Source organism: Pyrgilauda ruficollis, unplaced genomic scaffold (assembly GCF_017590135.1).
Source record: "Pyrgilauda ruficollis isolate IOZ18807 unplaced genomic scaffold, ASM1759013v1 scaffold125, whole genome shotgun sequence".
In the NCBI taxonomy this organism is placed as follows: Eukaryota; Metazoa; Chordata; class Aves; order Passeriformes; family Passeridae; genus Pyrgilauda; species Pyrgilauda ruficollis.
The window spans coordinates 391,962-521,409 of record NW_024510877.1 but is presented as its reverse complement, the minus strand read 5'-3'; the positions used below and the strand labels follow the sequence as shown (position 1 = coordinate 521,409).

Below are 129,448 nucleotides of genomic sequence, written 5' to 3'. Positions count from 1 at the left end.
GGGAGGCGTCAGGGGCCGGACAGGGGCGGCCGGGACGAGGCGAGGGACGGCAAGGGAAGGAAGGGAGAGCCGGGGCGGGGCGCGGGGCGGGCCGGGGCCGGGCCGGGGGGAGCCGCCCCCCGCACACGTGTGCGGGGCCGCCCCGCAGCCGCCCGGCGGGGCTATAAAAGGGGCGGCGGCGGCCGGAGCAGCCCCGCACCGCCGCCCCCAGCGCCCCACCATGAGCTACACCATGGAGCCCCTGGGCAACCCCTCGTACCGCCGGGTGACCGAGACCCGGGCCACCTACAGCCGCGCCAGCGCGTCCCCGTCCAGCGGCTTCCGCTCGCAGTCGTGGTCGCGGGGCTCGGGCAGCACCGTGTCCTCCTCCTACAAGCGCCCCAACCTGGGCGGCCCGCGGGCCGCCTACGGCTCCACGGTGCTGAGCTCGGCCGAGAGCCTGGACGTGAGCCAGTCCTCGCTGCTCAACGGCGCGGCCGAGCTCAAGCTGAGCCGCTCCAACGAGAAGGAGCAGCTGCAGGGGCTCAACGACCGCTTCGCCGGCTACATCGAGAAGGTGCATTACCTGGAGCAGCAGAACAAGGAGATCGAGGCGGAGCTGGCGGCGCTGCGGCAGAAGCACGCCGGGCGGGCGCAGCTGAGCGACGCCTACGAGCAGGAGCTGCGGGAGCTGCGCGGGGCGCTGGAGCAGGTGAGCCACGAGAAGGCGCAGATCCAGCTGGACTCGGAGCACATCGAGGAGGACATCCAGCGCCTGCGGGAGCGCTTCGAGGATGAGGCGCGGCTGCGCGACGAGACGGAGGCGACGATCCGCGCCCTGCGCAAGGAGATGGAGGAGGCCTCGCTGATGCGCGCCGAGCTGGACAAGAAGGTGCAGTCGCTGCAGGACGAGGTGGCCTTCCTCAGGGGCAACCACGAGGAGGAGGTGGCCGAGCTGCTGGCGCAGCTGCAGGCGTCCCACGCCACCGTGGAGAGGAAGGACTACCTGAAGACAGACCTGACGACGGCGCTGAAGGAGATCCGCGCCCAGCTCGAGTGCCAGTCCGACCACAACATGCACCAGGCCGAGGAGTGGTTCAAGTGCCGCTACGCCAAGCTCACCGAGGCGGCCGAGCAGAACAAGGAGGCGATCCGCTCCGCCAAGGAGGAGATCGCCGAGTACCGCCGGCAGCTCCAGTCCAAGAGCATCGAGCTCGAGTCGGTGCGCGGCACCAAGGAGTCGCTGGAGAGGCAGCTCAGCGACATCGAGGAGCGCCACAATAACGACCTCACCACCTATCAGGTACCGGGGAGGCGGCGCGGGGCTGTCCCGAGCCCGGCGGGGGGTGCCCGGTGCCGGCCCCGGGGAGAAGCGTCCGGGAGATGTCCGGTGGGAGGGATGCGGGAGGTGCCCGTGCCCGATCTGGGAGGAGGAAATGCGGGAGCTGCCCAGTGCCGGCTCTAGGAGGAGGAAATGCGGGAGGTGCCCGTGCCCGATCTGGGAGGAGGAAATGCGGGAGGTGCCCGGTGCCCGCTGTGGCGGGAGGGATGCGGGATGCGCCCTGTGCCGGCTCTGCACCCAGGGATGCGGATGACGGGGGGACGATGCTGCGGAGGGCGGTGGGAGCGGGTGGGTCCTGCTCTGAGATGGCAGCCCTGCCTCCCCGAGCGGGGGAAGAGTTTCTAAAAGTCCCCTCAGAGAAGTTCTGCCCGCTCTGTCCCCGCGTGCGGTGTCTGTCTGTGTCACAGGGGGTCTCTGCGTCTCCCTTGCAGGACACGATTCACCAGCTGGAAAACGAGCTCAGAGGAACGAAGTGGGAAATGGCTCGTCACTTGCGGGAGTACCAGGACCTCCTCAATGTCAAGATGGCCCTGGACATCGAAATTGCTGCATACAGGTACAGTGGGATCTTTGCAGGCATGTCTGGAATATTAATAGCACTGCGGATGCTGCTGGCTCAGGAAGCTTTACCACAGCTAAGAAATATCTGCATGCAGTGAACACGGGTGAAATGAGAGCTTGGCTAAATCGCCGCAGCCATTAGCCAGCCCAGTGAGAGCCCAGAAGGTCATTAGGGACCAGCTAATCAGCGGCAGAGCTGCCAGCGAGCCCCGTGGGCACAGCACAGCGTGACTCAGTGCGGCGGCTCCCGTGCCGCATTCTGTCCTTGGCTGCACGAGCAGGAGGTGCAGCGAAAGACGAGGTTATTTTTAAGTCCCGTCTGCTTTGCAGATGCCAGGCATGCAGGGCTTGTCACCAGAGTTCCCTTTTATCGCCTGGGAGAGACAGTGAATTTGCTTGATCATGGTTTGAGGCAGTGAGTGCTGATCTGTCTGTCACAAACACTTTTACTTTTCTTGCTCAACTTTCCTTCAGAGGCATCTGCTCTAATCTCGAGCTGAACATTGCTTGCTGTTGCCATCACCTGGCAGGTTTTTTTAGTCTCCTCTGTATCACTTCAGAACTCTCACTGGAGAGCTCCTGATTTTTCTGGGTCACAGGCTTAGATGAAAAACATTTGAATAGTAGAAAAGTAAAAAAAAAAAAAAAAAACCCACCCCTGTCTCCAGATCTGTTGAAATTTCTGAGGTTGTTCAGACACACAGACACCCCAGGGGCTGTAGCTGGCTGCTGCCAAAGTCAGCTGAAGCCTCCAGTTCTCATATTCCCACAAAGAAAAGGTGGATGCCCAAATTAAATTAGAACATGTGCTCTAATTGGCTGTGACTGTCTCAGACACAATATTTGATTTGGGTCTGTTGGCTGTGTCAAGTTCTGTTTGGCTAAGTCATAATGAATCCTACTCAGTTAGTTAGTTTGTCCTAATCCCTGCTGATTTATGCCATAATGAAGCTTTCTGACAATAAAGATGAATTTTAACTGATCGCTGAAGGTGTCACACGAGCCACAAGTGAGCTAAAAACTGCTGAATGTGAGTTTTGAAAAAGAGCAGATTCAAGGAAAGCTGGGCTGGGGCTGTGAGCAGTGGATGGCCCTGGTCAGTTCCAGCACATTCCACAGCAAACTGGTTCCATCCTGCTGGCAGGGGAATAGTACAGCAGGGAAATATTATAGAATCCTGGAACGGTTTGGGATGGAAGAGACCTTAAAACCCATCCCAAAGCAGGGACATCTTCCACTATCCCAGGCTGCTCCAAGCCCTGTCCAGCCTGGCCTTGGACACTTCCAAGGATGGGACAGACACAATTATTCCAATAGCTGTCCCTTATTTTGTTTTTTTATGCTCATTTTCTTTTTTTCTCTCCTCCTGATTCCCTTAGAAAGCTGCTGGAGGGTGAGGAGACAAGATTCAGTGCCTTCTCTGGAAGCATTACTGGTCCCATATTCACACACAGACAACCATCTGTCACAATAGCATCCACCAAAATCCAGAAAACAAAAATCGAACCACCAAAGCTGAAGGTCCAGCACAAGTTTGTAGAAGAAATCATTGAAGAGACGAAGGTGGAGGATGAAAAGTCTGAAATGGAAGATGCCCTGGCAGCCATCGCAGAAGAAATGGCAGCCAAGGCACAGCAAGAGGAACAGGAGGAAGAAAAAGCAGAAGAAGCTGCAGAGGAAGAAGTTTCTGAGAAGGCTCCTGCAGAACAAGAAGCTGCAGCTGAGGAGGAAGAGAAGGAGGAAGAGGAAGCAGAGGAAGAAGAAGAAGCTGCAAAATCTGATGCCGCAGAAGAAGGTGGCTCTGAAAAAGAAGAGATCGAGGAAAAGGAAGAAGGGGAGGAAGCTGAGGAAGAGGAGGAAAAACCTGAAGCCAAGGGCAAAGCTGAAGAGGTACCAGCAAAGGCAGAGAAGGTCAAAACACCTCCTGTAAAGTCCCCCCCAAAATCCCCTGTAACAGAGCCGGCCAAGGCCGCCCCCAAAGAAAAAGCCGTGGAAGCAGCAAAAGAACAGAAGGTGGAGAAAGTGGAGAAGGCGGCCAAGGAGGAGGAGAAAGCAGCATCTCCAGAGAAACCTGCCACACCAAAGGTGACCTCCCCAGAGAAACCTGCCACCCCGGAGAAGGCTGTGACCCCCGAGAAACCTGCCAGCCCCGAGAAGGCCGTGGCCCTGGAGAAGCTGGCGCCGCCGGAGAAGGCGCGCTCCCCCGAGAAGCCGGCGAGCCCGGAGAAGCCGCGCACTCCCGAGAAGGCCGTGACTCCCGAGAAGCCCCGGACCCCGGAGAAGCCTACCTCCCCAGGCAAGGATGCCAAGGCTGTGGTGGAAGAGACCATCACTGTCACCAAGGTAACGAAAGTGAGCGCCGAGGCCGAGAAGGAGTCCAGGAAAGAGGACATTGCGGTCAACGGGGAGGTGGAGGAGAAAAAGGAAGAGGAATCCAAAGAGAAGGAGGAGGAAGACAAGGGAGTGGTCACTAACGGCCTCGACGTGAGCCCCGTGGATGACAAGGCTGAGAAAATCGTAGTAACCAAAAAAGCAGAGAAAATCACAGGGGAGGGTGGGGACAGCGGCACCACGTTTATCACGAAGTCGGTGACCGTCACTCAGAAGGTGGAGGAGCACGAAGAAAGCTTTGAGGAGAAGTTAGTGTCCACCAAGAAAGTGGAGAAAGTCACTTCACATGCTGTAGTAAAGGAGATTAAAGAGAGTGAATAAAAGCAACCATAGCTAAAATTCAAACCAATTCAAGAGCTTGGGTCGGTGCAAAAGGTTAAGCCATAGACAGCTGCAAAATGCATGTGGGTGACGGCTTCAAAGCAGATCGGGTTCTCTCACGGAGGCTCCAGACACACAGTATTTTACTTTTTTGTGCAATATAGGGAAGGGGGGGGGAATGCATGCAGGCTCAAGATGTACTCCCTCCACAGAGCTTGGGGATCTACAAAAAAATACTACTACTACTAGTGCATGAGATGAAATGTGCAGAGGAAGCTTTTCTGAATTTCCTGAGCTGTTGGAGGGACATATCTGAGGAATGAGTTCAGATGTATTATGCAAAGAACCAACTGAGCCAAAACCAAACCGAAAACAGTAATAGAGTATTCATGAGAACCAGAACTCTCCTAGCCTTAAAAAAAAAAAAAAAAAAAAAAAAAAAAAAAGCTACTTATAACTAATTATGTTTACCTCACTGGTGCAATTAGGGTGGACTTTTGCTCCTGGGAGAACCTTGTTGACATGCACAGTACGCAACCTTTTGTTGTTTGATGTAAAACAGTCACAGCAGTTCTTGCTCAATAAAGGTCAATATGAAAACATGACTTGTTCTGATGACTTTTTCCCAACTTAAACCCTCCCCTAAGCTGGATGCTCTCTCCTGAAAGGGAATGCAGCTGCATGGGTTGATAATTGGTTGAGGTTCTTTTCCTTAGTGTTCTCATTTGTCTAGGAGTTGGACTTTGATGGTCCTTGGGGGTCCCATCCAGCTCAGGATGTTCTGTGCCTTGGGAATTGGATATGATGGACAAATTTCCTCCAAAAACACAAAGGCTAGATTCAGAAAATAAAAGCCATATCCCAAATTTTCTAGAGGAGAGAGGAATCTAATGAACATCTCTGCCTGGCCTTGAGGTGCTTAGAAGGGTTGCAATTGCTATTTTTAATAAGGGGAAGGACTCTAAGCCCTCAATCCTGCTTGTGCTGAGCCAAAATAATGTTAAAATCTGCTGCAAGTATTGTTTTCCTCCTTACGCCCCAACATCCACACACAGAAGGCCAATTTCCAAATAATTCCTTGATTTTTCTGGGAAGAGAGGCTGGGTGTGGCACCTTCTGTGGCACCAGTTTGTCACTTAACTGAGCAAAAACCAGTTAAGGGAACTTAACCAAGCCACCTCGAGGTCCTCAGAGCAGGCTTGCTTCTGGTTATTTTACCCCCTCTTGCTTTAATTTTATGGGAACCTCCTTATTAATTCTCTGGGTCCAGTGATCAAAAAGTTCAATCTGCCTATAAATACAAAATTCTAAAATCAAAAATTAACCCAAGGGGGTTAATTTGCTCTTTTGTAAAGAACAAAGCCAATTGAAAAATGCTCTATGTGGAAAGCTAAATGGAGAAAAAGGAGAAAAAAGGGAAGAAGATAAAGCCCCAACTCCAATGTGTGGGAATTAATTGGTCATTATAGGATTATTTGTGTGTTTATTTCCCATTTTAAAAGGAAAATTAAGATTGCAGCTGCTGCCCCACCTCCCATAACTCACAAAGAAATGCAAATAATTTTCATGCCTGGATTCAGGTCATGGACTACCCTGAAATCTGTTGCCTGACTGAGGGTCTGATCAAAATCTAGGATTTCCATATGCCTTCGACCCATCAATAATTGAAGATCAAGGAGGTTTTAATTGAAAGGGTTCAGCACATTCTTCACTGGAGAAGTGGTGGAGAGCCCACAGCAGATAAGGCTTCCAAATGAATCTGGGTGTCTTTGTAGAGCAAGCCAATGGATGTTTCTCCTGCTGCTATCAATAATGGGAATCTGTGCTCCACAGCTTGGCTGCTGAGTGATGTTTAATTAAAGCAGAGTTCACAAATTAAACAGCAGCTTCTCCGTAGTCCCGTGTGGGTGTGACACAAAGATAACTTTACCTTTAGGGATAAGGAGTTCAGCACTCCCCTGGTTTTGGTATCCAAATCAAATTGTGTCAAAACACAAAGTGCTCAAAGGTTTGTGAGACTTGAAGGTGTTTTGACCTTAAACAAAATTTTCAAGAGAACACCAGCACTAGACCAGAGACCAATATTTAACATGGAATTATGTGCATGTGCTTCCAAAAAAAGTTCTAGAAACCACTAAAATGTCCAAAAATGCAAAACTCATCCTTCACAGTGGAAATTGGGAATCTTCAGCACAGAGAGGAAGGGTCACCTTGCACGTGGATTCAGTGTTGGTGTCAGCAGGACACTGGGGAACACTGGACGTGTGCAGGTGGGAGCCCAGCCATGCTGGTTTTCATGCTGGGATTCCTTTCCAGCTTCTTTCTCTCCAGTCCTGGTAGGACACAGCTCCAGGGACCCCAAAATCCTGATTTGTGTGGGTTTGTTCCTGTTTGCACTCAGGCAATCCAGGATTGCTGCTGGGATGAGGGGCTGGACTGACCCTGGGGTGCATCCATTCCCTGGGTGCTTTTGGGAGGCAAACCCTTGGCTAGATGCCTTTCACAACATCCTCATTTCACCCCTTTCCCACCCAAAATATCTCACAGCTTTTAGTTATTACCCACAAGAGTATTTTTTCCCCCTGCTCCAACACACTGGATTTGTGTATTTAGCCCGTTTCCCCCTGCAGATGTTCCCAGCAAGTCCTAAGAGGAACAAGCAAGTGGTTAACACATTTCTAAATGTTTATAAAACTGTAAGAACTGATTAATATTTAATGGTGCCAAGAGGTTTTGTCTACTGACATCTGCAATCAAACGGTTTCAAAGGAGAGCACAATTCCCGGGCAGAGAGGCATAAATAGGATGTTATTTGCCTGTTCTGCACCAATTACTCCTCCAGACTGCACAGAACCAGTGATGGGAATAATTATTTTCAGACAAAGAAGTTCATTAAACAATAGAAAAAAATTTATGAAGGGAAAAATAATAATTAAAGGAATTTACAGTGAAGATTTCTGCATCTTTTATAAGGTGGGATATTTAGACCACCATGGCTTCAAGAGCTGGAGGGCTCCAAACCAGGATCTTTTTCCTGTGCTGGGTTGTGGAGATACCACAGTTATTTTTCAGCATCCTGGAACAAAATTCCAGGTGGGAACAAACTGGGAAGCGTTACAAAACACAAACAGGATGCATTTGCCAGGGAGCTGAGTCAGGCACCAGAATTTTCTCCAGTCATCAGAGTTTGTGCTCTCCCCATACACATTCAGGCTTTACTGCTGCTTTTTTAGGATGAAAGTATCCTTAACTAATCTGGCATGGCAGCAAATAATGAGCTGTTAATTATTTAGTTATTAGAAGGTGAATTTCTGGGATGTGGATGTTCTGCACAGGTGCTCCCCTTGTGAGGGGAGAGGAGGGCTGGGAGGGGGTGTGAGTACATCTCAGGGAAAGCATCCAGCACCTCCCTGGGCGTTCCCTGGGATGAGATCTCAGCCTGATCCAGACCCAAAGAGCAGAAAAGACCCCCAGGACACTTCTGGCTTCACTTGCAGCTGCAACTGGGGTGAAAGTTTCTCCCGAGCCTCCCTCTGCCAGCTTTTACTGCATTGCGTCAAAGGCAGCGCCTGGATTTTCCAAGGTAAGGCAGTGCTGGCAGCAGGATCCATCCCCCGGGAGCAGCTGGGGGCACAGGAACCCAGCCCAGCCTCCCCGCACCGGGCTGGGCAGCAGGGCAGGACTGGGGGCCCAGCCTGGTGGCCACTGCAGAGCCAGCCCTGCTGCAGCTCCTGCTGGGGCTGACTCAGCCCTGCGGAGCTGCAATGCATTAAAAATAACCGAGGGAGCAGGGATCAGCCTGGGAACGACGGCAGCAGGGAGGGGAGAGCTGCTGCAGCTCGGGGTGTGCTGCTCTGGAGCAGCCCTGGCTGCACAGGGAGCTCTGCTTCCCAAAACCGAGAGGGGTGCAAAGGGCTGAGGGAAGGAGTTTGTCAGCAAAAAAAAAAACATCGTGAAAGAGGATGAAAATTTGGGGTTTGAAGAGTTAAAGGAGCTCAGAGTGCTTGGAGAAAGGCAGGATTTGATATACCTGGAATGGTTTGGGTTGGAAGGGACCTTAAAGCCCATCCAGTCCCACCTGCCCTGGGCAGGAACACCTCCCACTGTCCCTGGCTGCTCCAAGCCCTGTCCAGGCCTTGGGCACTGCCAGGGCTCCAGGGCAGCCCCAGCTTCTCTGGAAATTCCACCCCAACCCCTCAAGATCCTCTGAAAAGGAACTCCTTCCCAATATCCCATCCAAACCTCCTCCCTGTCAGTTTGAAGCCGTTCCCCTTGTCCTGTCCCTCCACCCCTTGCCAGCGCTCTCTCCAGCCGAGCTGTCCAGCTCTGCTCTGCCTGTCATGGTCCTGGCGGGCTCTGACCAGGGCTGGAACAGGATTTTCCTCCTCAGCAGCAGCCCCTCTCTCCCAGCTGAGTGCCAGGCGTCCCTTCCTGCTGGGGGAGTTCCCAGAAGCAGCTCTCATTTCCCAGAAGCAGCACTCATTTCATTTCTTATCTCTGAGCAGCAGCCCCAACAGTCTGCTGGGGGAGCTGGGGCTGTCACACCCCACGGGAGCAGCTCCCCTCCATCCCCAACAGCTCTGGAAGCTCTCTGTGAAGAGCACTGCAAGTTCCCCTCAGCCCTGTCCTGGAGAGGGAAAATAAAATCTGCTTTGTAACAGCAGCTCTGCGTAAATACAGGGAGAAAAATCTCCGTTAAAAGACGAGGGAAATGTAAAAAGAAATATTTAAGAGGCGTTGCTGAAGAAAGTGAAAATTATTTTACTTCTGGATCTCAAAAGCATCAAAATCCTAGGAAAGTAGGGAAATAAAGATTGGAAATGATACTGGAGCTGTGAGTTAATGGAATTCCTGCTTTTCTGAATGCTTTGACCAAGCTTCTTCTTCTTTTTCTTGCTGCTTTTCTTGGGAATGTGGAAGAAAATAATAATCTTAAGTGCTTGCTTCATCCATCATAATCTTTTTAATCACCCTTTAAACACTGAAAAGGGAGATGATTTTGGTACCCCCCTAAAACTTGCATAAAAAAGAGATTTCCTTTCCCTCTGAACAAAGCCATTGAGGAGAACCAATGCAAATCAACTGATACCACACCACCAGTGCATAAAATCAAGTTACCCCAAAATCCTGTGCAAAAACTCATCCAGACAAATCTTTCTGTAAAGTTTAGTGCAGCCATTAATGCCTATTTTAATTCGAATTTCCATGGGTTTAGTTTATTTAAACTGGTTTAATTTGCAGCATTATGCCAGTGCTTGCCTTACAGGGTTTAATTTTCTGTATCAGCTTTAGGCAATTGAACACTGACAAGCTCAGAGCACAGGACATGGCTTGGGGAATTGTCAGGCTGTGCTGCTGTTGAGATGCTCCTTTCTTGTGCCTTTTTTAGCTCAGTCAAAACTTTAAAAGGCCCTGGGAAGTTCTCAGAAGAAAATGAGCTTCTTCAGACATGGCTGACAGCACCTGGGGGAGAGAGGCAGCTCCTTCCCCTACACCATCCATCCTTCTAACTGCTCCTCGTGTTTTGATTTTAATGTTATTTTTGAAGATAGTCGTCGCTCCAAGCCTCACCTACACCCTGAATTGTTCTTCCCTCTCCTCACTGATCCCACAGACACTGAACAGCCTCCTGCCACAATTTAACTGCTGCATTTCTTTTCCCCTCTGTATTGGTTTGATAAAATTCCCATTTTTCAGAAGGGAGCTCGTGCTTGTTGCACCCTCAGCCAGTGAGACCCATCCCAGCCACCACCACCCCCCAGGGTGTTGTTATAAAATGTGTGAAATTTTACACCCCAAGAGATTTTTCCCATTTCTCATTCACAAGATGAATGGGATAAACCCCTTTATCAACCTTTTAAGGGCATCAGCGACACAGGACATGCACGAGGAATCCGTGTAAGCATTTCTGAACTTTATTGACTGCTTTATTGCACGTACTTAATGAAGCCTCCATCACTTCCCCCACCCACCGTTTCCAGAATTAGTTTAAATGCAAGTTAAAGGTAACCTTTCATTCCCACCACTTTTTCCCCCCCCAATTTGAAATGTTAAGGTTCTGGGTCACCCAGGAAGGACAGAAGCCCTGAACTCATACGTGAAACCATGCGGCACTCGGGGAGCAAGCCTTGGGTGCTCTGCAAGCAAACTCAGACTCTGCACAGGGAGAAACGTCATAATCATGAACTGGAACCTCAGTGATCACTGAATTAAATAGGTGAGACTGCAGCTGGAGCTCAGCCCATCGTTGGTTCTGATGGAAAGCTGCCCTCAGATCAAGCCTTCTTCTTGCCTTCGCTCTCTTCCTTTCCTGCTGCTTCTTTCTCTTCTTTCTCTTCCTTCTCCTCCTCACCAGCTTCCTCAGCAGCCTCCTGGGACTCCTCCCCTTCTTCTGCTGCTGTTTCTTCCCCTTCTCCTTCCTCTTCCTCACCTTCTTTGGCTTCTTCTGATTCCTCCTTAGCACCTTTGAAGGACACAAAGACTTTTCACATCCAGGTACAATTCCTGACCCCAGTTCAGTGGGAATCCCCTTCAACCCCACACATTTTGGCAGCTACAGCAAAACTGCACAAGCAGTTTCTCCTGGATTTCAGGGGGAGTGAAACACTTCAGAAAAACAAATCATGGTCTTGAAAAATATCAGTTCTGGACTCAGTGCTTAAAGCCTTATCCAAAGACCTGAATTATCTTTCACTGCTCTCCAACTGGCTCTTTAATTAGGTGTAATTTCACTATCATTAAACTTTACAGTAACAAAGCCCTCACAGTTCAATGGCCACCAATGCCTGGCAGGGGAGTGATGGTGCCATGCACTGAACCCAGTAATTCCAGCCCCACACATCAGCTGATGTTCCCATTATCTCGGGCTGCTCGCTGGGAATTCATATTTAGCTCAGGATGTCCTTGGTCCTTCTTTTTGAGGATGTCTGTAACACCTGAACATTATCATTGGGAGTTTTGGAAACGTCTGATCTGCCTGATTTGAACACCTGACCTTATCTTCCATTCAATATTCAGACTTTCCTGGTAAATTCCATGTGCTTAACCCCACCATCCTTTGGCTCATAGGACTAGAAAGGGAAAGAGCTTTAATCATAAGAAATAATCATTGGGATTTCTGAGGTTTATCCCACAGGAGCAGGGTGCAGCATGAATAAAAGGGATTAAAAAGTAACGCTAAGTACCTTCCTCCTCTTCTTCAGCCTCTTCTCCTGCTTCTTCCTCTCCTTCCTCTTTCTCCTCCTCCTCACCCTCTTCTGCAGGAGCTGCCTTGGCTTCCCCTGCTTTAGCAGCCTCGATGGTTTCCTCGATTTCAATCTGCTCCTCCTGGACGTGGCTGGAGTAGTAGGTGGGGAAGGAGCGGGTGGTCATCAGGTAGGAGCTGGCCTGGAGGCCGCTGTAGGCAGACCTGCCGAAGGTGGGGGCACTCTGGCTGTAGCCACTGGTGATGCTGCCCACGCTGGTGAAGCTCAGCCGGGTCTCTTCCCCCTCCAGCAGTTTCCTAGCGGGGAGAAATAAAAGCCAAGGGAAATGAGTTGGCTGTGCTGCAGCAGGGCTCAGCACCACGAGCCCTGCAGACTGCACATGTGGTAATTAATGCAGGGCTAGTTGTGCACTATGTGCCAAAGCCACCCTAGTTTCCTGGAATAATTTCTTCAGGAGTGCCCATTGTGGGTGAATTAATACCTTTCCTTGTTGGAAGGAACAGGAAAACCTCTCTAGAGCCAGGTCCCTCTGGCAAGTGAAACTAGAGGTGTATTTTGCCGCCCTGCAGCTGTAACAATTTGCTGCTGAGCTCTCGGACAAGGCTTGGAGCTGCTCTCTCAGTATTCCCCCTTGTGGCTTCCACAGAAATTCTGTTCCAGCATCGAAATCTCTCAGTATCTGAGACAAAATATCACAGTTATTTAGCATCAATTCTACTGGAAAATATTTAATTTGTTGATTTATAAGTTAGGGAAAAACCCTGTTCTTGAAGGCATTTGAGGGACTTCCTATTTTGAGAATGAGCCATTGGTATTGAGGAATTCTATTGACACAAAATCTCTTCCCCGAGTACAGAACAGGTACTTTTATCTGTCAGGATGGACAACTGAGGTAATTTATTGCAAAGCTAAAAATTCTGTGTGCACATAGGGAGGAACTGATTAAACTCTGCCACAGATCTATGAAAATTTCTGCTGGGGGAAAGATAAATAACCTGAATTCTCCTGAAGAGAATGGTAACTGCTCTGAGCTCTGGCTCATTAAAACATCCCCCACCATACCTATAAGCTGCAATTTCGATGTCCAGGGCCATTTTCACATTGAGCAGGTCCTGATATTCCTTCAAGTACCGAGCCATCTCACTCTTTGTGGTTCTCAGCTCGTTCTCCAATTTGTTGATTGTATCCTGTTGGATGGAACAATAGTGACAGCGTAAAATTTTGTTCTCTCAAGTCTAGCAATAATCACAAGGAATTTCTCCAATCCTTTTAATTTAGTCTTGCTCTAGCAGACAGAAACTGCACAGCTCCCCCTCCATCCTCAGCCAAAAAGCATCATTTAACACCTTCCTGGCAGGTTTTCCACTCCACATTATGCCAGTCCTATTTAACACAAAGAGCCAAATTTTCTGGTACCCAAGTGCTAAAGCATCCGTAAAATTTGTGTATTGTTTCATTATGATTTTGGCCTCTATGTGCTTTTTCTAATTTTAGTTTAGGAATATCCATTGATGATCCTTGTGGGTCCCTTCCAACTTGGCATATTCCATGATTTTTTGGTATAGTTCAGGCTGCATCAGTACATGGACACATGGATATTGGGCTTTATCGGGGCATTTTGCATTCTGATTTTGTAACACCTCTCACTTTAGATAAGCGTACCAGAACCAATGTCTGGGATGATTTTGGTAATTCAGATCCTGATTTGGGTTGGTATTTCCACACCACATCCTGCTTTACAGCTCTGTGGCATTCTGCACTGTGATTGCAGGATGCGTTATCTGCAGCACAGGCACAAACCAGGAGGGATGCCCCCAACAACCCCCCCACAAACCTGATCCCCTCATCTGTGAGACTCTGCAGACCCCAACTCTCCTCATGCAGAGCCCAGCAAACCCTCAACTCCTTCACCTGCAGCATCCTTCAAACCCCAACATCCACCCCTTCACCTGCAGCATCCTTCAAACCCCAATGTCCATCTGTTCACCTGCAGAGCCCAGAAAACCCTGAAACCCCTCACCTGCAGAACCCTGTAAAACCTGACCCGTCGCCTGCAGAGCCCTGCAAACCCCATCATCCCCTCACCTGCAGAGCCCTGCAAACCCCATCATCTCTTACCTGCAGAACCCTTCAAACCCCATCATCCCCGCATCTTCAGAACCCTTCAGACCCCAACTTCTCCTGACCCGCAGAACCCTGCACAGCCCACCATCCCCTCCCCTGAGGGACCCCGACCCTCCTCCCTGCAGAGACCCTTCCAGCCCCCACCCCCTCACCTGCAGCGCGGAGATATCCGCGCTCTGCTTCTCTTCCAGCTCCTGCAGCTGCTTCTCCAGCGCCTCGTTCATGCCGCGGGTGGCCTCGATCTCCAGCGTCTTGGCTTTGAGCAGGCGGCGGCTCTCGGACACCTCGTCCTTGGCGGCGCGCACGGCATCCGTGTTCTTGGCGGCGCTCTCGCTGAGCACGGTGAAGCGGCTGCGGAACCACTCCTCGGCGTTCTGCATGTTGCGCGCCGCCAGCTTCTCGTACTGCGCGCGGATGTCGCGCAGCGCGGCCGACAGGTCGGGCTTGGCCGACACGTCCATCTCCACGGACAGGTGCGCGTACTGGATCTGCGCCTGCAGCTCGGCCAGCTCCTCCTCGTGCACCTTCTTGAGGAAGGCCAGCTCGTCCAGCAGGCTGTCCACGCGCTTCTCCAGCTCCGCCCGCGCCAGCGCCGCCTCGTCCGCGCCCTTGCGCACCTCGAGCAGCCGCGCCTCCGCGTCCTCGCGGCTCAGCACCTCCTCCTCGTAGCGCGCCTGCAGCCCGCGCAGCGTCTCCTCCAGGCTCTCCCGCTCGCCCTGCAGCGCCTGCTTCTCGCTCGTCGCCTCCTCCGCGGCCAAGCGCAGCTCGCGGATCTCCTGCTCGTAGAGCGCGCGGAAGCGGGAGGGCTCGGCGTGCTTCTGCCGCAGCACCAGCAGCTCGGCCTCCAGCACCTTGTTCTGCTGCTCCAGCTCGTGGACGCGCTCGATGAAGCAGGCGAAGCGGTCGTTGAGGTCCTGCAGCTGCGCTCGCTCCTGGCTGCGGATGGACTTGAGGTCGTTGCTGATGGCGGCCACCTGGCTCAGGTCCAGGCTGTCCACCGAGTGCAGCAGCGAGCTCGAGGCGCTGGAGGTGGCGTAGCTGCGGCGCACGGACACGGAGGACACGGGCGCGGACAGGCTGGAGTACGCGGAGCGCGCCGAGCCGAAGCCGCCGCCGCTGCGCACCGACACATGGATGCGCGGGCTGTCCGCGTAGCGCCGCTTGTAGGACGGGAAGAACGGGTCGTACCCGTACGAGCTCATGGCTGCGGGGGCTCCGGCGACGGCTCTGCGGCGGGCGCCGCCCGCACCCCGATATTTATGCGCGGCGAGGGCGGGCGGAGCGGCCTCCGGGCGGGGACGGGGCGGGGCGCGGCGACATCGGCGCGGGGAGGCGACGCCCGGAGTGGTCCAGGCACCGCCGCGGGAGGTGATGCCCGGAGTGATCCAGGCATTCACTCCCTCACTGCTGTGATGCCCTGAGCGGCACCGGCCGGATCTCGCCCCGGTGATGCCTGGACAGCTCCGGGCATCACGGCAGGGAAGGGATGCCTGGACAGCTCCGGCCATCAGGGCAGGGAAGGGATGCCTGGACAGCTCCGGCCATCAGGGCAGGGAAGGGATGCCTGGACAGCTCCGGGCATCCCCGCGGGCGCGGGGAGCTGTGGCCGGCCTGCTCTGGAACAGCCCTGGCTCGGCCTCGCCTCATCGGCTCAGCCCTGTCTCAGCCCTCCTTGGGCACATCCTCGGGCCCTCCTGGCCCATCTCCCGGCCCCCTTCAGGCCCACCTCTGGCCCTTTCAGATCCATCTCCCCTCAGGTCTATCTGCACCCCCCAGCCCGCCAAGGCTATGTTTAAACCCCCTGCTCTGTTCCTCCACAGCTGCCCTGGCAGAAGCTTCGGGAATGTGCTGCAAGCCCCAGGCTGTGGCTGAGGTTGCCCCGGTGAGGCTGTGGGACACCCAACCCTGGCTGCAGAACCCCCAAACATGTAAATAGTATATTTTTTTCCCTTCAGTTTGCAGTTAGCACAAGGCATGAGTGCTCTTTGAGCCCCTGCATCCTCCCCACGCCCTTTGTTACAAGTGGTCCCTAATAACCAGGTAATTAATTATAGCATCAAGGAATCACAGAATTGTTTGGGTTGGGAGGCACCTTAAAGCCCATCCAGGCCCACCCTGCTATGGGCAGGGACACCTCCCACTGTCCCGGGTTGCTCCAAGCCCATCCAACCTGCCTTGGGCACTTCAGGGGAAGCCTGGCAGTGTTGTTTGTCCTTTCATTACATGGAAGCAGCAGCAGACACAGGGTGGTTCTCAGTCCTGGCAAACACGCTGATACCTGGTTCTTTGAGATTCCCTGGAGCCGAGTCTGTCTGATACATGGATCACAGGGACAGGATATTTATCCTTGTCTAATCTGGCTAATACAGAGATTAAATTGAACAGCTGCATTGCAGCTACCTCTGGGCCAGGCTATTACCACTGGTTGATTAAAACAAAGTGGTATTTATGTAGTAGAGATTTATCAGAGGTAAATTAGAGGCGTGTTGAGCACAGACTGCATGGAAGGCTCAAAAAGACAGTGAGAATTCACCTCTTGGAGTCAGAAGGACAAATATATCACAAAACAGACTCTTCAAAGTTTTCTCAAGGAAGGAATAAAAGTCAGTAAAGACTGGTGGACTTTTATTAGCTACCACAAAAATGCTGAGGTGCTTCCCAAAGAAAGGGGAAGGACTTTGTAATGTGTATGAATTAATGTGCCTGTCAGTAATTGCAGTGCTAATTGGGTATTTTTGGCACAAATAAATGTTTATTTAATAGCAGCCTTTTAGGAAAGGTAGAGCCAGGTGGATTTAATGTATTTCCTGCTATTTTCCAGTGACCTCACACAGAACATCACCTGTTGTGTGACAGCTTCTCCATGAGTTTCAGGGTATTTAAACATGAGGATCATTGAGCTGTGAAGGGCAACGGCCTCTCAGAGGTACAAAGCTGCAGTCCCTGCTCATCGGAGCTCATTCTGGGTGGAATGAACTGTACCAAGAGCTCATCAAGGCTTAAGTGTCACTTATATCCCAGCAGAGCTGCTGGGAGACTTTATTCTGCAAATCTGCAGAGTCCCCTGAAGATCAGTGCAGCTGCTCTCAGCAGCCAGCACTGCAAGCCCAGCTTCTGCCTCGATTTTTATTCACCATTTGTTTTTTAAATTCAAGTCGTGGCTGCATTCTTGCATGTCAGAGCAGCCATTCATTATTCAGAACATGCAAAGGAGAGCAGCACAGGTAGAGTCTTCTGTGCTAATCTATTTTATCTTTAGCAGAGATTGGGTTTGAAAGGGGAAGAAATGAGAAATGGAGACACTGTAGACAGGATTCCCAGCATGTTGGTCAGGGATTCAGGGAGCTGATATTTTCTGGGATAGTCAGCTCCTGCAAACTGAAACACCTTGTTCATGCCAATGGATTTATGCTAATCTGCCCTACAGCAACCGGAGCACAAGATTTAATTATTAATGCTATCATTTCTTATGCCATGTATTAATAAAGGAATGTACCTCAGCTTGTAAAAACCACTGCGCTTCAGATCCCAGCAAAACAAGCCTTGTAAGTGTAGGCTGTTAATATTCACATTTTTTTTTGAGTGGAAAATCCTTTGCTGTGTGCCAGGAGCACGGGGAGGAGGATGGGTGTCTGCAGCCACCCTGCAGTGGTGGAAACTCCGTGGGATTCATGGAGCTTTGGTACTCCAAGGAAAAGAAAGTCACTCCTGAAGGTATCCTGCTCCCCAAACTCGTATTTCCAGGCACAGGAGAAATGCTGCCAGATTCCACCCTTCCCTTTGTGTCCCTTTAGTTGCTTTCTGCCTTAATGCAGAGGATAATCAAGCCCCAGGATGTGTGTTAGAAAAATCAATATTGTGAGCAGAGGAAGGGGATAAAGCAGAGCTGGTTCCAGCCAGGATGGAGTGGCCTGTGCCACTTGTCTCACCTGCAGCAGCTCAGCATTGTCCCCCTTTGCCCCTGGTGAAGCTGGAGCTGATCCCTCACTGCTTGTGAGTGTCCCCAGGTCACCAACACTTCAGGCAGAGAATCCCAAACCCAGGTTCACCTCTTGAAATCGTTCCCTGGGTGACCCAAATAATGCAAATTATTCTGAGGGATGATGCAGAAATGAAAAGGCAGCTGTGCCCCATTCCTGGAAGTGTCCAAGGCCGGGTTGGAGCAGCCTGGACAGTGGGAGGTGTCCTTGCCCATGGCAGGGGTGGCACTGGATGAATTTTGAGGTCCCTCCCAACCCAAACCATTCCATTATTCCAAATCCCACTGCTGCCCGAGGAAAAGCAGCAACTCCACGGCAAAGCATTCCTGTTCATTCATTTTCCTCTGCTTCATCCACAAATAACACATCCCCACGGGCAGCTGGCATTTCCTCAAGGAAAAGCTCAGACCTGAGCCCTGTGCTGGGCCTCACTGAGCACCAGGAAATTCCCTGAATGCCCCCAGTGAACTTGGGGGGGGTTCGCCTTTTTATCCTTGTTTAATCAAAGAATTTCCCATCAGAAACTGCAACAGGGGCGTTTTGGGTGGAGTCTTCATTGTCTGCTGCTGCTTTTATTGCAGAAGCACAGAAGGAGCTGAGCCTGCTTAGTTGGGATTTGCACAGAAATCAAGCAGTTCTGAGTAAAAAAGAAAAAAAAAGGCAGAAAAGCAAAAACATTGTTTTTCCTTTTTTTAAAAAAAATTATTTTTTTACCTCATAAAAGCCCAGCTCTGAGGGAGTGGGGAATCAGTCACTCCCACAGCTAAAAATGTTCAATAGCTCTTATGTCAGGTCTTATGTATTTATCTAGAATGATATCAAAGTGTCTGGATGAGTTGCATTAAAACAGGCAAAAGAAAATGCTCTGATCTATTTCGATGAACTGGAACAAAATCTCACATTTTAGGAACTCTTCCTATATTCCAAGCAGTCCTTTTAATATGAGGCAACACTCACAGGAATTTCCAAACCAAAGCAGAATTTTGTCTGCAAGGACTGAACTACACTCTCTGGGAGACTCAGAAGAAATGCAAATAAGTGTTTAATTTATCTCCTTTGAACCACTGTTTGCTTTGTTGGTGCCAGATACAGCAAATGCCTGGGCAGCTCATTATTTTATTATTATTTACACCAATTTCTGCACACAGTAGCAGCAATTTGCTCACTTTGAGTTGGTTCTGTCTCTTGATTACAGGAGCTGCAGAAAGCAGGCAGCCAATTCTTTCATCTGAGCTCTATCAGGGACCGCTTAATTAGAAGATTCATTAATTAGCTTTGTTTACTTGTTGGATCAGGCCTCCAAACTAGGCCGCAACATCTGACGGCAGATCCCGGGGCTGCTCTTATCTCCCAGAATCAATTAAATTGATGTTCTGCTTTTGGTTCCAACAATTAAATATCAACTGAGAGGGTTCTTGGCCAAATCCTGGAGTGCTTTGGGTGCAAGGGACCTTAAAAAACAACTTTTTCCATGCCCTGCCATGGGCCGGGCCCTTCCTCCAGACCGAGCTGCTCCAGCCTGGCCCTGGGCGCTTCCAGGGACGGGGCAGCTTCTCCAGACAAATAAAACTCCTGAAAACAAAAAAAAACCCAGCCCATTTGGAAGGAGACAATTTATTAATTTGTAGTCTCATTGCTTTAATTGCATTTCTGCCCATGTGAGCAGCAAGGCTGGACCCAACAGCCCCAGGAGCTGGGTTTAAGCTGGTCCTGACTTTAGGCCTCACTGCAGTCCCCCGCCTAAGGCCACCTGATGATCTCAGCTGAGCTGAGCTTTGTTGTGCCCCAAAAAGCTGCTCTGGGAACCAGCTCCATCCCTGCTGCAAAGATATAAGTGGTGTTTAACAACAATCATTCTGGTTTTGTGGTGTTGGGTGAGGGCTGGGTGCTGAGGGAACACGTGCTGGTTCAAAAGGAGAAATGTCACATCTCTCATATTTTGGGAGATGGATCCTCAAAGCAGCATCAATATCCAGACTGAAGCACTGAAATATTTCCCTATTTTCCCATTTTTGCTGTGCCAGCTTAAGTAAGGTCCTGTTGGTGACAGGGTGAAGAGAGAAAACTGCATTTACAACACAGCTGAGAGCACATGAAGGCTCATAATGACTCCATTTCCTTCCCAAAAATTTCCAGTATGAATGAAAATAAAGACAAAACACGGGTCCAAAAGAGCATTTATTTGTGGGCTGCATGGACAATTAAAAAGCAGAGAGATTTCAGAGTTGTGGTTTTATCTGCAGGGAGCTGAAGCAGAGAATTCCAGGATGTTCTTCCTTTGGTCACAGAAAGGGGATTAACAGCTCAGGAATACTTTCCCTATAATTCAGTTATTTCAATCTTTGGGATATTTTTTCCCCTTGCTGCAGAGGCAGCAATAAAATCCACTTAGGATGTTCACAAAGGCACCCTGGAGTGAGTGAATCATATCCCCACATGCACAAGTGAAAAGCATTTCTTGGGAAGACGTAAAAATCGCTTTATTTCCCAGTCTGGCACGAGCTGCTGCCCATAAAACACAGACTCCAGGGAGAAACAAAGCTGGGAGAGCTGTGCTGCAGTGAGGTGGCTCAAGGCTGCTGATAGAATGTGCTCAGCTCTGCAGTCTGTGAATAAAAATCCCTGAATTCTGCAGCCAAAGCAGCTCACCTCTCACCCCAGCCCTCCCTGCAGCCTGCACACTCCTGGTGCTGTCCTTAGGGACGGAGCCCAGGATTCCTGAGGGATGGAATAGGAACTCCCTCCATCACTCAGGTTTATTTTAATATCATCACTTAATTGAAAGGTTTGCAGATGTCTGCAAATACTCGTCTCCATTTCAGCTATTTCAGCCCTGGCACTTCTCCTCCTGGAGAGAAAAGGGCTTTGCACCACTCTGAGGCAGAGATTAAATTATAAATTACCCAACCTGGACAAGAGGTTCTCCCAGCAGAGCTTACTGGGAGAATCAGGGATTTTATTGGCACTATTGATAAGAGAAGATAAGGAGTTGCTGGTTTTAATTTTTGCCTTTTTTTTTTTTTCTTGAGGGAAATATTTTTTGTATATGTGCAATTTTTTTTTTTTTTTTCACCAACACTTCACTTCCATTTAAACTGCAGCTGGCTTTTCCTTTTTTTTTTTTTTTTTTTCCTTTAACATCTTTATCTCTTAGTCCTTTCTATAACCCTCAATAAAACCTTAAGTGGTAAAAACTTGAGTATTGAAACTTCTGTTTCAGACATTTTATTTGGATCCTTTAATAATGTTCACATGAAAAAATCTTTACCAATTCTTTTCTGTTGGCTTGATCATCATAATCACATTTTTCTGGTTTGTTAAACATACATTTATTATTTTTCCACAATCTTTCCCTCTGTCCCATCCCATTCCCAGGGTGTTTCCTCTAGACTTAATTGATGCTAAAAGGAGTTCAGAGCCTGTTTTCCAGGAGAAGACCTTAAGGATATTCAGTATTTTTTAGTATTCCAGCTCTTGCCTTGTGACAATTTTAGACCCTTTCAAAGCCTTCAGGTTGGTAGAAATTACAGCATCAATTTGCCTTTTATAGAAAAGAAATGTATTCTTGAAATTGGCACCAGTATTAACTAACAGGGAAGTGGGACATTCATTGTGGGACATTTCCTGGGCTGGCCCATTGCAATGGGGTGAAACTCCCCCAGCAATGCAAGGGCTGCAGTTCTGGGGCCTCCACAGCAAAAAATCAGAGCTAAATCTTCAAGGCTCTGCTGATTCCCAAACAGGGCCATCAGAACTGCCTGGAAATGGCTTCAACTCTGCTTTTCCAGGAGAACAACCTTTAGCTCTGCTCTTCCAGAACAACTTTTAGCTCTGCTCTTCCAGAACAACCTCTAACTCTGCTTTTCCAGAGCAACCTTTAACTCTGCTTTTCCAGAACAACAGCCTTTGCCTCTGCTTTTCCAGAGCAACCTTTAACTCTGCTTTTCCCGGAAAACAGCCTTTAACTCTGCTTTTCCAGGAGGACAACCTGGCCATTTCTCCTGAGGCAGGACAAGGCACCTGAGCTGGGGCTGCAGAGAACAGGCAGGGGATTAGGGAGGACGAGGCAGATTTCTCCTTTATTTCCAATTTTCCTGTTTCTCCTATGGGATCCATGAGAGGCTGTTTGTACAGCTGTAAAAAGGACATTTCAAAGGCTGAAGGAAGCAGGCAAGGTCCTATTTCACCTTCCACTACACAACAAAGCAGCTGGGCAGCATTGTTGGTTTGCAGGGAAGGTTTTGGGGTGGATTCTCCCTGGTTTGTGCCTGGTGCAGCTGGAATGACCTTTGGGAAAGCTGGGAGAGTTCCCTGACCCACAGCACTGGACTGCAGTGTTCCAGTGGTCCCAGAACAAAGCTCTTTTTGTGGGATAAAGGCACCAAAGTGATAAAACATTGGGAGCAAGAAATAACCAGGAGAGAAGAGATGGCAGCAAAGGGTTTTCAAGTGGGAATTCACTGAACCATCAAACCAGGAGTGTTTTGTTCCTCAGTTTGAGTTGCTACATGTGCATTATACATCCAGCCAAGGTTCTCTCTCCCAGTTCTGTGCCTTGGGCTGGAATTCCTGGAAATCTTCAGTTGGTAGAGGATAAAACACCTGAAGCTCTTTGTGTAATTGAGAAGGAGAGGCTTGCATCTCTCTGTGACACTACAGAAGGGCTGGGAGGGTTCATGGCTCTGAGTTAGAGGAAAATCCTGTGTGGTTTGGGAAAGGTTTCCTTGGTGTTCAGAGGCTGAGGAGGCCTCTCATCCCCTGAGCAAAGCAGACGTGAGGCCATAGGCAGCCTTTGATGGTGGTCAGCAGATTGAAGGAAGTCTGGGCCGGTCACTCACTCCTCACACACCTTCACAGCTGCTCTGCAAAGCAGCAGCTTTGGTGTCTCAGTTTTCTGGTGAACATTTCCCCTTCCCAGCGTCTCTTTCCCTAATTCCACTGCAGGCTCTCTCTCAGAATTTGTGCCCTCACAGTCTCCACATGACTGACACGGCTCTGCAACGTGAGGCAGTAACAATAACCATGGGACGGTTTGTCATTCTGAGGGGAAATGGCCTTTAGAAGGTGTCAGGGAAGATTTTGTACAAGCTGCAGTTTTGAAGTACTGGGAAAAATACTTCAAAATTGCTTTTTATGATTTCAAGCTAAATTTTTAGATTTCGTGAAAAGATGCTTTGCTTTAAATGCCCATTGCACATCATGGAAAGCAATTTCTCGAATACTTTTTGGGGTTGTTTTGTTTTATTTTAATTTGGTTATAAGCAACTTGTTTTCCATGTCCCCTTCTCTTTTCAGTGTGCAGGTGAAGAGAGAAAGGAGGAAATTTTCCCATTCCCCAGACACATCTCTGTGAGGCTGTGCTGCTCCTTCTGCTGGATTTATTGGTTTGGGAGTGTGGCAGGGCTTCTTCCCAGGTATCCGAGCCTGGGCTGTTCCTGTCACTAAAATCACCTTTAATTTTGGGAACACCTGAATGTTTGTTTCAAGACCACAAAGCTGGGCGGAGGCTCTGAGTCTGCAGATTTGGCTGAAGGAGGAGGAGGTGTTTTGGCAGCTCCTGCACAGCCAGGAGGGAGCAAAGCCCAGCAGAGGCAGGTGCAGGTGCTTTTGGGGCTCTTTCCTCCAGGTGTGTGTGTGTGGAAGAGCTGGGGGTGAACCAAGGGGAAGGGAGGAATTATTCCTGACAGAAATGCAGCTGCTGAATAAAACAGGAGGCAGCCACTGAGCTCAGAGGAGGGGGGAAAAGCACAACCAAAAACCTCCTGCAGATTTCATTTGGACTGGGCAAGAGTGTCCAAATCTGGAGCTGCCACCCCTCTCTTCTGACCCTTCGGGAGCTCCTCACCCCTGGAGCAGCCTGCACGGAGCTGGGAGATGCTGTGGGAGGGGAAGGAAAAGGATGCAAGAATTAATCCTGGATTTGTTGTTCCCCAGGGAAAAACTTCGTGAATTTGGGGCTCCTCCAGCGCCTCCTTCTGGGAATTCTCCCCCAGGCAGTTGCAGTTTGGAGGATTAGGGAGCGCAGAGAGAGAGCAGAAACTCCTTCTGCTGGATTTATGGAGGGGGAAAGCTCCTGCAGAGATCGGGGGTGTCAGGAGAGCATCAGGGGCAGCTGCAGCCCCAGGGCAAACCTGGAGCCCAGAGTCTCCGCATCCTTAGGGAGGAATGAGATGTGGCAGAGAGGGATTTGGCCTTTTTCCTCGGCAAAGGAAGGGAACTGTCCTGCAGGAGCCCTTGGCAGTGCCCTGTGGTGGGACGCAGGGGTTTGTGAGTGCCCTGAGCAGGAGGAGAAGGGCTTGTGCGAGCCCTGCTGCCCAGGGGAGCCCAGGGAGAGCACTTACTGCACCTGCCTGCTCCCTCCTCCCTCTGCAAAGCTGCTGCTGCTCCTGCAGCAGGTCCAGCTCCTGGCAGAAGTTCAACGCTGCAGCAGCTCGGGAGGAGAGAGGAGGAGAGTCCCGCAGAAAGGAGGAGCTCCGCTGCTCCAGGCCGCCTTTGGCCAGCAGCAGAACTGCTGCAAGCCAGGCAAGGGCTGCAAAGAGCCTGTTTCCCTTCTCCACCAGCAATTCCTGCTGCGCCCCAACTTCCAGAGGCTTTTAGCACCTCCAGGCATCACCCTGAGAGCTGCAGTTTGTGGTTTGTGTCACATAAAACTAACCCAAACGAGCCAAAAATGCTGCAGCAAGAGAACTGGGATGTCCATGGGAGCAGAACAGTTTTGTCCCAGGGAAGGTGGTTTGGTTTTTAATGAGGCCAGGTAAAACTGGATGAGGAGGGGAAAAGTCCATTTACACCCCAAATCAGTAACAGTCAGGAGGAAGGTGTTAAATAAGGAATGGAGAGCTAGGATGGGAGCAGATGGAAACGCCCAGGTTTGTAGCAGCCTCGGGGCTCTTCTCCCTCGTTCCTGCACCTTTCCCAAGCCCTGGCACACGGCAGAGCCTGTGGGCACCCAGTGCTTCTCCACACCACGTCCAGGCTGCAGGAGTGGGAAGAGCCCAGTTCCCCACTGTGGGATTGCGTCCCCACTGTGGGATTGGGTTCCCCACTGTGGGATTGCATCCCCACCTGCCCTCACACCCCTGACAAAACAAACCCAGGTGCTTGTCCCAGGAGCACCTTCCCCTGCTGCTGCTGCAGGAGAGCAGCCTCAGCTGTGTGGGTCTGGGAGTTTGTCCCATTTCCCCCCTTTTTTTTTGCTCCCATGACAATTATCGGATCAATTACAATGCTGTGAGAATTTGGAGGGGTGCAGGGCAAGAGGGATCAGCTGCTCTTGGTGAGTGGGAGGTGAAATGGCAGAGTGGGAGTGAGCAGCAGTTCCTGCAGATCCCAGGGAGGGTGGTGGTCTGCCTGGATTGCAGAGGGAGCTGGGAACATCCTGGCTCTGCTGATGCTGTCCCTGCAGGAAGATGAGAACATCCCAGCTCTGTTCCTGCAGGAAGATGGGAGAGACCTTCACCCTCTGTGGATATATACCACAGAATGAAATTATCAACTCTCTAAACTTTATTGACTGCACTGAGCAGAATTCTGACTAGAATCTCTTTCACACATAGATACCCCTTTTCAAGACACACAGTAAGATGAATCTCACCTCCTGTTCTGTGCAGGTATTTGTATTTCTGTTGACTATTTAGGATACCTAGATGAATTTCAGATGTCTAAAGTTACGTGAGATAAAGCCCACTCTCAAGGCCTAGAAACCTCTCCCTATGAGCTGCAAAACACACGATGCTGCAGTTCTGTCAAATTTGCCAAAGCAAAATCAGCTCTGCTGATGCTGTGCCTGCAGGAAGATGGGAATATCCCAGCTCTGTCCCTGCAGGAAGATGGGAACGTCCCAGCTCAGCTGATGCTCCTCCTGGAGCCAGACCCTGGGAAGGGGCTCAGAGTTTAGGGGGGTAGGGGTAGTTTTTATGGGTTTTTTTTTCCATTATGATCACACAATAAATAATTGTAAAATGCTTAAAATGGTGAAATAGATGCAAAGAAACATTTGACCATTTGACAGACCATTAAATCCAGTTTGTCCTCAATTTCAGGACCAGGGTGACAGGGGTGGCTTTGGAAGGCGCTGGTTTTGGCAGGGAGGTTTTGGGGCAGGGGGAGCAGCTCCCACGGGAGGGGTCTGGCGGGGCAGGGGGTCTGTCCCGCAGGGATTGCCGCTGGAGGAGGGCGGGCGGTGCCCCGGCCCCGTTTTGCCGCAGGAGGAGGATGCTGAGGAGGAGGAGGATGCTGAGGAGGAGGAGGATGCTGATGGGGAGGAGGAGGAGGAAGATGCTGAGTCACTCCCGCAGCTCCTCCGCCCGAGCCTTTCCGCAGTGGCAGTGATGGAGACAGCTCATGCTTCTCCCACAACCTGACTTTTGTTTTTCTTTCCTCTCTTCCTCTCTCGCTTCCCTCCCCTCTCCCAGTCCCAGTCCAAAGGAATCATTGCTTTAAAACAAAGATCTACGGCTGCAGCTGCCATGAGATGCTGCTGAATCCTTTCTCACGTGGTAATGGATCTTCCCGTTCCTCCGGAGAGCAGCAATAACCTTTGATGCACACAGAGACTGCTGCAGCAATTTTCTTCTTTAAAGGAGCCCTCCCGGGCACTGAGTGAGTCAGCAGCGATTCTCCATCACTGGCACTTCTTGGAAGAAGGGCTGGGCTGGGGAAAACTTGATTTTTTTTTTTTTCATTTCTTGCAGGAATTGACAGCAATAAAAAGCTCTCTGCTGCTGCTGCTTTGCACTGCCTGCTGTACAAGCTACTCCTTTAACCTTTTTTTCCTCTGGGATTACCACAAAAGAGCTCAGTAAAAGCCTCAGAAATTGTCCAATGTGCAGCTTTGGGGGGAAATGGAAAGATGCAGCGAGGCCAGGCTGGGTGGAGCAGCCTGGTCCAGGGGAAGGTCCCTGCCCATGGCAGGGGCTGAGCGAGGTGGGATTCAAGGTCCCTTCTAACCCAAACCAGCCTGGGATTCTGTGGATCATTCATTGCCTCCAGCTCTATTTTTAAATCCTACTTTCATTTGTTCAGAATTTTTATACATAATATTAAAAAGAAAAAAAAAATTAACTTTTGCTTTAGAACCTCTTTTGCTTTCCCATATTTTATTTTAAAATGCCATAGTGGTGAGCAGTATTGCTCAGTTACCTTGTTTCCCTATGACAAAGTTTTTAATTAAGCGATAATGCACATTGTTTTCAGAGCACTTTAGATTCATACAATGAACTGAAGTTTATATATTGACTTTTTTATTTTATTTCTGTAGTGTTTAACCCCATTTATTTCCATAGAGTTTAACCCCAGTTAAACTCTGTAATGTTTAGAAAATTCTGTATGTAACACATTTTTCCACATTTTTTTCCATGATGATCACACAGTAAATAATTGTAAAATCCTTAAAATGGTGAAATAGATACCAAAAGAAACATTTTACCATTTGACAAACCTTTAAAATCCAGTTTGTCCTCAATTCCAAGACCAGCCAAGGCCACTTGTGGCTAGTCCCACAATAAATCTGCCTCGTTAACAATTCCTGGCCTGAAATCTCCCCACAGAAAGGAAAAATCCATGGGAGCAGCGGGGCACCAGGTCTGCACATGAAAAATCCCCATCCCTGCTCCTGGCATTTGTAACTCTTTATTTTGGCTTTTATTTCAGTTTGGTGGCCACAAATCCAAATGTCACCCATTGTCCTTGGCTCTAAATCTCACCCAGCCCAACTCCTGACTCCTTTGGGAACACGACTTCCAGAATTTTCTACAAGGACTGAACTTGAAAATTTGTTCCTGAGCCCTGAAATTCCGGATTTTCCTGAGCTGCTGCTGAGGTGCAGGAAAAACCTTTTCCTTTTTCCTTGGATTCTGCTGGAGGAGTCATCGCTCCCTCTTTTCAATGCGTCAGACATGCTCAGCTGGGGGATGCGGGGGTGGAGGGCGAACATTGGAGCTCAGAGCCTCAGAATTAGGAAATGCCTTTTCTCCAGCCCTGTAATTTGCACCGAGCTGTTTCTCCAGACAGAATTGTCTGTGTGACATCAGGTACAGCAGGATTTCATCTGAGCAGCCTGAGGGGTTGATCAAAGTACCAAGGAGTGTGTGGGAAGTGCAGGTCTTCCCTCCTCTCCCTCCTCTGCCTTCCTCCCACCCTGCTCAGGAAAGGCTCCAGGGCTGAGAAACTCCTCAGGAACATTTGGAGCTGAATCCTCTGGGAGCAGCTCAGTCCTACCACACTCCCTGCAGCCCCAAAAGGAGCATTAAAGCCCAGGCTCCTGAAATGTAAGGGTTCATCAAAGAAATAGAATTAAAGGATGGAGGAAAATGAAGAGGAGAGGAAGCATCGAAGTTTCCCCAGTGATTTAATTTCAGTGGGTGTTCCTATATATGATAATAACAATAATACATGATAATACATTATTCATATATATAATATTAACATTATATATACTATAATTAATACATATATACGGTGTAAGATACATGTTATATATGGAATATTATCTCTTATTAATATATAATAACAATATATTTCTGCATATGATAATAACAATAATAATGTCTTGTTCTGGAGCTTTTCATTTGCAGATCTCAAGATGCATCAAAAACATGAATCAGCTTCAAAGGAGATTTGGATTGTCCCGGCTAAATATGGAGTCAAGACTATTTCAGTGGCCCTGGCAATGGTTCCCAAGGATGTTCCTGTTGCATTTGCTCGTTAAAAACACCACAGACACCCACTGGCTCCTCATGAGCTGCTCCAAAATTAGACCCCTGCAAAATGAACCCCAGACGGGGACATTTCTCTCAGTGCCTTATTGTGTTCATGCTTTGATATTGATCCTGCTGCAGACTCGAGCCGTGCCTTTGCACAGGGAATTGCTGTGCCCTGCCCTGTGCCAGCCTTTGCGGTGACCTGGGCAGGGACAGCTCCTCATGTCACCCGACGTGCACCCCCTGCTGCAGGAGGAATTTACACATCAAGGCGCAAAACTGGCTCTGCACGGCCAGGATAATTGGGATGCAGGTCTGCCGGCTGAGCCCTGCTGGGCTGGGCTGGGCACTAAACCCTCCCTGGACAGACCAAGCTGGGCTTTGGAGCTGCAGATGGGGCCAGCTGAGCCCCTGAGCGCTCCCAGTGCCCTTCATGGGAGCAGGAGGTGGAACAGGCTGTGTCTGTTCCAGCCTTTAGCAAACCACATTTAGGAAAGGCTTTATATTCTCTTGGGGTGGTTTGTGGTACAGGTTATCAATGGTGAGTTTATTAATGAAATGGTTAATTGATTCATTACTGTACTGTGAAGGAGAGAGCACGGGCTGAAACACAGAGTCAGGGCCCGGCTATCAGAATGTTAAAGAAAATGTTACATTTATTAACATTTAAGGGCACCTCTGTTATGGATGTGACACTGCCTGTCATTACCTGTGCCTTGCTCAGGACTATTTTAAAATAAAATCCCTGGCAGTTTCGAGGTGTCAGAGCAAGGCAATGAACTTGGTCCCAGGGCTGGTGTCACTGGGGTTTATTTCTGTGGACCAGCCCCTCCCTGGGCAGGCAGTGTTACAGCTTTGACACAAGAGCAAATCTTCACCTGCTCCAGAAAACCCAGGCAGGAACAGTTTTAGCAACAGCACCAGAGATGTCTGAAGGTGATTTCCTGAGCACTTCCACAGCAGGGTAGGGACCTGAATTCAGCCCCACTGTCACCCCAGAAATCCCCAGTTCTCATGGAACATAAACAATGAATCCAATAAAAAATGAGAGAGGACAAAAATCTGCCCAGCTGCACCCACACAGAGCCCAGCTCTATGATTGCCCTGGATTTATACCTGGCTGTGGTGCAAGGCAGGGCTGCTCTCATCCCCTGCCCCAGATCTGCAGCACTTTGAGATGCACCTGCCTGGAACAGCCAGGAATAAAGTAATGAATTACTGCTGAACAGCTGGAGATTCTATTCCACGTGCAGCTGCTGCAACGTTTTCAATTCAATTTATTAAAGGATATAGACATCAGCTCTATTAAATTACCTGCCCGTGAGGAATGGGGGGATGGAGGGACCATTAGCAAATGCCATTTGCTGACCTCAGCCTTGGCCACGAGGGAATGAATTATGAACAAAGGCACATCCCCCATTTGTGGTTACCCAGAAGGAAGAGACTTAAAGGGTCAGCAATCCATTATTCCTGGAGACCAGGGATGGTTCTGGGTGAGGGGCAGATGTGAGATGTGATGGATATTCCTGATTTCAGCCCCAACAAGGGCTGAGCAGGAGGATCCTGCTGGGCTCACCCTGGATTTCCTGAGGCTGATCTGCCCCCTTTGCACCAGCAGGAATGGTGGCACAGGCTGGAAGGAGCAGGACAAGGCTGTGTTGGATATTGGGGGGTGCTGTCAGGGCACAGTTTTGGTGCTGTCCTCAGAAGGGGCAGAGCCCCCAGCCCTGCCCGGGCTCCTGTCACTCCCTGGGGAGGGAGGCATGGTTGGTGCTCTGCAGTGACAGCCCCACACCTGGCAAAAACCCACCAGCTGTCCTGGCTCCAGTTCTCTTCCCTCACACAGTCCCTTCCTGCCCAGAGAGCAAAACATCAACTGAGGCTGCTCTAATTAATCCTTACCTCCCAAAAGCTGGGAGTCAAATCCAGATTTATTGAGATTTTTTTAGATAATTCAGATTTTTTTTTTATCAGCACACTCATATTCCAGCTATTTGATGATACATTTTCCTTCAAATGCTTTTTATTGGAGTGTTTCAGGCCTGCCCAGAGCCCTGACCTTGCTTTGCTTTTCAGAGCTCTTGTGTAGCTCCCATTATGTTTTCCTGGATTGGAACTAAAGCCCAGCGTGCCTCCAGAGGATAAATAATGTATAGAATCAAGCTGGAAGCTGGCTAGAAGATAATTGCCTGCAGTCCAGCCATTTGGAGCCCCATTTAAAGTTCCATTTAAGGAAGCCAATCCCACCAGCAGGGCTTTGGGGATCAGATCACTGCTGCTGCTCCCTGTCCATTTCTGCTCCATTGATGGAGTGTGCAGCTGCAGGCCCCAATCAATCAATCAATCATTAGGATCAAGCCCCACAGCTGATCAATGCAGCTTTAAAAGCCCGCAGATCACATTACAAGGGCAGCTGCTCCTGCAGGCTCAGCAGATGTGGCTGCAGGCTGGGATTTGGCACGGAAATTATGGCAGCAAGGCGGCCCCCAGCCAGGGAACAATGAGCTTTGATTCCGTGATTTCAGGAGGCTGATCAATTGCTTTATTAAGCTGTACTATGTTATCCTACCACTATCCTTATACTATACTATACTATTGCACTATACAAAAAAAACCCCATGACCCCTTACAGACAGTCATGACACAGCTTTAGCCTAATTAGTCAATTGTCCAGGTTTGGAAAGCCAGGTGTCTGCTAAGGAAGGCAGGAGACTCCCCTGAAATGGAAAATGTAAACCCCCTCCCTCTGAATTGCTATAAATTTGCTATAAATGCAGATGGCAAACGGAATACAATGCGCCTGGCAATCCAGGACATCAATCAATCCAAAACACCCATCACCAGTGCCCAATTAACAAATCCCTTTGGGTAAACAATCTCCATAACACATTCCACATGTGCCAAACAACAGATGCAGCAAGTGAAGATAAGAATTGTTTTTCTTCTTCTCTGTGCTTTCTCACAGACTTTCCCAGGAAAATCCTGGGAGAGAGAATTATGTCTCTCTCTGTCCAAAGAATATGTGAACGCCACACAGAACTGGGATTGAAAATGAGCCAGGCTCCCCTGCACCCCACCCTGCTGCCTCTTCCTGGGGGCCCTCTCTTTAAAGCCCTTTTTGTGCCATGGCTCTGGCACAACCAGAAATTTTCTTGGGTTTTGTCCTTCTGTTCCGTTCTTTGCACAAAGCAAGAGGAATTTCACCTCGGCAGAGCTGCTGCAGCCCTGCCTTCACCGATCACATCCCTGCCCACAGGGACAACATCCACCGGGAGAGGAATTCACTCCCACTGCTGTGCCTGACTCCCACCCTGGAGGCACCAAGCAGTGCTGAGGAAGTGCAGCTGTGATGGAGCTGAGCAGGTCAGGGGATCTTTTACCAGACATCACCCACCAGGATTTACTTATTTCCTTCCATTTGATGTGCAAAAACGTGCATTTTATTTTTGGCAATCAGCCTTTTCTTCCACTTATTCCCTTTCTCATCTGTGACATTTTGACATATCAATAACATCCTGGAGGCTCATCCCAGTGGCAAGATGATATAAAAAAGCTGAGGATGAAATATCCAGGTTTGTGGAAGTTTTAGAAGAGCACTCTACAAGCACTGATTACCCCTGAGATATTGAGAATTTATGAGGCAAGTAAAGAATAGAAGATTTGCCCAAAGTGACACAAAGCAGTGAGGAAGAGCAATTTGAACCTGGACATTATTCACAGATATCTACTAATTACTGTCCCTCCTTAAATGACACATAATAACAAAGGAAATTCCACAGAATTCCACCCAGGAAAAGATCTCCAGTGCTGTGACCTCACCCATCAAGTGCTTCTCTCACCTTTATCCACAGCATGCCCTAATAAATACCTGCATCCTAAAGCACCTGAAGAAATTGGGACTCTTTTTCTTGAATTCTCCGGACTTTTAATTAGGGACACAAAGGTGCCTGAGTCTGTTACAATTCCACCCAGTTCAGGAGAATATTCTTGCTCCTGATTTCTCAAGCCAGCAGGAGTTTTCTGTGGGGTGGAGACACCCCTGTGCACATCTCCTCTGGGAGGGGCAGAAATGGAGAGAAACTTTTGGGGGTTAATGCCAAATGCTTTTAAATCCGTAACAGCCATGGCTGGGCTCCACAGACACTAAAATAACCTAAAACCTGTTTATTTAACACCTTGTTTCAGCTCAGGGATCCTTTTTCCTCCAAACCCCAGTGCCCTCCCCCTGTTCCACAGCTGATGCTTCCTCCAGATCCCTCTTTCCCATTTCTAACAAATTTGTTCTTTTGAAAGGCAGAGCAGTGGCAGGAACTGTGGTAGGGGGAGAATCCTGAGTCTGTAGCTGAGAAATATTTATTTTGAAAACAGGGGGTTCAAACAGGACAAGAAAGGCTTTGCAGGAAGAGGGGGTTGGCTCTTCCTTCCTAACGCCTCTTCTCACCCAGAACTGTTTGGGGCCATCCCATTCCAGAGTACATTGAATTCCAGCCTCATTTTTTATTGATCCTGGGATTAAAGGAAGGGAATATCAGACCCTGGACCACAGGAACACTGCAAAGCCATAAAATGTTACAGGAAAAATCAAGAATCGTGGAATGGGTTGGGTTGGAAAGGATCTGGATCCCATCCAGTGCCAGCCCTGCCATGGCAGGGACACCTCCCACTGTCCCAAGGGGCTCCAGCCTGGCCTTGGGCACTGCCAGGGATCCAGGGGCAGCCCCAGCTCCTCTGGGAATTCCATCCCAGCCCCTCCCCACCCTCCCAGGGAGGAATTTCTTGCAATATAAGAACCCTCCTATACAATATAAATTTTTGTTACCAAGCAAGAAATCCTGCTAATTTTCCTTCTATTTTAGCCACAGGGCTGTTGTGTAAGGAGAGATTCAGGATGGATTTTACCTTTTATTTTTCCTGAGGCCATTTTTGCCCAGCCTGGCTTGGCACAGCTGCACAGTGACCGTGCCTGAGCTGTCTGGAGATCAGCAGTGACAGCAGAACATGACACAGATCAGCAAACAAACTGACCCCGTGTATCCCGTGTGGCACTGCACCGAACCACTCTGTTCTGCTGGCTTTTTTCCCTGCTTTTCTTCCTCTTCCTGCTTTTTTCCCCACCCCCTATTCTTTAAATGTCTTTTATTCCTCTCCAAAAGACTCCCAGCTGCAGCATTCACATTTTCTGAAAAATCCTTTCACCCAGGATTTTTCTCCCGGGAAGCTGAGAAGCCTCAGAGAAAAAGGAAAACAATTTTGTCTCATTTGCTTCTCCTGTGTTTTGCTCCTTTGGAATGTGTTTGGAGATTGTTTACCCACAGGTGATTGTTTCATTGGTTTCATGTGAATTGTTTTCACTCTTTGGCCAGTCAGCGCTGAGCTGTGTCAGACTCTGGAGAGAGTCACGAGTTTCATTATTATCTTTTAGCCTTCTGTCTGTATCCTTTCTGTATTCTTTAGTATAGTTTAGTTTAGTATTCTTTAATATAATATGGTATCATAAAGTAATAAATTAGCCTTCTGATATCATTGGAGTCAGACTCATCATTCCTCCCTGCCGCGAGGGTCCCTGCAAATACAATATCCAGCAAAGACTATTTATTTAATGCAGTGCAAATTCACTCCTTCCCTACCACACTCTGTTTTGTCCTCATCCTGTGTGCTCCACACTTCCTAACCCTAACCCTAACCCTAACCCTAAACCCTAACCCTAACCCCTAACCCTAACCCTAACCCTAACTTCCTGTTCCAGCCACCTCAGGATCCTGCCCTCATCCAGTTCCCATTTTAAATCAAATTACATCATGCCATGACATTCTTTGGGAATTTTTTTTTTTGTTTGCTCCTTCGGGTACTGGAAGTCCACAATCAGGTCACCCCAAAGCTTCTCCTCTCCAGCTGAACATTCCAAACTCTCCCAGCAGAGCTGTCCCATCCCCTGGTCACCCTGGAGCCTCCTCTGGACTCTCTCCAGCAGCTCCAGGTCCTCCCTGTCCTTCCAGCTCCTTCTCTCCAGCAGCTCCTGGGCTCAGGGCTTGGCCAGCCCTGCAGGTGCTTCTCACCTGGCTGGGACAGAATGGGAGAAGCTGGGAATGTTTCCATGGCTGCTCTGGCCTGGCTGGGACATCCCTGCAGCAGCCCCAGCCCCACCTGCCCTGTGCTCCCTTGTCCCAGCCTGACTCAGCAGTGACAGCCAGGCTCAGCCACGGAGCCAAAAACCAACCCAAAGCCCTGCCAGGTTTTCATCTCTGCTGCTGGAGCTCCAGAGCACAGCAGAGTGTTCTCACTCACCCAGTTTGCTGCACCAGGCTCCTTGTGCTGGGGGCTCAGGGTCACTCCTGCCTCTCCCCAGGGATTTGTTGGGCTCCTTCCCTCTCTGCCTGGGGATGTTTCACCCTGCCCTCCCCCTGCCCTGGTTTCCCCCCGGTTTCCCCCTGGTGCAGCCTCAGGCTGAGAGCAGCAGGGCTGGCAGGGCCCTGGGGCTGCCTCTGCAGTGCATCCTCCTGACCCTGCTGCAGAGGCATCAATAAACCCCAGAGCTTCCTCAGCACGCCCAAATCTGGGCTGCCCTTCACAGGGGACTGAGGAGAATGCTGCTCTGGCTAATCCCAGATTCAAATCAGTTCTAACCTCGGGACCTGCTCTCATTTATGCTCTGGGGCAGCTCTCCTGCATGCCAGGGACAGATCAAAAGTAGGGGACTGAAGAATATCCTGGCCAGGTTCCTCAGATCCTGGCACTCAGGTTTGTCCAAGGAAGAGCAGCAATCCAGGTGAAATATTTGTGTGGAACAGATGGATTTATTTGGTGATCTGACACAGATTCTTATCCTGGAAAGAAATTCAGGTCAGTTGTGAAATTAAAAGTCAAAGACATTCCCTTAGGAGATGTTTCTCAGATTAACTTCAGCAAAGTTCCACTTTTTCTTCATCCTTCTGGCCAAAAGTCTTTTCTGAAGCACAGCTGCATTTACAAAGAGGTAATTCTTCACCAAAATCAGAGCCTGTGAGAGAGTTAGTGTGGAGCCTGTGCCTCAGTTTGCCAGACAAACCAGCTGGACTTGGGAAAATTGCAGTGTCATTCCTGCCTTGTAGTGGAGCTTTGCAGTGAGGATCCAGGAACTTGCATTCCAGGCAGGCATTTCAAACCCTGCTGCCTGCAGCAAGGAGAGAAAAAGAACAAACAAAAATATCCTCTCCTTGCCCACATGCACAGAAATATCTATTGGAACTTTGTTAGGAGGAAAGGGGCAGGTGCAGCAAACACAGATCACCTGGCATTTTTCTGCCTTTTTTTTTTTTGTTGTTTTGTTTTGGGTTTTTTTGGGGTTGTTTTTTTTTGGGTTTTTTTTTTTTTTTTTTTTTTTTTTTGAGGCGGTTTGCTCTGGAAAGAGTTAAGCTCTGGGTTTGATGCCAGCATTGCAGCAAGGGGATGGAGCAAAGCTGAAGGGCAGCAGGATGGATGTGCTGCATCTTTAACTGGGTGTGCCCAGGCACTTGCTGCAGTCTGTGCTGCAGTGAGGGCTCTGCTGCCTCGTTAACCCTCTTCAGTTAATGACAATTGCAGCTGCTGGCACACTCAGGCAGAGAATTTGTCTGCACCTTGATGTGAAACAAAATTAGCCCGTGAAGGGTGGGAAGCCTCCCCCAGCACATCCCCCAGCTCTCACTGCCCCTGACCCTGTGCTTCGGGGAGTTCAAAGGCGCTGCTGGGCACAAAAAGGAGCCAGGCAGGGATTTCAGCACCCGCAGCATCTCCCTGTTAGAGCCTCACACTCATCAAACACTTCTGCAGGATCTGCTGGATGTGGCACTTACACGGGGATTATTGGGCTGCTGAGCTTCCCCTGCATTTTAACAGTCCCTTAAACACATCTGATGTGTGGCCATGAAAGGTGCTGAGAAGCAGCTTTTAGAGGATTAAGATAGAAATTATTTTGAAACTGTGTTATGCCTTCACAACTGCAGTGGCAGCTGAGCTGTGACCACTGGTGCTGTGAGGGTTGGGGATGCAGAGCTTTCCATGGGATATTTGGGGATGCAGAGCTTTCCACGGGATGTTTGGGGATCCAGAGCTTTCCATGGGATGTTTGGGGATCCAGAGCTTTCCAAGGGATGTTTGGGGATCCAGAGCTTTCCATGGGATGTTTGCGGATCCAGAGCTTTCCATGGGATGTTTGGGGATGCAGAGCTTTCCACGGGATGTTTGGGGATCCAGAGCTTTCCATGGGATGTTTGGGGATCCAGAGCTTTCCATGGGATGCTTTGGGGATCCAAAGCTTTCCATGGGATGCTTTGGGGATCCAAAGCTTTCCACGGGATGCTTTGGGGATCCAAAGCTTTCCATGGGATGCTTTGGGGATCCAAAGCTTTCCACGGGATGTTTGGGGATCCAGAGCTTTCCATGGGATATTTGGGGATCCAGAGCTTTCCAAGGGATGTTTGGGGATCCAGACCTTTCCCCAGCCTCCTTGGGGGCTCGTTCTCTTTATACAAAAACAGCCATCTGTGACAGAAGTATCATATTAAAATCCTGGGGAATTTGTTTGTTCTAAACTTGATAGACAGTGTTTGCAGCTATTTTTAGAGACATTTCCTCAGCACACCTTGCAGCTCCTCGCTGCAGACACAAAGTGCTGCTCTCAGAACAATCCCAGTGTCACCAGCTGCACTCTCTTCTCCAAACCTCATCCCTTTTTAATTGAGGTTTTGATCACAAAACGCGTCTGAGACTTGATCTTCCTTCTGAGAAGCTGGAGATTTTTTTTTTTTTTTTAACCTAAATCCGAGAGTGATACTTAACCACAATGGAACTCTAATTTCGGCGCTGCTGTAATAGCAGCTCGCACGATCCCGCACAGTCATGTCTGGGGCTCATGGGTATGCATGAGCTCCTGCAGGATGTGTGGCACTCAGATAAAACCTGCCAGCTCCTGGCGAGGGCTGACTGCGGGATCAATCCCTGCGGTCGGGGAGGGCAGACACGATCCCTGCCCGGGAAGGGCTCGCTGTGCTTTCGGCGCTGGGAACGGGAGAAGTTGTTCTGTTCCCGCCGCTGCTGGGAAAATTCACAATTCCGGAGCCCCGTGGAGACTTCACAGGGGCTGCAGGAAGCAGAGACATTTCGCTCAGGAGCGGACAGCGCTGACATTTCCAGAGGGATGGCAGAGCCGGGATGGGGAGCTCGGGGAGGGGGGGATCGGAGGGAGCCGCTCCGGAGCGCGGCGAGCAGCAGCGCAGCGATGCTGCTGAATCATCCGTGCGCTCCCCTCGCTCCTTCGGACGAGCTCTGGTGCCACCAAGTGCCAGCTCCCCGGCCAGGAACCAGCCCTGCCTGCCTGCCCCACGCTCCCTGCGATCCTTCCCAGGGAATGCATGCTCAAATAACCCGAAACTGCACTGGAAAGGCTTGAAGTGGGCATTTACACCGTGGGCCTTGAATCTGATTGCAAATTAGCTGTTAATAAGTGATTTAGCCACGTTCTCAGCTTAAATGTGGTGACTGAAATGTCAGAAACAACAATTCAGGAGGTGACCCAGCAGATGTAGGTCCTGCAGCAGAGTTTAGACCAAAAGAAGTGACAGATGCTTCATTTCTGAGCATGTCCTTCTCCCCAGCTAGAGCCTGGGCAGATTACTCAGCAAAATGTGCAGGGGTGGCCTGAGAGCCAAACTCGGGTGCTGGGTTGGCCTTTGTACCCAGGGAAAGGGCTGGGAAAAGATTATTTTGGAAAAGATTATTTATTTTGAAAAAGATTATTTATTTGCCAGGGAAAGAGCTGGGAAAAGATTTTTTTTGTTGGCCTCTGAAATCCAAATTGAAACCGAAAAGGAGGGAAGGTACAGCCTTAAACTGTGGCAGCTTTAAAGCTCTGATGGGTGAGACAAAGGCACATCCTGGGGATGCACTGATCTTATGTAATGTCAGATGTAAGAGTGCCAGCACTGACGTAAACTGGGAGCTGGGACATTTTTAGGTATTCACTCCTGAGTCTCAAGTGGACTGGCTCTGCCAGCACTCTCTGTGCTGCTTGGCTTTTGTTCTCAGGCACTCAAGGTGATTCAGGCTTGTCCTGCATTCCTTCTGCTGTGCTCTGGGAAGGGAATAATGCCTGGGCTTCAGAGCTCAGATAATGTAGAAATAGAAACTCCTGCTGTTCTTTTCCCATCAGCAGAGTTTGCTGAACTGCACCATCTCCAGCAGCTGGGGGTTTTTTTCAGCCCTTGATTCCTTTAGAACAAAACGTGGAATATTTTATTCTGGCTAAGGATGGTGTACTACTACAGCAGTGCTGTTAATAAGACTGGAATGCTTATATATGGAATTAAACCTATGTTAGCAGACAGCTCTGAGTATTTGCAGCACATCCCTGCTGGAATGGGGATTTCAGTGGAGAATTTTCCCCCACAGTGGATTTCCTAATCACTATTTTCACTGACATTTCCCAAATCAGTGAAGATGGGAAGCAGCCACAGGACAGATAAGGCTCTCTGAATTTTCCTTTTCTGCTGTAGAAGAAAGGACACAGTCCCTCAGTCTTGGCAAAGTGGATCACGAACTTCCCCAGGAGCTCAGTCTGCTCCTGCAGTGCTGAACAAAACCTTTCCATGTTCACAGGGCTGGAGATCATCAAACACCAGCTCCACTCTGCTCTGCTCTGCCTCCCTGCCCTGAACCCATCCATTGATGTGCCTGAGCTGGAGTTCACTGGGAGCTGAATCACAGCCCTGCACTGTCAGAGCTGGGCTGCAGCTGATGGATTTGTGCTTGTGAGAAGCACTCAGGAGCAGGAGAGGTGTCAGAGCAGGCAGAGAGTGGGGCTGACTCACAGCAGGTCAGCTCCTGCACTCTCCTTGGCTCTCCAGTGCACACTTCGGATCAGTAATTAGGGACTGATGGAAGAAATGTGCTTATTTTCTTTTAGCATGACAGGATCCATCCTTCTTGTGCAGTTTTTTTCCCTATTTCTTAAGTAGTGAGTCTCTAATTCACATCTGAGCCCTGAGTGCATATTCTGGGCTGAAAGCTCTCATCTCTCCTCTCCTCTCCTCTCACCTCACAGGCATTTTGAAGAGTGTGCCTGGATCTGGAATCTCACAGAGGTTAATCCTCCACCCTGAGAGCTGCTGCTGGGTCAGGCACTTCTGTCTTACACTGCTCAGACTTGGATTAGGAAAGCAATAATAAAGCCCAGCCTTCCTGCCTTTCTCTGCAGCTTTGGTGAAATGAGGCTGCTGTGTTGGAGATAACTCTGGTTGGGGCTGAATGACAGGGGCAGGGTATTGACAAGCTGCTCCTCGTCCACATCTACACTAAACTCAATAATTCAAATCCCAACAAATAGGAAGACACAGAGAAGCTTTTCCTCACTCACTACAGCCAGTTACAAGTTGCCAGCAAGTAATTCTATTTTCCTTTGCTTGCTGGGTTGGTTCCCTGCTCCAGGCAGTGGGGACAGCTCTGAACGCCTGGCAACAGCGAGCTGACGTCAGCCCAGCACTCCCGAGCCTCTGGACAGAGCTTTGTCACGAATTCTCCTTGGCCAGAGCCACATCCTGCAGGCACAGGCTGGGATTGTAAAATCAGGGTGCCCCCCATGAAGGAAATGGTTGGCATCTGACTCCAAGGCTTTGGAATGCTGGACTTTATTAAAACTTTATTTAAACGATATTGTTAAATTTATTATATTTATTAAAGCTTTATTAAAACTATATTATATTACATCATAGTATACTATATCTATACTACAAAGAATCCTAAAGAATACTCACTGCTAACTACTGAGAAACTGCAGACATTAGGACTCAGCTTGGACCCGATAGGCTAATTAACACAAACAATTCCACCAGAATCCAGTCAAACAATTCCTTCAGCTAAAGAATCTTCCAACGCATCCCACATGAGTACAAACACAGGCGCAGCAAACGAGATAAGAATTGTTCGGATCGTTCTTTTCTCCGCTTCTCTCAGTTTCTCCCTGTTCAGAGGGCATGTGCACACCGCAGGCTGGGTCTCGTTCCCTGGGAGCAGAGGGGTGCGAGCAGGGCTGGCTCTGCCGGGCTGGGAGCAGCAAGAGCTGCTTCCCTGCAGGAGAAGGTCGCTGCTTGTCGCACGATGCCACCTCCCGTGCGCGGCAGAGCGGCACAGCCGCTGCTCTCAGCGCTCTGTGCGAGCCCGGGGCTCCCAGTCGCTCCCAGTCCCGCAGGACCTATGGAGTGATGACCGCTCACCCGGCTGGCAGTGCCCCTGCCAGTGCCCCCTGCGCTCCCGCAGTGACTCAGAACAGGTGATTTTACTGAAAAACCAATGAATATTCGTGCGTGACACCCTCAAACCGAAAGCGGGGCTGGGATCGGAGGGGAGCCCCTGCCGAGGGGATTTGTCACAGGGCTGGGAGGTCTGGGGGTTAAAACCCCAGTGCTTTGTCACTCCTAAAACTTCAGCCGGGCACGGAAGGTTTGGAGAGTGAGGCTGTCGGGGCTGTACTCGATGTCCTCAGCTCCGGAGGATGGTGACAGAGCATGACGCTGCAGATCGCTTGTCCCCGCACGGAGGAGGGGATGGTGTCCCGGGGCTGCAGGGGCTGCATTTCCACGCAGGAGAACATTAACCCTCTGCTCCTTCTTGCTGTTTGCTGCACAAACCTGCGGGGCGAGCAGATTCTCAGAAATCCCTGCAGGACCCCAAGCGCCGCTGCAAACTGCTTTTCCCGGGCATTCCCGGAGCTTTTCCAGTGCCTCTGGCGGTGCTGCTGGCAGGGAACGGTGAACTGTGGAAAAAGAAACAAACTCCACAACTTTTGGGATAGTTGTAAAGCCGGTATGTTTATTATTACAGCGCTGGACGCATGTGGGGATCCCCCACCCCTTAAAAGGACACGAGTACCTCTGGGAACTCCAGATCCTTTTTTATCTTCCTCACTAATCCATATGCATGGATTTCACAACAGGCTCGTACATATTCATTCACTGATTTCGCGTTACCCTTGCAGCTAGTTACCCTTGCAGCTAGTTTTTTATCAGAAAGTACGGAAAGAACTCCTGGGTCACTCTGCCTGCCTCCCGCAGCCTCTCTGTCTGTCTCCCCTTATCTCTGTCCTTCGGCCGAAGCACTTTCTTCCAGCATAGGTTTTTTGCGAGAACAGGCAGTCAGACTAAACAGCTATGTTCACAAGCCACAGATTTAATTCAAATATGTACTTTTTACCTAAATCGGAATGGATTTCTACTCTGGATAATTTCCACTCTGTCTCACCAGTAGGGAGGAGGAATTAGGAATCAGGGAGTAGAGGAGAACAGGATAGAGTCAGGGGATGGTTTGGGTTGAGAGGGATTTAAATCCCATCCAGTGCCACCCTGCCATGGGCAGGGGCTGTCCCGGTGAGCGGAGCATCCTCTGCCGGCCCGGGCTCCTCCGGCTGCCCCTGCCCGAGCTCCTGGTGGCACCTGGCGTTGGACACCGGCAGCAGCGAGTCCTGAAATAAAGCGATCTGGGTCTCTTTGTACAGAGGACATCCAGCCCCACCCGCGGGCTGGAGGCTCAGACCTCGGAAAGCAGCTGTAGGATAAGGGGGAATGGCCCTTATCAGATTTAGATGAGATTTTAGGGAAGGAATTCCTCCCTGTGGGGGTGGGGAGGGGCTGGGATGGAATTCCATGGGAAGCCATGGCTGCCCCTGGATCCCTGAAGTGCCCAAGGCCAGGCTGGACAGGGTTTGGAGCACCCTGGGGCAGAGGGAGGCATCCCTGCCCATGGCAGGGTGGCACTGGATGGGATTTAAATCCCTCTCAACCCAAACCATTCCCTGACTCTATTCTATTCTCCTCTATTCCCTGATTCCTAATTATGTTCTCCTCCCTACATCATTTGATTTTGGTATTTAGTGAGTCCTTTCTCAAATGCTGATCATTAATTCTCACTCTCAGGGCTTTGGGATCTCCACTGCCCTCAGCTCTGCTCTCCCTGGCCCCACAGCTGAGATTTCCCTGCCTGCTGCAGCTGAAAAAGCTCTGCAAGCAGGGAGCACCAGCATCACCCAGTGTCACCCAGTGTCACCCAGTAACACCCAGTATCACCCAGAACTGCCCAGTATCACCCAGTAACACCCAGCATCACCCAGTACTGCCCAGTACCACCCAATATCACCCGGTATCACCCAATATCACCCAGTATCGCCCAGTATCACCCAATATCATCACCCAGAATCACCCAATATCATCATCCAGTATCCCCCAGCATCACTGGGTATCACTCATTATCATCAGCCAATATAATCCAATATCACCCAATAACACCCAGTATCACCCAGCACCCAGTATCACCCAGTATCACCCAAGCTTGCATTTCTGAAATGGAGGAGTTCCCAGGACAATCCAACCTGAATGTGCCTGTACAATCAATTTCCTTTAAATTGCAAAGCCTTTTCCAAGAACTGATTTATAGAGGACACTGAAAGCTCTCAAATCTCTTATCAGCAGCACTGCAAGCAGCAGTACCCTGGAAAAGAGATTATTGTGTTGCTTTTGTTTCTCTGTTGTGGTTCTCTGTATTGGGAATATGTCTCTTTCCTCTTTCTCAATGGGACAAAAGGGAAATAAAGTTAAATGAAAAAGAAAAAAAAATAGAAAGATAAAACTCATAAAAAGAGCCAGCACTGGATGAATGGGGAAATTCTTAAGGCTCTGAATGTATCATTGATGTGCTCATTTACTCCTATGCAAATGCAGCTGAGTCATAAAAGCAGACAGACTTTACTTTTTTAATTCTAAAATGTGCTTCTGCTTTTTTTCAGAGCATTTCTTGTAAAGATCTCTAAGCTGCTTATGCAAATAAATCAAACCCTGCAAGCAAATAGAGAATTTGTGTTTAAAGAGGATGCAAAGAAGATGCTGCTGTTAAGTTGTAAATTAATACTTCTGAAGAATTGCACAGAACCACTCTTTATTTGCAGCAAAATCAAGCCCATCTGAGGTTTGTAGCTCCATCCTAAGTGGAGACCAGTCTGAGCCACATCTGGTTTTTTTGTGGGTTTTTTTGGGTCCTTTATTGTCTGTGATGAGATCTAGAAATTGGTTGAGCTCATCAGGTCTAAGATCTGGATTTTATTTTTCTTTTTATTAGCACTGATTTGTTACCTAAGAAATAATTAAATGTGACAGCAGAGATAAGGAAGCACCAAATCCTGGGAGAGCACTCAGGTCCTTCCCTGCTTCTCTCTGTCCTGCAGAGTCTAAAATTCCCATCCCAAACCAAAAGTTGGTGACTTTTTGTGAGAAGCAACCCATAAACCAAGGCTGAACAATCATTTTTTGGTACAAAATGCATCTGAATTCCTTAGGAAAAACATTTTACTCCTGCATGGGGCTTGAGAGGGACTTTGGGGTGCGTGGCAGGGGTGGCACTGGAGGATCCTTCCAACTCAAACCATTCCATGATCCCAAACACATTTCCAGTTTAAATATGGGATTTTGGCTCTCTGCTCTCCTGACTGCCAAAATCAGAGGCTTCATTTTATAGCAACACTTTTCACATAAACCTCCCAGGAGCACATGAGAAAAAAAAAAATAAAAGATTACTGCTTTTAAAAAAGGGACTCATTGATTGCCATCTGCTGAGGACACATCCCAAGAATTATTGGGAGCTCATTTCCAGCCTCAGAAATGTTGATTAAATCTGACCACACCACCCCCCTGCTGAGGACACTTTCGGGAACAAGGCATTAAAGATGTAAGAGCTGCATTAAATATAAAATAATCAATATCCAGGGCCCAGCTGTGATGGATGGACACCACAGAGGGCTCCTCCTAACAGGCACTTTGGAATTAGCCAGGGGTTATTAATGAAAATCATGCCAGAACTTCCTCCTTTTAATCTTCCCCGTGATCTGGGAAGGGAGAGAAGGAGGGAGGGAGGAGCAGAATTACTGGCACAGAAAGGAAAATGTGAATTCAGAGTCTGGAATTCTCGTGGCTCCCCTGGTTTAGGGCAGTTCTGTAGCCCTGGCTCTGGCTGAGGGTTCAGAGGTGCAGGAATAAAGGGGGAACTGGAAAAACTCCACCTGAATCCACACTGATGTAAATAAGCAGAGTTTCTGCCTAAGATGCCAAAAATCTCACTGAATTTTCATGTTTTTAGCCCCCCAAAAAAAATCACCCCTGATCATCTCAGCTGCTCAAGTGTTGGCAAAACACCTTTTTGCTCTTAGTGCTAAACACAAACCCATTGTGCAGTAATTAGGAATTCCCTCATCTTGTCCTTCATCCTTCAGCCTTTATTCCCAGTGAAATTCCTCCCACAGGTGGGTGAGAAATGCCACAAGAGCAGAGTTTATTCTTCCATCAGGAAACTAACTGAGCTCTGTCCTCTGGCTCTGATTACAAACCCAGTTTAATTTCCAAGGGAAATGGGAACAGTAGAACAGAAGAAGCCCCACAGAACCTCAGCACTGAAATTCAGTATTTTATCAGCAATACCTTCCTACAAAACATTTATTTCCCCAGGAATTACCGAGGCAGAGAGCACAGGGGGCCTGGGCACATTCTCAGTGTCATAAACCTCATCTTGCCCTGGGGACACTTCTGCTGCTGTTCCAAATCCAGCAGAATTCCCTGCTTCCTTTGCTTCTGCACAGCTCCAAACCATCCATGGAGCTGCTCTGTGGAATTACCTGCACAGAAAAAAATATTAGCTAATGGGTGAATGTGGGATTTTTAATATGGTTGGAAACAAGGGGCCAAACCCAAGCCTGTGACCTTTTAGTTCTCTAGAAATCTTGAGCTGGAGGAAAGAAAACAGGAAAGGGAAAGGAGAAGTGAAGATGTGACAGAGATTTTTGTCTCCAAACAGTTTGTAATAAAAGCTGGGAGTACTAGAAGTCTGTATCTGCTCAGATTGTTCAATTTAATTTTGTTTGGCCTTTTATTTGTGATTGGATAATTGGGCAAACATAACAATGGGACACGCGACAGGCTGGGTCTCTGCGTGTGCTGCCATCGCTGCTGCGATCCCCGACGTCTGGGAAGGATGATGAGCAGAGCTCCATGATATCAGAATAACTAATTGCTTTAATACTATATTATGCTATAACTATAGCACGGAATATGGCACTAACAAGAACTATCACTCACCAACTCACAAACCCGTGACTCCTGCCCGCGAGTCCCGACACGCACACGTGGATCCAACTGCTCAGTGAATCCAAACACCACCACCAAATCCAACCAAGCAATCACCGAGGGTAAACAATCTCTAGAACACATTCCACGTGGGCACAAACACAGGAGCAGCAAATGAGATAAGAATTGTTTGGATCATTCTTTTCTCTGCTTCTCTCACAGCTTCTCTCGGAAGAATCCTGAGAAAGCTGAATCTCTCTGTTCAGAGGGCATGTGAATACCACACTCCACCACCTGAGGGATCGTTTCCCACCATGTTTCCCTTCAGGAATATTGGATTTAGGACTTCACACCTTCCTCCTGTGCTTGCTGGTGGTCTCTCCTGAAGGAAATTCAGGCGTTTCTCTCGCTGGCACTGGCAGCACAGGCTGTGCTCTGAAGTGCTGCACAGGTGCCGGGCCACCTTCAAACACTGCCCAGTTCTGCTGTTAAAGCAAAAGCTGATTTTTGTGATTGATGCTTTGATCTGCACGGCCAGAGCTGCCTGAACAAAGGGAAATCACCATCTGGGAAAGTGCTGGCTGAACGGGAGGTTCTTCTGCCTCGCCTTAGAAAGCAGCAGATGGAGGAGGGGCAGGGAAGCCAAGCTTTGAAATTTTAATAAACTCAGCCATAAAATAGAAAGTGATGAAAATGGAAACGGGAAATGACAGCTCCTCTGACTGCAGGTACATCAAGGCAGAAACCTCCCAGCTGCCCGGGGGCTGCTGCAGTCCCATTCCTGTTTCATGGAGAGGAGCCAGCTTGCAGGAGTCAGGTGGCTCTGAAAAGATTTGCACGGAATCACGAAACGGCAAAGATGACATTTCAGGGAATATTCCTCCAGAGAAAGAGCCATCAACCTCTCTGACAAACCATTGCCCAGCTCAGCTCTGTGTTACCCAATTTAACAGGGGCAAAATTCTCCTGAATCAACAGCTCTGCCCCACTAGGGCTGAGGGAATGCAGGGAATTCTGTGGCATTGTGGCAGAATTTCATACCAGGTCCTGCTGATAAAGGGAATTAAAACTCTCTGCACCTCTCCAAGGAGTCTGTGCCTGTCTGTTGTTGGAATGCAGATCCCAAAGTCACCAGAACTGGGAGGTTTTGGACATTGCTGAACCCAGCTGAGTGAGCTGTGGTGGAGTCACCACCCCTGGAGGTGTCCAAAGGCAGAGTGGGATCTGGAGATTTGGGGATGTGCTGAGCTGGGCACGGTGGGACTGGCTGGGGTTGGGTTTGGTGGATTTTTCCCAACCTTGGAGGCCTTTCCCAACCTCAGTGATTCTGTGCCAGGCTCTCTGCAGCTCCTGGGTGTGAGCTGGGAGTGCTGGGGAGGTGCAAAGCCAGGTCATTACTGACTCTGACACTCACTAACAAACCCCAACCTGAGCGACTGCTGGGGAACTCACTGCTCCTGGATTCCTTTCAGCAGGAATCTGAGGCACTTTTGGACTCCTACAAGGCACCTTTCAGCATCATTAAGCACCTAAACACCTTTACAGATCTGTCCCCAGGAAATCTCCTGTCCAAACCCTGCAGTGTCTGGCAGTTTTACACAAAAGCAACAACTTTTTCAGGAGCACAAACCCTATTTCCAGCTGAGGAGCAGGCAGAGAACAGTGCAACCCACAGCAGCTCGTGCATTGCTGCAAGGTTTCTGTCTCCTGCAAACCCAGTTCAGAGTGTTTCACCTTCCTGCAGGGATGGAAAGAAATCATTCCTTTACTGGATGAAACAACAATTTTTCTCCCCCCTGTCCAGCTGCAGATGGGAACAAGTTTGTCACACCTTGGCTCCATCAGAGCTGGGTTGTGGTGCCTGTAAATTCAGTTTAATTAATGAACTTGCCCTTTCTCACAGCTTGGCTGGAGCCAAGGGAGTTGATGGTGGTTTTGCTGAAAAAATGTTTAGAAATACACCTGACACCTCAACAGAACACAAAATGAACTGCCAAGAGGGTAATGCAAACCAAGGGACAAAATAACATTATCAGACAATTGGGTAACAAAATGTGCAGTGGAATATTCAGATAGAAGGTATCTGGGCAACGGGATTGTCAGATGATATCTTAAACATTGTTCCACGATAAAACGTGTTCAGGCAGATGGGTAAACCCACTGCTTTCCTCCTTTTTGTGGGGTATTTGCATATTTAATTATCCACCCTATTCTGCTGCCTTTTCTGTATGGTTTCTGCTGGGGATTGAAAATCAAGAGTTCAGTTCTTATCAGACCTGATTGTTCATCTTCCAGAGGGACTGACTTATCACATTAATGAACACGTGGCTTTTGTTGCATGAGGTTTTTGTTGGCTTCATTATTTGATTTTTTCTCCAGTTTCCATGTCTTTCTCTTGCTAAAATATAAACTGGTTCATTCAAGGACCCTCTTTGCTGTCTGTACACGCACAAAACCTGTCTTAAGAGGATCCAGACTAATCCAGGAGAGTTCTTAAGCATTATCCCAGAAAAAAACCAGTTTTTTCTTTCTTTTCCCATCATTTTAGCCATAGTAACACTTTAACTGCTGTAGTTTTGATTTGGACACAGGAGGGCACCAGAATTCCATTTCTTAAACTTCAGTTGTGCCACAAAAAATAAAAAAGATGAGACGATTTCAGAAAAATCTGTAAGAACAGGGCATTTTTAATGACTTTAACTTCACATTTAAAAACTTAGAGACATTTAGAAATGTAGAGAAAATTCTCCTTTTGCAGCCTGATCGTTTGCAAATGTGTTGCTCTTTCAGCTATAAAGGACCCAGGAGGAACACGACTTTTTTAGAGCACTAAAAATGTGGGTGAACCTCAGTCACCCAAATTCTCCCCAGCTCTGATCTGTCCCTCAGAATCGAGGGTTTGATGTGGCTGAGAGTTAATTTCTGCTGCAGCCTCAATTAGAATTTAATTATTGATCCTGTTCCTGCTCGGGGCAGAGAAGAACAGGCTCCCCACCAATGGCCTTGTGAAGCAACAGAGAAAATGAGAAGGAAAACATGGATTTGGTGATAAAAAATGAAATAAAAGACTTTCTGAAATAACTCCACCTTTCAGTGAGAGCTGAGCTCGCTCCCTGACACTTGAAAATCCAGATATTTGATGGAGCATTCCCCAAGTTCCCCCACTTGGGTAAAACCAGCACTCCAGTTGCTACTTGCCTGCCTTTCATGCTTTGCTCTGGTTTTCATTTGCTGCCAAGAATTTGTTTCACCTGGGCTGGAAAAACACTGGCACAGCTCAGGCAGCTTATCTAAAAATCAGGAATCTTACAGTAAAATCAAGGCCTGGGCTGTCAGTTCCACTCATGAGCAGAGAACTGGCAATCAGAATTCAGGAGGCATTGAAAGAGAGTGGGTGTCTCCATGAAAACTTTTCCTCTTTGATGATCTGGCCCCAGATCTCAGCAGGTTCCTCAGTCCCCCTCCTGTCCCCTACAGGACACCTCTCATGGAGCTGTTTCTCCTCTTTTTTTGGGGGGTTGTGCTGCAGAAATCAATGCCCAGGCCAAGTAAAATAAAAGAAATAAAGAAAGAAATAAAACTGCCTTTCTAAGGAAAGAAACAGCTGATTTTGCTCTGCTGAGGAAAAACATTTTAACTGATTTTGGGTGTTAGCACACAGAGGGCACTTTGAATTTCAGCAAAGAATATTTCATTCAAAGCACTGAAACTTTTACAAGATCTAACCATCAGCCATGGAGGGTGATGGATGGAGCACTCCCAGGATGGAAGGGAATGCAGAGTGATCCAAAATCCCCGTTCTCCTCTGCTTCTCTTGCTGCCATACACGGCACAAAAAGGCCACAGAAAAGCCACATCCCAATCGTAGCAGGGAATATTTTGAAATCCAGATAGTCCAAAATCACACCTAGAAAATCATGGTTAACTGTCTTGACATCCCAGTGACACTGCTCTTCACGTGAAGGCCCCCAAGCCCTTTGCAATATGAAGTTTCCATTTATAAAGCCTGGGTGAATCTTTCAGGATTTGCCAAACCCACCAATATTTTCTGTTCCCATCCCACCAGGAGGGGCCTTGGCAGGGCCTGTGCTCTCTGTGAGCCCCCAGCTCCAGGGAAACACACCCTGGCCCCACTCAATCTTTAACCAGAGGAACTGCAGCTTTTCCTGCATGACAACAAGGATTTTATGTGCCAGAACAACGTCTGAGCGAGGCTGGCTATGCTGAGTTGGTGTTCTATAAATAACAAATCAGTTGAGCAGCTCCAGCTTGCAAATTTTGTCTCCTTTTTCTTCTGTCCCTCCCTGCCACGCTCTGTGCTGAGCCTCAGGTGCTGCTGGAGTTCTCAGGAGCACCTTGAGCCCCTGGGCTGCTGTGTCTGGGGAGGAGCTCTGGGAGCATCTCCCCAGCAGCAGCCTTTGGACAAGATCCAAACATCATTTCAGGGCAGGGTTTGGGTCGGGGTTATGAACTTTCTATAAAAACGGTTATGAATTTTCTATAAATAGGGTTACGAATTCTCTATAGATTAATTCCCCCCATTTGGCTGCCTGCTGTGAACTGGGTGTGACAGGACTGCACATCCTGGGTGAGTAACACTCTGTGTGTGTGACAAACCCAGCTCTGTTCCTGGGGGGTGCCAGATCAGCACCACTGTCACAAAAACCAGGGCACTGTGCCTAAGGGTGACATTGAGTGTCCTGCGTGCAGCTTTCGGCTTTTATTTGGATCTATTTGTTAGAGCAAATTGCTGATAATTAATTCTTATTTGTGCTGCTCTGCCTTTTACAGGCGCCAGTGAAGAGGAAGGAAAACTGAACTTACTGGAAACTCAGGTGAGAGAGGAGGGAGTATGGAAAACTCTTCCTGAACATGCCAGGCTGGAATCAGAGAGATCCAAAGTGATCTGCCCAGGGCACCCTGAGAGCTGAGCAACAACTCTGCCCTGCTGCCTCTCACCTGCAGTGTAAAATAATCACAAATGTGATGATCTCTCCAGATCTTCATGCTTTAATGCAATTAAAGGAGTGGTCAGATGTTAAAATATTCTGAATGATCATTGTTTTCTTTCATGAGACAGAGGTGTCCTGTCTCTGGCAGGGGGCTGTAAGGAGATAAATAAAGTCCCCTCCAGTCCCAATATTCCATGATTCCATGGGCTCCACAGGCACTAATACAGACCACATCCAGTTACTACAGCCCTGGAGAGATGGGAAGAGCCTGGATCTCCTCGGTTTGGCCCCAAGGCTGGGTGAACCATGTGATTTAACACCTCTTTGGGTGTTATTGAGCACCCCCGTCCCGGGAGCTTTGCCAGCCCAGCCCACACACCTGTAGGATCCAGCCAGCCCCGCTCTGGCCCTGCAGGACCCAGCTGCTGCTCAGCTGGTCCCCGTGTCCCCAGCTCGAGGTGCTTCACCTCAAAGCCCTTTCTGGAGTGGCAGCTCCTGCGCCTGGAGCGCGGCTTTGCGTCACCGAGCGCCGAGTCAATCTCGAGAACATCGAGTCTCCTGTGAAGTGTGGCCCTGTGACATTTCCCAGATTCCTGGAGTGCTTTTCGAGTAACCTCGTTGTTTTCTTAGCTATTAATGAGTTACTGGGAACAGCGCAGCAGCCTGGGAGCAGCCTGGGCTGGTGGAAGGGCTGGGATGACATGGGCATGAAGGTCCCTTCCAACCCAAACCACGTCGTGATTCTGCAGAATCCCAGAATATCCTGAGCTGGAAGGGACCCACAGGGATCATCCAGCCCAGCCCCAGGCCCTGCACAGACACCCCAAAATCCCACTCTGGGCATCCCTGGCAGCGCTATCCAAAGGCTCCTGGAGCTCTGGCAGCCTCGGGGCCGTGCCCATTCCCTGGGGAGCCTGGGCAGTGCCAGCACCTCTGGGGAAAGATCCTTTCCCAAAATCCAACCTCTCCCTGGTATCCAACCTTTCCCTGACCCCCAGCTTTCCCTGATCCCCACGCTCTGGCTGACAGTGAAACCCCTCATTTCCAGTGACAGCGGGGCCATTTCTGCACGCTCGCACCCCAAATCTTGAAGCAGCAATACCGAACCCACGACCCGGCTCAGTCCCGGCTCAGTCCCGGCCCAGTCCCGAGCGCGGCCCCACCGCCGCTCCGCTGTGGCCGTGTCCCGGTCCCGGGGCGGGGCCGTGCGGGGCAGGTGATGCCGGGGGCCGGGAGAGCCGCCTCCTTCTCTTCTTCCTCCTCCTCCTCCTCCTCCTCCTCCTCCTCCTCCCGCCGCGCTCTCCCCGCCCTCTCCTGCGCTCGGCGCGCCGGGGGCGGCTGTAAAGTTGGGCGTGTGCCGGGGAGTTTTGGAGCGTGTTTGGGATCGAGTTCGGGAGGCAGGAGCGGGGCCAGGAGCGGGGCCAGGAGCGGGGCATGGCTGAGCAGCCCGGGGCGCCCGGCCCGCGGCTCCAGCGCGGGGCTGCGGCGGGCGAGGCGCTGCGCTGAGCAAGCCCCGAACCCCCAAAAGCCCCCGAGCCCCCCAAGCCCCCCGGGGTCCCCGGACCCCCCCGGGACCCCCAGACCCGCCGGCATGGCTCGCTGGATCCCCACCAAGCGCGAGAAGTACGGGGTCGGTGAGTGAGTGCCAGCCGGGATGCCCCGGACCTCTGCGCCCCTTCCCATCCCATTCCTCCCTTTCCGTGCCTTCCCTCTGTTCCGTACCTTCTCTCCCACTCCGTCCCATCCCTTTTCTTCCATCCCGTCCCTTTCCCTCCTTTTCCTTCTGTCCCTTCCTTTCCTTTCTCTCCCATCCCCTCCCGGAGCCTGTTCGTGCTCTGCGCATCCCTTTCCGCTCCTCTGCCGTGCCCCGTCCGGCGGTGCCCGCTCCCCGAATCCATCGGGCTGTGTGTCCGGCGCTGTTCTCCAGGAATCCCTCAAAGTTCGGGGATGACTTTTATCATTTTGCCTCTCCAGCATGTTTTACGCTGAAAAGAGCTCTAGCACAGCAGAAGAAATTTGCCTGCTGGTGTGCCTGGAAGGAGATGTGGTTGGAAAGGATAAAGAGGGTGTCATGGGCAAATTGAGGGCTCAGGGTGACGTCTTTGCCAGCGGCTGGAGATCTGGATTTGGGGTGAGGGATGGGGAAAGCTTGACTGGAAGTATGCCAGGCCAGGTTGGACGGGGCTTGGAGCAGCCTGGGATAGTGGAAGGTGTCCCTGCCCATGGCAGAAGTGAAACTGGAGGAGCTTTAAGGACCTTCCGACGCAAACCGTTCCATGACTCTGTGATTGACACCTTGAACCTCCTGCTCTGTCCCCTGTTTAAAAGGATTTTTCTGAGTGCTGGCTCACTTGTATCTAACAGGAACAGAACTCTGCGGTGTTGCTGATAAAATTCCGCTTTGCTTGAGAGTTTTAAACCCACAGTTTTGGGGTTGGTGGTGAGAATTGGGCAGGGAACATTTGGCAGGAAGCCACTTATGACACAGAGCTTTTGGTGATTTATGTTACTAAGAGTGATCTTCTGTGCCACTGGTGCTCAGCACTGGACTTCTCAATGTGAGAAAAAATTACTAATTTCGTGCTTGCAAAGTGTTCATCACCCCAGCTCCCATGAGGGTGTTCAGCGTGTGAGTTTGAAGGTGAAAAACCTCACGCTGCATGATTTTCACAGCGAATTTGAGCACTTCAGAGTGGCTGTGCAGGGAGGCAGCTCAGCTCCTCGCAGGAGCTGCAGAGACATTTTACACCGCACAGCCTTATCTGGTTTCTCCAGGTAACTGGCAGGGTGTGGAGTGCTGACACCCTGAACTTTGTTTCTTGCTGTTTATCCATGGAAGTGTGTACACGGCCCGCTGAGATTGCTGCGGGCACCCGTAACTCCCAAACTTTGGTGGATGATCAGATAACCCATATCCTGCCGGCTGACTGCTGTGCTGGTGTTTTCTGAGCACACCTTTGAGCAGGCTGTTCCCCAGCTCCGAATGGCCTTGGGCAGCAGATGAATCAGAGGCACTCCTCTGACTTCCCCTTTATTTATTACCTTCCGGGGTGAGTTTTCCGTGCTGGCCTCAGCCAGCTGCTCCTTGTGACAGCTCCCCTCCCAGAAAGGGCACTGGCCTGACAGTAAGCAGGGTGGAGGGAAAAAATGCCTCTTCCTGCATGTTTCCACCCAAAAAGTGTGTGGTGGGATGTACCCTGTGGCTCCTGGGTGATCAGCTGGGTGAAAGAAAGGTGTTTTTTCCCCCCAGTGACATGGGGGCTGTCCTGCTACAGCTCTGGGGTTTAATTTGCAGCCAGGATTGATAAAGTTGATCCACAGGCAGTGGCAGAATTATTTAGGCACTGCCTGGCTTTGTCAGACTTTGACAAAGAGTCAGAGTTTGTCAGAGTTTGACTCACTTGCACTGTAATTTTGTCAGTTTGGTGTTTGCAGACTTGATGAGTTTCTCATCTGCAAGTGTGTCCCGTGCTGTGCTCGAGGGCCCAGCTCTCCCTGCTTTGGGGTCACCTGGCAGGGGTTGGTGAGGTTTGAGAGGGAGGTTTGGGCTTTTGGGCTGGGGTGTACCAGTGCTGAAGTGGCTGCAAGGACAGAATGCCCCACTTTGTGTGGGGTGGTGACAAATCCCAGCCAGGCATGAAGTGCAAAGGCACAGCTCTTGTTCAGAAAGAAAAGAAAAGACTGAGGGGGAATCTCACCAATCCATACAAACATCTCCAAAGGGTGCCAGGGTGGTGCCAGAGCCTTCCCAGTCATAACAAAACACAAGTTCCACCTCACCATGAGGAAGAACTTTTTCTGTGGAGGTGGCAGAGCCCTGGAAGGCTCCAGGGAGGGCCTGGAATCTCCCTCTAGTGACATCCCAAAGCCACCTGGATAATTCCTGTGTCACCTGCTCCAGCTGACCCTGCCTGGGCAGGGGCTTGGACTGGATGAACTCCAGAGGTCCCTTCCATCCCTAAATAGTCTGGGATTCTGCAAAAGAGCACCCAGGTTGTAGCTGGTGATCTCTGCTTTGGAAACTTCTGTAGAGCTGCTTGGATTTATTTAAAACAGACCCTGGAAGTCATGGCAATGAAGTGGGGAATTCCAGGAAGTCAGCCGTGTGATTCAGTGTCACTTGTCTGATTTCTGCCCTTCAGAAGGGTTTCTGTCCTGGGTTAGATGTTACAGGTCATGCATTGTGAGTTCCAGTGGATTTGCTGGGTTTAGTTCTGCCCTGAACTGGTTAAACTGGGGAGGGCTCCCTTCCCCACAGATGGCAGAGGGCTGAGTTTGGAGTGGCAGCAGCAGGGAGGGCAAAACTGGGAATTGCAGTTTTTAGGGAAGCAAACGTGAGAGACAAGCAGCTTGCAGCTCTTGCAGCTTCTCCCTCGCAGTGAGTTCCCAACCAAGTGACAGATGGGATTTGGGAGGGACAGAAGCACCACGGCTCAGCTCGCAGGCAGCATCTCCTCCCTGAGCTGCAGGGTCTGCTGGGTCTGCCACAGCCTCCTTGCCACAGGCTTCACCTCTGATGTTGGACTGAAGGAGCATCTTCATGGGAAGCTGATCAGTTCTTGGGCCACACTGAACAAAATAACCTATTGTGCTCATGTGTTTCTCTCAAAAAGGAGTTGTCATTTGCAGAAATTCTTTCACAAAGACTCCTTCCAGTCAAAAAACTGCTCTGAGGGAAAGAATACCTTAGTGAATTTCCAAGACTTTTACCTTTCCTTATCTATTTGTTTAAAAATTATTAACTTCGAGCATAAGGAACCAATAATGTAATTACTTTCTTTTTCTGCTGGCAGTAACCTGGATTTGCACTTTAACTCAAGTGCTGCACCTGGGTTGTAAAAGCAATTCTGTCATTGCTCATCAGCTGTTCTTCCCTTTGTGGCCTGAAGACTTAATGGAGTGAGAGAACCTGGAGTCTGTGGAATCTGAAATTAGTCTGTAATAAATCCATTGTAAACAAGCCACCAGGCCCCTTTTCCTGCCCCCTTTCTGCTGGAGTGGCAGTGCTGGGCCAGGGCAGGGAGCTGCCCAGCTCAGAGCAGAGCAGGAGTGGCAGTGGCACTGCTGACTTTGGGGCCAGGCTGCTTTCCAGGTGTCTGCAGTGGTGATGGATCAGCACACCAGGTTCTTGTGGCCCCTCTGACTATGAACCAACAGGATGTGAAGTGTTTATTCATCCTTGTGCAGCCTGAGCTGAAAATGCACCAATTGTTCAGTGAATACACAAATCAGAGCTTCCAGAATCATCAGGAATTATTAACTCAGGTTTGCTTGGAAGAGCTCTGAGATGTGAAAACCAGAGTAATTTGCATTTTGGTGAAGGTGGTGGCTTGCACCTGGATGCACTGGGAGGGCTGGGGGGATTCCATTGTCCTGAGGGAACAGCTGGAGCTGTGCCAGGGGGTTTTTGGTTGGATTTTGGGAAAGGTTCTTCCCCCAGAGGGTGCTGGGCATGAGACTGCCAGAGCTCCACGAGCTTTTGGACACCAGGGATGCCCAGGGTGGGATTTTGGGGTGTCTGTGCAGGGCCTGGGGTTGGATCAGCAATCCCTCCCAGCTCAGGACATTCCATGATTCTTTGACCCTCATTTTTGGGGCAGTGTGGCTGTTCCACCGAGTTTTTGTGGTGAGACCTGGGAGATTACCCTGGAATTACCCCTGCCAGGTTTTGGTGGCCTCTCCCAACCCTGGCACCTGTCCTGGCTGGCAGGAGCAGAGCATTGAGCTGCTTTATTTGAAAATAAGCATTGAAATCTTTCCTTTGTGGGATCCCACTGGTGGTTGGTTCCAGTCATGGCTCAGGAATGGCAGCAGCTCCTCAAACACCAAGCAGGGCCTGCCAGCCCTGGGGGATTGATGGAGCAGGGAGGGAGCTGCAGGACCTGGTCTGCTCACTGTGGTTTGGTTTGTGGTGACTCCTGTGATACCTTGGATTGGCTGCCTAGAACAGGGGCTAGACAGAGTTTAAGTGGGTATTTTTAAATAATAAATATATTAATAAGAATAATAATTATAAATAATAATATTAATAATAAATAATATTAAAGGCTTCACCCTGGGCAGTCAGAAGCCTCCAAGGTGCACAGTGCTCACGAGTTTTTCAGACATGTATGAGTTTGGTCCATTTACATATCAGGGGTTAATTGTCCACTTACAGCTTCAGGTCATGAAGTCATTTACCCCCAGTTTGCTCCCCCCTGTTCACTTCTGTTGATGCTTTTTGGGGCCTGAGGCAGTAGAGTGTCCTTGGATCTCAGGCCTGGAGGGATTGTTCTGTGTGTCCAAAATGTGAAGACAGTAACTGACACTCTCTGTGGAGCTCAGAGTTAGGATTTTTCAGGATCTGGATAATATAAAAGCTAAAACTCAAGGCATCACCTGGGCTGCTGGGCAATCAACTCCTGGCTCCCTGTCCCCATTCCAGGCACCTGCAGAGCTCTCCCCAAAGACAGTCTGGGATCAAAGCCCTTCACACTGCTGGGAGTTGTGCATCCTGTCAAATTAGGGCAAAATCCATATTTGTCTCAACTTGTTCCTTGCTTTTCCCCCACCATTCCTGTTCTGACTTGGAGCTCACGTCCCCTGTTGCGCCTCTGGTTCCTTGCAGGGGCTCCAGAGGATGGAAAAGCCAATCCCCCCATTCCTGTTCAGAACTGCTCATCCTCCTTCCTATGGACACAAACACTCTGCTCATTTCTCCTGCTTTATTATCATTTATGGCTAAAAATCCTCTGATGGCAATGCCAACAGAATTCCCAGTGGGGAAGAGCAAACCCTTGGCATTGTTAACAGCAAAGAATGAATCTTCCCAGCAGATGACACTTCATTTCTGATCTAGTTTCCCAACTTTTATTGCTGTGTCTGCAGTTGATTTGATGTGAAATTTGGCTGTGCTGCTTCTTGTTTCCATACTCCTTTCTATTTTTTTAAAATCCGTATTAGCCAGGGTCTGTCTTCTCTTATTTTTGCTGATTTCTACTCTCTTGCTTAAGTCATTCCCTGTGAAATTAATCCTGTGGACTTCAAAGGCATCTCATTGCCATGAACAAGACTTGTCAATGTTCCTTATCTTGCTCTTAGTTTGAAAAGAAATATTTCCCCAAGTGTTTTGTGACTTGTGGGTGCTTCAGTTTCTGACTGACATCACCTTGGCGTTCAGGAACTGTCCCACAGTTCATCTTTTGAGCAATTAAATCCCTTTATGGAGGCTCTAAAGAGGCATCCAGAGCTTGGGTGCTTCTGGAGCTTGGGCTGAGCTCTGTGCTGCTGATTAAATGTGGATTAATTGTTCTGAGGTGTCAAGAGATCACAGGAACCAACCTCCCCCTGAGCTGGGTGTGGGACCAGTGCTGAATTTCACACCTGATCTTGATTGTTCTTGTGGTTCTTCCTCTGGCATAGGGACTGTATTTGCCAGCACAACTGCAAATAGGAGTTACGTGAGGAAAAGCGAAATAAACACTCAGGAACTGAGAAAAACGTAAATATATCGGTCAAGAAACAGTGACAGGGTACTAATGTATAATATTTATCACTATGTGTAATAATCCTTATCATTCAGATTTGAAAAATGCACACCCCTTCTACCTGCAGACTTGAATTGAAAATCTACATTTTTTGCTCTTCAGCTTGCACTTTACTTGACCGCTAGGACATTTCTCTCAACTATTGCTTTTAAAGAAAAAAGTCTTATTTCTGCCAGGACATTAAAGACACAGCCATGACCACATCAGCCACAGCCATAAACACATTTTCCCCTTGCTGCTGGAGCTGAGGGGATGTTTCAGGTCCAGTGCATTTAACTGCTGATGCCTGAATGCCTGAAATCCTGCCATGGATTTGGGTGCATTTGCCAGCAAACCTGTGCTAATAAAACCAGCCCATAAATACAAGTTACTGAACAGCTTTTTGGGCTGGCAGTCCGTGGTTGCCTTCATAAAGTGATGATGTTGCAGAGTTTTAGTTGGAGCAGTTGCTAAAATGATAAAAATGTCTTTTTGGTGCAGTACAGGCTGTTCTTCCCAGGGAGATCTCCCTGGACTGAGGGGGAAAAGCAGCATTTAAAGGATTCATTCTCTGGCAGCCTCGTTCAGATGGTGTCTGGCACCTTGTCACAGAACACAGCCAAACCCAGCAGTGCTGCTCGTGCTGTGGGGAGCATTCTGTGCTCACTGACACTGAGTTTTTGGGAAGTGTTGGTGCAATCCAAGTGCCCCTCGTCCTGGAGGGTGCTGAGTCTGAGCCAAAAGTTCATTAAGGTGCAGTGGAGATAACGATTCCTGCTCTTGGGAAGTCTGGAACTTTGATCTTCCATGCAATAAAGCTATTTATGGCTTCAGCTCCAAAGTTCTGAAGTTCTAAGAATGGCTCAGAATGTCATGGACAAGTAGTGGCCAGTTAGTTCTGGAAAAATGTCTTTTTAATTTTTTTTAATTTATTTTTTGGCTTATTTCACCTGATTCTTGCAGCAGTTCCATTTTCCTACTCTGACAATGCCACGGGGACTTCAAGCTGCAGAGAGACAGAGTTTGATATAAAGGAATAAAGTAGGGAAGGCTTCCGTGGTTAATTCTTCATCTCCTGACATCTCAGGCAGTTTAATTAAAACTTACTGCAAATTTTGGAGCAGTTTGTTCTTCATTCTTCCTGGCAACAACGGAATCAACATTCTTGTTTGGCTTTTTGCTTCCAGTGTAAGACACCCCCATTCCCTGCCAAGATTTCCTGCTCCTCATTTTAATCCTGTTCCCCCATTTCTTGTTCCCTGGGATAGGTGGCAAGAGAAAAATGCCTTGGAATTTGCATTTCTCTGGAAATGAGAAGCTGTGAACCAGTCTGTCTGTGCAGTGCCCGTTCTCTGGTGGGCTTTGTTCTGCAGAATGGGATCAGTGAGCCCCAGGCCATTGAGGGAAGGTAAATCTGCCCCAAAGTCCACCTTGGGTGAGCAGAACTGGAGGTGCAGAATTGCAATCCTGTTGTCCTGCATGTCAGAAATTCTCCTTGTGTTACCCCTGCCAGCTCCAGAGAGCTCTGGGCTTTCCATAAAGGGGTTAGTGGAGCTAAAATCTTCCTCCGCCCTGAATCCCAAATTTCTGCAAATGGGCTGAGCCACACTACGAGTTCTTTCCTCAAACCGTGGGAGAGCTGCTCTGTCTCCTCCTGAGCCTGGCTGCCCAGGGGAGGGTGTTGGAGCCCTTGTTACAAATTCCCAGGTTTGACTCGGGGGGTTTGTCAGCAGCTGCCAAGGGGAGTCCCTCAGCTTTAGCCTGCATTTGCTGTTGGTTGTGCTGATGCCAGCAAGGGACAGGCTGAAGTTTGAGCTCAGGGGACCTTTCTGGTGAAGTTCAGCCCACAGGCACTGTTGGACCCTGTGCCCGAATGTTTCGCTCTTAAACCCCTCATTCTGCCCCCTGCCTGCCCCTGCAGTGTGAAACAGCGGAGCTCAGGGTGGGAGCACTCAGGGTGGGAGCACTCAGGGTGGGAGCACTCAGAGCTCAGGGTGGGAGCACTCAGAGCTCAGGGTGGGAGCACTTCAGGGTGGGAGCACTGAGCTCAGGGTGGGAGCACTCAGGGTGGGAGCACTCAGGGTGGGAGCACTCAGAGCTCAGGGTGGGAGCACTCAGAGCTCAGGGTGGGAGCGCTCTCAGCTCAGGGTGGGAACACTCTCAGCTCAGGGTGGGAGCACTCTCAGCTCTGGGCAGGGGCATTTCCAAGTTTTCCTACTCCTGCTTTGATGTTTTGCCCAGTGAGAACTGGGACAGTAATTTCAAGCCAGTGGCAAATTCAATTAATTCTTTTGAAAGTGCCACATGCTTTCAAGTTGGAAATGAGCTGAGCAGTCCAATTTATGGAATTGTGGGGTCTTGCTTTTACAAATCTGCCAGAAAATTTCATTGGAAAAGTTATTTTGTTGTACTTAAAGTACCCAAGCAAAAATTGCACTTTCAGCTTGGAGGAAAAAAGGTAATTACAGACAGACTTGGTAAAATCCAGTTGCAGTTGTGTGGGTGTTATAAACAAACACTGCATCTTCACAGGCTGTAAAAATGAAAATTAAATCAGAGGTTGCTTTTGTGAAGTTGGATTTCAGAGCTGGTAGGGGTGTGCAGTTACTAAATCAGAATTAGTGCCACGGTCCTGTGGGGTATAAACTTCTTCTTGTGGAGGACACAGCCCCAAGAATGGCTTTGTGTTCTCCCAAGTCTCTTTGTCCAAAGGAACAAAGGAAAACCATAATAGTTGAGGTGTGTTGAGTTGCAGTGATGCCAACAAGCTGGGCTGAGCACAAACCAGGTTCTGCCCCTGAAAACCACAGGCCGTTTGTTTTGTGGTCATGTTGGAGAAATTGCATGGGGTCAGGGAGATTATTTTAAGTGTTTTAATGTATTTTTGGGGGAATACTGATCCTTCAGTCTGGGTGATGGTGCTGGGATCCCAGAGAGGCAGAGCAAAGCTGCAGGGTTTGGAGGACAATAACATCAGCACCTTGAACCCTGACAGGATGCCTGGCAGGGATCACCAGACCTGGAACACTGCAGCCTTCAAAACTGTTTGAGGCTATGCTTCATTATTTCTCTCTCCTTTTCATGTTCAGACACTTTCAGGGAGGTGCTGCTCTCACTGGGATGCACTGGGAGCAAAAGCTGGGGCATTCCCCAAACCACAGCCTGGGGAATCACAGGATCAGGGAAGATCAGATTGGAGGAGACCTCAAGGATCACCTGGCCCAACCCTTCCTGGCCAAACCTTGAGGAGCACCACAAACAGATGCATCAAACCTGATAAAATTTACAGAAGTGTTAAAAGAGGCTTGCAGGCTGTTTTTCCAGCTGTGTCTCTGCAAAGGGAACATTTCCTGGTGTTCCAAGGGGACTGGAATTGCAGGTCTGGGTGTTTTGGTTTGTTCTTTTTCTGAAATCATGGCCTAGATCTGGTTGGGTGCTGTGAATTCAGGAGCAGGTTGGCTCCTCCACTGGCAGCACTGATTTATTTCTCCTCTGGCTCACAGCACTCCCTCTTGCTCCAGACAGGAGCTGAGACAGCTCATGTAGATTAATTCCTTATCTGAGCTTAAAACCCCCAAGGGCCCTTCAGAGTGAAAATAATAAAGGAAATGGAGAGGCCAGCGAAGAAAATGACACAGCAAAAGGTTTGTGTGTGAGTATTCATTGGGTAGAAAATAAACCAGAGTGTCTGTGAGGGTCAGAGCACGGGAGCAGCTGAAGTTTGGCTCCTTCCACCCCGAGCACTCTCAGAGACAAAACAGTTTGTGCTGGGGTGAAATTGTGCTGGTGCCCAAATCTGGGTGCTTAGGGTGTATCTGTGTCCTGTGTGCAGTTCAGATGCACTCTGAGAAGTGAATAGTCTTTATTTTTACATAGATACCGTGGTGTAAACACTTTGCAACAAATATTTGAGGGTAAGGCAACTGCTGGGGATTCTGCAGACATGAAAATACAGATATTATCTCTTTTTTTTCCTTACAATCAGGGTATCTGGTGCTTCAGCAGTTCCGAGAGATCTCAGTTTGCCTGATCTGGATCTGGGAAGCTGTAATTAAAATCCAGGGACTCATTTGTCCCTGCTCCAGAGCTCTGTTGTGGAGCTGCTTGTGGGTTTGGGGGTGTTTAAAGCCATAAGAGACCATGGGATCATCCCATGCGAGCCCTTGTGTGACCTTGGGAAAGCCTCCCCATTCCCATGGGCTGGGCTGTGAGGTTGTTTTTCCTAAAGCAATCCAGGCTTTAGGAGATTAAAGCATTGAGCCCAGGATCTGATCCAGCCCCGGATGGGGAGTGAGACAGGATTAGTCCAGAGATGACGAGGGCGTGGCTGGAAGCCTTCCCTGCTCCCAGATCTGGGAATCAGTTCCATTTGGGCTGTTTGGTCAGGACAGAATCTGCAAAACTTCTGATTATTTGCCGGGCTCAGTCCAAGATAATCCATTATTCAGAGGAAATCAGGGACATCTTTCAGGCTTCGATCAGGTGTGCATCGAGTCCTTGTCCTTGGCAGGTGAGCAGGGGACACACTCATTTGGGTTTGGCTCCTGGAGCAGTCTGAGGTTGGAAGTGTTGGAAGCCTCTTGAGGGCAGTGGCTCTTCCTGCTCTTCTGCTGGTTCCCAGAGAGAGGGTGAATGGAAAACCCAGCAGTTACAGCACCCAGATTAGAAAGGGCACGTCCCATCCTCCTGCAGAGGCAGCTGATGTCATTGCCCAGATGATTTAATGCTCATTTTTGAGATAACCCAGTTTAAAAATGTTGAGTGCATTCATTGTGTGGGGTCAGCCTGGACCAGTGAGTGCACAAGGTGCTAAAGTCATAAACCCGCAGAATTCCAGGGATTTTGGGGTGGAAAGGACCTTAAAGAGCCTCTCATTCCCTGGGCAGGGATAGTCCACCTGAGCTCCTCAGAGACTGGACTCTGCTGTCTAAAGGTGGCTGTTAATGAAAGCATTTCCAGCTGCATAATCCCATTAAATCTGAGTCACTGACATCCCAAATGCTCAGCACTCACTCAGAACTTTTGGAATTGGTGTGAATGGCAGCAACCACCATCCAAGAGTGGGAATTTTTTCATAACAGTGACTAAATGTCCGTATTCCCACTGTTGAACCATGAATTACTTTTTTTTATTTTGAAGCAGAAAAGTAGACGGACATCTAAATCTTAATTATGCCATTCTCAGTTTGTCAGACACAAATTCCTGGGAAGTTACCAGAATGTTTTTGCTCCATACATAAAAAAGACTTTGTTCCTCTGAAGAACTAATTCCTTGGGTAGTTCCTTGTTTTTTAAATAAAGCCACTGTGTTTTTGGCTGGATCTTGGCACCAGGGACCATCCCAGGCTCCTCCGAGTGGGGCTGTCCTGCAGAAAGGCCATTCCTGAGTGCTGCAGCAGAGATCAGATCACTCTGGTTCTGTGCTGTGGGGTTTGGTGTGGGGCTGAGGGATGGAATGAGCTCCTGCAGGGCGCTGAATGGAATCCTTTGTTCGGGGGAGCAGTCCCAGCCCCTGCTGGCAGAGGGGAGGGCAGGGGGAGCAGGACGTGGCATTTGGACAGGGTTGTTGTGTCTTTGTGCTGGGTGGGGCAGGGAGGGTTCAGAGCCAGCTCAGAGATAATGGATCTTGCAGGGGCTCTGTTTTCCAGGCCAGTAATGCACATTTCAAGTGCCCTCGTGGAGGCAAAGATTCCATTTCCTTCTGATCTGAGTTACACAGAAATTGTGTGTGACAGTTGCTGCTTGCTTCTCTTTGCATTTTGAGGCGTTTTAGCCCAGCTTGGCCTTTAGGGCAGTCTTGAATAGGAATGAATCTGTGGGCAAAATGGAATTAACAGAAGCATGGAATCATGGAATGATTGGGTTGGAAGAGACTTAACAGCTCATCCCATCCCACCCCTGCCATGGCAGGGACACCTTCCCCTATCCCAGGCTGCTCCAGCCTGGCCTTGGACACTTCCAGGGATAGGGCCACACATTCTGTGGGAACTCCAGACCACCCTCACAGGGAGGAATTCCTTCCCAATATCCCACTTAACCCTCCCCTCTGTCACTTTGAAGCCATTCCTCCTGAAACGCCACATCTGTCCCTGGTTCCACCGAGCCCAGCTTCCATGAGCTGCTCACAGACCTCTTGCACACTGAGGCTTCTCCCGGGGCTCTTGCACAAAGAGGAGCTCTGTGGGATTTAAAGTGTGTTTTGGGGGTTTTCACCTGCAGTAGAGCTGTACTTTTGTTCTGTGCCCGTGCCTGGCGCTGAGGCCGTGTCCTGTGCGGGTGCTGCTGTGGGTGCCGTGGCTCGGGGCTGGGCTGGCCTGGTGGCCCAGGGCAGTGACAGGGCCAGACCTGCTCCCTGAGCCACCCTCCTGAGCCCTGGGGAGCCCAGGCTCTGCCAGCTTCCCTTTGCCACTGTGCAGTGTCGGTTCTGGGGTGACTTTGGGGCAGAGCATCCCCCGAGGTTGTGCAGTGCCCTCAGGGCTCCTCCTCCAGCCCCGCTGAGGAATCACCCTCTGCCCTGGAGCATGAAAATTGCTGCTTATCTTCACCTTCTGGCCCTGGCTGTGCCATAAAATCAACTGCTCATGGAATTATCTGCTGCCCTTTCCAATCCTGATGGATTCCATGGGCTGGGTGCACTTGGAAAACACATTCTTCACCTTTTAACCAAACTGAAGCACTAAACCAGACACAATGAGATGTTGCCGCCAGTTGTGCTCGAAGAAATGATCATTAAACAAACCCAGGCTCGTGTTTCCCACCCCTACCTCCTTATTTGGATTAAATTTCCTCAATTTCAGTGTTGCTTTTCATCTGGGATGATAAAAGGAGCAGGATCAGCACTCTGAAGTGAATTTCAAAGGACAAAATCACAGCTGAAGTTTAGCTCGGAGCAAAAAGACTTAACTTCAGATATTGCTGCAAATTTGAATACAAAAGTCCCTGTATTATTTTTCCTTCTTCCTTTCTTGCTGCTCTGTCAGGATTTAAGTGAAGGGGTTTTATTTTTCCACACCATGCCCATGTTTGTGCTGTGAAGCTTCCTTTTCCTTTCAAGTCAGTGAGAGGTCACGGAGGGGGCTCACAGCACAAATCCCTGCAGATGGGATGGCTGAGGACTGCTCCGACTTCCAGCAGCAGGAAACATCACTTGCAACCAGCAAAGTTCCCAGGGAAAATATGCCAGCAATTTGTCTTTTATAATCTTGTACAAGAGCACGAGGGAGGACGTTTCAGACAGTGACCCTCTGTTCTGGCTTAGTTCAGTCTGGCAAGGCAAGGAAAGATAAAATTGACCTTTTTTGTTTTTTTTTTTTTTTTTTTTTTTTTTTTTTTTTTTTTTTGATGTGGGAGTTCCTCCAGGTTGTAAATGCTGCATGTTGGGATGTGAAACCTGCCTGGTGGAGCAGGCAAGGGGAGAGCAGGGGTCAGCTCTGTCTTGTGGCTGCTGTGATCTTTGGGAAGGGGAAGGAACGGCTGGGTCCTCCCTGGTGCTCTTTGGGCTGAATTCACTCTGTGTTCCCACAGAAAGGCTGGGGCTGTGTCCACCCACCTTTCCCTGGGCAGCAGTTTATGGGAAAAATGCAGCCTGGTATTTGTATAATGAGTGATTGTCCCAGAAAAAGTCGGGGCATGTGGGGATTGTGTGTGGGAATCCCTGGGTGGGGCATCCCTGGGCCAGGCCAGAGGGGAGCTGGGGGTGCTCCGGGGCTGGAACCCCTCTGCAGGGCCGGGAGAGCTGGGAGTGTCACCTGGAGAGGGGAGAGCTGGGAATGTCACCTGGAGAGGGGAGAGCTGGGAATGTCACCTGGAGAGGGGAGAGATCCAGGGAGAGCTGGGAATGTCACCTGGAGAAAGGAGAGCTGGGAATGCTCACCTGGAGAGGAGAAGGCTCCAGGGAGAGCTCAGAGCCCCTTGCAGGGCCTGAAGGGGCTCCAGGAGAGCTGGAGAGGGACTGGGGTCAAGGGATGGAGGGACAGGACACAGAGAATGGCTCCCATTGCCAGAGGGCAGGGATGGATGGGAGATTGGGAAGGAATTCCTGGCTGTGAGGGTGGGAGGGGCTGGGATGGAATTCCCAGAGCAGCTGTGGCTGCCCCTGGATCCCTGGCAGTGCCCAAGGCCAGGCTGGAGCCCCCTGGGACAGTGGGAGGTGTCCCTGCCCTGCCAAGGCTGGCGCTGGGTGGGATTTAAATATCTCCCAACCCAAACCACTCCACGCTTCTCATTCACGTTCCGCTTTGGCCATGAGCATTATCCAGATTTTTCTGTTAGGGTGTGAATGGAGTTTTTACTTCTGTGCCAGTTCTGGGATCTTTAAGGTGTCAGAGCTGCACACCCAGCTCACCAGTCAGCTTTAAAATCCTGATTTCCAGCCCCTTTGTGGGGAGGGAGAGGAAGGTGAGTGTGGAAGCAGCTCTCAGGAGCAGAAATCCAGTAAAATTCCTGTAATCCTGTGGAAATCATGGGTTCAGTGCATTGTCCATGTGTCTGTGACACAAACTGGGGCCCTGGGGACAAATCCCTGCAGCAGAGGAAGCTGTCCCTGCTTGGGACCAGGGGTCCTGCAGGGATGCACATCCCCAGCCTGCTCCTGCTGGGATATTTGTAGCCAAATATTTTCTAGAAAGCTTCGTTCTGGGAGAGAATTCCCGGTGGTGAAAGCCCCAGGCTGTGCTGGAGCCCTGCCAGGAGGCAGAGCACCTCATCCCCCTGGGAGTGGGAGCACTTCATGGGAATTTCCTGGCAGAAGAGCTCTGGTTTTTATTTATTTATTTCAGTCCCAGTCCAGAGCTCAAACACAAACCTTGGGAAGTCTCAAGAATCCTCCTCTGAAAATGTTTGGGTGATTTTTTTGCTTTCTTAAAAACAAATGTGGTTCTTCACCAATGAATTTCCTCAGGGATACATAAATATGGGAATTTTGTGTTTGGGAAGATTCCATTGCTGCATTTAGGATGTGATCTATTCTTAAATCAGTATTTAGGTGGTCTGGGTTTGGTCTGCTCTGGCTTTGCTGACAATTCCTTGAACCCAGCAAAGCATTTCACTGATTTTATGTCTTTTTACTTGGTTTAAAAGCAAATTTAATTTAAACTTTCTTGCCTGGTGCCAGGGAGGGCTCTGCTTTGGCCAGTGAAGCTGTAGCAGGTCCCAGGGAAAAAAGGCACTCCAGGAGTGTGGGCTTCTGCACTTAATCCTATTCCCCCTGGAAATCCCATAAGCATCCAGCTTAACTTTGTCTTTGGGAGGGATTAATTTGGCACAGAATCCCAAGTTTTGGTTCTAAAATTGGTTCTTGGCTGGGCAGAGCCTTTAGCAGCAAACAAGTGTGATTTGGTTGTGAAAGGAGTGTTTTAGTCTGGAATGGGGGTGGTTTTTATTAACATCCCATTTCTGATGTTTTCTGATGCTGGCGTTACTCCTGAGGAAGACTAAAAACTGATAATTCCAGAATTGTTGTGCCTGAGGGGGTGGTGAGCTCTGAGGGCAGGTTTTTGGCAAAGTGGGAATGCTCAGCTCCTCCAGAAGTGTCCCAGGCCTGTCTGGAAGGTAAAACCCCACCTTTGTTGTCTGTTAGTGATACTTCATGATAAAATCTGGAAATAGATCCATGATGTCCTTTCCCAGTGTATTCCATACCCAGGGTGACTGCATCCCTTTATTCTTTTCCCAAAGCTAATTCCCTCATGGTTCTCTTTTGCCCCTTTTCTTCCTATTTTTCAGCCATCTACAACTATGAGGCCGTGCAGGACGTGGAGCTGTCCCTGCAGGTGGGGGACACTGTTCACATCCTGGAGATGTACGAAGGTAGGTGCAGCTCACAGGGGGTTTGAAAGGAAAATAGGAACAAATCAAGATTCTTTTTCAAATTTTAGATCGGTATTTTCAACTTCTCTTACACCCCAAAGCACAAATTGGGTGCGTAGTGGCTGCTGTAGCCTCTTGATTTTTAAAGTAGTGTTAAAAATGTAGAAGTGCAGAGGGTTTCTCATCTCTGTGCTGTTCCAGGCAGAATTTATCAGGGTAAGGTTTCACCAGTATCTCAAGGCGGCACTAAAAGAGAAAGAAACATTGAATTTGGGCTGTTCACTGCTGGTTTTCACCTCTTTGCTCTGGCTCCTCTTTGGGCCAGGCCAGGCACCTGTGCTCATGGGATGAACTGATACTGCTGGAAAATAAGAATAATAATTTCAAAAAAACCCCTAGCTCTTAACCTGAGTTAATTCTTGATCTGAGTGCATAACAGAAAAGGAGAGGGAAGGGCTGATTATTTCATAATTCAGGTTGTTTTGAGTTGTAATATCACAAACTGGCATTAAATGTTCTTAAAATGCTCCAGTTGTGGAGCCTCCATGCCCTTTCTTGGCTGTTTCTCCTAGTCCTTCACTGGGACATTTTTCATAATACCTTAATGTAAACCACAAAGTAAACAAAATTCTTAATTTAAAGATTAAAATGACACTTGAGTGTTTCAACTCTCCCTATCAAATTTGACTCTTTGACAAAGATTTCAATATTAAGACTGAAACAGAGCCATTCAATCATTTTAAGGAATGCTCTGGTCACTGCTTCCCTCTCCAAAACTCAAAGGTAAAATATAAATCCAATTATTTCCACAAGCAGCATCAATTTGAATGAAGAGTCTGTGCTCTGGCTCAGCACTGAGAACAGGGAGCTGCTCCTTTAGCAATTTCTTCTTGGCCCTTTGTTCCCTTTCCATCCTCAGGAGCAGCTCCCAGTCCTGGCAGAGTCTGTCATGGTTTTACCCCTCTCTGGGTGATCGTGATGGAGGAGAGGGGAAAAGGGGAAATACCCTGTAGAAATCACTGATTTATGACATGGCTCTGCAAAAAGACACAGGGCAGAAGGAGGAAAACTCCCTCAGGAAGAGGAGGTGTCTTGGACTTGCCAAAATTTGGGGGGATTTACTTCTTTATCCCTATTTTTAATTTTGTTGTCATTGTTCAACCCCTATTTCTTGTAATCGGTTCAGCAGAGACAGGAACAGGGAATGAATACATAAATGGCACCCTTTTTTTGGCCTGAAATCTCCCAGTTTGGAGCTCTGTCAGGAGAAAATTGCCTGTGAATAGTTTGGGAAAGACGTGAATGTTTTCATGTGTGAAGGGGAAAGTGATGGTTCCCATATGCTGAGCCATCAGTGGGGAGCAGGAATCTGTGGCTGAGGCACCTCAGAATTCCTGCAGGGCACCAAAAATCCCTTTTTCCCAGCAAGAGCAGCCAGAAATCCAGGCCAGACAGTTGAGAGTGTACAGGAGGAGATGCAGAGATGGTGACTCTGCTGTGGGTCTGCTCTAATTTCCTGTAAAATCACCTCCACCCCTCCCCATCTGATATTCTGCCTGCCTGGGAGGAGCTTGTGTCTTCCTGAATCTCTTTTTTTGGGACATCAGCTCTCAGCTGTGTTCCCAGCTCTCTGTAGCTCTGGTTTTGAGGATAAATGTTCTCACAAGAGGCTTTTTCTGCTACTTTTCGTGCTGATGCTGCCTGCTCACCACCAGAGCTGATAAAAACTGGTTTTGTTCCTCTAATCACTGCTCTTATCTGGACACACAAGCCTCGACTGAGGAAAAGTTTCCATGGAACCAGGGCAGGGGCTCTGTGGGAGGAAAGGCTGGAGATGCCCTGTGGAGTCATTTTTTGGGGCTGGGAGATTCCCCATGAAGTCATTTTTTGGAGGGTTGGGACGTGCCCTGTGGTGTATTTTTTTGGGATTGGATGATGCCCTGTGGAGTCATTTTTTGGGGTCTGGGAGATGCCCTGTGAAATAATGAAATATGTGAATATGGGAAATATGTGAAATAGTGAAATATGTGAAATTTTTGGGGGTTGGGACAAGCCCTGTGAAATCATTTTTGGGCGTTGAGAGATACCCTATAAAATAATTCTTTGGGGCTGGGAGGAGGAAACCCTGTGAAGGCATTTTTTGGGTCTGGGAGATTCCCTGGGTAGTTATTTTTTGGGGTTGGATGATGCCCTGTGGAGTCATTTTTGGGGTTGGGGATGCCCTGTGCAGTCATTTTTGGGCTGGGGATGCCCTGTGCAGTCATTTTTGGGGTTGGGGATGCCCTGTGCAGTCATTCTTGGCTCCCCTTGCCCTGCCCGTAGCTGAGGGCGTTCCCCAGGCTGGCAGTGCCATTCCTTGGGGCTTCAGGGGAGTTTGGGGCTGCCCAGAGGCTCTGGGTCCAGCAGCCCCTGGGTGTTGTGGCTGTCATTGCCCAGCTCAGGGTGCTCAGGAGCACATCCCACTGTGTCCCCAGGGCTGCTGCTCCCCTGATCCAGAACATTCCTGCATTTCCTGCTGCTGGCAGGAGCCAGGTGGGAGCTCTCTGTGCTCTGGGGTTCTGGCTCTGCAGGGATCCATCCAGGTGGATCCATGGCATGTTCCTGCCAAGAGCAGCAATCCTGGGATGTGTGCTGGGGTTGGTGTTTGCAGTAAATGTTATCTGCTCCCAGGGCTGCCAGACACAACACTGAGACAGCTAAGCTGCTCTGGGGGCTCAGGCACAGGCAATAAAGGGAATTTTGGGTGCACTTTGGGGCAGTTCTGGGCTGCACAAACCTCTCCTGAGGTGGCTCCCAAATCCTCTGGGCAGTTCCTGCAGTCAGGTGCTGCTCCTGTGCTGCCTCACAGTGCCAGGAAACTTCTTGAAATTGCAAAATCCCTGTTCAGTTCTGCTGCCACTGCAAAGGCTGGAATCACAAAATATCCTGAGAGTAAGGGACCCACAGGGATCATCCAGCCCAACCCTGGCCCTGCACAGACACCCCAAAATCCCACCCAGACTGGGGCTGAGGCTCTGAACACGCTTTGCTTCTTGTTTTCCAAGCCCCAGTTTCCAAGTTAGGCTGATGCAGTTGGTGTGGATGGTGAGTGCAGCTGGGAAGATTTGGGGGTGATAACAGAGGGAGGATCACACAGTGGGTGATAACACAGGGGGGATCACACAGGGGGTGATAACACAGGGGGGATCACACAAGGGGTGATCACATGAAGGGGATCACACAAGGGGGATAACATAGTAGGGATCACACAGTGGGGATAACACAAGGGGAATAACATGGGGAATAACAGAGGGGGATAACACAGAGGGGATCACACAGGGGGTGAGAAGACTGGGGATCACACAGTGGGGATAACATAAGGGGAATAACATGGCGGGGAATAACAGAGGGGGATAACACAGGGGATGATTGATTCATTTTTCTGACCTGCAGCTCCCCTGTGCCAGGGATTCATCAGGGGGTGATATCTCTGGAAATTCAGCTCCAGCTTGGACAAAGGACATAGGGAAGGACGTCAGAGGGAAAGCACAGGCTGAGCAGTGTGAACTGAACGTTCCACATATTTCCAGTCCAAGCTGATGTCCATTGAATGGTTGGGTTGGAAGGGACGTTAAAATCATCCTGTCCCACCCCTTGCCATGGGCAGGGACACCTTCCACTATTCCAGGTTGCTCCAGCCTGGCCTTGGATCTTTCCAGGGATGGAAACACTTCCAGGGATTCTTCTATGTGCCAGTGACAATCTGTGTAGGACACCTGCGGGTTCTCAGATCTCTTTTCTTGGATCCCTTTTCCTTTTACACAAATACAGCCAAACCCACTGCAGAGCCCAGGGTTGTTAGTTCAGGTCCCACACTGCAGAGCACGGTTTTGTTTTCCCCTCCCTCTGCCTGCAGAAAGGCACGAGCTCCTTGTACAAGGTTTCTCCTTCCCCCGACAAGCAGACACGCAGTGCGTGCTCCTCCTGCCTGCCAAGGGTTCGGCCCGTGCTGCAGAGTCCAGGAAAGGGAGGGAGCCTTGCTGCTTCCAGGACTTGGGAGGCTGCAGGGAGGCTGTCCTTGAGCAGGGAGCTGGGAGGACACTGCTGTTGAGGGGAATCTCTCCCAATCTGCAGGATTTATCATTCTTGTTAACTGCAGGATTTCAGGGGAGCTGTGGGAAAAGCCACGCTGTGGGTGGAAGGAATGTGTGCTCACATAGCGTGACCCTGGCAGGTTCTGGTCCTGCTGAAAAGAAGTTTACCTTGAATTTGTTGCTGGTTTCAGTCACCCCTGGGGAGGGTGAAGCAATGCCCTGAGTGCTGTGGGACAGGAGAGGCCCCGAGGAGGAGGAACAGGGACCTTGTGGTCCCACACGTGACCTGGCCTTGCATCACTGCGGAGAGCTTGATCATCGCTGGAGTGTTGTCCTTAGATTTTTCTTTTCCATACTCCATAAAATCCACTTAGTGAAGGGTAAAGTTGAGGACTTGATCAATGAAAAAACCCCAACAAAACAACAACCCCAAACTTTGAGTCATTTCTTTACAAGTCTGCTTATATTTTTGTTTTTGCTCAGATTTCAGTCTGAGTGTTGGAGCAGCTGAAATTTTCCATGTCCTCATCAACTGCAAAACCCTTCTCTGTTTTTAGCCCATCTCTGCTTGGGGAAAATACTCAAACACTTAAACAGCCTTGTTCCTCTGAAGATTTAAGATTTTGGGTTTTTGTTTTTTTTTTTTTTAAGAAGAAATCATGTGATTAATTGACCACTGCCCAACGACTGATGTTCCTTTTGAAGTGATGGGTAAAGTTATTGAAGGTGGGAGCAGAATTCCGACAGAAGTTGCATGAGGTGCTTGCAGAAACAGCTTTGCACAATCAGGCCCAACGTGCTTTTATGCAATGATTGCAAAATATTTTACAGGAATGGGGGGAAGGCCAGGGGGCCCTTTGAAACAGGAGGAAGTTGTGCTGTCAAAGGGCTGAATGTGTTAAATGGGATCAAAATCCCCCCAGTAAATTCCATCAGCTTTGTCTCCCACCCTGAGTAATTTGTGCTTTCCCCTTCAATTAATGACAACTTAGATAAAAATAGAACCTAAATCTTCTCATCCCTAATCCAGGACCTCATCCATGGCTCCATGAGCAATGGGTAATCTTGTTTTCCTCCTGTGGAAAGAAATGGAATTTCTTCCCTCCTAACTTATTACTGGAATGTTAGAGTTTTTGAGGTGGAGGTACCTCCCCATTGCTGGAGGAAGGGCACAAAGCTGCACTTCAGAACACAAATAAATAGAAATACAACCACATGCACATAAAAATACTTAATAAAATACGAATTAAACCATTCTAATCTCTAATTAATGGTTGAGGAGTGTCAGATCCATGGTTCTTTATGGAACCTTCTTTGACAAATACAGGAATATTGGGGGGACCAACAATAAAACAATAAAAAAAATTTAGAACAAACCCAGAGAAATCAGCCTCCTCTTTGCCTGATTATTCCCTTAAACCCCTTTGCCTTCTTGATGCTGCCACTCAGCTGGACATAATCTCCTTGGATGGGCTTTAATGTCCCTCCCAACCCAACCCAACCCATGGAAATCCTGGTTAAAACCCAGGTGCCAAAGAGAGGAGAAATGTTCTCTCAGAGACATTTGCTCCTGAGGCCTGGGCAGCACAATTATTGCTTCTGTCTTACAATCTTTAGATCTTACCAAGGTGGGATTGATAAACAGGGTTTGTGCCAGGGCAGGGAGCTCAGCTCCTACAAACAGAGGTGTCTTCCCAGGAGTGGATCCCAGATGAAAAGCTCAATAAATTGGTGTTGTAGAAAGGTGGTGGGAATCACAATTTGTATTTAATTGCTGTCAACAGGAAATAATTAAATACAAATATCTGTGTTTGTTTTGCCAGGCTGGTACCGAGGATACACACTCCGAAATAAATCCAAGAAGGTACGACCTCACTTTTGGGTGACTCCCATTTAAATTTCACTCCTTGCCAGACCCCATCTGGTGCTGAAAACTCCTGCATTTCTTGTCTTAACCTCCGGCAGGACTCCTGGCCACAGTGTCCTGTCCTCAGTGACAGAAGTCAGTGACCTTGAGCTGAAAGTTCAGAGCCATGTGTTGGGAATTCCTCCACTGGAAGCATGAGGAATGCAGTTGGAACTTCCAGAATTACCTGTTCCCATCTCCATACAGGAGTTTATTGCTTTATCATGATGCTCTGGGACCTGTGCACATCCAGCATTAGTTCTATTTAATGGGAATATCAGAGTTTTGACTGGAAAACATTCCAGAAATTACACATCCCTGGCTCTCAGCCAAGCTGCTGGAGCTTGGGCTGGAAGCTGCCTGGAAATCCAGGTTCTCCCAGGAGTGCTGGCACCTCTCCTGTGTAACATCCCCTACAGCCTCTGCTTTCAGGGGTAAAGAGGAGAGAAAAGGGGACAGAAAAGGATTCCAGCATTTCCAGAAGGAACAAAAATTTGGGAATTTCTGCAGATGCTGGTGGAGGGAGCTTTTCTAGGGAGCACAGAGTAGCCTGACAGAGGACTCCAGGAATATTTCATGGCAACGACTGATCATTTTCAGGAATTTCCAGCATTTCCTGCAGGATGATGAGGGTCATTGGAGTAAAACAAGGAATCAGATTCTCTTGAGTTGCCAATGTGGTACCTGCTGCTCCTCCCTGTCCTTTTTTCCTGGCATTCTGAGACATTTCTTACTCCTTTCCCCTGTTTTTTATTAAATATCTTCTTGTCACATCCTATCCCACAGTAGGATTGATTTATTTCATTTCTCTCCTTATTTTTAGGGCATTTTCCCAGAAACTTACATCCATTTAAAAGAGGCCATCGTGAAGGACCGGGGGTAGGTTGGCACTTCTTTGGCAGCAAAACCCAGGGAATTTCATTCCATTTAAACCCCAAAATAACCAATTTAAATAGCTGTGGCTGTCACAAACCCAGGCTGTACCTCCTGAGCTGGACTAGCGCTGCATGATTCCATTTTTCAAAGCACTGAGTAAGCAGAGCAGTCGGGAGTAGGGGCAGCAGGAGATGATTTGCAGAGTTAAGGAAGCTCTGCTGGACAAGTCAGTGATGGGGAGGGTGAGTCCAGCTCCATCCAGCTCCCCTGGGGACTCCTGCAAGTCATAACACACTCCTGCTGGCAGCCAAGGCCCAGCAGGAGCGTGGATTCCTTCCTGTCTTGGAAAACACTGGAGGAAATTACCCCTCCTTGGATTCCTTGAGCTGGGTCTGTGCTCATTAACTGAGAGCAAAACAGCGGCTGCAAAGGAAGGAACTTTATAAAACACTTCTTTTTCAACTCTTATTTTCACATAACTGTTACCATTGCAAGTGGGGATTCTTCCAAACTTCATGCTGTGTTTGGAACAGATCCACTAGGAGTAAGAGGAGTGAAAGGAGCTTGCAGCATTTTGCATTAAAAATGGATGATGAATGTGGATGTGTGTGCTGAGAACAGCTTAAGGGTCTTGACATCATGTGTGAGTGAATTGTGTGAACATCAACTCCTCTGGAATTTCCATTTTTACATTTATCAAAAACGGGTGTTTTCCATTCAGTTTTAACCCTGAGTGTGAAGCCTTTCTCTGGTTGTGTCCCTTCTCTCCCCAGGCAGCACGAGACCGTGATTCCCAGCGAGCTGCCCCTTGGCCAGGAGCTGACAGCCACGCTGCGGGAGTGGGCAGTGATCTGGCACAAGCTGTACGTGGTGAGTGCCCAGGAGCTGTGTGTGTGTGCAGGGGAGTAACTGTGGGTGACACTGCCCTGGGGCAGCAGGGCCTGGCCCAGGTCACACTGGCACCGTGTCAGGGCTGGCTGGGAGGCCCAGCTCACCTGGAAATCCAGGCCCTGATCTGCCTGTGGTGTGCCAGCTCTGAATGAGGGCAGGAAAACCCAGCTGGGCACAGATCTGGGGTTTGGGCACTGCTGTGGGCAGGGGTGAGCTCTGCTGGGCTGGGAGTGGTGTGGGAGCTCCATGGCTGGCTGATCCCCACCCAGTGTCCCTGGGGAGCAGAGCAGGGGAAGGCACAGAACCAGGGGTGTCTTGTGGGGGGAGATGTGGCTTGTCAAAAACCACATCATGGAATGTCCTGGGCTGGAAGGGATCACTGATGCAGCCCCAGGCCCTGCACAGACACCCCAAATCCCACCCTGGGCATCCCTGGAGCGGGGCCCAAAGGCTCCTGGAGCTCTGGCAGCCTTGGGCCGTGCCCATTCCCTGGGCAGTGCCAGCACCTCTGAGGGAAAAACGCTTCCCCAAAACCCAGCCTGGCCCTCCCCGGCACAGCCCCAGCCATCCCTGGGTCCACAGAAGGAATTCCTGGGCTGCTCCAAGGCCTCCATGCCTGGGGCTCTCAGCAGGGCGGGGAAGGAGCTCTCATGTCCTGAAGCCTGAGCAGGGTCACCTCAGCAGTGTCACACGCCTGGCACCGCAGGGATCTCAGGACTGTCCTGCAGCAGGTGCTTCTTGCTCAAAGAAATAAGTCCACAGGGAGTTGCTTTGTTTTAAAGGCACATTAAAGAGTCAAATTTGATTTTTCTCTGAGCAGTAACGAGTTCAGCCTGCACAAAATGTGTTCCAATGCTTTAATTAAGAAGAGGGAGTGAGTTTAAATGAGCTCTAATCATCCAGTGCACCCAGAGCAAGATTTCCTATTGGAAATTTCACCAGGCCACAAGTAAGTTGTGTTTGTGTGCCACGAAACCACAAGAATTTGTTCCACCCTCTCAATTTAATGAGAACGTCTACGTGATGGTATTACTGTGTGAAAAGAGAGTTTTGTTCCTGGCATTTTTTATTTCTGAATAACTTTCAGATCCCAGCCTCAGAATCTGTTTTTTTTTAACAAGAAGAAATCTTTCATGTTCCTCTGCTTAACCACTATAAGTCTTAAAATAGGTTTGGAAAATGTTGTGGTTTAAAATGGATTGGAGTTTATTTTATTTTCCCTGCAGTATGTATTAAAAGAATTTTTTTTAAAAGCTAAAGGAGGAAGGAGGCATTTGAGGAGAAAAAGGAAACATGAGGGGATTTTTTATTTTGGCAGCATTTAATTTCACTTCTTTAATTTCTGTGGGTTTCATTGCAGCAGTGGCTTTATCTCCACTGCAAAATAAATACAAAAATGGGGAGAGTTTTTAATTGGTTTAGTTAATAGGAATTAGCTGTGGAGATAACTCAGGTCAAATTGAGGTCTGCTCTGGAAATTCACACAAACTGCCTTTTCTTTGCAAGTTTTTTTACACAAGAACATGGGGAGTATTTTTGTTTATGAAATATATCTCAGGTAATCCTTTCTGTAGAGCTAAAAACTCAAGCAGCCCCCGTCAGCACCTTGGCGTTCACCCACACCAAAGGGAGGATTGTTTTCATACCTTTAAATTCGAGGGAAATATGAGTAGTTGGTATCATTCCTGTTCATTGCAGAGATGAGAACGGGGAGATAATTGCAATTAGGTTCTTTTTGTGCTGGGTGGAAGCAGGGGGTTTGTAGCTCACCATGAACAGCTCCAGCCCCCAGTGAGCACCAGAAGGTGGCCCTGGCTGGGGGAGATGTGACCCAAACCCAGCTCCTGGGCTTTGGGCTCTCAAACCCCAGGCAAGGCTCTTAATGCTAAACCAGGCACTGAATTAGGCTGAAATTTCTCCTTTGGAGCTGAATAACCTCATCACTGTGCCTGTAACTCAAATCTGTGGCACTTCCCTGTGAAAAGGGTCAAAATCCTCCCAGGAGCTGCCCCTCTGAGGTGGCAGAGAGGGAGAGAAGCCTGGGCTCTCTTTTTAACGGGTTAAATGTTTTCCCTGACACTTGAAAAGCTTGTTTACTTATCTGTGCAGGGTGGGTTACCACATATCCATGTTTAATTACAGCCTTGGAGCTTGGAGGTGCAGGAACAAGGTCTGGGGATGGGACTGATTTTATGAGGGTGCAACCAGTGAAGGGCATGGGAAGTGTTTTCATTAATTAGAGATGGTAACAGAAGGAATGGCAGGAGGGGACTCTTCACCAGGCAGGCTTTGTTCAGTGTCCTTGTTCAGCTGTGGTCCTTTAACATCATTTCTCTGTCCCCTTTATAAAAAACCTCCATCACAGCAGTCTGGAAGTGCTGGAAATCACCAGAGGTCTATTTTTAGTGGGTGAGGTTTTTCTGAAATAATGCCCCAGGGAAAGGTGAAGCCCTTAAAGACACTTAAAGATCTTAAAGGCACTTAAACCTTGGCAGTGCCAAGTGCTGCAGAATTTACTGCATGGCTCTGATCTCGTGTTGTCACAAAGTGCCAGGTATTTTTAGTTATATAAAACTTGTGTGGTTCTGCAGCTGCACACATTTCAGAAGGGTTGCTGAGCTAAGGTTCCCAGGTTTTCCTTGATTAAAATTGCCTTTTTTTTTTTTTTTTTTTGCCTCAGAACAACAAAACCACGCAGTTCAGGCACGTCCAGCAGCTCACCTACAGCCTGATAGAGTGGAGATCCCAAATCCTCTCCGGGACCCTGCCCAAGGATGAGCTGGCTGAGCTCAAGAAAAAAGTCACTGCCAAGATTGACTATGGCAACAGGTGAGCTCCAAACTCCACCTGGAGGGCAGAGGAGGATCCCAAACCCCAGGGAAGGCTCTTAATGCAAAATCAGGCACTGAATTGGGCTGAAATGAGGTGAAATGGCAGCTTTGTCCCTGTGACAACATGGCCATGGCAGGTGGACATGGAGCAGTTGGTTCTTGGTGTGCCACAGATCTCTGTGCCTTGGCAGGAATTCTCCTCTCTTAATTCTGCACAAGTCCTGGCACAGGGTGGCCTTTCCCTTGCAGCACAGTGTGTGCCTGGGTCTGGATGTGGTGGGGAAATGCTCTGCTTTATCAGCAGCTGAGGGGCAGGATTCCACAGACACCCCAGCCCTCGGTGGTTTGCAGTCTCCTGGACTCATTTATCTGCCTGTCAGCTCTGATTCAGGTCCAGTAAGTGAATTAAGAAGTAGCTTATGGCAAAGAATAACAATCAGCTGCAATCTGTGAGCTTGGTAGATATTCATCCACCTTTGAAACGAAGCCATTTAAGCAGGAATAAGGGAGATGTCACCTTAGGATTGAGGTGGCTAATTCCTTCTCCCTTTAATGGGAAAATGGGAGGGAGGAGTTTTTTGAGGCAGGAAAACCAGCAGTGAGTGAGGCAATTGCACTTAGTGAGATGTTGAGCACTGGCAGCAGGGGCAGTGATTTGATCTTTGCTGCTCCCACATTCTGGCTGTTTTTTTGTCTCCTGGGGCTGTCCAGGATCCTGGGTCTGGACCTGGTTGTCCGAGATGACAACGGGAACATCCTGGACCCAGATGAGACCAGCACAATCTCCCTCTTCAAGGCCCATGAAACTGCATCCAAGAGGATTGATGAGAGGATCCAGGAGGAGAAGGTACCTCTAGTGTCCCTGGTTTGCCCTCTTCAGTCACTGAGTTTTTCAGGTTTTATATTCTTCTTAATGTTGTGCTCTCCTGGCAGCAGAACTAAATCACCCGTGTTTGTTCGTAGTGGAAATATAAAATATGATGGAAATATGGAATTCTTTGCAGTCTCTGCAGCAGAGTTTGGACCTCCGGGGACAGCCAATATAGTATCTCTTTAGTATATTATCTCTTTAGTATGTAATTTAGTATAGTATTAGTGTAATATAGTATAGCTTGATCAAGCAATTGTTCAGCCTTCTGAAATCATGGAGTCAGAGCACCTTATTCCCTGGCTGGGGCATCACCTGTTTCTACTATACCCTCCCTTCTTCCCTTCCTCCCTCTCTCCTTCTTCCTTCTTTTCCACTCAGCAAGGACATTGATGGCAGTTGATGTGAACTCTTTTTTAGGACTTGAGCAGCTCTGACCTGATCAGGCCCAGGATCAGCCTGGTGTGCCAGATCGTGCGGGTGGGGCACATGGAGCTGAAGGATGGCAAGAAGCACACCTGCGGGCTCCGCAGGCCCTTCGGCGTGGCAGGTGGGCACTGCCTCCCTGGGGGCACCAGCATGGCCCAGTAACCCCTGGGGGCACTGGGACACGGGGCTGGCAGCTGGCAGCTGTGTGCTCTAGGTACCAGCACAGCCTGGGAGCTGCCAGGGCCAGCATCTCTGCTCCAGGGAGGATAAATTGTCTCCATGAGACCTTCCATGAAGGTGGTAGCTGGAGATCAAACACTGTCACTGCTCACTTTTGTCACCTCCCAAGAGATAGCAGGCTGCCAGGCTGCAGCAGACTCATCAGGGCCTTATCAGAGTGGGATTTGCTCTCCAGGACTCATGGGGTAAAGCTGGAGGTTTTAAAGGGACTTTGGTGAACCATACTGACAATTCTTATTTTATTCCTGGGATTTCTTGTGAAGGGACTTCTTGAAATCCTTGGTGGAAATCAATTTCCAAAAAAGCAGCATTTTAATTGGTGGAATTTCTTTGCCTTAAAATGCCCCAGTCCCACCTGATTTTTCTCAGAGGGTGTATTTTATAAGAGTATTTTATCAGGGTGTATTCAGTGTATTCACACTGAATGTGTGTGAATATATATTGAACGTTGAATATATTGTGTGTGAATGTATATATGTGTTCAATATATTCACACTGTCAGCTATGGGCTGCCATTCACATCAGTGTAAATGTGCTTTTTAAAAAGTTAAAATGAGAGTGATGCCCTCCATTGCTGTCACAGAATCCCAGATTTTTTTGGGGGTTGGAAATAACCTTAAATCCCATCCAGTTCCACTCCTGCCATGGCCAGGACTCCTTCCACTATCCCAGGTTGCTCAGAGCCCTTGTTTTGAGTGACACTGGCCCAAAACAGCCCCTTGTTGTTTCCATTCTGAGAGGGCAAAGCTCTCTCTGGGTTCTTGGCAGCTCTGAGTGACGCTCTGCTGTCGTTGCAGTGATGGACATCACTGACATCATCCACGGGAAGGTGGACGACGAGGAAAAGCAGCATTTTATCCCCTTCCAGCAGTGAGTACTGGGCTCCAGAGCTCACCCCAGCCCTGGGCAAAGCAGGCCTCCTCTGGGGAAGGCTAGATGAGTCTGGGAGCCTGGCAGAGCCCCAGAGGCTCTGCAGATAGATCAGCTGATAGCAGCAGGCAGCTCTTTGCAGGGAGAGGTTTCTGTCACCCCTCAGGAGCCTTTGTTCCCCTTGGTTTTCATGGCTCTGTCGGAGATTTAATTGCCTGGGGACTTCGGCAGTGCAGCTGGAATTTCTGGGTACCTGTGGGGTGAGGAAGAGGAGAACAGAGCAAAATAATGTTGTGGGGCTGGGGGGATGTGACTTACAAAATTCTGGGGGGGTTGAAAGGCAGGATTTTCAGAGAGACTGAGCACAAACACAGTTTTTTGTCCCTGCTGTGTGGGGCCCTCTGTGCCACTTGCTGCCCGTGTTTCCTGGTCTGGGTCAGTCATAAGGAAGGGGTTTCTCCCTCTTCCTGGGGAAGAAATTCCAGCCCCAATGAGTTCTGCATTTCTGCACTGAGAGTTAGACTTGTGTGTTTGTTCTGCCTACCCTGATTGCTCCTTTTTTTTGGCACATTAGAGTAACAAAAATGGAGCTTGTTTGGGTAGACCTAGCCTTGTTGTTACAGCCCTAAATAGAGCAAAGCATTGGCTGCAGCCATTTGTTATTATAGTGTGTTTTCAGGGGAGATTTGGGTTTGGTCCCCTGCCCTTTCAGGGCCTGGAAGGATGGCTTTCCCTTTGCAGAATAACATTAGTCTGCTACTTTACTTTTCTTTTTTTTTCTTTTTTTTTGGGGTTTGGTTATTTTTTATTTGTTTAGGGGTTTTTGTTTTGGTTTGGCTTTGGGTTTTTGTTTGTTGGTTTGGTTTGGTTTGGGGTTTTTTGGTTTTTTTTTTTTTAACTTGTTTGTTTGATTTATTTTTTGTTTTGTTGGTTTGGAGTTGTTTCCCATTTTTCTTCTGCTCCAACAAGGCTGAGTTCAGACCCCCAGCTGGACACCAGGGTGGGCAGCCTGTGGAGACCTCGTTTCTCCCTCATTATTGGTTGTATGGGTACAGGAGTGAAGTCAGGGTCGAGATCCAAACCTCACTAGTCGTGTTTGTGACAAGGGATGGGTTCAACCCATAGGTGTTTTCGCAGCAGTTACTAATTTATAGTAATTTATATTAGTTTACCAATAGTTAATCTGCATAGGGACAGCTCTGAGGCAAACCTGAAGTCAGGGCTTCAGTCCTGAGGTCAGTGTTACTTACCTTAAGCCTGAGGGATAGACTGTGATGCATATCCCAGTGTGAAGGTTTAAATGGATTTTGTGCAGGTGAAGGAATGAAAATCCCCATGGAATTCTTAAAAAACCCCACATTTATTTGGAAACCAGCTGGCTGTTGGTCAGCCCTCTCCTTGTATGTGCTTGGTGTCAGTCTGTCCCAATTCCTGATCCTGTTTTTGTGGTCCTCCTGCCCAGGATTGCCATGGAAACCTACATCAGGCAGCGCCAGCTGATCATGTCCCCCCTGATCACCTCCCATGTCATCGGCGAGAACGAGCCCCTCACCTCTGTCTTCAACAAAGTCATCGCTGCCAAGGAGGTCAACCACAAAGGCCAAGGTGCAGCCTGGAGGAAACCTGGGCTGGGGGAGGTTCCAGGGAGTAAAATGGATGGTGAAAGTCAAGGAATCAAGACTTAGTGGAATTTAATCCCTTCCCCGAGCCCAAGGTGTGGTCTTTGCCATGGTTCTCACTTTGTCCCTTTGTCACCCCGTCACACACGGAGCTGAAATCCAGATAAAACCCGACAAAACTTGCATGAGAACAGCTCCTCCAGCTCCTCGCTTGCTTGCTAGTCATACTTTTATATCTGTTTCTCTGGGTCTGGATTGAAGGCCTTTGAGACTCTAGTTCATGTTTGGACTCAGGAGTTTATTATTTCTTATCAGTAAAACCATCTCACAAGCATGAGTTCGGCAGCTTTTCATTAGAAGGCACAAAATGGCCAACAATCTCTTGTTACAAGGTCTTTTAAGACTAAACTATGCAATTAAGAAAGGACACCTAGATTATTTTCCCTTTTAACCCAATAACTGATCCCAAAGAGCCCCAATGAGGACTTTTCTGCCCAATTACAAAATGCCACCCAAACCCATGATGAAGAAGGAAGAAGAAGCATGAAGAAGAAACCCAGAACAGCACCTTGTGCCCTCCATCTTGTGTCCATCCACAACATACTAAAAATCCCAAAACCAAATCCCAAAATTTCTCACCCAGGTGCTACACCTACACCCCTCTCTATAATCTATTTCACACTTTTTTGGATTCCAGTCTATCTTGAAGTCTGGGAGACTTTCTCCACGAACAAGGGTCAAAGTCAGTGCTCCCCTGGGAGTGAGGGCACCCCAGAGCAGACAGGGAAATATTCACAGTGCTCTGGGTTTCCACACTTTTACGGTCAATATTTTTTAACATCTTTAAAATAAAAGTGTTTTATGGGTGTGAAATATTTGTAAGTGGACGTGGCTGCATGTCCCAAATGGCTTTGGGGTTAAATCACATTATTCCAGATTTTTCTGGTCTTCCTTGGCTCAAAGACACTTAAAGTTCATCTCTGAAAGTTTGGGGTTTGCTTCAGACAAATCTTGTCCAGAAAAATCTTACTCAGATTCAGGGACAGGGAGGACTGGGCAAGAGAGAAGGAGATGGGGACATGGAATTGTCATGAAAACACAGATTTTTTTCGGAAGCACAGGCTTAAATTTCACGGGTTTGTATCTTTTTATTTTCAGTAAACAAGTGTCATCTCTCTTTTCTTAGGTCTCTGGGTCTCCCTGAAGCTGCTCCCTGGGGATCTGGCTCAGGTTCAGAAGGATTTTTCCCACCTTGTAGACAGATCCACTGCAGTGGCTCGAAAAATGGGTTTCCCTGAGATCATCCTTCCTGGTAGGTCCCGTGTTCTTCTACATTCCATGGTGTGAAAGAGCCACCTGAAATTTTAGAATTTCTGTCACAAAAAGATTTCTTTAAAAAAAAAAATGATTTTATCTGAAAACTTCATGTTTTTCTTCAAATTTCCAGGTTATTTTCTTATTTTTTGTCACAAGAAGTTGAAAACATGAGTTTCCTTTCTTATGGCAAAATGATGGTTTATGGAGCTTTCGGAAGCAAATGTCTCTTTAGTCAAAAGAATTTTTGTTGCATATAGCTTTGACCCACCCATTCAAAGTGGATTTAACCCTAGAGAGCTCATTAAATTTAAAAAAAACAACAAAAAACAACCAAAACATAGGTACAGAGGTTTGTAGAAAGTAAAATGGTTCGTTTTAGAAGATCTCATGTAATTTGAGACAGAGATGAAAATGGTGTGATGGTGGGTGTTGTTAATTAAAGGCTAAGAGGAAATGAGGATAACATGGTACCCAAGGGTGTTAAATTTCAAGCTGTCACACTGGGAATGAGAAACCAGCTCATTAAACTCTGGGCATTTCAGGTGACGTCCGGAATGACATCTACGTCACCCTGATCCAGGGGGAGTTTGACAAAGGCAAGAAGAAAACCCCCAAGAACGTTGAGGTCACCATGTCTGTGCACGACGAGGACGGAAACCTGCAGGAGGTAGGACGGCCTCTGACACCCTTTGAAAATTTACCACCCAAAACACTCTGTATTTACCTTTTTTCCCCCTACCTGTGTTTTGTCCAAAGAAAGCCATCCACCCCGGGGCTGGCTACGAGGGAGTCTCGGAGTACAAGTCTGTGGTTTATTACCAGGTCAAGCAGCCCTGCTGGTACGAGACTGTCAAGGTATGGCTCTGTCATTCACTGCATGTCACCACTGGGGCAGGACCAGGAGTGAGGCACACACAGGCTCTGGGTCTCTTCAGAAGGCTAATCCCAGTTTATTAGAAACCCGTTCTTTTACACACCCTCCTGATACAGGTGGGCCTGATGGGTCATTTCATCAACACCCCTCACACCATTGGCTAATTAAGAAGACAAACATCTAATGAGAAAACAACTGTTCAAAGCACCAGCTGCAAGATTGTTTTAATTCTTTCTCTCAGCCTTATTAAAACTCCCCAGAACAATTCCTGGCAAAGTGAGCTGTTTCTCTCCCTCTGACTAAACTGTCGTATCCACAGGTCCCCCTTTTTGTTTAAAGGAGGAGGCAGCGTCTGTAATCCCCTGCAGGGCCCCTTGCAGGAAGGAGAACAAACACAGCTCAAGAGGTCTCTTTAGCAATTTGCCAGTTATTAATCAGAACCTCAATCAGAGACTGATTTAGAATGCTCAGAGAGATTTCCAGCATATACCATCAAATTCTTTACAATCAAGCCTTGTTGTTCCTTCTTACAAAAAACCCTTACTAATTCTAAGACAGTAACACACATTGTTAGTCTGCTCAAGGGTTGGGTAGCCTAACTTGTCAACAGCCCTTTTCCAGAAACGTCAACAACTGCGTTCTTCCTCTGTGTGCAAACCAGGACTGATGTAAAACAGCAGCTGCATCAGCACCAGAACGTGCTGGAGAGTGTCTGGGCAGAGGGAAAATGCTGTTTTCATCCTGTTCTCCCATGCAGGTGGCCATTGCCATAGAAGAAGTCAGTCGCTGCCACCTGAGGTTCACGTTCCGTCACCGCTCGTCCCAGGAATGTGAGTGCCAGGAAGGGACACCTGCAGGACTGCTGTGCTCCTCGCATTCCCGCTGAGTGTAGAACTCACATTTCTGCTTAGTCACAGCGTTACGGATTTTCTTCTTGCTCAGTTTACTTACTCCCAGTTTTGTGGCAAGCAAAAAACCAAAAATCATTCAAATTTTTTGCACCCAGAGTTTGGTGCTGGTTTTGTCCTGAAACTGAAATTTGGTAAGGAGCGACAGTTTCTCCCCTCAAAAGACAATGATGAATGTTTGTTACTGCTTTGGCTTCTCAGGGTAGGGTGTTGCTTTTAATTGATTTCCCAAAATTGCCTGCAAGGCTTGGTGGGCTTCTAATGATCTTCCTATAGGAGGATTTCTAATTAGGCTAATAAAAGGCTAATGAGAGAGTTAGAGCCAGAAGTTCCATCAAATCACTTCAGAGCCCTGAAATGAGATCAATAAGTGAGGGTCAGCCATTGAAAGGCTCTCAAAGGCACCTGGTTCTGAAGGCAGTGACATGCTTCCATATCCACAGCACACAAACCAAAATCCCAACCAAAAATACCTATAGAATTCTGTATCAGAGGATCACTGCATTGTTAAGATCAAGGAGTCCAACCATCAATTTGTCTATCTATCAGAGCAAAAACCACTAAAATTGTGTGTGGGAGATGCTCCAGGAGGATGTGTTTGTGTAGATGCAGTTACCTATTCAATAAAGCTGCTGATGAGGTTAGAAGGCTGCATTCTGGATTGCGTGGACATCAATAAGGCAATTACTAATGAAGATTTCTCCTGTTTTGCAGCCAGGGATAGATCTGAGAGAGCTTTTGGCATGGGCTTTGTGAAGCTGATGAATGCAGATGGAACGACGCTGCAGGATGGCAAACACAATTTGATTGTTTACAAGGTAACCTGGGCATTTCCAGCCTTGTCTCTTGTTTAACTCATCAAAACTCTCTCCTGGCTGATTTTCCAAGCAGTAGAAAGCTACACAATGTGTGTGTTGGGTGGGAAATCCTCCTAAACTCTGTGGCTTTGGAAATAGCTCAGCTCATTTGCAGTATAGGCAACTTATCCCTGAAATAAGGAACTCAAACAATGACAGAGATGAGAAAGTGTTTCAAACCCATTCTGGCTGTCACTGTGGGACATGACCCTTCTCCCTGCTGTGTCCAACCAACAGGGTGACAACAAGAAAATGGAAGATGCCAAGAGTTATTTGACTCTGCCTTGCACTAAAACAGAGATGGAGGAGAAGGAGGCTCCCTCAGGGAAAAACCTGCACCCTCTGGCCAACTTCACCCCCACAAAGGACAGCACAAAGGACAGCTTCCAGATTGCCACTGTCATCTGCTCCACCAAACTCACCCAGAATGGTAGGGCTTGTGCTGGGGCTCAGAAATACAGAGGGCATTTTCTTCAGGCAGCTTTTTGTGTGTGAAATGAAAACCGGAGAGCTTCAGCTCTCATTTTGCTGCTCATGGATCAGTGGCAGCCCCGTCTCATCAAGCTGCCAGAACAAGCTCCCAGAATGTTTGTGCAACCCCTAGAAACCCTTTCACAAAAATATTCAATCCAGACTGCCAGTGTTCAACCCAACAAGTTTGTTGGCACGTGTGGAAATGTCATCTGTCAGTGACAGTATCTGTGTTTTATCAGAATTTGAAATATTTAAGGTTAATTACCTTCTTTCCTGTGCCTGTTAAGAGAGCAGCAGTTAGGACTGAGCTCTCCAGGATGGTGATGTGCATTAAGGGGTCAAAATGAAGAGCAGTATGTGACTGAGTCCAGCCTGGGCTGGTAAATGATGGGAGACTTCCAACAGCTCTGGAAGGCTCCTGCGCTGAGTTGTGCACTTGAATAAAATTCCTGGCTTGAGATACCTGCTCTTGAGTCCATAAAAAACCTGCAAAATGGTCTCTAAATGTGTTATCAGATGGCAGCCAGGTTTCCATTTATAGCAGAGCTTTGCTGTTTTGCCAAGACAAAAGAAGCACCTCAAGGTAACATTCTGTACCTCAGGGTGACTGTTCTTTGTACACTGACTAAAAATAGCAGCCAGCCTTGCTGTGGACTGCTCTGCAGCCCTTCAGTCAGCTGTAATTGCTGATTGCTCTTTGTGTCCTTGCAGTTGACCTGCTGGGTTTGCTGAACTGGCGCTCCAACGCCCACAACATCGCCCACAACCTCAGGAAGCTCATGGAGGTGGAAGGAGGAGAAATTGTGAAGGTATTCCCAGGGATGTGAGCCTCCTTGGTGCACACACTCTCATGTGTCAGCCTGGTGTTGGACCCAGAAGGTGTCTGAGTAGCTGGGAGGGCAGGTCTGAGTGCTGAGGAATGGGAGAATCATCAAATCATGGGATGGTTTGGCTTGGAAGAGACCTTAAAATCAGATTTTTCCACCCCCTGCCACACTTTCCACAGTCCCAGCTTGCTCCAGCCTGGCCTTGGACACTTGGACACCAGGGATGGGGTAGCCACAGCTTCTCTGGGAACCTGTGCTCCACCTCTCATTAGTGGAATTCACCAGAATTACAGAAGTTGAATATTACAGGGATCAGGGAGAGGGCGGTGACTTTATTTTCCCCTTTATCTTTAGGAAATAAGATATACATCCAAAGCCTAACTTTTCATTTTCAACTCCTTTGTGAATGAGGAGGGGCTTGCTGTGAATCTGGGAGCAGAGACAGCCCAGAGATCTCATAGAATACTGCAGGGAGTGGACCTGAAATGGGGGAATTCCGCAGAAAATGGTCTGCTGAAGGATTTGAGAGGAAGAGTCTTGTCTGCAGAGAGAGGTCCCAAGAGTGAATGTGCTGGGATTTTGCAGGGTGATGGTTTTATGGAGCAGCTGAACATGAAGTTAATGTGTCACTATGTCACTGCAGACAGGCTGAGTGCAGTGTCCTGCCTTGGGACAGGGCCGGGCTGCTTTGGAGAGCTCAGGATTTTCATCCTGTGGGATGAAAAGGCAATAGAGCTGCAAAGTGGGGCCTTTTAGAGCTGAGAAGAAAGATCTTCCTTACTATAGACATGATCATGACAATCACATGCATGAACACAGGCTTGGGATCCCTTTTGAGATGTTTTCTGATGAACACAGGCTTGGGATCCCTTTTGAGATGTTTTCTCATGGGCACAGGGTTGGGATCTCTTTCTGAGATGTTTTCTCATAAACACAGGGCTGGGATCTCTTTTTGAGATGTTTTCTCATAAACACAGGGCTGGGATCTCTTTTTGAAAGGTTTTCTCATGGGCACAGGGGTGGATCCCTTTTGAGATGTTTTCTCATGGACAGGTTTTACAGTTCAGCCAGGCTGGAAGGGGAAGAATGATCCAGCTCATGCTCCTGTGCAGGATGCCAGAAGCAGTTGCCTTTCCCCACCCTTTTACTGTTCCTTTTCCCCTCTAGTTTTTGCCAGACACCCTCGATGCACTTTTCAACATCATGATGGAAATGTCAGAAAATGAAACCTATGATTTCCTGGTGTTTGATGCCCTGGTGAGTGAATCTTCTATGGCTGCAGAGTTTTCAGCCACATTTCCAGTCTGTTCCTGGTGATTCCAATGAGCAATTGGTATTTTGCTCTAGAAATAAATGATATTTAAACACTTCTTAAAGCTTTTTCAGGAGCTAGGACTGAAATGCACATCAGGTTTTTAGTAGCCACAGTAAGAAGAAAAATAAATTGCACACACACAGTTATAACATGAATAACACAGTCTGTGGCATTAGTGCTGTTGATAAAACAAAAATTACAACCCAGCAAAATAAATTAGAGACTGTTCTATTGGAGTTAGTGTGCAGCTCTGTGCATCTGTTTCCTTCTGGATTTTTGGCAGGTATTTATTATTTCTTTGATTGGAGACATCAAGTTCCAGCATTTCAACGCTGTGCTTGAGACTTACATTTACAAACACTTCAGTGCAACCCTGGCCTATGTGTGAGTATTGGTCCCAACCTCGGGTGTCACCCAGCAGTGTCACTGAGGGCTTTGGGGATGAGATCAGCTCTTGGTGATGTATTTGATTAGGTCATTTTTGATGGTGTTAATGGGATAAAGGCAGCAGAGAGCAGAGTTCCATCCCTTCTCTGCATTCAGGAGAGAAAGAATCCTTCTTACTGCTCTTTTTGCCCTCTAAAAAATTCTGTTGTGAGGTTTTTTTCTGTCAAAACAGACAGAAAAGGCACTTCTATCACGGATCTTGGCTTTCCAGCCCCTTAATAAAGCACCCCTCAGCCAAAGGTCATCACCCTTGTGGTAACAGGAGTGAAAAGTTCAAACTGAGGCCAGTAGGGAGGGCAAAACCAGAAACCAAACTGCTTTTCCTCTCTAAAAATCTCCTCTTAATCTTTACTGATCCGCATGAACTGGCTGTCACCCTAAAAATAAACACAATTTGAAGTCCCCTTCTCCTGGAATGCCTCCTTCCCTGCCCTGCCAGACAGTCACTGCTTCCACGTGATTTCCTTTTCTCCTCCTGCTGCACACGTGGGAGTTCTCACACAGGGAGAAAACCTCAGTCCCTTCCCCTGGGAACGGGGTTTGCATCTTCCCGGACAGCTCCTTCTAGGGTAGAGGAAAAGCAGAGCAAGAGGATGGAATCTGTAGACTTTAGAGCCCAAGATTTGAGAAGGAAATGGGCTGTGAGGAGGAGCCCTGTGGTGTTCCTGTGCCTGCAGTTCCTCTCTGGGCTGAGGAAGCTGAACCTGCGCAGGAACTGAGCCGTGCCTGTATTGGTTCCCCTTTTTGTTTTATTTCCAAAGGAAACTCACCAAAGTCCTGAACTGCTACGTGGGGAATGCTGAGGACTCCAGCAAGACAGAGCTGCTCTTTGCAGCCCTGAAAGCCCTGAAATACCTGTTCAGATTCATCGTGCAGTCGCGGGTGCTGTACCTGAGGTGGGTCCAGCCCTTCCCTCCCTGGGCCTCCTCTGGGAAACCCGCTGGAGTTCCTTCCAGTAAATATCACTGCAGCAGATATTCTTCACCAAATCCTCTATCACTGACTGATTCAGAGGATCTTTCAGCCCTTTGTCTGTGTCTGGAACAAATAAGTTGAGCAAAAATTAAAATACCAGATTAGAAGGAAAAAAAACCTTTTAGTCCCCCCTAACATGCAATAAGCAGCCCATGGTAGAGCTGAAAAGGAACCCAGTATTTATTTTAATATAGTAAAACATGGAATTTCCTCCTCATTTTCAGAAACTTTTAAGAAACCAATACACAGATACTTCAGTCATTTGGTGATCAAAGTGGTTTAATTGCAGCTTCAAAAACATCTTTCCAGAGATTGACAGTGAGGGTTTGAAACCCTTTATTCATGTCTATTCTGGATTTTTTTTCTTGTTTAGTACTTGGAACCCGAGCAGAATTTGCTGCAGTGGCAGCCTAAAAAGTGGAGGTTTTCCCCTTTTGCAGTCGTTTCCAGCAGGAAATGACTGCAAAATCTCCAATTCCATTTTTACCCCCACGTCTTTGTGGAAGGTGATGGCATTAAGATGTTGTTGCACAGGATGAAATCCTGTTTCAGCTGCTGGATTTCTGTGTGTAACTGGCCCTGTTCTTTGCAGTGTTTATGGGAAGAGTGAGGATGGGAATGAATTCAACGATGCAATTCGGCAGCTGTTCCTCTCCTTCAATGTCCTCATGGACCGGCCCCTGGAGGAGGCTGTCAAGATCAAGGTGAGCGTAATTTCCAGGGAAAAGTAAAAAACTTTAATTAGATCAACTGGTGCAGTTGGGAAGGGGCTGGGCCAGAAAAAGGAATGAGAGAATTATCCATGAGCCCCTTCTCCTCCATCTTTCCCACTCTGCACTGCAGATCTGGGGTGGCTGGAGGCTCTTTGGATGCATAAATTTGATTTATTTGATTTAGAAACCAGTTCTCTGCAGTTGTCCCCACATTTGCTTTTGACAAAACCTGGATTTCCCACGTGCATTTCATGTCCTTGGTTTCTTTCTTCTTTCAGGGAGCAGCTTTAAAGTATTTGCCAAGCATCATAAATGATGTCAAACTGGTATTTGACCCCGTTGAGCTCAGGTAACTGTATTAAGTTTGTTTGTCCTCTAAACCCAGTTTATCTGGTGGGAAGAATTTTGGAAATTTGGCTAAAAACAGCCACTCTGGTTATGATCTGATGGTGCAGATCCTTTGCATGGACTCAAGGAGGTGCTTGCAGGGCTTTAAGGGAAGTCAGTGGAGTTCAGAGGATTCTCTGCATCCCAGTTTTTCATTCTGGGAGTGTCCAGGCCCAGGCTGGATGGGCCTTGGAGTAACCTGGGATAGTGGGAGGTGTCCCTGCCCATGGAGCTGGGTGATTTTAGGGTCCCTTACTACCCAAATCATTCCAGGATTCTGGGATCCTTATAGGCACCTTGAGATTTTACTGAAAAGCAAAATCTGAGGGCAGTGAAGTGTTGAAATCTCATGCAAGTTTCCACCAGTTCTTGGTGAGTGCTCCGGAGAAGTGTGGCAAAGGCTGAGCCTTGGCTGGGAACCCAAAAGTTGTGTTTATCCAGGGAATTCTCAGCCCCGTGGATTCCTGGTTGTGGTGCTCAGAGCTCTGCCCAGAGCTGCCCAGCCCTGTTCCCTGTCCTGACACAAGTGATTTGCTGGGAAGCAGCAGACAGGCAGCAAATGTCCATGGGATTTAATTAAAGGGAATCTCGGGCTGGAGTGAGTCACCACTCCTGGTGCAAGGGGCGTGTGGAATGAGGCTGTGCCTTTGAGCTGGGGATGTTCCAGCTTTCACCAGGGCTGCTGAGTCGATTCAAATGAGACTTTCCAAACTCTTACTTTCCCTGGGTGTGGCAGCCACTGTGATTAACCTGGGAGGGCACAGAGCACTGCCTGTTCATAGGTGTGGGATGTGCCTGGTGTGTGCTGGAATAAAAGTGCCATTTAAAGAGGTTTGAGCCTGCAGTTCCTGAACACTGCTCAGTTTTACTTTCACAGGATTCACAGAATTCTGTGGCTAGGTTGGAAGAGACCTGAAAGATCATAGAGTCCAACCCATGCCCTAACACCTCAACAGGACTTCAAGTCCTGTGCTAAATTCCTTGAAAATCAGCCAGGGCTCTGTAGTAATGTGCCTGTTGGGTGGAATTCCCAGAGGAACTGTGGCTGTCCCATCCCTCCCACGCTGGAGCATCCTGGGGCAGGGGAGGTGTCTCTGCCATGGCAGGGGCTGCAGTTGGTGAGCTTTAAGCCACTTCCAGCCCAACCCAATCCTATTCTGGGATGCTGTGACTCCATGTCTGGCCCAGCTGCGGGGCAGTGTCTGTGTGGGATGGATGGGCTGATGCTGGCTGGCAGTGCTGACCCTCTGCTCCCTCTGGGCTGCACACAGTGTCCTCTTCAGCAAGTTCATCCAGAGCATCCCTGACAACCAGCTGGTCCGGCAGAAGCTGAACTGCCTGACCAAGATCGTGGAGAGTGACCTGTTCAAGCAGGCTGGTGAGTGGCTTGGAGGGCTCTGGGTTCTGCCAGGGGCCGCACAGCCTTCAAAACGAGTTCCTCTGTCAGTCATCAGGGGCACTCCACCATTAAATGCAACTCTAGAAACATTCCTTGCCATGGAAGAACTGAGGTTTTTTTGCTGTCCAGTCTTTATACAATGCCCAGTATGTGGGATCCTGACCCAGGGTGGTGATTCAGGAGGGAGAAGCTGAGTGTGCTGTTTGATGGAATATACAGAATTTATAAATGAATGGATGGGTTAGATGGGATATTGGGAAGGAATTCCTCCCTGTGGGAGTGGACAGGGCCTGGGATGGAATTCCCAGAGCAGCTGCCCCTGGATCCCTGGAAGTGTCCAAGCACCCTGGGCCAGTGGGAGGTGTCCTTCCCATGGCAGGGGGGGGATGAGATTATCCTTTTGGTCCCTTCAGCCCAACCCATTCTGGGATTCCATTATTCAAATTACAGATCATTTATGACTCTCTCCAGTCTGTTTGTTGTAACTCCAGTGGCTTTAAGCAAGTTCTGGTGTCCCAGATGGAATCAGGAGCAGGGCACTCCTGTGAGGTGCCCGTACCCAGCGCGTGCTGAGGCTCTGCTCTGTCCCTGTGTCACTTTGCAGAGTGCAGAGATGCCCTCCTGCCCCTGCTCATCGATCAGCTGAGTGGGCAGCTGGATGACAACTCCAGCAAGCCTGACCACGAGGCCAGCTCCCAGCTCCTGAGCAGTGTCCTGGAGGTCCTGGACCGCAAAGATGTGGTGAGCACGAGCTCTCAGGGCTGCCAGTTCAGCTCAGTTCTTCCTTTGAGAAGTCACAGTAAAGAAACGTCCTCTATTGTGCTTTAATGAGTCAGAATTGTGATATTTATACAAATTGTGATGCCTTGCTGTGCAGTTCTTTGTAGGGGCTCTGTCTGAAAAGGAGCCAGGAAAGGTTGAATTAGTTGTTATCACTACTAGAAGCATTTACTTCCCTTTCTAGGGACCAAAATGTCATCTCAGCTGCTTGGGTGGCTTGCTCAGTAATTTGGAGCAAGTCAAAGTATTACATGGTATAAAAATGAGGAGGTTGCTCGTTCTCTCTGTTAATGGAGTAAGGACAGCAACCACTGTTCAGCCAGAAAAATGCACTTCCCACTCTGGCCATGGGAATTGTTCTGAGTGGTTTGAGCTGTTCAGAGAAAAGATGTCAAAGCCCCAGGATGAGCTGATGAAGCTGGGACAGATCCATTAAGGGAATTCTCCCCCAGGTGAATCCCAGAGATTCTGAATTGTTTGTTCGTGTGCTTAAATCTCCTTTTTCTGCTTCCCCTAATGAAATGAAGCACTGCCAGGGCAGTCCTCCCACCCAGGGAGCTGCCCCTGGAAGGCTGTGCCTGAGGAATGGTCTCCAGTGTCCCTTGCTGGCTGTCCCCAGGGTGCCACTGCTCTGCACATCCAGCAGATGATGGAGCGGCTGCTGCGCCGGATCAACCGCACGGTGATCGGGATGAGCCGCCAGTCCCCACACATCGTGAGAGCCTTCCCCCCTGCCTCCCCAGCTGCTCTGACAGAGGGGTTCATTCCCTGGGAGCCCTTCCCCACCCCGCCTCCCCAGCAGCTCTGACAGAGGAGTTCATTCCCTGGGAGCCCTCCCCTGCTTCCCCAGCACTCCCTGACAGTGGGTTCATTCCCTGGGAGCCCCTCCCTGCCTCCCCAGCAGCTCTAACAGAGGAGTTCATTCCCTGGGATCCCTTCCCTCCTTTCTCAGCACTCCCTGACAGTGGGTTCATTCCCTGGGAGCCCTTCCCCCCCCCGCCTCCCCAGCAGCTCTAACAGAGGAGTTCATTCCCTGGGAGCCCTTCCCCCCCCCGCCTCCCCAGCAGCTCTAACAGAGGAGTTCATTCCCTGGGAGCCCTTCCCCCCCCCGCCTCCCCAGCAGCTCTAACAGAGGAGTTCATTCCCTGGGAGCCCTTCCCCCCCCCGCCTCCCCAGCAGCTCTAACAGAGGAGTTCATTCCCTGGGAGCCCTTCCCCCCCCCGCCTCCCCAGCAGCTCTAACAGAGGAGTTCATTCCCTGGGAGCCCTTCCCCCCCCCGCCTCCCCAGCAGCTCTAACAGAGGAGTTCATTCCCTGGGAGCCCTTCCCCCCCCCGCCTCCCCAGCAGCTCTAACAGAGGAGTTCATTCCCTGGGAGCCCTTCCCCCCCCCGCCTCCCCAGCAGCTCTAACAGAGGAGTTCATTCCCTGGGAGCCCTTCCCCCCCCCGCCTCCCCAGCAGCTCTAACAGAGGAGTTCATTCCCTGGGAGCCCTTCCCCCCCCCGCCTCCCCAGCAGCTCTAACAGAGGAGTTCATTCCCTGGGAGCCCTTCCCCCCCCCGCCTCCCCAGCAGCTCTAACAGAGGAGTTCATTCCCTGGGAGCCCTTCCCCCCCCCGCCTCCCCAGCAGCTCTAACAGAGGAGTTCATTCCCTGGGAGCCCTTCCCCCCCCCGCCTCCCCAGCAGCTCTAACAGAGGAGTTCATTCCCTGGGAGCCCTTCCCCCCCCCGCCTCCCCAGCAGCTCTAACAGAGGAGTTCATTCCCTGGGAGCCCTTCCCCCCCCCGCCTCCCCAGCAGCTCTAACAGAGGAGTTCATTCCCTGGGAGCCCTTCCCCCCCCCGCCTCCCCAGCAGCTCTAACAGAGGAGTTCATTCCCTGGGAGCCCTTCCCCCCCCCGCCTCCCCAGCAGCTCTAACAGAGGAGTTCATTCCCTGGGAGCCCTTCCCCCCCCCGCCTCCCCAGCAGCTCTAACAGAGGAGTTCATTCCCTGGGAGCCCTTCCCCCCCCCGCCTCCCCAGCAGCTCTAACAGAGGAGTTCATTCCCTGGGAGCCCTTCCCCCCCCCGCCTCCCCAGCAGCTCTAACAGAGGAGTTCATTCCCTGGGAGCCCTTCCCCCCCCCGCCTCCCCAGCAGCTCTAACAGAGGAGTTCATTCCCTGGGAGCCCTTCCCCCCCCCGCCTCCCCAGCAGCTCTAACAGAGGAGTTCATTCCCTGGGAGCCCTTCCCCCCCCCGCCTCCCCAGCAGCTCTAACAGAGGAGTTCATTCCCTGGGAGCCCTTCCCCCCCCCGCCTCCCCAGCAGCTCTAACAGAGGAGTTCATTCCCTGGGAGCCCTTCCCCCCCCCGCCTCCCCAGCAGCTCTAACAGAGGAGTTCATTCCCTGGGAGCCCTTCCCCCCCCCGCCTCCCCAGCAGCTCTAACAGAGGAGTTCATTCCCTGGGAGCCCTTCCCCCCCCCGCCTCCCCAGCAGCTCTAACAGAGGAGTTCATTCCCTGGGAGCCCTTCCCCCCCCCGCCTCCCCAGCAGCTCTAACAGAGGAGTTCATTCCCTGGGAGCCCTTCCCCCCCCCGCCTCCCCAGCAGCTCTAACAGAGGAGTTCATTCCCTGGGAGCCCTTCCCCCCCCCGCCTCCCCAGCAGCTCTAACAGAGGAGTTCATTCCCTGGGAGCCCTTCCCCCCCCCGCCTCCCCAGCAGCTCTAACAGAGGAGTTCATTCCCTGGGAGCCCTTCCCCCCCCCGCCTCCCCAGCAGCTCTAACAGAGGAGTTCATTCCCTGGGAGCCCTTCCCCCCCCCGCCTCCCCAGCAGCTCTAACAGAGGAGTTCATTCCCTGGGAGCCCTTCCCCCCCCCGCCTCCCCAGCAGCTCTAACAGAGGAGTTCATTCCCTGGGAGCCCTTCCCCCCCCCGCCTCCCCAGCAGCTCTAACAGAGGAGTTCATTCCCTGGGAGCCCTTCCCCCCCCCGCCTCCCCAGCAGCTCTAACAGAGGAGTTCATTCCCTGGGAGCCCTTCCCCCCCCCGCCTCCCCAGCAGCTCTAACAGAGGAGTTCATTCCCTGGGAGCCCTTCCCCCCCCCGCCTCCCCAGCAGCTCTAACAGAGGAGTTCATTCCCTGGGAGCCCTTCCCCCCCCCGCCTCCCCAGCAGCTCTAACAGAGGAGTTCATTCCCTGGGAGCCCTTCCCCCCCCCGCCTCCCCAGCAGCTCTAACAGAGGAGTTCATTCCCTGGGAGCCCTTCCCCCCCCCGCCTCCCCAGCAGCTCTAACAGAGGAGTTCATTCCCTGGGAGCCCTTCCCCCCCCCGCCTCCCCAGCAGCTCTAACAGAGGAGTTCATTCCCTGGGAGCCCTTCCCCCCCCCGCCTCCCCAGCAGCTCTAACAGAGGAGTTCATTCCCTGGGAGCCCTTCCCCCCCCCGCCTCCCCAGCAGCTCTAACAGAGGAGTTCATTCCCTGGGAGCCCTTCCCCCCCCCGCCTCCCCAGCAGCTCTAACAGAGGAGTTCATTCCCTGGGAGCCCTTCCCCCCCCCGCCTCCCCAGCAGCTCTAACAGAGGAGTTCATTCCCTGGGAGCCCTTCCCCCCCCCGCCTCCCCAGCAGCTCTAACAGAGGAGTTCATTCCCTGGGAGCCCTTCCCCCCCCCGCCTCCCCAGCAGCTCTAACAGAGGAGTTCATTCCCTGGGAGCCCTTCCCCCCCCCGCCTCCCCAGCAGCTCTAACAGAGGAGTTCATTCCCTGGGAGCCCTTCCCCCCCCCGCCTCCCCAGCAGCTCTAACAGAGGAGTTCATTCCCTGGGAGCCCTTCCCCCCCCCGCCTCCCCAGCAGCTCTAACAGAGGAGTTCATTCCCTGGGAGCCCTTCCCCCCCCCGCCTCCCCAGCAGCTCTAACAGAGGAGTTCATTCCCTGGGAGCCCTTCCCCCCCCCGCCTCCCCAGCAGCTCTAACAGAGGAGTTCATTCCCTGGGAGCCCTTCCCCCCCCCGCCTCCCCAGCAGCTCTAACAGAGGAGTTCATTCCCTGGGAGCCCTTCCCCCCCCCGCCTCCCCAGCAGCTCTAACAGAGGAGTTCATTCCCTGGGAGCCCTTCCCCCCCCCGCCTCCCCAGCAGCTCTAACAGAGGAGTTCATTCCCTGGGAGCCCTTCCCCCCCCCGCCTCCCCAGCAGCTCTAACAGAGGAGTTCATTCCCTGGGAGCCCTTCCCCCCCCCGCCTCCCCAGCAGCTCTAACAGAGGAGTTCATTCCCTGGGAGCCCTTCCCCCCCCCGCCTCCCCAGCAGCTCTAACAGAGGAGTTCATTCCCTGGGAGCCCTTCCCCCCCCCGCCTCCCCAGCAGCTCTAACAGAGGAGTTCATTCCCTGGGAGCCCTTCCCCCCCCCGCCTCCCCAGCAGCTCTAACAGAGGAGTTCATTCCCTGGGAGCCCTTCCCCCCCCCGCCTCCCCAGCAGCTCTAACAGAGGAGTTCATTCCCTGGGAGCCCTTCCCCCCCCCGCCTCCCCAGCAGCTCTAACAGAGGAGTTCATTCCCTGGGAGCCCTTCCCCCCCCCGCCTCCCCAGCAGCTCTAACAGAGGAGTTCATTCCCTGGGAGCCCTTCCCCCCCCCGCCTCCCCAGCAGCTCTAACAGAGGAGTTCATTCCCTGGGAGCCCTTCCCCCCCCCGCCTCCCCAGCAGCTCTAACAGAGGAGTTCATTCCCTGGGAGCCCTTCCCCCCCCCGCCTCCCCAGCAGCTCTAACAGAGGAGTTCATTCCCTGGGAGCCCTTCCCCCCCCCGCCTCCCCAGCAGCTCTAACAGAGGAGTTCATTCCCTGGGAGCCCTTCCCCCCCCCGCCTCCCCAGCAGCTCTAACAGAGGAGTTCATTCCCTGGGAGCCCTTCCCCCCCCCGCCTCCCCAGCAGCTCTAACAGAGGAGTTCATTCCCTGGGAGCCCTTCCCCCCCCCGCCTCCCCAGCAGCTCTAACAGAGGAGTTCATTCCCTGGGAGCCCTTCCCCCCCCCGCCTCCCCAGCAGCTCTAACAGAGGAGTTCATTCCCTGGGAGCCCTTCCCCCCCCCGCCTCCCCAGCAGCTCTAACAGAGGAGTTCATTCCCTGGGAGCCCTTCCCCCCCCCGCCTCCCCAGCAGCTCTAACAGAGGAGTTCATTCCCTGGGAGCCCTTCCCCCCCCCGCCTCCCCAGCAGCTCTAACAGAGGAGTTCATTCCCTGGGAGCCCTTCCCCCCCCCGCCTCCCCAGCAGCTCTAACAGAGGAGTTCATTCCCTGGGAGCCCTTCCCCCCCCCGCCTCCCCAGCAGCTCTAACAGAGGAGTTCATTCCCTGGGAGCCCTTCCCCCCCCCGCCTCCCCAGCAGCTCTAACAGAGGAGTTCATTCCCTGGGAGCCCTTCCCCCCCCCGCCTCCCCAGCAGCTCTAACAGAGGAGTTCATTCCCTGGGAGCCCTTCCCCCCCCCGCCTCCCCAGCAGCTCTAACAGAGGAGTTCATTCCCTGGGAGCCCTTCCCCCCCCCGCCTCCCCAGCAGCTCTAACAGAGGAGTTCATTCCCTGGGAGCCCTCCCCTCCTTCCCCAGCACTCCCTGACATTGGTTCGTTCCCCTGGGAGCTCTCAGAGGGCAGCAGTGCCTGATGAACTCATCTCTCCCTGCCCTGCAGGGCCTTTGTGCCACCCAGCTGTGACTGCTGGTGTTTTTCTGAGGATTAGGATTCAGGTTATCCCACTCCAGTTTGAGCTGAGTCACTGGGGGTGATTTCATTTCCTTTTGGCCCCTGTGCACAGAATTTTGTGTCAGAGTAGTGCCTGACACTGGATCTTTGCTGCATTTTGTCACCTGGGCTCAAAGGGTGAACTGCTGGGGGATGAGGCCCTTCAGGGGCATTTCTGAGCCCTGTGTGGCAGCTGAGGGGGTGCAGGCAGCTCTGGGGTGTTTTAATTCACCCTGCAGTTCGTGTACAGAAGGATGGGAGAGCCAGGAGCTGGGGATTTACCTGAGTTTTGGTAACTCTGGGGTCACTTTAGTGTGCCACCCATGAGAATTGCAGCTGGCCCTGCTAAATTTGAAAATCAGAGTCAGCTTGGAAAGGACCTTTAATATCTGATGGAGTGGATCAATATATATATAAAATACAAGTCTGTGTTTGGAGGATGTGTTTCTCTTGTAAGGGAGAAAGAAGGCAATACCCAGATTTCAAGCTTGAATTTTAGGAATTCTTGGCTGGTTTAGAGGACCAAACAGTCTCAGGTTGATGTCAGGACACAGATAAGGAGGATTCTGATCAGTGATACTTGACACTGACATGCCACACTTGGAATTACAGTGCTTAACCCAGGAGAATAACCCAGTATTTTGTGGTTTTTCCATTCCAGGGTATTTTCGTGGCCTGCATGACAGCCATCCTGAGGCAGATGGATGATTTCCATTACAGCCATTACATCAACACTTTCAAAACCAGGCAGGACATCATTGTAAGTCAGCCTGGCTGGGGAATGACCTCAGCCCACCCAGCATCACCACTCTGCTCTGCAGGGTCATTGCTCTGCTGAGTTTGGGAGATCAAACCCTCAGCAGTGGCTCCTGGTGCCACAGTTGCTGGGAATTTATTCCTGTCACCCTTGCTGGGCTTTGGGGGAGTTGCTGACTCAGCAGAGCCCAAGAGCAGCATTTGTGGCATTGAGGAAAAACATCTTTAATGGGTAAAAAATGTTTGATTTGAGTCAGGAACCAGAAGAGGGAATGAAGATGGAAAGGAAAAACATTTCTCCTTGTCTGGCTCTCACTTTGTGTCCCTGTTCTCTTTATCTAATTCTTTCCCCTCCTCTGAAGTTTAATTAAATGCTTGAATCTTGCTTTAGTGGCAGCAATGCAGAAAGTTCTCAGAATGTTAAAAATTCATGTCCCCAGAAATTTTGGGTGTGAAACAAGGTAAAATATTACATTCCTGAGGGGTTTTTCTGCTTAAAATCAGCAGATTTTCCCCCAAACTCCCCAAAATGCCCCAAACTAGTGTTTTAGCAGGACTGGTGCACAACACGAGAATGGTTGGAGCTGGTTTGTCCCTTTATTCCTTATTTTGCAATTGGGAAGTGGCTGTTTATTGAAATGCCAGCTGGGGAAGGGCCTGGAGTTGTGTTCTTCCTGTACCAAAAGCCACCAGAAGGTTTGGAACTCAGTTTGGGGAGCCAAGGTGATCCCTTTTGTCCCTGTGCAGTTGGAATTACAGAATTCCACAGAAAATCACTTGCAAAATCAGCTCTTGAGCCAGCGTGGAGCAACACAGCCATCTACAGGTCACTCAGGCTTCGTGTGGGTTTAGGACTGATTTTATCTTTCCCAAGTGATTTGTTGGGAAGGAAGGAAGGAAAGAAGGAAAAAACCGCCAAAATCAGGCAGATTCAGGAATTCTGGAAGTGTTCATCCAGTGAGAAGATTTTCAGGGTGAATATGGAAAATAGTAATTTCTAATCTGATTTTTATACACCTTTAAATCTACAGGAGCAAACCTGCCTTTGTAGCGGTGTGGGAGTTGTTAATACAAACAGAAATTTTTGTCTTACTGCAATAACTGCTTTTATTTTTGTTGTTCATTATTGGGTTTGTTTGTGCTGATGTTTCCAGCCCTGCCTTGGCATCATTCCCTGGTTAGTTTGGCACTTTCAGGAGTTAATTCATATATTCAAGGTGCCCGTGTCAAGCCCAACCCTCTCATCAGGCTCTGATTTAATAATGCCAAAAGGGTTTTTACTGGGGCAGCACTAAGTGCTCCATTTCTCCATCAATATCTTGCCAATTCTTAAGCCCAAACTGTTCAGCTCAACAGATTTTTGCTGGGGATCATTTCAAGGGGATGGCTCCTCCTGTGACCTTCTTTGTGTCCCTTTCATATTTGAATATTAATGTGCTGCTGCAGAGAATAGAATTGATTTAAGAGCTCAAAGTGGCTTTTGTACCTGCAGAGACCACAAGGAGGAGATCAATATTCCTGATATTTCCTTTTTTTGCTCATCTGTGTTCATTTTCCCTTTTTTTTCCTCTCTCATTCTGAACTTCAGCCTTGTTTCTTCCAAGTTTGAAGTCATGTTTGGAGGGTGTTTGTGCAAAAAGTGTCTTTTCTACAATAATGTAAAATAATTCTAAATCACATCTCTGATATTATATTCACTGCCTCTCCTTAACTGTTCTTAAACAGGACCAGGAAAGATTTAACTAATTAGTGAGTGAAAATACATTGTAATTTCAGGCTTTCTAGATCATTCTGTTGCATTATCACCACTCAGAGATTTGGGAAAGAGCCCTGCACTATTGGTTTTGCTCTCTAATCCAGCTCATGCACAGAACTCCCTCCAGCACAGCTTAATGCAAAACAGCAAAGGCAGATAGCATTAAACAGACCAACATTCTGTGCAATTATTTCTCCTTGTGCCACTGGATGGATGAGATGTCAGGAATAATTTCATTATTGGGCCGTGCCCACAGAATGAGAGGCCCCCCCTTAGGCAGGGGGCAGGGCACTGATTGCCAATCAGCATGATCATTAATCAGTGCAATCCCAAACATCTGCATTTCATGAGGTCACAGCATCATCTCCCTGTAATTCCATGGACGCAAACCCACCACGTGCAGCCTGATGGGTTTTATTTTTCCAACAGGACTTCCTGATGGAAACATTCATTATGTTCAAGGATCTGATTGGGAAGAACGTGTATGCAGCTGACTGGATGGTCATGAACATGATGCAGAGCAGGTACAGGGTTAAGTCTGGCTTTGGAGCCTCCCTGGACCTGGTAGGAGGCGACTCCCAGAAGGCAGTTTATTTTCTTCAGCCACTTCATGTTGGTTTAAATCAGATTCCAGCCAGTTTTAGTTTCTGTGCTTTTCCACTGGTGGAACTGGAAACCTCTGTCCTGCCCAGAAGAATGTAATCAAACCCTGGGGTCTCTGTTACAGCTTAATCCAGAGAAGCCTTTTTGGCCTCAGTTCTGGGGGAATCACATGGGAAACCTAAAGCCAGGACTGGCCAATGCTTAGCCACTCTTCCAGAGAGGAAATTTTCCCTGGTTTCCAACCTGAGCCTCCCCGGTGCAACTTGAGGCTGTTAAACCAAGGGTTAACTTTGCCTGAATATTCCCTGATTTAGAGGAATTCCTGCCTTTTTTGGGAGCATCTATTGCTGTCTCCTGAGCTTACACGTAGGGGCTGTAAACCCAGAGCTGCAATGTCATTGATTTTGTGTACAGAATCACCTTTATTTGATGTTTTTATCTCTTCAGGGTTTTCCTCCGGGCAGTGAACCAATTCACCTCCGTCCTCAACCGCTTCTTCCTGGATCAAACTCATTTTGAGCTCCAGGTGATTGTCCTGTTTTTTTGGGTTTCCTTGTAGCTGAATCCCACTGTTAGCAGGCTGTGGCTCACTGAGGTTCCCCTCCTCGTGGAGGGAGCTCTGCATTTGGGGCGGGGCAGCATTTTTTGTGCCTGCTGTTGCTTTTCCTTTGTATCCTCCCATTTTAATCTCCTTTCTCTCCCCCAGCTCTGGAATAACTATTTCCACTTGGCAGTGGCCTTCCTCACTCACGAGTCCCTCCAGCTGGAGACCTTCTCCCAGGCCAAGCGCAACAAAATCATCAAGAAGTGAGTTCCCATCTCAGGCCCTTTTTGCTGTCAGGAGGCTCCTTTTGGGCTGTTCCAGACACCCCCAGGCTGGGAGGAGGTTCTGTGCTAAAGGGGTGACCAGGACAAGATCAGGGCTGTAAATCAGGGCTGTTTGAAGTTTGGTCAGGCAGATCTTGAGCTGTTGCAGCACCTTGCCAGAAGTCTCTCCACTGGAAGGTCTGGAATGGGAAGGTTGTCATGATTCCCAAAATTCCCTTAGGCAATTCCTCAGCCTTTATGGAAGGTAGGTCAGAGGAATCCTTAAAGCCCTCCAGCTTTTTAGTCCCCCACCTTTTACTTTTCTTCTTTTCAGAGTCATTCATAGCCCCAAACGAGCAATTTTTAGTCACTGAGCAGCTTTTACCTCTTCATTCCCTTGAATTGTGTGCCTGGATATCTCTGAGCATCTTGACACAGACTTCTGTTACAATTTGTTCCTTTTTTCTGCAGAAGTGGCTTGAAGAAGCCTGCTAATGAAATCTTTTTGCATTGCCTTGATGTCAGAGGTTAAAATTTTAGGAAAAAACACCCAAACCCAAGCAAAGTGGGGTGGAATTGCAGGAAGTAGAAGGGCTGCAGCTTCCAGGAAATCTGAATTCCCAGGAAATTCTGCTCTCAGCAGTCTGCAGTGCCCTGTCAGAGTGAGCTGTGGTCATTTGTGGCTTTGCCATTCACTCCTTCAGCAGCAGTCCCAGGATCATTTCAGTGCTTGGGCCTTTTCATCTCTTCCTTTTAATACTTTCTCTAGGTATGGGGACATGAGGAAAGAAATTGGCTTCAAAATCAGGGATATGTGGTATAACCTGGGTGAGTTCCAGCTAAAGAATTCTCTTTATTCCAGCTCTCAAGCTGGCTTTCAAATCCTTATTTCTTTATAAAAGCTGCACATGTTTAATGTGGAGAAATGCACTTATAGTTCAGCTGTTTCAGCACACAAAAACCTCTTTTTTCTGTGAATAACTTGGAAAAGCTGATTTTCTCCTCATACCAGCTGCTGAGATAATTTCTTAGATTCCCTCCAAAGGATGTTCTGCCATGTAAAGGATGAGTGGGATTTTTCAGAGAGCCTTTTTTGTGATTTACAATTCAGCTCAATTATTTCCTTGGGCTATTCCTGAATTTTGGAGCTGTAACCTGTTAATTCTTCCTTAAGTAACATCCACATAAAATCCACATTCTGAGCAGAGTGTTTGCTGTGTGAATAATGTGCTTAAACATCGGGAAATCCAAATCCTGCCACTGGATGTATTTGACTTTAAATTTCTTCCAGGTCCCCACAAAATAAAATTCATCCCAGCAATGGTGGGGCCAATCCTGGAGGTGACCCTGGTCCCAGAGCCTGAGCTGAGGAAAGCAACAATTCCCATCTTTTTTGACATGATGCAATGTGAATTCAACTTCAGTGGGAACGGGAACTTCCACATGGTAAGGGATGCCAGATATAACCCATATGTATAATAATACAATATATAGATAGATATTCAATACAATATCATATGAAATATATATACAATGTGTAAAAAGACACAGTATTTTAACATATATAAAAATTATTATACACAATGTAATTGTATATATACAATTATATATGTAATTGTATATATACAGTTATATCATTATATATAACTGTAAAATAATATGTATATAAATGATATATATAAAAATACACTATAATACATGTATTTGCAATGTATTCACAATACTGGTATCTTCACTGCAAATGTTCCACATTGTCCATAGGGCAAAAGAAAAATAGAATACTTAAACAAAACAAAAAAAAAATCCCACCAAAATTGTGTCAAACCCCTTGGGAAGTCCCTGTGGTTTGTAGGGTTCAGGACTTTCCAGCTCTGTCCTGACTGAGCCTTTCCATGACTTTGGTAATCCCTGAATTCCCATTTTTTCACCCTTCCCTGCATTTGCAGAACTGTCAATGCTCACCTCTGAACTGGGAAGATTTTGGAGATCCTCAGAGAGTCTAAAATGTCATTTTAGCTTTATTTACCTTTAGAATAACAACATCAGTCCCCCCCAAGAGCCCAAGAGCTGCTGGGCAGTCAGAGATCAGGGCTGTGTGGTTGTTCAGTTCCACCAGAGCAGTGTGGGGTGACAGAGGGAGGATTGCACTTCCTTGCTCCAGTTTGGGTTTGTATCCTGCAATTTGGGTTTTTATCCTGAGAACAGCCTGACCCTGGCCTGCAAAGGCAGCTGTGTGTGCTGGGGAGGCTCAGGACCCCCAGGCTGGGTCTGGGGCCAGCCCCTGCTCCTGCTCTCTGTGTGACTGGGGTTTTTGGGTTTTTTTGCCTTTCCAGTTTGAGAATGAGCTGATCACCAGGCTGGACCAGGAGGTGGAGGGGGGCCGAGGGGATGAGCAGTACAAGGTCCTGCTGGAGAAACTGTGAGTTTTATAAAGCACCTGGAGGCTCCTTTTATATCTTTCATATTATATATATTGTTTGTACATGATATATTTTTATTATTTTATATTTTATATATGATATATTTATATATAGTTATATTATTTTATATTATCTTATTGCTATATTATATATATCCTAGCTTATATTACTTTATATTATATATGTCAATATATTATACTTTTGTATTATTTCATATAATATATTATTTATATTTTACATTTTTATATTATTTATATTATATATATTATTTCTACATTATACATTATTTATATTATCTATATTTTATATTAATTTATATAATATGTTATTATATATTATAAATTATAAAAGAATAATTATAATAATTGTAATAATAAATTCTAATATAAATTATTATTAATTTATATAACATATTGTTATATATTATTTTATATTCATTCATATGATATACTGTTTATATTAATATATAGTATATATAATTATATAAAATATATATATTATATATATTATTTTTATATGTATTATATATTTTTCACACTTTATTGGGCTGCTTTCCTAATGCAAAGAAGCCCTAATTCATTAATTATTCCAGGAAGCTGCTGCAGCTGCAGTGATCTTAGGGCTGTGCAGGTGTTCTGGGGCTGATTGCCCTAAAATGAGGGGTTTATTCTGCACTTATAACTGCCCTAAACTGGAGATGGAATTCAGAGTCAGCTGCCAAACTGGGCAGGGGGCTGCAAGTGGAAGTAATTGGGTAATTTTTGAAAATTATTGAGTAATGAATCTGCCATATATTTTTTAAGATTGCTATAAGAGTATTCCATGTAATCAGCAGACTCATCTAATTCTAAAGACGAATTTTAGTGACAAGAAATGTATGAAATGTTTATTTTAATCTAATCTGCTTTAATGTAATCTGGTCCTTCTGGGAAGGATTGCTTTATGGCCATTTACTGACTTCATTTCCTGTGCATGAATGCAGAACAGTGCTGAGCAAGCAATGAAATCAGAATAGGTACTTAGTTCAAAGGAGTCAAAGGCTCAAAGTTACAGCAAAATTGGAGCTTTTAGCCACAAAAAGTCAATTTTTTGACCAGCAAGCACTGTCCTGCCCTGCCTGAGTTGGCTGTCTCAGGTGTGGCTGTGCAGCCCTGAGGGAAACGCTGGAGTTTTTGGGGAATTCACCCCAAACCCCGCTCAGCAGCACGGGGGGGGCAGCTGAGCGTTGCTGTGTCCTGCAGGCTGCTGGAGCACTGCAGGAAGCACAAGTACCTGGCAGCCCCTGGAGAGGTGTTTGCCCTGCTGGTCAGCAGCCTCCTGGAGAACCTGCTGGACTACAGGACCATCATGCACGATGAGAGCAAGGAGAACCGCATGAGCTGCACTGTCAACGTGCTGGTACGGGGGGACGTGGCCCTGGGCTGGGGACATGTCCCTGGGATTTGGGGACGTGTCCCTGGGATTTGGGGACAGCTCCTCTGGGATTTGGGGACAGCTCCCTGGGATTTGGGGACAGCTCCTCTGGGCTTTGGGAACAGCTCATCTGGGCTTTGGGAACAGCTCATCTGGGCTTTGGGGACAGCTCCCTGGGCTGGGGACAGCTCCTCTGGGATTTGGGGATAGCTCCTCTGGGTTGGGTACAGCTCCTCTGAGCTTTGGGGACATGTCCCTGGGCTGGGGACAGCTCCTCTGGGCTGGGGACCCTTTCCCTGGGCTTTGGGCACCCCCCCTCAGCTGGGGACCCCTCCCTGAGGGATTCTAGACCCCCTTGGGATTATTTTTTGATCTAGAGGAGGATTTTAATGACTGCCTCCTGCCATTTTTGGTTCATGGTGTGCTCAAGTCAGGCTCTGGAGCTGTAATCACAGAAAGATGGACAGTCCAAAGTCAAGTCCTTGGCTGATTGCCCAGTCTGGAGCCCTGGAACACAGGCAGAGAAGGTGCCTGGCTAGTGGCTGGGATCCCTGTGGCCCTGCACAGAGCCTGTATCACTTTAGACAAGGGATTTCTCTGATTGTCCCTTTCTGGAGGTGCTGGTGCCCCTCTGGTGTGAAGGGCCAGTCCCAGGGATGGATCCACCATCCAGCCAAAATGACAGCAAATATCCCTGAATTGCCTAAAACTGCTGCTCAGGTTACTTGTCTAGAGATGATTCTGAAATCTGGGGTGCTCTGCATTGCCAGTGTTTGACTTTTCTCTTGTTGGCAGAATTTCTACAAGGAGAAGAAGCGGGAGGACATTTACATCAGGTAGGCCGTGTCCTTGAGCCTGAGCCAGCCTTTGTTCCCTCCGAGCTCCCGGGGTGCAGGAGTCCTTCACACCAAGGAATTGCCTTTGCTTTGCTCAGGTATCTGTACAAGCTCAGGGACCTGCACACAGACTGTGAGAACTTCACAGAGGCTGCCTACACCCTGCTGCTGCATGCTGAGCTGCTCCAGGTATGCAGGGCTTGGCATTTCATGGGGCACAAACAGCTCAGAATAACCAAAGCACTTTTTTTTCTGCTTATAATGGTCTTTGAATCATGTAGGTACCAGTGGTCATTGAGGGGCTTCACAGTCTTGGGGATTCCACAGCAAAATAGTTATAACTATGATATATATAATGATATCTATAAAATGATATAGTTGTATATGTAATGATATAATGAGGTATAAATAATCATATATGATATACACATATAATAATTGTATATTATAACATATATAAAATAAGTTATATAATTAAATAATAATGATAAAAGAAAAGTCATTATTAGCATCACTTTGTTGCGTGCTCCTGCTGCAGTGAGCTGGGAGAGAGTGTCTCAGGTTTATATCCCTGCCAGAATGTCTCAGGTTTATATCCCTCCCTTTGCCTCCATGAGGGATTTGGTTTGATCACCCTGGAAGGATTTGTCTGGAAGTGTTCTAGTTGTTCACCTTTGCCTTCTGCCCTGTCCCAGTGGTCAGAGAAGCCCTGTGTCCCTCACCTGCTGCAGAGGGACTCCTACTGCGTGTACTCCCAGCAGGAGCTCAAGGAGAAGCTCTACCAGGAGATCATCTCCTTCTTCGACAGGGGCAAGGTGAGTGTCTCACCCTCCTTGCTGCTGCTCCTGCAGCAAGCCCTGCCTTGGCAGATTCACTTTGGGGTGGATTTAGGATTTCCTTGCTGGTGAATTTGGGCTCAGTGGTTGGGGCAGGCTGGGGTTGAAAAGCAGATGTGGTTCCACACCAGGCTGGGTTTTTGACAGGGATCCCAGCACTGCCATCAGCAGGGCATGTGTTTGTCTGGAGATATTTAAATGCTATTTATTTCTGTATTGGCCAAAGAGTGTCTGGAAGGCGAAGCTGTTCAAGGTTCTGGGTAGAGCAGGGCAGGTGTTTTCCTTCCTTCCCCTGGGAGGGGCTCCTGTCAGGTTTTGGGCTTGCAGGGAGAGAGGCTTCCCTGGCTGGCACTGACCCTGGGAGCTGCACCCTGGGGAGAGGGTTCTGCCAGCCTGACTGGCTTTGAGCTGAAATAAGGGAAATTTAGATGGGATCTTGGGAGGGAATTCCTCCCTGGGAGGGGCTGGGATGGAATTCCCAGAGCAGCTGTGGCTGCCCCTGGATCCCTGGAAGTGGCCAGGGCCAGGCTGGGGCTCCCTGGGGCACTGGGAGGTGTCCCTGCCCATGGCAGGGGTGGCACTGGGCTTTGAGGTCCCTTTCCACCCAAATTCCATGATTCCATGATGAGTTATAAAGCCAAGGAACCCCTGTCCAAGTGCTGCTGGAGGAGACCACCTGTGCTTCTCTCTCTGCTGTTCAGACCTGTCCTTCCTCCTCCCAGTGCCTTAGTTTGTCCTGCCAGGACCTCAGTGGAGACCTGGCTTTATAAATCACTCTCAGATCTCCAGGTCACAAGATCTGTATGACTGTAATAATCCCTGCAAAAAAAAAAAAAAAACCCAAATGCACAGCAGAGTCTGAGGGAAAGCTGGCAGAGCATGAAAGTAGAGCCTGAATTAAAATCAGCTGTGTTCTTGTTCACCTGTCTGTGCTAATGAAGGCTTTTAACTGAGTCTTTCATGTTGCTTGTGCTCTTCTTCCCCCTCCTGCCTGTCCTCACCCTCTGTGGAGATGTGGGAAAAAGCCATTCAGCTGAGCAAGGAGCTGGCTGACATGTATGAGAACAAGGTCTTTGACTACGAGGGACTTGGTAATCTCCTGGTAAGGCTTTTTTCCTCCATTTCCAGCAGGCTGCTGACTGCTTAAATTAATACTGTTCAAGCAGGATAAGCCTAAAATAAATGTATGTTGAAGACAAACAAACCAACTTAACCCCATGGCTTTGTAAAGGTTAGTAGTAGAATAAATATTTTCCTAGTGTCTTTTCACCTCCTAATTAGCATGATAATACCATGTGCAGATGTTTAGAATTCTTGATCTTAACCAAATGAAGTAACAACCAGGGTGTATTTTCAGGCTCCATAAATGTCATCACCTTGTTATTTCTGTGGTAAAAGTGCTGGGCATGAACACAGAGCTAGAGAATCCTCTTGGCTCTGAATTCTGCTTTTTAGTGGTTAAGGATGGAACCAGATGGTCTTTATGTTCTTTCACAGCAGAATCATCTGCCCAGTTTTATTTCTGCCAGTTCTCTGACATTTGTCACCATTTGTGACTGCTCTCTTTCAGAATATATTTGTGTTTCATTTGTTTTCCTCCAGTGAAGGATTTCAAATATCCTTCTGGAATCCTAAAGCCATGGCATTGTTCTCATGTCTGCAGACCAGGAAATGAAGTTGGTTCTGGCCCAGACAAAGCAAATATTTAATCAAGTAAATGGATAAGGATGAGAGACTGCATCAAACAGCAGTTGTGAAGTGTGTTCTGAGGGCAGAGCTCAGGAATTGTCCCTGGGAATGTCAGCTGGCAATGCCCTGGAGTATTCCAAAGTGTGCTGTTGTTTTCTTTTCCAGAAAAAAAGAGCAACTTTTTATGAGAACATCATGAAGGCCATGAGACCTCAGCCCGAGTACTTCGCTGTTGGATACTATGGGCAGGGTTTTCCCTCTTTCCTGCGGGTAAGGATCCTTCCCCACTCAGCTTCTGCAGTGCTGGAGACCCTAAAAGTCACAACTTCTGCAGAGCTTCCAAGAAAATTCAGTGCCAGACTCCTTTTCCTTTCAGTGGCACTGACAGATCTAAATCCCAGGAGTGTTTCAGAGCATTTCAGTGTCTAAAAAGAGTCAAGTCAGAGATGAAATTTGGTGTGTTACCAGCTCAAGTGGAGTCTGGGTGTTACAAGAGGTTTTTTAGATGATTGATCAGTTCTTCTATGGATTTAAGCAGAATTTACCTTCTGCATTTGTGCTCCCTCTGAAATGTGATTGTTGCTGTTAGAAAATGTTCAGCCTGTGAAGAATTTAATTTATCCCATTGCTTTTCAGCCTCAGTCAACCAAATTTTCAGGACAGAGATTATTTCAGTGGTCAGGGAGAGTTTGTCCCATACAGAAGAATTCAAATGCAAAGGTGCTTCTTATTCCAGCTGCTGAGCACTGCTGGATCTGTGTGGAGGACAGGAATGACTCAGATCCAGGGTCAGCAAGGCTGGAAATATTCCTGTTACTTAAAATTCAGGGCCATTTTACCTTCTCAGACTGGAGCTCTTTGAAGCTCTGGTCTTCAGTGGAAGCCAAGCTTAAAAAAAAGAGAAGAATGTTAAGTTAGAACTGTGAAAGGAGATGGCATGGAGGGATTTCAACTCCAGGCCACGTTTTGGAATCCATCCCTTCCTGAAACCACTGCCAGGTGGGAAATTGGCCATGGTCTGGTGTTGGGTGTGTGAGCAGACCTGCCAGGGTTGGCATTGAGGGTGCTGCTGGTCAGGAATGGCACTGAGGGGAAATCCCCACCTGTGCCCAGGGACATCCCTCAGGGAGCTCACACCAGGGCTGGCGGGCAGCAGGCAGGTCCCTGGAGTTAAGAATTTCCTGGCACATTTATTGTGGTGCTAAAAACCAGCTCCTGGCTGAGATTGCTGTGCTGAGGCCGTGGGTTCTGGGAGGTGGGAGCAGCCCATGCTCTGGGATGTGTTTGAGGGTGTCCCTGCTCATTGCAGGTGACCTTTAAAAGCTCCTTTCCAGCTCTGTTTGATGATTCTCTGTGGAGCAATGGATTTTTTACACAAATCTGAGGTTCCCCTTGCCAGGCCTGGCTCCCAGGAGCTGCTGTGCCCTCATTCCAGCCCGTGTTCCTTCCCTCACCTCTTCTGTCCAGCTGGGATCACCCCTTCCCATAAACCAGCTCTGGGGGGCTTTGGGAAGCTCTGTCCCACTGCTTTGTTGAATTTTAATTCCCTTTTTCTTCTCCTGCCCACAGAATAAGATTTTCATCTACCGTGGCAAAGAGTACGAGCGGAGGGAGGATTTTAACCTGAAGCTGCTGACCCAGTTCCCCAGTGCTGAGAAGATGACCAGCACAGCCCCTCCAGCAGAGGAGATCAAGGCTTCCCCCAAACAGTGTATCTTTTGGGTTTGGGGCATCTTGGCACACCCCAGAGCTCCCTGTTCCCTGCAGCAGCACAGCTGGTGAACAGCAGGAGTGGGAAGCGAGGGGATTATTACTTCAGGCAGGCACTGGGCATGAAAATGGGGCTAGCCAGGGTTGTAAGGGTGGATTTAAAGGCTGTTTGAGGCTGTCAGGGTTAAACAAGTTGCTGTCAAGGCAAGGAACAGACTGCAGGGAGAGTTTCCTGTGTTCTCACTCAGGTGGTGCTGGCTGCTCTGGCCATGGTGGGACCCAGCTGGGTATTTCTGGCTGAAAAAAGGGAAATGCAGGCTGTGAAAAGTGAAGGGTGCTCCCTTCTTCCTTGCAGTCCATTAGCGTTTATGAAGTGCTGGAGTTTTTCCCCTGAAAGTCCCTTTGTAAGAAGTGTGAAGTGATTATGTCACTAAAAGTTGTTGGGTGCAGAGCTCTTACTATTTTTTAATTCTTATTTTTCCCCCTTGCTGGTGGGACTCCAAGCTGTGTCCCAAGCTCCCCACCAGGCTTAAGATCCTCTGAATTGTGAGTGGGAGCCAGTGGAGATGCTCCAGATTGCTGCCAGTGACTTCAGACAGTGGCTCCAGGAGAGCCAAGTCCTGGGCTTCCAGCCTGTGCTCACCAGGCCAGGCTGAAGAATCTGAAGGTCCATTTTGGCCCTCAAACCCTGTGCACAAAGGCCCAGCCCAGGCAGTGAGAGCAGATGCTTCCTGTGCAATGCTCCTGCCAAGCACTGAATCCACAGAGGAAATTAAAATCCATTCAAGATCAAACTTGGTATCAAAAATGCCTCTTCTGTTGCTGCTTTGTTTCAGCTGCTTCCTTTGCATCTGTTTGTGTTTGTTGTGATGTTTCTGGCTCGGGATGAGCCCGAGCTGCAGAGTTTGGAGGCAGATCTGAACCGTCCCCAAGGTTTGGGGGTGTTGGGTTCCGGGGCTCTGGCACAGCCCTGGGATGAAGGGAGCAGCTGCAGGGCTTGGATGTGGGACAGGATCTCCTTGCACTCCACAAACACCTCCTGACATGAGGAGTGCCCAGATCTCTGTTGTCTTAGGCAGACCTTGCTGCTCCTGGGGCTGGTTTTACTTTCAGGCTCCTTTAACCTCCGTTGCCTCAGGCTCTTTTCTATTTCTTTAGGCCGTTTTTTGCTCTTTTATGACAAAATACCTCGTTCTTCTTTTGGTAGTGATGTGCTGGGGCTGCCAGGTGAGCTGTTCTGAGCCTCTGGGATTTCCTGCACCCCAAAGCAGCCCAGCCCCAGCAGCTGAGCACAGGGGGCTGTGCAGGGGCTCAGCAGGGCTCCCAGCTGGGCTCAGCCTCAGCTCACCTGCCTCTGTGCTTTGGGGCCAGCTGGCTCCTCACTGCAGCCAGGGTGACTTTGCTCTGGCTCTCAAAATGCTCTTCAGAGCTGCCTCAGAACTGAAGGATGTGTGGGGGCTGCCTTAACCCCCCACTGAAACCCTGCCACCTCAGAAGGCAGGGCATTCACAGGAACCATCTCCTGGTGGGTCAGATTGGCTGAGCCGTGCTTTTCCAGCCAGGTTTTTGCTCCTGTAAAGCCTCAGCACAGTCCTTAGAGCAGAATTTTGGAGGAATATGATGAGCTGTTGTGCTTGGGGATACAATTCCTGAGATCTTTTTAATGTCTGTCATTACTCACAGGTACAACAGCTGATGTGAAGCAATTCCTTTGTTCAGTTGGCTTCATGAGTCTAAAAAGTGGGAGGGAAGGAGCAGCAGCCTCTGTATATATAAATAACTGTGGGGTGGAGAGGAGCCACATGCACCCACAGAGCCTCCTGCAGAGCCTTGCTGCCCTTTTTCTTGTCTCCCAAATGAGAAATCAGTGGTGCTGAGGATTCCCAATCATTTTCAGGGAATTTCAGCACCTGGAAGTGCCCAAGGCCAGGCTGGAGCACCCTGGGGCAGTGGAAGGTGTCCCTGTCCATGGCAGGGGGTGGCACTGGATGAATTTCAAGGTCCTTTCCAAACCAAACCATTCTGGGATTGTTATTTGTAAAGTCCTTTTCTTTTTGGGTTTTTAACTCACAAGGAGCCTACAAACTGCAAGATGCAACATAATGCCTGTGATTTGTGATGAATTAGTCAGGTTTGAAGAAAAATACTTAACGAGAGCACAGGGATTTGTGGAAAAGCCTGACAATGGAAACAGGAAAGGTTTTTCTCTCCCTCTCCTGTTTTCCCAAAAGGATTCCTGGCTTTTCATCCTTAACCAGAGCTGCTCAGATGTGCAGTGCTTCATTGTGAAGCCTGTGATGAACCTGCCACCTAATTATAAGGATAAACCTGTTCCTGAACAGATCTTAAAGTAATTTCTTTTTCTTTTCCTTCAACATTTTGTGTGTGTTTTCCCCACTAACTTGGGCACAAGGTGCTGTGCCTTTGTATCTTGTGTAAATTGTGTAAATTCCTCCCCACAAACTGTGAGGAAACACTTGAACATTTGAGTGGGGAGGATGGGAGGTGAGGAAAATCACCTTTTTACTCTGCTTCTTCCCAGCTACTACAGAGCCAACGAGGTGCAGCAGTTCACTCACTCCAGACCTGTCAGGAAAGGAGAGAAAGATCCAGACAACGAGTTCGCTGTGAGTCCTTTGCCTTTTGTTTGCTTTGTGGATGGCATTTTGACCAAAGTGTCACCTTTTCCCTCTCCCTGTGGCCGCAGAGGTTGGGAATGAGAAAGCAGGAGACACAAAGGGCATTGCAGGCTCCACCTGAAGTTGGGGGTGATGCCAGGGGGCTCCACAGCTGGAGCTGGAACATTCAGCATCCATCAGAATCAGCAGTGTGGTGCTGGCTGAGCCCAGGCTCAGCAGAGCCCAGCCTGGGGCTCCCTCCCAGGGAGGGAGGTGGGCATGGCTGTGGAGCTCCACAGCTTCTTCTGGCAGCCTCATTCCACGCAGGAGAGAGTTCAGTTGCAAGGCCAGTATTTTCCTTACACCTCAGATATCTTTTTTTCCTTCTCTGACCAGAACATGTGGATAGAAAGGACAACCTACACCACAGCTTATTCATTCCCAGGCATCCTCAAGTGGTTTGAGGTCAAACAGGTCACAACGGTGAGTTTTCCACGGGGCTGCATCTCCTCCTCTCCAATCCCTCATGCACCAAGCCTTGAGCACTTGGGAATGCCAGTCCTTCTACTGCTGGATGTGGCACAGATAAAAGCAAATTATTTCGTTTCTTGCTCAGTGGAGAGGAATGAATCACAGAACTATGGAATCCCAGAAGGGTTGGGGTTGGGACAACCTTAAAATCATCCAGTGTCACCCTCTGCCGTGGGCAGGGCCACCTTCCAGTGTCCCAGGGTGCTCCAGCTTGGCCTTGGACACTGCCAGGGATCCAGGGTCAGCCACAGCTCCCTGGGAATTCCATCCCAGCCCCTCCCACCCTCGCAGAGAAGGATTTCTCCCTAAAAATTGCATGAAGGTGTGAGAGGTTTATTCTGTGACTGTAAAGAAAGTTCATTCTGTTTCTTCTGTCCCTCAGGAGGAGATCAGCCCCCTGGAGAATGCCATAGAAACCATGGAGCTCACCAATGAGAAGATCACCAACATTGTCCAGCAGCACAGCTGGGACCGGAGCCTGCCCGTGCACCCCCTGTCCATGCTGCTCAACGGCATCGTGGACCCCGCTGTCATGGGGGGCTACACCAACTATGAGAAGGTGCTGGCACGTCCAGGGAGCCCTCTGCAGGGCTGGGACAGCTGGGGTGTCCATCTGGAGAGGAGAAGCTCCAGGGAGAGCTCAGAGCCCCTGCCAGGGCCTGAAGGGGCTCCAGAAGAGCTGGAGAGGGACTGGGGACAAGGGATGGAGGGACAGGACACAGAGAATGGCTCCCACTGCCAGAGATGGGTTAGATGGGATGCTGGGGAGGAATTCCTGGCTGGGAGGGTGGAAGGGGCTGGGATGGAATTCCCAGAGCAGCTGTGGCTGCCCCTGGATCCCTGGCAGTGCCCAAGGCCAGGCTGGAGCCCCCTGGGACAGTGGGAGGTGTCCCTGCCCATGGCAGGGGTGGCACTGGGTGACTTTTAAGGTCCCTTCCAACACAAATCATTCCAGAATTCCCTGGAGAGGGGCTGGGGACAAAGGATGGAGGGACAGCACACAGGGAATGGCCTCCACTGCCAGAGAGCAGGGATGGATGGGATACTGGGCAGGAATTGTTCCCTGGGAGGGAATTCCCAGAGCAGCTGTGGTTGCCCCTGGATCCCTGGCAGTGCCCAAGGCCAGGCTGGACAGGGCTTGGAGCTCCCTGATCCCTGAAGTCCCTTGCAGCCCAAAGCTGTGCAGACTCTGTGAGCTGCAGCTGCTCCTGGACCCTGCAGTGTGCCAGGCCTGGCAGGAGCTGGCAGGTCCAGTTCCATCTCCAGCTGTCACAGCCCTGCCTGGGGCTCTGGCAGAGCTCAGGCAGGAGGAGGAGAGGACAGAGCAGAGGTTTGCACTGACTGCAGGGTGGAAGTGCTCAGCTGTAGTGCTCTCAGGGCAGGATCCAGCTCTTCTGGGCCTTCTTTGCAGTGGGGTGAGAAGCTGCTCCTGCCTTGTGGGGCACAGAGGGGCTCAGGCAGCCCAGGTAACAGAAAAGCCCAGAGCTGGCCTTTCCCCCCTGCATTAATAGGGAATGAGAAGGCTGAAGAGCCTTTCTCTTGCCAGCAGCCTCTGTGTCTTTGGGGTCTTGTGACAGAGCAAATGATTCAGGAAAAAAGCAGCATTTCCTGTACAGGTTTACTCAGCTGACTTCACTTGAGCAGTGTAGGTTGTTCTTTTTTGTGATGTTTAATTTAAGCTGTTGATTCCCTCCACCTAATGATGAAATCCCCAGCACTGCTGGTTTCCACAAAGCACAGGGAATGTGGCAAACCACTTTTAATTCTCCTCAGCTGTGACCCAACCCCATGAAATGAGGTGCACAATTAATTGGGAGAGGGCCTGATTGATCTGGTGTCTAACTCTGCTGATTCCAGAGGAGTTTGGATGCTTTGCCAGGGCTGAATTTGGCCCTGAATCCTCCCATTTTATGAATTAAGGTTGACATCAAGTTTAGAATTACAGAAGTGGGAAAGCAGTTAAAACTAGAAAACACAAAATCTCTGCAGCCACATCTGGAACTACTCATTTCTGGTTCATATTTTCCTATTTCAGCTGCAGATCAGTGCAGAACATTTGGCTTTTGTGGGCGGCTAAAATCTGAGTTTTAATTGTTTCATGGTAGCCAAAACCCAAAGTTGGGGTTTTTAAACATCTTTCCTCTTGCAATAATGAAGCACTTTAAAGGAAAATCCTCTGGGACCAACCCAGCAGCCTTTTCCCAGGCTCACCTCCGTCCTGTTCAGGATCAAACCCCCAGCCCTATAAACTTGTACCACAGTCCAGTCTTACAGAAGTAAAAAAAAAATATACTCAGAGGCTGAAATAGCTCAGAGGGACAAATGAAAAACTTATTAGGGGGTTTATCCAGGAAAAAAAATTATTCTGAGCAGGAATTGGGATCCATTTTAATGGGATACATCATGGGAATTGGCACAAATTTAAGTTTTCAGTCCAGGAAAGTGGATTTGTGTTTGTTCAACTTCAAACCAAGACCAGATTGTGCTGATTAAAGGTAAACTCAGGAGAAGTGGAGACTAAAGGTGCTTTGTTGAAGGAAGCTGGGAGCCCGAATCCCAGCATGGTCTTTATTTCTACTGAATCTTTGTAACCAGCCCCAGGTGAAAACGAGGGATTTAGGGGCTGAAATAAGGAAATTGCAGCAGGAGCTGCTTTGCTCTCCTTGGGGCAGCTGTGCTTGTGTGCTGTGGGGCACTGGCTGCTGGAAAACACAGAGGCTTTTTGAAGTCAGAACTTGAGGTTTTGAGTCTGCCACTCACATTTAAGTGAGAAGTAGAAGTGATGGAACCTCAGTTATTCAAATCAGTGCTGGTTTGTGAGAAGGGGATCAGGACTGAGAAAACCTTTCTGATGCAGTAACTGTTTTTCCATGTGTTTCACTAGGAAAAAAACTGTAATTTTTAAAAATAAATAAGTGGGGTTTGTTCCCTTTTCCCGACAAATAACCCTGGTTCTTTGTCCCTCAGCTTGGTGCCAGTAAAATTGGGGTTTAATATGAGGAATAATGGCAGTGAATTGCTTTTAAAGGATCTTCCCCTCAAAGCTGCCTGAGGAAGCAGGGTCTGTGTCACCTATGTCACCTGTGTTACCTTCTCTCTGTGCTTCCAGGCCTTCTTCACAGAGAAATATCTCCAAGAACATCCTGAAGATCAAGACAAAATTGAGCTGCTCAAGCAACAAATTGCTATACAGGTATGGAATTGGGAGAGAGCTGGAGGCACTGGGGGAGGGAAGAGGGAATCCTGGAATGGTTTGGGTGGGAAGGGACCTTAAACCCCATCCAGTGCCACCCCTGCCATGGGCAGGGACACCTCCCACCATCCCAGGCTGCTCCAAATCCCATCCAGCCTGGCCTGGGGAAAATGCTGATGTTTGTTCAGCACCTGGAGTCCAGCACTGAAGTTCCCTCACTGGCAGCAGCTCAGCTCCCTTGCTGTGTCACTGGTTATTTTCTCCTCTGCAAACACAAAACACGTTGATTTAAACGCTTTATTTTTACCTGAGCTGTTGAACTCGCACTCTGGGGAGCAGGAGGGCTGGTTTGTGCTCCTGCAGCTCATTCTGCTCCTTCCTCCCACCCTCCCTCAGATGCCTCTCCTGGCAGAGGGGATCCGGATCCACGGCGAGAAGCTGACGGAGCAGCTGAAGCCGCTGCACGAGAGGCTCACAGCCTGCTTCAAGGAGCTCAGGAGGAAGGTGGAGAAGCAGTACGGGGTCATAACTCTGGTGAGGGAACCTGGTTTTTCCATGTTTTGCCCCTGAGGAACCTAACTCCACCTTTTCCACCCATGGGTGGGTGTGAGGTGGTGTCACAGAATCCCAGAATCATCAGGGTTGGGAAAGAGCTTTGAGACCATGGAGTCCCTGCTGTGCCCAGTGCCCACCCTGTCCCCAGCCCAGAGCTCTGAGTGCCCCATCCAGCCCTTCCTGGGACCCCTCCAGGGATGGGCACTCCAAGCCTCCCTGGGCAGTTCCTGAGCCCCCTTTCCATGCAGAAATTCCTGCTGTGCCCACCCTGAGCCTGAATCCACCAGCCTGGGGCCGTTCCCTCTCCTCCTGTCCCTGTTCCCTGGAGCACAGCCTGACCCCCCGGCTGTCCCCTCCTGGCAGGAGCTGTGCAGAGCCACAAGGTCCCCCCTGAGCCTCCTTTTCTCCAGGCTGAGCCCCTTTCCCAGCTCCTGGTGCTTCAAACTCTTCCCCAGCTCTGTTTTCTGCCCTGGGTTCCCCCCAGCCCCTCCATGTCCTTCCTGAATTGGGGGGACCCAGAACTGGACACAGCACTCCAGGTGTGCCCTCCCCGATTGCCCAGGGACAGTCCCTGCCCTGGTCCTGCTGGTCACTGCTCCTGATCCCACCCAGGTGCCTTTGGCCTTTTTGGCCACGTGGGCACACCTGAGCTCATGTCCAGCTGTGTCTATCTGTCCCCCCAGGTCCTTTTGTGTCCAGCAGCTCTGTCCCCACCCTGGGGGTTGTACCCAAATGCAGGCCCTTGCTGTTGTAACCCTGGTGTCCCCGGGGTCAGGCCCTGGGCCCAGCCTGCCCAGGCCCTGTGCAGAGCCAGGCTTGCTGCACATCTGCTGCTTGCTCACACGTTTCCTCCTTGCTCACGCTGTCCCCTCCCTTCCAGCCCCCGGCGCTGACCGACAGGAAGCCGAGCAGGTCGGGCTCGGTGGTGCTGCCCTACATCATGTCCTCCACCCTCAGGAGGCTCTCGGTCACCTCCGTGGCCTCCTCCGTGGCCTCCACCTCGTCCACCTCGTCCGACAGCGCTTCCTCCAGGCCCGGCTCCGACGGGTCAGTGGCTGGCAGGGACTGGCTGGGATTGGCAGGGACTGGCAGTGGTCGGGAGTGATTGACCGTGGCTGGCAGTGGCTGGCAATGATTGGCAGCGACTGACAGTGATTGACAGTGGCTGGCAGTGGCTGGCACTGATTGGCAGTGGCTGGCAATGATTGGCAGTGACTGACAGTGACGGGCAGTGGTTGGCAGTGATGGGCAGTGGTTGGCAATGATTGGCAGCGATTGACAGTGACTGACAGTGATTGACAGTGGCTGGCAGTGGCTGGCACTGATTGGCAGTGGCTGGCAATGGTTGGCACTTGTTGGCAGCAGGGGGAGGTGCCTTAGACAGGATCAGGTGTCACCACTGGGGCAGGACCAGGAGTGAGGCACACACAGGCTCTGGGTCTCTTCAGAAGGCTAATCCCAGTTTATTAGAAACCCGTTCTTTTACACACCCTCCTGATACAGGTGGGCCTGATGGGTCATTTCATCAACACCCCTCACACCATTGGCTAATTAAGAAGACACCCTTTGGTAAACATCTAATGAGAAAACAACTGTTCAAAGCACCAGCTGCAAGATTGTTTTAATTCTTTCTCTCAGCCTTCTCAAAACTCCCCAGAACAATTCCTGGGAAAGTTTATCTGGCTTTCTCTCTCTGACTAAACTGTCACATCCACAATCAGGTGCTCTGAAAATCAAGATTTCCTCCATGGAAATACATTTAAAATGTTTCTGGAGGTCAGTGTTGCTGTTCCATGTTACAGACAGGGGTTTGGAGCACAAGCAGTGGGAGCTGAACCCCAGCTGCTGCCTCTGGAGCCCCACTTGTCCCCAGGGCATTCCAGGTGCCCACTGCCTCAGTTTCCTGGGAAAACAGCGGTGTGAGGCACCACAAAGGGGTTTATTTTGGTCAGCCAAGAGGGGAATAAGGCACACAGCACTTGTTTCACCCTGTTTGCAGCTGCATCCATGGCGTGTCCCCAGCTGTGTTACCTGGGGACATCCCCTGATGTCACTTGTCTGTTCATGGGCTTTACAGCTGGCATATCCAGAGTTCAGGTGATTTTAGTCTCCAGGTCAGTGAGACTCATGGCTGAGCATGAACTGCAGCTCTGGCTCCCTCTGCAAGCAGATCACACTTTACCTTGGACAAAAACCACATCACACTCAGAATTCCAGGGGTAACAGCACAAATCCCACTGAAAAATCCATGGTCCTGCCTCACTTTTTCACAGTAATCCCTTACACAAACAGCTTTTTAACAAACAGCCCTTTCCATGTCTGATGGACTCATGTTTCATGTTTTTCTCACTCTTTTGGGCCACAGATCCACCCTGGAGCCTCTCTTGGAGAGGAGAATATCCACCTCTTCCAGAGCTGAGGAGCTGCCTGTGAAAGATGATGGTGACAACAGGATTAGCAAACTCAAGAGGAAGGAGTGGAGCATTAGCAAGTCTCAGGTTATTGTGGAGAAGGAGCCAGAAACAGAACTGACTTCTAAAATGGTAAGAAACCCATCAGAATAATGACAGCAATAATAAAACCACAGCAGGAGCTGAGTGTTTCCATTGCTCTCAGCCATGCTGGTCAGGGGGAGCCTCATTAAACAGTGGGAGGGGTTCAAATACCAACAAGCCTCCGTCATCTGAGTAATTCTCTTTTTTTAATTTGGAAAATTCCTGTCACAGGCTCAACTGCAGCCTGGCTGGAGGTGCAGACTGGCAGCAGGAGGTGCTGAGCAGAGCTGAGCCCTGGGCTGCTCTCAGCACAAGGGCAAACCCCTGTTTTGGTTGGAGCAAGGAGCCTCTGCTCAGCCAGGCAGGGATCCAGCTGCCCAGCCAGATGTTGAGCTGCTCTCAGGCAACAGCACAGCACAAATCAAATGTGAGGTGCAGAGCCCTTGGATGGATTAGGGAGTTGGGAGAAGATGCTCTGGTGGTTCAGTCACCAGCTCTGGGAACCTGGATCTGCCAGGCTGTGCTCTGCTGCAGCCCTGTGTGAGGGCAGGGTGGTCATTGCTTGAGGACCAAACCAGAATGTGCACCCCCAGAGAGCTGGGATGAGGAACAGAGCAGAGGCCGTTGGGCTTTAAGGCTCACAGTGGGGTTCAGAGTGATCACCCAAAGCACAGGGATGAATTTCAGCCCACAGGCAGAGCTGTAAAACCTTGGGATGTTGTCCTGATGGCCATAAAAACTGTGTTACACTCTGGGACATTGTCCTGATGGATGTAAAGACTGTGTTACACCCTGGGATATTGTCCTGGTGGATGTAAAAACTGTGTTATACCCTGGGATATTGTCCTGATGGATGTAAAAACTGTGCTACACCCTGGGACATTGTCCTGATGGATGTAAAAACTGTGTTACACCCTGGGACAATGTCCTGATGGATGTAAAAACTGTGTTACACCCTGGGACATTGTCCTGATGGATGTAAAAACTGTGTTACACCCTGGGACATTGTGCTGATGGATGTAAAAACTGTGTTACACTCTGGGACATTGTCCTGATGGCCATAAAAACTGTGTTATACCCTGGGACATTGTCCTGGTGGATGTAAAAACTGTGTTATACCCTGGGATATTGTCCTGATGGATGTAAAAACTGTGCTACACCCTGGGACATTGTCCTGATGGATGTAAAAACTGTGTTACACCCTGGGACATTGTCCTGATGGATGTAAAAACTGTGTTACACCCTGGGACATTGTCCTGATGGATGTAAAAACTGTGTTACACCCTGGGACATTGTCCTGGTGGCCATAAAAACTGTGTTATACCCTGGGACATTGTCCTGATGGACATAAAAACTGTGTTACATCCTAGGGCATTGTCCTCATGGATGTAAAAAAACTGTGCTACACCCTCAAACTGAGAGAATTGGGCACCTGGTATTTCAGTGCTCCTCATCTCACTGAACTTGGTTGCTAATCTGATTTAGCACAGGCTCATTTTTCACAGTAACGAGAAAACACAAATTCCTGTGTTTCCCTTTCCTCTCCCAAGTCCCAGCTGAATCTGGCAGGGACAGGTGATGCTGATCCATTTTCAGGAATTCTCATCATCTCTGAGGGGTGCTTGCCAGCACTTGGAGGCTGCAGAGTGTTTCTAAGAAGGAGATCTGTGGTGCCAGGCTGCTGTCACTGGTACTGACAGCATTTCCAGCCCAGGAAAATTGGGGTTGTGGATGTTGGAGCTGCAGGAGGCCTGGCCCTCTGCCTCTGGAATTGCTGTTGGATGAGATCCCCAATATCTCTGAAGGGAAGGAGCCATCCAGGGTTCCAGTCCTGCCTCAGGATGCTGCAAAGCCCAGGAAAAGCTGCTTTTATGGCTGCTCTGCTCCATGGCTCCACAGTGAGAACAGGAGTTGGACAGAGGGATTTTCTGGGCTCTGGGCTGAGCTGTTTGGGAGCTGGAAAGCCCGAGGGAAGCAAAGACTGCCTGGGCTTTGTGTGTTACATCTGCCAGTGCGTGGTCCCTTCTGTGCAGAGAGAAATCCTGAGCTGCTCAGGGATGGAGAATTGACCTCTGAAAAACAATAATTATGTGTTTGGGTGACAGCCTGCTCTGGGAAGCAATGAACTAATATTGGAAAGGACCCCAGCATTCATGCACTGGACTTCTGGGGCCACACTGAGGTGGCCTCATGGTTTGAGTGAAGAGCACAAAGGATGTGACACTGGAAGGAGCTGGATGCACATTCCCAAATGCAGAGGGTTTGCTCTGTAAAGCCTAAAATAGACTCATTTCACAGCCCTCAGGAGCTGGAGGATACCAGCAGCCCTGACCAGCACCCAAAATTTTGTCTTTATTTCTTGGAAAGAGTTCACCTTTACTCCCCTCCAACGTTATTCACAGAACTCCAGCAATTTTTCAGTGTGACATCTTCCCACCCTAATGAATACAATTAACTACTACATTAATAATACCATTAAAAGCAGTTCAGTACTGCTCAGGAAGTGCCAGGGGAAGCTGGGCTGTGTCCTGGTAGCACAGAGAGTGCCTTTGACACAGCCAGGGCAGGGCAGGGCTTTCACTCCTGTTCACCTCTCTGTGTCTGTGTTTGTGTCACTGACACCTCTGGGTCACCTCTCTGTGCTCACCTCTCTGTGTCTGTGTTTGTGTCACTGACAGCTCTGATTTACCTGGCTGTGCTCACCTCTCTGTGTTTGGTTTGTGTCCCTGTGACAGCTCTGGGTTCCCTGGCTGTGCTCACCTGTGTCTCTGTTCAGCAGGGCACGGCAGGGAAGGCACAGAGGCCCAAGAGTCTGCAGCTGGGAGACAACAGGCTGACCCTGCTGCCGGGCTCCTCGCTGCAGCAATGCACCTGCAGCCCTCCCCCCATCACCCCCAAGACCCCCCGGACCCAGAGTAAGTCCTGTGCTGGGATATGGTGGGGGTGGCTCTATTTTTGCTGGGGGAGAGGGAGGGAGGGAGGAGCTGCTCCGAGTTCGATCACAGCTTGGGGCTCTTGGAAATCTCAAAAATCAAGATTTACTCCATGGAAATACTTTTTAAAATGTCCTGGAGGTCAGTGTTACTCCATTTTACAGACAGGGGTTTGGAGCACAAACGGTGGGAGCTGAACCCCAGCTGCTGCCTCTGGAGCCCCACTTGTCCCCAGGGCATTCCAGGTGCCCACTGCCTCAGTTTCCCAGGAAAACAGGGGTTATCATTTTTGTCAGAAAACAGAATTTGGCTGTGGTATCAAAGATCAAATCTGTAGCTTGCACATCACCTGTTGAAGCAGTGCAAAACAGGAATTCCGGGGAACAGTTTCTGGGTTTCTCAGTTCCTTTCTTGTTTTCTCCTGTATTGACCTGGACAAGAAGGATGGGGAGGGACTTTTCACAGGGGTGTGGAGTGATGGGACCCAGAGGAACAGTTTTAAACTGCCAGAGGGCAGAGTTAGATGGGATTTTGGGGAGAAATTCCTTCCTGGGAGGGTGGGGAGGGGCTGGGATGGGATTCCCAGAGCAGCTGGGGCTGCCCCTGGATCCCTAAAGTGCCCAAGGCCAGGCTGGAGCCCCCTGGGACAGTGGGAGGTGTCCCTGCCCTGGCAGGGGTGGCACTGGGTGGGATTTAAGGTCCTTCCCATGACACCTGTCCCATGACTCTCTGAATTTTGGGCAGGTTTGTTAAACCCTGGGACAAACAGCACATGCAATCAGTGCAGCTGGCTGTGAATCACCAGTCAGGTCTGCAGGGGCATCTCCAGTGGATCCCCAGGAGGGCACTGCAGGGATCCCACGGTGTTTGTGATCAGCTTTGTGCCTAAATTATCAATGCAAGCCCTGAGGGTTCTGTTAATTAATGAACAGTAACTCCCATCACATGGCAGAGAGTTCTAGGAGAGCTTGCTCTGCTGCTTGGACATGCAGCTGTAAATGTTCCAGCTGAAGGAGATGGAATTTCTTTTCAAGAATTAACAAAATGAATAATTTCAAAGGTTTCAAAAATATGCTGAATGTAAAACAGCACAATAATCTGATCCTGGAAGAGGGGAGGGGAAAAAAGCCCTTTCTTGTATATTCAGGAAGTTCTATAGTTAATTCTGCAGCAGAGTTTAAATGTTAATTCTGCAGCATATTTAAATGTGGCTTAAGGTAAAAATAAAAATCCCTGGGCAGTTCCAGCCCTAGAACTCCGTGGCTGCTGCATTTCTCAGTCTGCTGCTCCTTTTTGAGAGGAACAGAAGTTCCTGGGTAGGACCTGGCTGTCTTTATGTGGGTATGAAGTCAGAACCCAGTGCAGACAATGATCTAAACCAGCATGAAATTGTCCTGAGAGGATGAAAACAAAAAAAAATCCTTACAGGGCAGGGGATGAGTTGGGGAGACAACCAGAAACAAATTCAGGAGCTCTGTGAAGAAAGATCTGTGAAAGGAACGTGAAACCTCTTCCTTACCAAGGGTTTAATTGTTAGAATCCTCTGAAGTTTGGGCTTTATCTCCTCATCAGCTGGAGTTAAAATCAAAGTGAGTTCTGAGGGGGCTGTCCCAGAACACTCCAGATGTGCTGATGGAAGCAGTTTGCTGCTCCCTGGGGCAGCTCAGAGCCCTTTGGGGAAGGGGAAACTCCTCAGGGCATTGGGAGCTGGAGGGGGACTCAGCCGGGACCCAGCACATGCAGGAGGCTCAGTGCTGGAGCAGGGAGCTGCTCACAGATGGAAACCATAGGGTATTTAATGAATCTTCTTAAAAATCTGTCTGCAACCCCATTTCCCTTTCCTTTTGCACATTTCTGATTTGTTCTTTTTTTTTTTTTTTTTCCTTATTTTTTGTTATTTCTCCTCTGATTGGTGTTGTTTCCAGGCTCCCCCTCCCTTCAGGCTGATGGATTGGCCACACCACCCCCCCCTCCACCCAAAAGCAAACCCTACGAGAGCAGCACCCCCAGGAACTCCGTGGAGGTGAGGAAATGGGGACTGACAGCTTTTTGGAGAGCAGCTTTGGAGCAGGAGGCACCAGTGGAACTTTGCAAGCTGATCTTAGGGTGGTGCTGCTTGAAACCTGTCTCATCATTTCAGTGCTTCACTCCCTGAAACCAGAAAAGAAGGAAAAAATGGGTTTTTGCTTCAGGAGAAGGCAGTGGAGTGCAGTGCTTTTATTTATTTTTTTTCCAAGTAGGAGTTGTGTTGTCCTTGGTCAGGAAAAAAGTGTGTGGGGGTGGGAAGAGATATGGAAAACACACCAGCAGCAAAAGTTCCAAAACATGATCAGCCATAAAATACTGCAATAATTTGGGCTGAAAAAGAAGTGTGGGGGGAAATCACAATTTTCAGAGGTCTCCAATGTCTCCTTCTAATCTTCAGCTAGGCAGAAACTGATTTTTCAAGCCATCAGTGACTTTAAAAAGCCTGTATTTAAATCCCGCCCTTTGTCTCAATTCCATGGAGTGATTTTCTTGCAGGAATATCAAGCTGGCCCTTTGTCAGTGCTGTATCACTGATGTTTCTCTTACACCCTGGTGTCTCCAGGCTGTTTGGAATCCCTGACATGCAAATATTTTGTCAGAATCGTTTCACCTGCCCCTGAAGTGAAGGTGCTGGGGATGCCAGCCTAATTCCTGAGCAGTGGGAAGCAAGAAAGGATCCTTTTGTGCCTGGGAGAGGGATGTGCTGGGTTCCCAAAGCCTGTCAGGAGTTACCTTTTGCAATTGAAAGGGAGGGATGTCTTCCCCAGTCCGGTTGACAGAGAGGATTTGGGAGTGCCTGAGTGAGATAAACTGGGATTTGTCCAAAAAGAATTTGAAGAGGGATCACACTTAACTGCTTTAGCAGCACAGGAAGACAAGAAAACAGCTCATCACTTAATTCTGTGTTGTGACACTGGAATAAAGCCTTGAAATGTGGGATCAGGGGAAAGTTTTTCTTCTTTGCCCTTCATTTGGCTGGAAGTGAGTGTGGCTGCTGTGGTGCTGTACCCAGCAGAGAGACCCCAGCCCCAGGGATGCTGTGGGAGTCACTGGATCAGGAGGATTAATAAAAGAGCCTCCTTCCCTTGAGTCTTGTAAGGGAACTAATTACTGCCATGTCCTGGCCTGCAGCATCCCCTTGGCTGGCAGCCAGAGGGAAAGGATTCACAGGGCTCTAAAGGTAGAGGGAAAGGATTCACAGGGCTCTAAAGGTAGATTGGGAAGGGTTTTCTGAATGAAGGGTTTTGTTAGTTAGCTGTTGTAAAATTGGGTCTCTATTCCTTTGGTTAAAACAATCCTGAAATGTTGAGTTTTGGCTGAGGAGTGATGAACCACACAAGCTCCTCACTCTCCTGGCCTTTCCCATCTCATTTATTTACAGGATGCCCCTTAAAACAGGCAGAGACAACATGAAACCCCCCTCAGTGCAGATTTCTGCAAGATCAAGAAACCTCCCAGCCCCTCTGCAGGCAGGCAGGCAGGATGTGGCTTGTTTAATTACAGCTGCCCTTGCTTCCATGTTAGGGTGTAGAGTTTTGCATTCTGATTTGAACACATTTTACATCCTTTCGGGGCAGTTCAGCCAGCCAGCAGGAGAAAAAAGCTGAATTTTGAAACCTGGAAGGAAATGGGTTTGTTGCCATTTTACTGATGACCAAAAGGAGGGATAAATGCTGAAGCTGGGCTGCAGGTCAGAAGCAATTAAAGTCTATCCTAGGCCTGCTCTAGCAACTAAAACATTTCAGCTTCTGCTGTCTCCTGGGGACCTGTCCTTGTTTGGCCCTGTCGCACGGAGCTGAGGCTGAGCTCCAAGGTTTGCTCCTGGAAGAGCCATCACGGCCTTTTGGGTTTCTCATTTGGTGAAGCACAACGCCCTCCACTCGCCAGCAAAGGTTTGATTTTGTGTTTCCATCTCCTCAGGTTGCTCCACCGCTGCCCAGCAGGCGTGAGGCCAAGCCTCCCCCTCCACCCCCCAAAGCCAGGAAATCCAGCGTGGTGTCCTCGGAGCCGGGGCTGCCCTGAGCGTTTGGGGTCACAGCAACGCCAGCCTGCAGTGGCTGCTTCACCTCCAGCCAGCCTGGGGATCTCCCCTGCCACTCCAGCTCTTCCCCTGGGAAATACCTGTCCACCTTTTCCTGGGAAGTGCCACAAGGAGACGTGGCTGGGACTGGGCTCCCTCCCGTGTGTTTGCCTGTGCAGCGCTGACACACTAATCCCGACGTCTCCCTGCTGGAATTCTTCACTCTCCTGGTCTTGTCTGTCTCAAGTTTGTCACTGCTGCAATCCCAGTGTAACTGGGAGTCCTGGCTGATCTCACTGGTGATGTCACTGCAGGGCAGTGCAGTTTCCTGGGTCAGGGTCTCTGCCCAGCTTGTGCTTGGTTTGGTACAAGATCTCATTTTGTGCTTTTTAATGGGGTGGAAAAAATCCCTTCTGTGAATGTCTGAGATGACAGAAGCTGCACTTTGGCCAGGGCTGGCCTGGTACCACCTGCACTGATACCAGGGCTGGACTGGTACCAGCTGCACTGATACCAGAACTGGACTGGTACCAGCTGCACTGATACCAGGGCTGGCCTGGTACCACCTGCACTGATACCAGGGCTGGCCTGGTACCAGCTGCACTGATACCAGGGCTGCCCTGGTACCACCTGCACTGATACCAGGGCTGCCCTGGTACCACCTGCACTGATACCAGGGCTGGCCTGGTACCAGCTGCACTGATACCAGGGCTTTACTGGTACCAGC

At 49.3% G+C, this 129,448-nt stretch overlaps 3 protein-coding genes across 3 annotated transcripts; 2 read left to right on the top strand and 1 right to left on the bottom strand.

Moving 5' to 3' along the window:
• The first annotated feature begins 76 nt into the window (after positions 1–76).
• NEFM (neurofilament medium chain) lies at positions 77–5,189 on the top strand. Its single transcript, XM_041490625.1, has 3 exons — positions 77–1,282; positions 1,753–1,877; positions 3,262–5,189. The coding sequence occupies exons 1-3, from the start codon at positions 221–223 to the stop codon at positions 4,592–4,594; spliced, it is 2,520 nt and encodes an 839-aa protein (XP_041346559.1). The 5' UTR covers positions 77–220; the 3' UTR covers positions 4,595–5,189.
• A 5,298-nt stretch (positions 5,190–10,487) lies between these two features.
• Positions 10,488–15,179, bottom strand: NEFL (neurofilament light chain). The gene is made up of 4 exons (XM_041490626.1): positions 14,076–15,179; positions 12,862–12,986; positions 11,779–12,095; positions 10,488–11,057 (listed from the first exon to the last, which is right to left on the bottom strand). The coding sequence occupies exons 1-4, from the start codon at positions 15,123–15,125 to the stop codon at positions 10,870–10,872; spliced, it is 1,680 nt and encodes a 559-aa protein (XP_041346560.1). The 5' UTR covers positions 15,126–15,179; the 3' UTR covers positions 10,488–10,869.
• Positions 15,180–52,071: 36,892 nt separating this feature from the next.
• DOCK5 (dedicator of cytokinesis 5) lies at positions 52,072–128,758 on the top strand. The gene is given in 51 exon segments (XM_041490656.1): positions 52,072–52,297; positions 67,891–67,974; positions 73,871–73,911; positions 74,777–74,832; positions 75,603–75,699; positions 78,401–78,549; positions 79,263–79,398; positions 79,556–79,588; positions 79,591–79,969; positions 80,886–80,958; positions 82,421–82,563; positions 83,764–83,889; positions 84,437–84,561; positions 84,651–84,749; positions 85,526–85,598; positions 86,391–86,494; positions 86,771–86,963; positions 87,719–87,816; positions 89,002–89,091; positions 89,433–89,533; positions 90,358–90,492; positions 91,164–91,275; positions 91,563–91,633; positions 92,943–93,049; positions 93,675–93,811; positions 94,470–94,565; positions 100,184–100,282; positions 102,464–102,558; positions 103,085–103,163; positions 103,344–103,444; positions 104,214–104,272; positions 104,736–104,890; positions 105,778–105,863; positions 107,106–107,262; positions 108,073–108,113; positions 108,212–108,302; positions 108,809–108,928; positions 109,962–110,051; positions 110,804–110,908; positions 112,208–112,349; positions 114,617–114,698; positions 114,891–114,975; positions 115,363–115,449; positions 115,880–116,056; positions 118,607–118,690; positions 119,087–119,224; positions 120,126–120,292; positions 121,611–121,788; positions 124,520–124,655; positions 126,599–126,696; positions 128,622–128,758. Coding segments are annotated over 51 exon segments (5,655 nt in total). The 5' UTR covers positions 52,072–52,254; the 3' UTR covers positions 128,724–128,758.
• The last annotated feature ends 690 nt before the right edge of the window (positions 128,759–129,448 follow it).

What these genes read in the sequence shown, in the direction of transcription:
- NEFM (XM_041490625.1), top strand. Translation starts at nt 221, where the DNA reads ATGAGCTACACCATGGAGCCCCTGGGCAACCCCTCGTACCGCCGGGTG. An exon ending in ACGACCTCACCACCTATCAG is followed by an intron (nt 1,283 to 1,752) that starts GTACCGGGGAGG and finishes TCTCCCTTGCAG; the next exon opens with GACACGATTCACCAGCTGGA. An exon ending in ATCGAAATTGCTGCATACAG is followed by an intron (nt 1,878 to 3,261) that starts GTACAGTGGGAT and finishes TGATTCCCTTAG; the next exon opens with AAAGCTGCTGGAGGGTGAGG.
- NEFL (XM_041490626.1), bottom strand. Translation starts at nt 15,125, where the DNA reads ATGAGCTCGTACGGGTACGACCCGTTCTTCCCGTCCTACAAGCGGCGC. An exon ending in ATCGAAATTGCAGCTTATAG is followed by an intron (nt 12,096 to 12,861) that starts GTATGGTGGGGG and finishes TCTCCCCGCTAG; the next exon opens with GAAACTGCTGGAGGGGGAAG. An exon ending in GGCTGAAGAAGAGGAGGAAG is followed by an intron (nt 11,058 to 11,778) that starts GTACTTAGCGTT and finishes TGTCCTTCAAAG; the next exon opens with GTGCTAAGGAGGAATCAGAA.